The sequence below is a fragment of the Hemiscyllium ocellatum genome, chromosome 4 (genome assembly GCF_020745735.1).
Source record: "Hemiscyllium ocellatum isolate sHemOce1 chromosome 4, sHemOce1.pat.X.cur, whole genome shotgun sequence".
NCBI lineage: Eukaryota > Metazoa > Chordata > Chondrichthyes > Orectolobiformes > Hemiscylliidae > Hemiscyllium > Hemiscyllium ocellatum.
The window spans coordinates 16,138,608-16,260,503 of NC_083404.1; the positions used below are offsets into that span (position 1 = coordinate 16,138,608).

General features: G+C 40.3%; 1 protein-coding gene across 1 annotated transcript; it reads right to left on the reverse strand.

Annotated features, from left to right (window-relative positions):
* Positions 1-43,308: 43,308 nt before the first annotated feature.
* Positions 43,309-121,662, reverse strand: LOC132815167 (serine incorporator 1-like). Its single transcript, XM_060823980.1, has 11 exons — positions 121,460-121,662; positions 120,841-120,900; positions 117,135-117,297; positions 114,472-114,662; positions 113,828-113,907; positions 102,683-102,820; positions 76,247-76,416; positions 62,122-62,209; positions 56,237-56,402; positions 54,103-54,318; positions 43,309-43,456 (listed from the first exon to the last, which is right to left on the reverse strand). Exons 1-11 carry the CDS (start codon positions 121,660-121,662, stop codon positions 43,309-43,311), a joined length of 1,623 nt encoding a protein of 540 aa, XP_060679963.1.
* Positions 121,663-121,896: the final 234 nt, after the last annotated feature.

The window sequence follows — 121,896 nt, forward strand, 5'->3', positions numbered from 1 at the left end:
TTTCCAACACCCTATCCAACACGCCAGCTCCCTGGCCATAGAAGGAGAGAGAGTGAGATTTCCTTTTCATTTGTAGGCCTCACTGGCTGGGCAGCACTTATTGTCTATCCCTGCTTGCTCTTGAGAAGATGGTGATGGTGAACTGCCTTCTTGAACTGCTACAGGCCTTGTGCTGTAGGGGGACCCGCAATGCTCTTAGGGAGGGAATTCCAGAATTTTGACTCATCGATAGTGAACAAATGGCGAAATATATCAAAGTGAGTGGCTTGGAGGGGACTTTGCAGATGGTGATGTTCCTATGTATCTGCTGCCCTTATCCTTCTGGAAGTGGTCATGTGTTTGGAGGATTTTAGTTTGTATTTACGTTTTGCCGTCTAAGAATCTTTGGTGAATTCCTGCAGTGCATCTTGTAGATGATATACTACTCAGCAACAGTGGTGGAGGGGGCGGATTCTTGTGGATGTATTGCCAATCAATTGGGCTGCCTTCTCCTGGATAGTGCCAATCTTCTTGAGTGTTGTTGGGGCTGCACTAATCCAGGCAAATACAGAATATTTCATCACACTCCTGACTTGTGCCTTTTAGATGGCAGACAGGTTTTGGGGAGCTGGGAGGTGAGTTACTCACCATTGCATTCCTAGTCTTTGACCTGCAGCCACTGGATTTATATAGAGTCATAGAGTCATATAGCATGGAAACAGACCCTTCAGTCCAACCAGTTCATGCTGAACATAATTTCAAACTAAACTAGTCCTATCTGTCTTCTTCTGGCCCACATCTTTCCAAACCTTTCCAATTCATGTACTTATCCAAATATCTTTTGAACATTGTAATTGTACTCTCATGCACCACTTACTCAGGAAGTTCATTCCACACGCAAACCACACTTTGTGGAAAAAAAAAATTGCCCCTCATGTCTCTTTTAAATCTCTCTTTCCTCAACTTAAAAATGTGCCCCCTGGTTTTGAAATCCCTCATCATAGGGAAAAGCTAACTGTCACTAACGCTATCTATACCTCTCATGATTTTTTACAAACCTCTATGCGGTCACCTCTCAACCTCTTACATTCCGGTTTCTGCTCAATGGAAACACTTAGGAATTTGATAGTGGGGACTTCAGTGCTGGTAACACTATTAAATGTCAAGGTGATCGTCTCTTATTAGAGATAGTCATTGCCTGGCATTTGTGTGGCCTGAATCTTACTTGCCACTTGCCAGCCCAATGGCACCAGCAGCATGAAAATTGGCAACTTCTGAATGTGATGAGTACCTCTATCTCTCTGGCCATCTGCTTCTGCAAGAAAAGTGCTTAAGAGCTTGGTTGTACACATAAAGAGGTGAAGAGCTGAAGATTGCATGGGAAAAGTCACTTTGAGCCATGGCAGACCAGGTGCCCTGAAACTCACTCAACAAAACACTTGAAACAAAAATGCGAAACTTCCTCCCACTAACTTATAGCTTACAGCTACTGATTCCCTTTGGTTCTTTGTTCTTGAGCTTTATATGGGATTTATGGGCTGTCAATGCATTTTGAATGACTCCAAATTGAAATGAAAGAAAAGTGCAGCACAAGAAATGTAATAACAAAGTAAAAATTGACAGAATTCAGTACTGCAATGGAAAGATTTCATGTTCTGATTCAGAAGTCTTCAGTACTGGTTTTAAATTTTCCACAGATTTGGTGAGGCCAGCAAATCAGTGATGTGGGAAATAAGAGTAAGATTCAAATGATACCAGAACTATAATATTAAAGAAAGTTACATCATGCACTGAAACAAGTCTGAACTGTTAAAAGAGAAATCAATGTAAGGCTAAGGTATCATGTTCACATTTACTGCCATTGATGTATTTTCACAACCAGGTATTTTTTGGACATTCACCTCACCTGAAAAGTGAACAGTGCTTTATTTATAAACCATGATGATGAACTGGTGTATTTGTGGAGAAGTAATATCAACAATTGAATACGTGGTTCACTTTCAGTATTGTACACAATGATTTTACAGAAGATAAACAATGATCATTTTGCACGTTGCAAATTAAAGATTGTGCAGTCCATCTTAGATATTATTGAGTACTGTTTATGAATTAATCTGGTATCCTCTTTAGATGTTTCAAAACAAATTTAACTTGCGATAATGTTCAACTGCACAATATTCCATTAAAATGTTAAACTCTACTTCATGGCATATGTACTACAATGGAAATACAACATATTGTGTAATGCAGGTGAAGTCTAAAGGCCAGTGGAGAAATTGAAACTAATCTGCCCCAGTGACTTTTTCCCCCTGTATTAAATGAATTTTCATTGGTCTTGATTCCCTCTGCATCACAGCTGCTAGAAAGGTTAAAGAGTGCATTACTTCTTTAATTGCTTAGGTGTCTGTATTGTCAGTTGAATTAGCTTTGGTTCTTGTACCCTTGCTGGCTGCAAGGAATTCAAATAACACACATCCTTGAATCAAGCACATTTTAAGTAAAGGAGTCAAATTGTACAATCATGTTCTGTTTATGTTAACTCTTTAACATTTACATTGAATTAAAATATTTTCTAACATTAGTTGCGGAATGAAAGCATAATTTTGTGTTTCTTTGTTGAAGAAAAATGCTGAGCACTTCTTAAAAATATATACTTGCATGCTTTATGTGTGACTTAAAACATAACACAAGATTTGGTCAGTTTTTAAGGAAAAGTGAACTCAGTACTGTGCATCAAGTGTTTGAATGTTGGTTTTAATTCTGCGGTTAGTAATGTCTGTCATATCCAAACAAGGGACTGAAAGAATAACGCTTCAAGAAGGAGGGGGAGATGAAGAAGGCAAACTAAAAACATTGTGTCAAAGATTTGTACTTAATATGATTAAATAAAAGGCATATTTGTGAGTGAGTATCAGAAATACTTATTGAATAACATGATCTTTGATATTCCTATTATTAATCATATAATTCAGTCCTGTTGAGTGAGAGATCATCATTGTGAGTGTGTATCTGCACATGCTGTTTGTTGAAGGGAACAGAGACAGTGATATGATGTAAGTTAGTATTTAATCCAAGAATGAGAAATGAGAATGGAGAGCATCATACCAATCTAGTTTTAACATGGTATTTTGTACTTTTCAGTTGTCCATCTTTTGATTACAAGTTTAGACTTCAGATCGATTGACTTAATACTGAAGGAAGCATCAAAGATGCCCCTTGAAGATGGAATTCATTGCAAAATTAATGGATAAACAGAAAGGAAAATCAAAATGAAATTACATTAGCAATTCTATATTGCATTATTGAGGGTAATGCATCAAGGTCAATATGTTGCAATTGTGAACATTCCAGTACTGGTTATTGGTCCTGTATATAAAGACATAAACCAAACAGTAAACACTCCACTACAATTGCAGTCATTATTCTTCCCTTCCTAATTTTGGGATCTGCCCAGCAGACAGCATATAATGTGCAGACATTAAGATATGTTGGAGGAAGCAAACTGTACCACTATATATTTTTTTCTACATAGCCCAAAGCATTCCTTGTCTAAAAAGACAAAGCAACTCCTTTTCACAGTGCAATAGCCCAACCAAGTGGTGACAAAATATATTGTAAGCCAAATGAAAAAAGCAAAACCGTGCAGGGAAAAATTGGTTTGCATGTACTCCACTGCAACATAATTATGTTCTTGGCACTTCCTCTTTGAATGTGCAAAATATAACATTACACAGTTGATTGATGTGTTACAAGGCAGGAACACCATGGGTTTGACATCATCAGATGTGGAAGTGAAGTCTGAGCGGTTATTGATATCACCCTACCCTGAGACTATTGGCTCCACCAGCTTTTGAGTTTAGGGATTTCCAACTATTTTCCACTATTGGTGGTAAGTGTCATGATAAGCAGTGATAGAAATGGATATTGCAGCAATCAAGTTATGAGATGTCAACAAGTGATGGTATTTTGCAATTGATTTAACAGGTAACTATTGTTGACACCAAAATTTCATCTGATGCCTTGCACAGGAAAATATCATACCTTGCGCACATTATAAATCTCCAACATATTCCTAGTCTTCCAAGAAAATATTAATTCCCAAAAGTGAAGCTTGGATGGATTTATATGTTTGACAGACCCAGGAGGCAACATTTTATCTTTCAACACACGTATAGCTGTCTTTTATTTATTCTCGTATGTTTTTACTGTTGCAGTTTGTATATTTCATTCTACCTGGGATTTTACTGTTGCTATAGTGGCTGTCAATGTTGTCTTGTAGCTTTCAACAGAAAAAGACAATTAAGAAATTAACACGATTAAAAACTAAACCAGGATTTCATTCATTTCAATTTAAGCAAGGGAATCACTTAAAAATTATCTCCTGAATCATTGAATATTATTTTTTGTTATTGACAAAAGATTTTCTTTTGGAGTGCCAGAGCATAAAAACAGAATGTTGTTTCCCCTTTTGACATTTGGCATCTATTGCAAGCATGACAATTGACTGCAAAGCACTTCAGCACATTCTCAGAATGTGAAAGGTACTGTAGGCATGCAAGATTTTTCTTTATATGTGTGACAACAAAGGGTAATCTTCTTTGACTTTATTCACAATGCACTTTCACCTCAAAACATCTTGTTTAGTTCATGAGGGCACATTTTACATTATCCAGTTTCTGATTTTATCATCCTTATGATCACCTTTCTGTAAACCAATACTTCCAGTGGAATGTAGATTAGATTAAACTCCCTACAGTATGGAAACAAGTCTTTTGGCTCAACAAGTCCTTGCCAACCCTCCGAAGAGTAAACCACCCAGACTCATCTCGCTCTTCTAATGCACCTAACACAGTGAACAATTTAGCATGGCCAATTCACCTGACCTGCATATCTTTGGATTGCCAAGTATTACAATGTAATACTTGTAAGAAAGAAAACTCAGGAAATTGTGGGTGAGTGGCCCATGAATTCCTGTCTATTAATTATATGTACTAAATTTTGAATAATTTAAACCTAGAAGCATTATTAAGTACAAATGAGTGAGTACCACAAAACAAAAAAAGCTATCTGAATCTGTCAGAGCCACTTACTATATTGTACAAATTTAATAACCAGGCATCACTTATATACATATCGATGATTATTTATAATACTTTGGAGGAGCTAAATTAATACAGAATGAATCAATATTATATATTGTAATTCAAACATGACTTCCCCACCTTCATAATTTTTTCTTCAATGAATTATGATTTTTGGATAATACTGATCTGGTTTAGGTTCTGCTCTGGAGACTTATTCAATATTAACTGCTATTTTTCAGCCACATTGTTGAAAAGGCAGGTGATGTTAATCATACAGTGTTGACTTTAACAGATCTTGCAATCAGTAGGATCTGGGAAAGGACAGAAATAAAGTTGTCAAAGTAAGATTACAGCAATAGTACAAATTAATAGGAATGTTGCAAAGTTGTTTTGTATATTCACAAATTCAAAATATTAAGCCCTCCCATAAATGAACAGTTATTTCATTCTTTATCAGTTATATCTCTGTGCTCACACATTTACATGTTGTAATTTACAAATCTTCAATTATTGACATTTGATTGCATTGTAACACAGCCAAACTTGTTATGTACAGGTAGACCAAATGGGCATGTATGTAACTGCTTGCAGTTTTATTTTCAGTTTTCAGGACCTCGGGTTCTCTGTATATATGACAAGTGGCTAAAAGCAAATGAAGAGATCTGAACTGGAGGAAACCTCAGAAATTGCCTGTTCTTCACTATCTCTATTGGACAGCTTTTTCACAAGAGTACAAAGGGACCAGGCAAGGGACAAGTCACAAAGCTCCAACATGTTCAGATTGCATATTAATATAGCCCTATGATTCTCTCTCCAATACTAATGACCATACAGCCACGCAAATGCAGTATCACACTCACTAGAGCATATATTTTATTTCAATACATGTATTTCAGACAACATTCTAAAATTTGTTCCTTTTTTGAATATTGTAGGTTTGGAATAGTAGCCTGCTGCTATTGTCCATGATTAAGAATCCTGCATATCACTTCAGGCCTGGATTCTTCCCATTCAGCTTCAAATATTTGTGCAAACTAATGTTTTACTTCAGTATGTACAATCATAGTTGGATAAACAGTGGAAATGTGTCACATTTCCATGTTGGCAAAGTGCACCACATCGATAGCTAACTATTGAAGGTACTCTCTGTGTCCCTCTGAGGATCTACAAGCCTTCAGTGTTCAGACCAGCTTCTAAGCTCCCCGAATTAGTAGAGTGTATTTCTTTTTGAGTTTCAAATAATGCTAAAGAAACACAATTGCATTAGATATTTATGTTTCTGGCATAAAGCTTCATGAGCAGTCAATGTCCAATAGGAATCTTTTCGTCAATTCATCCGCAGGACATGACCAGCAATTATTGCCGACCACTAGTTGTCCTTGAGAAAGTAGTGGTGAGCTCCTTTCTTGAATTGCTGTGATCCTTGCAAAATAGGTACATCCACGCTACTGCTAGGCAGAGAGTTACAAGATTTTAGCTCATTGACAAAGAGAAAAAATAAGTTCCAAGTCAGAATGATGTTTGACATAGAGGGGAACTTGCTGGTAGTAATATTTCCTTGCATTTTTTGTCTTTGTGCTTCTTGATGGCAGGGGTCATGGGTGTGGAAGGTGCTGTCAAAGTAGCCTTGGTCACTTTTTGCAGTGTATATTGTAGAGGGTACACTCTGTGCAGTTGAAGTAAAAGGAATGTATGGAATTTGCAATTGTGTAAATTTAAAAATTTGTTATAAGGAATGTAATAGCAGAGTGCTTATAAAAAAATTAAAGGTCGTTCTGCTATAATGTGCATTTCGTTAACATAAATTCGCTATAACACGATTGATGAATGAGGGACACTGTTTCAAAAGTATGGAGTCTTAAAGTGTGTATTGGTTAAAACGTGATTCTGACCCCATTAGTTTAGACAGTGCTGTTAAGATACGATTTTCTTATAACATGGGACTGCATGAGAATGGAACTACTGCGTTACAGCAGAGCCAACTGTAATAAGGTTGAACTCGTCGGGCTTCATGAAAGGGAATTCATGCCTGAGAATTTAATTAGAATTCTTTGAGGGGATGTATTATCACTAATTAATCCAGCAACTCAGCCCACATTCTGGGGACCCAGATTCGAATCCTTTCATGGCTGAAGGTGGAACATTTATTTAATATTTTAGAAAAAGTCTGGAATTAAGAATTGATGATGATCTGGAAGAGTTTAGACCAAAGGGAATAACCTCAGAGGTAAAGATACCCATTTCAGACAGAGACAAGGGTGAATTTCTTCTCTCAGATGGTAGTCAGTCTGTGTAATTCGTTATGGTGTAGAGGCTTAATCATTAAGTATATTCAATTCTGAGATAAATAGATATTTATTAATCAGTAAGGGAACCAAGGGATATGGGGAAGGCAGAAAAGTAGATTTGAGGATTATCAGGTCAGCCACGATCTAACTGAATGGCTGAGCATTCATGATAGCTGAGTGGACAACTTCCAATTGTACATTTAACAGCCTTATGGAATATTAAAGGTGATGGATATGTGCCACTTTATCTTGGGAGATGTCAAGCTTCTTGAGTGTTACCGGAATTGCACTTAGGCAAGCAAGTGGAGAGTATTTCATCGCAGTCTTGACTTATGCCTTGTAGATGGTTAACAAATTTAGGAAGTCAGAGATTAATTACTTGGCATAGAATTCATAGCCTCTTATCTGCTGTTGCAACCACTGTTTTTTATGTTAGTCCTTTTTATGTTAGTCGTTTTCAGTTTCTGTATAATGTTAATTTCTAATGCCTGTTCGTGAAAGACTCAACAATGGTGATGCCACTGATTATCTCTTTTTGAAGATGGTTAGACTGGAACAGATGCATCTTGTATGTTGGTTGCCACTTATTGCACCATGCCTTACTGTTGCTCAGATCCTGCTGCACATGGAGATGGTCTGCTTCAGTATCTGAGGAGTAACAAATGGTGCTGAACATTGTGCAGCCATCAGCGAACATCCCCACTCCCAACCTTATGATGGTAAGACAGTCATTGATGAAGCAGCCATAGATGGTCGGACCAAAGACAATACAACATGTGGAACTCCTGCAGTGATGTCCTGGGGCTGGCATTCAACAGCTACACTGTCTTCATTTTGGCCAGGTACGACTCCAATCAGTGGAAGGTTTTCTCTGATCCACAGTGACTCCATGTTTTGCTCGACCTCGTTGGTACCACACTCAGTCAAATGTGGCCTTGATTCCAAGAGCAATCACATTCACTTTACCTCTGACTTTTGCCTCCTTTGACCGTGTTAGGACCACGATGGTGCAGTGGTTAGCACTGCAGCCTTACAGCTTCAGGGACACAGTTTCAATTCCAGCCTTGGGTGACTGTCTGTATGGAGTTTGCACATTCTCCTTGTGTATGCGTGGGTTTGCTCTGGTTTCCTCCCACAGTCCAAAGATGTGCAGGTTAGGTGAATTGGCCATGTTAAATTGCCCATAGTGTTATATATATTAGTCAGAGGGAAATGGGTCCAGGTGGGTTACTGTTTGGAGGGTCGGTTTGGGCTGAAGGGCCTGTTTGCACACTGTAGGGAATCTAATCTAAAGTCAAGAGCTGAGTGTTTCTTGTCAGAACTCCTACAGAATGTCATTTAACAGGATACTCAATCAACTATTATTTGCTATTACTATTAACAGTCCCCTTCAATCACTTCACTGATGACTGAGGTAGACTGATTGTATCCAAAGTAGCAATTTTCCACATCATCTAGTAGGTTCCAATGTGTTAGCTGTACTGGAACAGTTTGGCTTGGAGATGTGCCTAGTTCTAGAGAACAAACATATAATATTATGGCTGAATGTTGTTGGGGCCTATAGCCTTTACAATATCCAACACCTTCAGCCGGTTATTGAGATCATATGGAAGGAATAGAATTGATTGAAGGAGAGTGGCATCTCTGGGGACTTAGTAAGACCCTGAGATGTGACTGTAATGGGATGGAGATACTTCAGCCTTGTTTTTTTCACTCTGCTGTGCTGAGCTGCCCTATTCTGGAGGATGGGAGAAGCCGCTTTTTCCTGTTAATTGTTTAATTGGTCGCCACAATTCATGACTGCGTGTGACAATTATGCAGGGCTTAGATCTGATTCATTGGTTGAGTGATTGCTTAGCCATATCTGTTGAACAGTGCTCCTGCTGTTTGGCATGTAGGTTTTCCTGTATTGTAACATCACCAGGCTGATACCTCATTTACCTGATTTGGTAATGCTCAAGCTATTTCTGGAAACTGCACACGGATTTTCAATATTGAAGAATCCAACAGACATTGCGGAACTTGAAAGGGTTCAGAAAATATTTAAAAGGATGATTCTAGGGTTGGAGGATTTGAGCTGTTAGGGAGAGGCTGAATAGGCTGCAACTGTTTTCTCTGGTGCATCAGAGGCTGAGTGGTAACCTTATGGAGGTTTATAAAATCATGAGAAGCATGGATAGGATAAATAGAGAAGGATTTTTTTTTCCTGGGATGATGGAGTCCAGGACTAGAGACCATAGGTTTAGCATGAGAGGGGAAAAATTTAAAAGGGGCCTAATGGGTAATGTTTTCACTCAGAAGGTGGTGTGTATATGGAATGAGCTGCCAAAGGAAGTGGTGGAGGCTGGTACAATTACAACATTTAAAAGGCATCTGGATGGGGATATGAATAGGAAGGTTTTAGGAGGATACAGGCTGGGTGCTGACAAATGGGACTAGATTAGGTTAGGTCTGCATGGATGCATTGGACCGAAGGGTCTGTTTCTGTACTGTACATCTCTATGACATTTATTATAATTAACTAATATTAAAACAATACATTTATGGACACATAGGTATTGGGCTAGTATTAAGCTTTTAGATTACAAGAGAGGAACATGCGTCTAGGAGCAAATCATGTTTCAATATTAAATCTTAGTATCCTCAAGTCACTTGCTATAATATCGTGATGACATCAAAAGCATGTCTCTTAAAGGTATGCAGATTCACTGACCAAGAAATGTAGCGACACTCTCCTGTATGCTTCATTGAACTATGGTTGATCAGCTAGCTTGATGATAATTATAATGGGGGCGGGGTTGGGGGGGGTGGTAGGTGGTTATGCTGGACTGTGGTATTACAAATTATGTTTCAATATAATCCTGCTGCTATGAACAGACCACTGCACCTCGTGGATGCTATGTTTTGTATCGCCTGACCTATTCGAAGTATGCCCCAGCAGATTTCTTTAAATTCACATTAGTGAACAAGATGGGTTTTGCAACAATGATTGCCAACATGGTTACCATTAATTCCTGCATTTCATTGATTTCAATTTCACCAACTATCATGATGGGATTCAAACCCTCATCCCAAGGCATTAGCTTGGGTTTCTGGATTACTGGACCAGCGACATTGCCACTATACCATTGCCTCTCTATGTGCTTCCTATGGTCTGACATTCATTCCACAGATGAAAAATTATCGGGTGTGCACCTATAATGTTTCAACATGAACTCCTGTGCTTTTATCTCATATTTGAGCACTTCAGTTCAAGTGTAAAAAATGCTTGAAGTTTATAACCAGCTCATGCAGTGGCACAGTAGCTCCTTGACCTGAAAATCCAGAGAATGCACTTCTGGTTCTGTTCATAACGGAATGCAGATTTTTAAAAACAGCTATACTATGGTCTTCTATCTACTTTTTTGTGAACCTCTTACCAAATGTATTCTGTCAGAGTCAGAAAACTGACCATACTTAGGCACCCAGGTAAACATTAAATCTCCCGTGTACTGTACTATAGATCTATGTTTTGAAAAATGTGATGCTGGATAAACACAGCAGGCCAGGCAGCATCCGAGGAGCAGGAAAATCGACTTTTCGGGCATAAGCCCTTCTTCAGGAATACCTGAAAGGTTGATTCTCCTGCTCCTCGGATGCTGCCTGGCTTGCTGTGTATTTCCAGCATCACATTTTTCAACTCTGGTCTCCAGCATCTGCAGTCCTCACTTTCTCCTATAGATCTATGTTTAAATGGAAGGAGCTAACACCCTTTCCAGATGGTCAAACCATTATGAATTCTCAATGTAAATAGATATATTTCAATGCTCCTTTCCAAGGTAAAGGCACCCATAGGCCCAGATTGACTTTCACACTGATCCTAAAAATATGACTCAGAGTACTATAAACCTTCCCTTAATTCATTGAATGTGTTTTTTGTGTTTGGCTATTGGGAGTTGTGAGGATCCCCGTACTCTCCACCAAAGGCTGCTCAGAGTCACGGCAGAAAGAAGGCATGCCTCAGAAACAACTGCAAAGACTAGTCATGAGGGAAAAGTCTGTTTCAAGGGCTAGTTTACCTGTATTTTACGAAACTATGTAACTTAGGAAGCAAAGGTAAGTTGTCTCAAGTATTTAAATTAGATATTGCAGGGCACATTTTATTACCATCCAGAAATCTTTGTGTCATATTATTATCAAAAATCCAAGTCAAATTTGGTTCCTATTTCAATCCTGGATGCCTATAATGAGTGAACTAATCCAAAATAGGTACAGGATGGTGTGATAAAGTGTTGTTTTTTTGGAGGAATGAACATTTCTTTCTAGCTCTCAGTCAAACAATTTTAGTCATTTAAGTTCTGCAGTGTTTTCTTTTTATCAGTAACGTGAAGCATCTTTGCTGGCTTTTTAGTTTAATATGCTTATAATGATGGTGATGAAGTGAATCTAATTGAATCTTCAGAAATATATTGTATAGCTTTAATTGGACGAGGTTACATTAATGAAGAGTTGTTGGACATGTTGTGAAGTAAAGCAACACTAATGATCACTTGAAGTATTGCTGCAGACTGCTTTTGAAATTAAAAGGATATAAAAGTAAGATAAGTGAAGAGAAATTTTATGGAAAATGGATGAAGAACAAAAGTAGATAAGCATGAACTGACAAGAAGCAAAGAATTAATAAGTTAATGGCAATACAGACAATTTGCTTCAGATGCAATTCTAAGGCTGAGATCAATGGACAAATGAACTCATCACTACAGAGAGATCTTACTGATCTATGCATTTATTTATCCTCTGATCAAATAAGTCTTCAGTATTTCTATTTAAGTCATCCAATTTCTGGAATTAGTGCTGAAAGCAGACATTTCTTTCCATGGTCTATAGACTACAATCTAACTCCAGACTGTTGTTGCAGAGAAAGTATTGATTGCAAATACCATTTGAGCTTTCATTGTCAAAATGGAAATACAGTTTATACAGTAATGCTACAATAATTTGATTACAGCTAATATTGTGCTACTGGAGAGTGGAGTTTTATCATTTGTGATTATTATGTTGACAGCTATATTACATGCATGCATAGTTATAGTTAAATAAAGTGAATGGTTAGTGTATTGAAAGAACCATGTGCATGCTCTGACGTTGCTGATGAACTCAGAATGAATTGGAATTCCCCTGAAGTCTCAAGACATGGTTTCAAGGTTGGATTTTTTGGTATATTTAAGTTATCTCCATTTCAGAAATTAGGGAAAGGTTTTCATCATAAAATTAGGGCAAGAACAAAGAGATACAACTTTGCATTATTGAGTGACCTGGCAGCTTCTTGATACAGTGCGGATGTGCAGAGTTTTAAAACCAAGTTCAGAAAGTGGAACCGAACAACTGCTTTGAACATGGCTAATAAGTAACTAAGAAAATCAATGGGTTAGTTGCCAACTCATTCAAATATCAATCTTTCAATTTTACCTGAAGGGATAGAAGCTGAACCAGATCTCAAATAGGTCTATGAGGTCAGCTCAATGGAGAGATAGTCATGACTGCACAGCAGAGAATGCAAGGGTCAGAGGAGCACTGAGCCACTAACACACGCTTACCAATGAATCAGCAGAGTTATTGTAGTTAGTTGTCTGTGGCCACTGGGTCAGCCAGGCAGACAGGGATCACAGGTCATAAGAAGGGGCTTCAGGGAGTATGACTAGTGCAGTTGACCACAATGAAAGCAGCTTGGGAGAGACACTGATGAGTATCACTGATGAGACAATGATGAGTAACCGTGAGTAGCAGAGGAAACGAATGAGGGAATGAAGTTAATAAAGACTATATTCTCAGCTTAGAGATTGCTGCTAAGAATAATATATCGCAAAATTTGATAAAAGCAGAACCACACCCTGTGGCTATTAGGCAGATTATTATTGTTTGACATCTGTGGCCTTGTTGAAAATGACTTCAGAAATCATTGTTCTTATCTCCCTAGCTAAAGTGGCTAAAGACTCTGTGAAGTCTCTTTTCTTTACTTCTTGATCATTCCAATGATCAGGGAGGTGACGAGGCTATTAATCTAGAAACTCAGCTAATGTTTTGGATATTTGGATCCAAATCCAGCCAATGGCAGATGGTGGGTTTGAATTCAATAAAAATATCTGGAATTAAGAATCTGCTGATGACTATGAAACCATTGCTGATTGTTGGAAAATCCTATGTGGTTCACCAATGTTCTTCAGTGAAGGGAACCTGCCATCCTCACCTCGTCCAGCCTAAGTGTGACTCCGGAGCCACATCAATGTCCTACTTAATTGTATAAATCTCTATAAAATCTCTGCAAAGAAATGAAACTGGATAGACTATTGGGTATAGATCTAGGGTCTGGAAATTACCAAAGCAAAAGCAGCCTTGTTGACCTAGCAAAGTCCTCCTTACTAACTTCTGGGAGAGCTGGCTCACAAACTAATCAAGCATCTGCCTGACAAAGACACACTTATTGAATTGTACCTTCCAGACAATGCTCTAGACACCACCATGAACATACCTGGATATCCCCTGACCCACCAGCAAAACTGACCAAGCACAGGTGGCAGGATAGTGATATACAGTCAGGAGGGAGTTGCTCTGGGAGTTCTCAACATTGTGTCTAGACCCCATGAAGTCACATGGCTTCAGGTTACATTGGCAAGGAAACGTCTTGCTGATTACCAAGTACCATCGTCCCTCAGCTGATGAATCGGTACTCCTCCGCATTGAATAGCACTTGGAGGCAACACTGAGGGTGGCAAGATCACAAAATGTATTCTTTGTGGGGGATTTCAATGTCCAACACCAAGAGTGGTTCTGCAAGCACTAATGATCAAGTTGGCTGGGTGCTAAAAGATTCTGGATTAGTGGTGCTGGAAGAGCACAGCAGTTCAGGCAGCATCCGAGGAGCAGGAAAATCGAAGTTTTAGGCAAAAGCCCTTCATCAGGAATACAGGCAGAGAGCTTGAAGGGTGGAGAGATAAGTGAGAGGAGGGTGCGGGTGGGGAGAAAGTAGCATAGAGTACAATAGGTGAGTGGGGGAAGGGATGAAGGTGATAGGTCGGGGGGCGGAGGGTGGAGTGGATAGGTGGAAAAGAAGATAGGCAGATAGGACAAGTCATGGGGACAGTGCTGAGCTGGAAGTTTGGAACTGGTGAGGTGGGGGAACATGTAAACTTCACACAGGCAGTTACCCAAGGCTGAAATTGAACCCGAATCCCGGGTGTGAACCAGTGAGCCACCTTGCCACATGTGACTGAGAGACATCTGAGCCTCCTTCAGTGATTCTCAGTGTTACAGATACTAGCCTTCAGCCAATTCCATTCACTCCACATGAAATCAAGAAATGGTTGAAGACACTGAATACCGCAAAGGCCATGGGCCCTGACAACATTCCAGCAATAGAACCGGAAGATTTGTGCTCCAGAATTTGCCACTGCCCTAGCCAAGTTATTTCAATACACTGGCATCTATCTGACTAAATAAAAACTTGTCAAACTATGTCCTGTACACAAGAAGTAGGATAAATATAACATGGCCAACTACTGCCCCACCAGTCTACTCTCGATCATCAGTAAAGTGATGGAAGATGTCATCAACAGTGTTATCAAGCAGCACCTGCTCAGCAATAACCTGCTCAGTGATGCCCCATTTAGGTTCCACCAGGGCCAATCATTATAACCTTGCTTCAAACATGGACAAAATAACTGAATTCCAAAGGGAAGGGGACAGTGACAGCACTTAATATCAATGTCACATTCTACTGTATGTGGCACCAAGGAGCCCCGACAAAACTAGAATCAAATGGGAATCAGGAGCCAAATTCTTTGTCCCTCAGTGCCAAAGTCTTTCACCATCAGGAGATAAAGTGTGCCAACAATATATAGTCAACCCTAAAGCCCACCTTAATTTGAAGCTGGAAAAAGGCCCTTGACCTCTTCACCAGGAAACCTCTTGACTGATTTGACAAATGTTGCCAGAAGATACAAGGCCTAATCAAAGCACAAAGCTTTTGTAGAGAAGAAGCCTCATCACAGCCCAAGAGGAAAGCGGCTGTCCTAAAATCATTGGAGATAGAACAGGATTGTCAAAAAATGTCACTCAATTTGCAGATGACGTTTACACAAAGCTTTTGGTTTCTGCCATGGCTTTTGATTGGACTGGTCAGGCTAATTCCAATCTCATATATCTTTGGGCATGTGAGGTAAGAGTTTGCATGCAGTTGTGGGACTTCTTTATCTTTCCTCTGGCACCACACTGTGTCATCATGAAAATGTGCAACTCAAAGTGCGATGCGGCATTGTCAAATCCTTTTCTGAAGCTAATGATAAAATGGGCCTGATTAGGATCATAGAGTAATATGGTATGGAAACAGACCCTTTGGTCTAACTCATCCGGACCAAAAAGACATGCCAATCTGGCCTAGCTACATTTGCCAGCATTTGGCCCCTATCTGTCGAAACCTTTCCCACTCATATACCCATCCAGATGTCTTTTACATGTTGTAATTGTACCAAACTCCACCACTTTCTCTAGCAGCTCATTCCATAAATGCACCACCATTGGTGTGAAAATGTTGCCCCTTCAGTCCCTTTTAAATCATTCCCCTCTCATCTTAAACGTATGCCCTCTAGTTTTGGACTCCCCTACCTTTGGTTATTCGCTGTATTCATGCCCATCATGATTTTATAAACCTCTATAAGATCAGTCCCCTCTGCTCCAGGTAAAAAGTCCTAGCCAATCCAGCCTCTCCCTGTAACTTAATTCCTGCAGGTGCTGACAACACCCTTGTAAATCTTTTCTTCATGCTCTCAAGTTTAACAATGTCCTTCTTATAGAAGAGTGTTGTGCACCAAACCAGACCCCCTCAAAATATTTTAAGAAGGTAACCTAGACCCTAGCTTTTCCTTATTTTAAACACAAGTGTAACATGTTGTGTTCCAGGTGCAATTCGATTGGTCAAACTATTCAGTATTAAGCAAAGCACCATTTATTCAAACACTATAATTAAAATACTACAAAAGAAAAAGGAACTTAGATTAACTTAACTTTATTGAAAAACTTAATGGAATAATAGACAAAGTAACTGTTACTAAGTAACTGTTCCATATGTAGTGACATCCTGTAAACAAAAAGGCAAAAGGCAAAAGACAAAAAGGCAAATTCAGAAGAAAATAAATGTGTCTCCAGGTAACCCAGCAGCTGAGAGAAACCCCAACTTCTAGCTGTAACCAAGAGAGGGAAACAATAACTTTGACTTCTTCAAAACTCCAACAGTTTCTGCCCTGTTGCAGTAACTGCCTAAAGATTAACCTAAAAGCTGAAAACAAAACCTAGAAATCCTATTCTATGAGAGCTGGTCACACCCATCCTGGCTGCTTCTATTGTTCCAACATTTTTTAAAAAACTTAAGTCCTCACAAGCTGTTTACTGGCTTGCCAAACACACAGCTCGGTATCTCTGAATTAAAACCTCTCTTTCAAAAAAGGGACAAAATAATCTCTTAAAACCACTGCATCATCACAAGGGTGACCAGAATTGTACGCAGTATTCCAAAAGTGATCTCACCAGTGTCCTGTACAGCAACAATGTGACATTCCAACGCCAGTATTCTATGTTTCGACCAATGAAGGCAAGTATACCAAACAGCTTCTTTGCCATCCTGTCTACCAGTGATTTCACTTTCAGGGAAGTATACACCTGCACTCTAGGTCTCTTTTTTCAGTAACATTCCTCAGCACCCTCCCATTGACTGTATGTGTTGTGCCCTGGTTTGCCTGACTAAAATGCAATACCTCACGTTTGTCACAATTAAACTCTATCTGCCACTCCCTTGTTCCGGCCAGCTACTATGTTGGAAGTATGAACATTGTGGGAAGCTCCACTCTTGAAGGCAGATGTGGATGTCAAAATTGTTGTAAAGAAAGGCTGGATAGGTTTCATTCACTAGAACATAGGAGATGGAGAGGTGGCCTGAATAAAGTTAATAAAATAATGAGAGGTATAGATAGAGTTGATTGTAGTTGTCTTTTCCCTAAGATGGGGAATTTCAAGACGAGAGGGTGCATTTTTAACATGAGAGGAGAGAGATTTTAAAAAGACATAAGAGGACGTTTTTTTTTACACAGAGGGTACCTTGAGTGCAGAATTAACCTCCTGAGGAAGTGGTGGATGTGGGTACAATTACAATATTTAAAAAACATTAGGATGGATACATGAAGTGGAAAGTTTGGAGGGATGTAACCCAAGAACAGATAGGTGGGGCTAGTTTAGTCTGAGATTATGTTTGCCTAACACAATCCCAATGAACTGGCTAGACCAAAGGGTCTGTTTCTTTGCTGTATGACTGGATGGCTCTGTGACCTCCAGTGTGCCAGCGTGAGGTAAAGAGACTGTTTGAGAACCTGTGACCTCTGACTGAAGTCTTGGTTTACCAAGCAGTAGTGATCCCCATCCTCCTGAATGCTTTTAATAATTGGATAATCTTCAGCAGGCACTGAAACTATAGGGGAAGTATTCATTACTTCTTTGCTTTCCCAAACTTCTTCTCTCCCTGAGGAATTTTGTTTTAACTCTACTACAAGGGAAAAAGCTAACATTTGGTGTATATGTGGTAATTGGTTAAGGACTAAACTGTTCCTAAGGTTTAAAATAATACCGGAACTAATGGTAAGATTAATAAAAAGAAATGTAAACAAGGAAATGACATAATTGAATGAAATCATTGGGTCATGAATTAAAACGCATTAAGATGGCATGATAGGTGATATGTCAGAACTGCAGCCTGTGAGAACTCCTGAATGTTAATGTGATCCAAAACAAACATATCTGCAGTAAAGTTTAACAACTTGAGCAGCTTTGGCTCAGACACTGTGATACTTTGGGATGTTTGTGCCAGAAGGTGGTCACACCTCTTAATTAAGGGTCTTTTTTGATTTGATCGGTGGTCAGAGGGGATAAAACAGAGATACAGTTGAGACAGGTCAGAGGCCCTGGAGGGCAGGAGTGTCGAAGCCTCAGCCTTTACAATTGTTCAACAGATCTGAAGGTCTTTTGAAGTGTGGGGATGGCAGTGATGGGCTGTCGTGACCAGGGCACCATGTTACAGGAAGTCATTCAAATGTAGGGAGCAAGGAGGGATGTATTGGTTATAGGCTACAGAGTAAAAACAATGACTGCAGATGCTGGAAACCAGATTTTGGATTAGTGGTGCTGGAAGAGCACAGCAGTTCAGGCAGCATCCGAGGAGCAGTAAAATCAGCACAGCGAGGGTGCTTGCCACTGTTAGAGTCATAGAGAGACCTTTCGGTCCAACTCATCCATGCCACCCAGATATTCTAACCTAATCTAGTCCCATTTGGCACATATCCCTCTAAACCCTTCCTATTCATATACCCATCCAGATGCCTTTTAAATGTTGCAATTGTACTAACCTCCACCACTTCCTCTGGCAGCTCATGCAATACACACACCACCCTCTGACCCTTAGGTCCCTTTTATATCTTTCCCTTCTCACCCTATACCTATGCCCTCTAGTTCTGGACTCCCCCACCCCAGGGAAAAGACACTGTCTCTTTACCCTATCCATGCCCCTCATAATTCTCCAGAAATCAGTGTGGTCAGGATTCAGAACATCCAGACAGAGAACAGCCAGAGAATTCCTAGAAGCCAGACAGAGAACAGCCAGAGAATTCCTAGAAGCATGGCATTCATCCCCAAACTCCATCAACAGACACATTGACCTGGACACCATATACAAACCACTACAGCTGAAACTGACACCCGGAAACGGCAAGAACATCCATCAACAAACACATCGACCTGGACCCCACATACAAATCACTGCAGCTGAAACTGACACCCGGAAGCGGCAAGAACAAACCAATATAAATACCAGAAGAAACATCAAAGCAGCGCTTCACATGAGGCTCCAACAGCACTGATGATGTTCCCTAGCCAGGGAACGAAACGTTTGCAGCAAAAACTTCCAGCTCGGCGAGCAGAACCACAACATTCAGAACATCTGCTGAGGGCTGGAGATTAAATTACAGTGGGAGTGAGAGAAGCCAGTTGTTATGGTCCAGGCAGGTACCAATAATAGAGGCAGGACGGGGAAGGGGCTGCTGCATACACAGTGTGAAAAGCTACGCATGAAATTGAGAAGCAAAGCCACAAGGGGAATAATCTCTGGATTCCTGCCTGAACCATATACAAATTGGAGACTAAGATTAGAGAAATAAATGCATGGTTCATACACTGTTATCCCCGGATGCTGCCCGATCTGCTGTGCTTTTCCAGCGCCACACTTTTTGATTTTGACTCTCCAGCATCTGCAGTCCTCACGTTCTCCTATGGCAGAGGTAAGTTCTAATTCATGAGACATTGGCACCAGCACAGCCTGGAGGGGTGGGGGGGCGGGGGCGATGGTCTCTGTATCGATGTGTTGGTGTACATCTGAATCATGCTGGACACCATATTTTAGTCAATCTCAAAACAAGTGAAGTAGGGAGGATTATAAACCCCTAATGGGAAAGGGAATCAATTTGGGGAACGTGTGGCAAATCAGAGAGACAAGACAAAAGAGAAAAATATTAATATTGGAAATAGTAAATACACCATAACAGGAAGCAATTGGGAGTACAAATCTAAGAGTAAATTAACAGATGAGGCTAGGTGCAACAAAAATAATAAAAGGACAAAACAAAAATCTCTATCTGATGCACTTAACATTCAAAGCAAAATAAAAAGAACTGACAGTGCAAACAGAAATAAGTAGGCACAATCTGATAAGCATTAGAAACGTATAATGATGTATATTGGGAAGCTCAGCAGATCTGGCAGCATTTGTGAAGAGAAATCAAAGTGAACATTCCATGTCTGGTGAACCTTCCTCAGAAGTGATGGTAGCTGGGAAAATGCTGATTTATCTTCTGCATATAGGGTAGGAGGAGGGGGCTAGGAATAAACGATAGGTGGGGATAGAGTCCAAAGAGAGAGAAGAACAGTTGGACAGACAAAAGAGTCGATCACAATCTGGCTGGGAGGGTGAATGGCTGTTAATGGAGACTGTTAGTGGCTAACCATAGATAGACATGTGATGACAGACTATGTGCGGCCAAGGTCTGGTGTAAGTGGTAGGGGGTGAGGACATGTGGGAGTTATTATTGAAATTATTGAACACAGTATTGAGTGCAGAAGGCTGTAGGATTCCCAGCAGAAAATGAGATGCTGTTCTTCCAGCTTGTGCTGAGCTTCACTGGAGCACTGCAACAAACCTGAGACAGAGATGTTGGTCAGGGAACATGGTGGTGGAAGGCATTGCATGTCAACACCAGATCTCACTTGGGATCATTGCATGTCAACACCTTAGGAGATGACAGCTCTTTCTTCACTTCCCTGAAAGCTATAGCTTGGCTACATGACCGTTTCCAAGGTTGACCCTTCTTTAAGAGTTGATGCAATGGTGCCAGGATGGAGGGCAGATGAGGTATAAACTTTCCATAATTATTCACCAGCCCAAAGAAACTCCAGTACAAGAATGGGAACTGGGGCACTTTTGATCACTCTCACTTTATCTTCTAATGGGTGTAATCCAGTATTTTTAGTTTGTCATCCAAGTAGATCACTTGGGGTGCTTGGAACAGCCATTTTTTTCCCTTCTAAGGCCCACCTGGGAGAAAGCTCTGAAGGACATTGTCCAAATTCTCTAAGTGCTCTTATTGGTCTTCCGTGTTATTAGCATGTCATCCAAATAAATGGCGACCTGGGATAGACTTTATAAAATGTTCTCTATCAGCTGCTGAAAAATTGCAATACCACAAATGGCAGTCCCCGAAACTGGTGCAAACTCTTATGGGTATTAATTTTGGCACACTTCAGGGAATCCGCATCTTGCCGCAATTGCAAGTATGCATGGATCGTGTGCAGCTTTGTGAAGGATAGCTGCCCCACCAGCTTTGTATGTAAATCCTCTATGCGAGGGATTGGGTAGTTATCTGACTGCAAAAAGCGGTTTACTGTTTGTTTAAAATCCACACAAAAGTGAACCGATCTGTCGGGCTTCACAAACGGTGCTGCCTTTTCGACATATTGGACTGGTTTCGTCATTCCTTTGCTTTCCAGCCTTCTGATTTCTGCTACTACTTTTGCCCGTAAGGCAAATGGAAGGGTCTTTCAGAATCATGTCCTGTTCAACATGCAAGGTAGCCTTGGCTTCTTTGATGGTCCCTCGAACTCCCTGAAAAACTTCCTGGTATCTAATTAGGACTTCACACGGTAACTGAAAAATGTTGAGCCAATCGAGGTGAACCTTTCTCAACCAATTTGCCCCATCAGGCTTGGGCCTGAGACTTTTACTACAATCAGTGGAAACTGAATCAGTTGCTTCTCATAAGAGACCGGAACTGAAGTCATACCCTTAATCTGTAAGAGGTTCCCAGGGGTAGGTTCTCAGTCTAGATGTGGCCTTGTGCAAACTTAAGGGCTGGAATCTAGAGTGAATTTTGTTAAAATCAACTCGGAGAAAGTGAGCACTGCAGATACTGGAGATCATAGTCGGGAGTGTGTTGCTGGGAAAGCACAGCAGGTCAGGCAGCATCCAAGGAGCAGGAGAATCGACATTTCAGGCGTAAACCCTTCATCAGGAATGAGGCTTGTGGATCTGGGCTGTGAGATAAATGGGAGAGGGGTGGAGCTGGGTGGAAGGTAGCTGAGAAAGCGATAGATGGATGAAAGTGAGGGAGAAGGTGATAGGTCGGGATGGGGCTGGGCGGGATGGTGGGGGAGTGATAGACAGGTCCGGAAGGTGGTGCCGAGTTGAAGGCTTGGGACTTGGATAATGTGGGGGAGGGAAAATGAGGAAGCTGTTAAAATCCACATTTGTCCTGTGTGGTTGCAGATTCCCATGCCAAATTTGAGACCTCCCTCCTCCCATCAGGTGGTAACAGTTTGGCTTGACACCTGGAGAAACCATTACCCTGCAACCACATTTCCCCCGCCCCCCCCACATTATCCCAATCCCAAGCCTCCAACTCGGCACCAGCTTCCGGACTTGTCCATCACTCCCCCCGACCCTTCACCTTCTCCCTCACCTTTCTCAGCTACCTTCCTCTCAGCTCCTTCCTTCATCCCCCCTCCCATTTATCTCTCATCCCCTGGCCCACAAGCCTCATTCTTATGCCTGAAACATCAATTCTCTTGCTCTTCGGATGCTATCTGACCCGCTGTGCTTTCCCAGCAACACACTCTCAACTCTGAATTTTGTTAAAAACTGATTCTGGGATCACTGAAACAGTCACATCAGTATTAACCTTCTTTAGAACTGGGTGACCAATTTACCAGACGTTTATTTTGCTTGGTTCTGATTTGGATGTTGCTGAGCAATTTAACTGTTCCAGTAGGTAGACTTTCCAGTGTGTGTATTCTCCTGGATACCAGCCTATGAGTTTCTTTACTCAACTTAAGTCTTTGCAATTCTTTTGCTGTCTCAAGTCTGTATATTGGCAGCAACTGCAATGGCTTGCCGGCCCAGATCCTGAAGAAAATGTAAACCATTTTTCCAAAGCTTGGCTTTGATTACAGTGGGCTGACCTCAAGTCCCTCTGTTCCAGATATGTCCTGAGTGAGGCTACGCAATTGCCTTCAATCAACTGGTCTCCCCTAAGCTCAGTTGGCCTGTTGAAGGTGTCCACTTCACCCTGCAACAAATATGCCCCACATGCCGCATTTTCTAATGACAAAGCCAGATGCAGTACCTGTCTGACATCCAGTTGGATTTCAGGCAGAATGCGCTTTTGCATGGTTACATCATTAGTCCCAATACAGAACTGCCAAGTAAAATCAGTAGCATCTCAGAATTAGAGAAGGCTTGGGGTTATAATATTCCTCAACTAAATCCATCAACTCTTGAAAGATTTTAGAATCTGGTGCCTCAGGGAATATCAGGCTCCTAATTACCAAAAGAGCTGCAGGGCCACAAGCTGTCAGGAGAGTTACTGAGTGGACAGGGATACCACTTCGCAGAACACCTACATTCTGTCTGCAAAAAGGATCCTGAGCTTCGAGTTGCCTGCCACTTCAACACCCCACCCTGTTCCCTTACCAACATCTCTGTCTCAGGATTGTGCAGTGCTCCGGTAAAGATCAGCACAAGCTGAAAGAACAGTACCTCATTTACCACTTGGGAATCCTGCAGCCTGCTGGACTCAATATTGAGTTGAATATATTTAGTGTTTGAGCTCTCCCATATCCTTACTTCAATCCCAACGTACCAGGCCTTGTTATCACACAGTCTGCTATTGCACACAACCTATCGTTAGCCAATAACAGTCTCTATGAACAGCTATTCACCCTATTCACTCGCCAGACCATTATCCACTTCTTTGTCTGTTCAACTGTTCTACTCTCTCTTTGGGCTCTATCTGCACTTATCGTTTACTTCTTCACCCCCCTCCCCATCTGCATGAAATCCAATATTTTCCTAGCTACCATCAGTTCTGAGGAAGGGCCACTCAATCTGAAACATTAACTCTGATTTCTCTCCACAGATGCTGCCAGACCTGTTGAGCTTCTTCAGCAATTTCCATTTTTGTTACAGGAAAATTACTCAAAAGTTTTCATTTGCCTCCCTGTCATTTGCCCAGGTAAAATTATCTATTTTTTTTCAAATGCCAGGCCCAGTCTTCAATGGGAGGATCAAACGAGTCAAACTTTCCAAGTAACAGGAAAATCCCAGAAATGTTAACCCCAACTCAAAGACAACTGTTGCAAGTGAATTTCTTCAGGAGTGTGCTTTTCTCTCATTGCCACTGAAGTAACTCCGTATAGCCAGTGTCACATCATCTAGTCACCCTTTATGTACATGTGGAGAGTCCTTGACACTTATCCAGCTCCCTCAGAGCCAGCGCTCAGAGTGACCAGGACGTCTGACTCTCCTGTTCCTATCTGTCAGCCAGGGCTTTCTAATTGAGGTTGTTAATCTGGTAGAATATGGGGGAGCTCATATTCTAAGAGGTCCACCCGGCTGACCTCATTACAATCACTACAGGAATCATATTAGCTGTCCTCCAGCCCTGTGGCAGACAGGATTTAAATATTTGGTTCCGAACCCCTGCAATTTTCTCTATCCTCTCCTACAACAGCCTGTGATACAATAGGTTAGGGATTTGTTTACTTTTAAGTCTCCCAAAATCTTCAAAATCTCCTCACTCCCTCTGTCAACAGCTCAAGAACTTCACAAACTCTCTTTCTCCTTCTCCAAAGTGAATGCAGACGTTAAATATTCAGTTAACACCCTACCAATGTCCGCTGGTTCCATGAACAGATTGGGTCACTAATGGTTGGCTCTTTGCCTGGTCACCTTCTTCCCTGTGACTAGTCGTGGAATACCATGGGATTCTCCCTAATCTTACCTGCCAGTGTTTTCCCAAGTCCCCTCTTTGCTCCGCTAAACGCTTCCTTTTTGTAAGAAAGTTTATTATGATTATAACTTGTGCTGTGAATAAAGGAGAACTGGTGAATATAATGTATTTAAATTTTGAAAAGGCATTTAATAGAGTGCCACTTTAATGGTTCCTGTGAAAAATAATTGCCTATGTTTTAGAGGATATTTACATGGACTAACTAAGAAGATTGACTAACTAAGAGGGTGTTTAGAGTTGGCATCAATGGGTCATTTTCTGATTGAGTCAAAAAGTGAGGCACGAGAAAAGCACAGCAGGTCAGGCACCATCCGAGGAGCAGTTGAATCGATATTTCAGGCATAAGACCTTCATCAGGAATTCATGATGACACTCCTGATGAAGGGCATATGCCTGAAATGTCGATTTAATTGCTTCCCAGATGCTGTCTGGCCTCCTGTGCTTTTCCAGTGCCTCACTTTTCGACTCTGATCTCCAGCATCTGCAGTCCTCACTTTGTCCTCATTTTCTGTTGCCAAATTTTAATGAGTACTGCCCCGTAAGAACTGGTGCTGGAATTTTGAACTTTTTCAGAATTTATACAAATGACTTGGATGAAGAAATCAAAGCTATGGTTGTTCAATTTGCTGCTCGCACAAGACTAGAAAGAGGACTTAAGAAGAATACAAAGAGATATAAATAGGTTAAGTGAGTGGGCAGATATCTGTCAAATGGAGCACAATGTGGGAAAATGTGAAATCATCCATTTTGTCAGGTAGGAAAAATTTTTAAAAATGCAGATGAGAAAATGCAGAGCTTCAAGGTGCAAAGAAATGCAATGGAATGGACACTTGTTTAATGAGGAAGGGATGGGTCAGCTAGGATAATATCAGTTGTAATTTTGAAGAGCAAGGGGAAAGTAAACTGAAAGATATAAGTTTCTGGATTAGAGTGGTGCTGGAAGAGCACAGCAGTTCAGGTAGTATCTGAGGAGCAGGAAAATCGATATTTCAGGCAAAAGCCCTTCATCAGGAATACAGGCAGAGAGCCTGAAGCATAGAAAGATAAGTGAGAGGAGGGTGGGGGTGGGGAGAGAGTAGCATAGAGTACAATAGGTGAGTGGGAGAGGGGATGAAGGTGATAGGTCAGGAAGGAAGGTGGAGTGGATAGGTGGAAAAGAAGATAGGCAGGTAGGACAAGTCATGGGAACAGTGCTGAGCTGGAAGTTTGGAACTGGGGTGAGGAGGGGGAAGGGGAAATGAGGAAACTGTCGAAGTCCACATTGATGCCCTGAGGTTGAAGTGTTCCGAGGCAGAAGGTGAGGCGTTCTTCCTCCAGGTGTCTGGTGGCGAGGGAGCGGCGGTGAAGGAGGCCCAGGACCTCCATGTCCTCGGCTGAGTGGGAGGGAGAGTTGAAATATTGGGCCACAGGGCGGTGTAGTTGTTTGGTGTGGGTTTCTCGGAGATGTTCCCTAAAGCACTCTGCTAGGAGGCGTAAGTTCCCTAGTGGTTTTCACAGGATGGATGTGGAATGCTTTCACTGTTTAAGAATAAGGGGTCACCCATCAAAAACTGACAGAGATGAGTAGAACTTCTTCCTTTTTCTCAAAAAGGCGGTGGAAGCAGACTCAATGAGTACTTTAAGGCAGCATTAAATGGATTTTTGATAAGTAGATGATGAAGGATTATTGAGGGTAAGTAGGACCTTCGTGTAATCCAATCAGCCATGACCTTATTGAGTGGTGAAAGGCTCAAAGAGCTGAGTGGTCTTCTCCTGCTCCTAATTTACATACTTATACATTCATGCAAAAGGTCCTGATAGAACTTCGGTGTGAATCATTAGCTAATTTTTTTAAATCAAATTTTGCATTACAACCATAAAACTGTAAAGACCTAGCACTGCCAGCAGACATAACAAGTAGTGCAGTGAGACATTGAGACTTTTCAAAATCATTTTCCATATATGTCTATTAAAATTAATACTATCACCCCCAGGAATTTATTTATGAACATTTTTTAAATGGGTTTGCTAAATATTAATTTCCAGCCTGTTTTTGGTAAATATGTTTTGATTTTTCAACAAGTCTTTGCTTCTTTGTTTACCTTTGGTGCAGTTCTGAAAAATATGTTCCCATAGGCATCAAGGCTGAAATGTTATACTGAATCAACTGTAAAATGATCTGCGTAAAGGCTAGGCTCGATATTTAACATGTGTTACCAATGAAAATTTATGCTCAATTATAGACAATATTCCATGCTGTATAGAGGAATAAATATTCAAGCTTTGTTCTAAAAGTACAAAAATGGTGATAAACTGAATAAGTTTCTACAATTTAGCCCATAATTCTGCAAGCGCATAGATGCTGATTACATCATTATTTATTTCCGAAGAATATAATCAATAATAATCAAATTGTAATTTTATTCTGTAGTGCAAATTCCTTCTTCTCCAAATTGGAGCAGTTCGTAACAACAAAATGTCATATGATCTTGTACAATCTACGATATATTTGGTTTCAAATAGTACTACTCGGTTTTTTTCAAACTGGCCACTGTCAATAAATCAAAAAAATATGAACAGGAAGCATTCCAATAAGATCTATCAAAGTATAACTGAAACTAGGCATAATCATTATGGCAAGGGGAAGACAGGAATCCATGCACAATCTGCTTTTCATTACAACATCGTGAAACAATGTGATGATCTCGTTTCAGAATATAATTGCTGCTTTGTCCCTTTGGGGTAAATATTCACCAACAGAAAAGGTGCTCTGCCTATAAAGAGATATTTTGTCTTTTATTATCCACAGACATACCCATCACAGTGTTTAATGCAATTTTGATATTATGGCTATCTGGTTCACGTCAATATAATTAAAATCAAAATTTAATTTCTCAGATTGCTTTTTGTACAGATATAGTTTCAATGCTCAGTTTCTATTGCTACCTGGTATTTGGTGCTTGTAGCAATAACAAATTTATGTGCCAATACAAGTACATCTTTAATTATTCACAGCTTCATTTTAAATTTACTGCTGGCCTCCATAAACATCCTCTTATCAGTATGTAGTTCAAGAATCTGTCTGTTTATTAAAATGATTGAACAAATAATTGCAATGTTTTACATTAATTTTATGGCATGTGTGTTGTGACAGAGGTGTAATGAGTGTTTTAAGCATATTAAAAATAAATGGATCTATTAAAGGTTTACTTTCCAATTTTGAGATTAAGGAATATTTTTAAGTTTCATCCACTTTTAGATCTTATTCTGCCATCATGTAGCTTGGCTGAGTTTAAGACAATGGAAGAGTTACATTTTAGAAGGTACTTATTAAGCGAATTTTAAAATCAAAATCTTAGATTCTGACTTTAATGTGAAATAAAGAATGTACTAATAATCAAGACTCACATTCTAAATTCAATGCTTTGAACTGAGGACAGGGTAAAGTAAGAAAAATGCAAATTAGCTGTAAAAATTGGAAGTGAGAGATATTTAGGAAAGTAGTGTGCTCTGATATCATTATGCAGAAGAAAATTGTACCCACAGTAATAGACTGCCATAAAATTGTATTTTTCTGCAAATAGCAAAGACTCTGCAATAATTATATTTGTTAGTGCTGCATCCTTCTATTTGTGATTTATGCTTCACTGTGCAGATGACAAGTAAGCATGAAAAATTGACATACTGAGTGCTAATAAATGTGTGTAATATTTGTATATGCCTGAAAATACTTTACACTCCAAACTTAAATCAAAGCATTCATCACGTTGGTTGCATATTGCAACATATTTCAGTATTGAAGCAAAAGTGATTTGTTTTTCCAAAGTAATAACTGGCACAGAGAAAGCGTTTGTTTCTTTTAACTTGAGCTCCGTAATGACAAGTTGTCACTCTTGAATGGAATCACAGCAATAACAAACCTGAGAACGTGCTTGTAAAGCAAAATGATTATTCCTATAATAGAGCAAAAAATATATTTTTCCATTTGTCTTTAGCTTCATTCATTTAAGGTTTTCATTAAATATTACTAAATATGCAAATTATTAATTGGTTTAACTTTTCCTCCTCCTATTGATTCAAGCAAGCAACAATCCCTCCATTTATTGGGGATGGAATGTATGTTAAAGTGAATCAGTGAGGACAATTTGAGCTGTTACAGAGATTCTGCATTAAGTGACAGAAGCTTCAGTAAGACTGGATGTGATGGAGTTACACAAGCTTTCTTTTCAGGTACATAGAATCATAGAATCCCGACAGTCCACACCAACCCACCGAACAGTAACCCACCCAGACCCATTCCCCTAACTTATTATCCAATATTTATCCCTGATCAATGCAACTAACATGCACATCCCTGAATACTGTGGACAATTTAACATCATCAATCCACTTAACCTGCACATCTTTCGATTGTGGGAGGAAACTGGAGCACCCGGAGGAAACCCACGCAGACATGAGGAGAATGTGCAAACTTCACACAGACAGTCACCAAGGCTGGAATTGAACGCTGGTCACTGGCACTGAGGCAGCACTGAGTCACCGTGTTCGGAAAAACATTAAGATCGATAAGTCCCCAGGGCCTAGTGGGATGTATCGCAGGATACTGAAAGAGACAAGGGAGGAGATTCCTAAGGCCTTGACAGAGATATTTGTATCCTCTTTAGCTACAGGTGAGGTCTTAGAGGATTGAGAATGGCCAATAAGACCATAAAACCATAAAACATATAAGTAAGACCATTCAGCCCATCGTGTCTACTCTGCTATTTAATCATGGCTGATGGGCATTTCAACTCCACTCTTCCCATAGACTTAATTCCTTGCGAGATCAAGAATTTATCAATCTCTGCCTTGAAGACATTTAACGTCCCAGCCTCCACTGTGCTCCGTGGCAATGCATTCCACAAGACTGCCACCCTCTGGCTGAAGAAATGTCTCCTCATGTCTGTTCTAAATTGACCCTCTCTAATTCTAAGGCTGTGCCCAGGGGTCCTAGTCTCCCTACCTAATGGAAGCAACTTCCCAACGTCCACCTTTTCTAAGCTATGCATTATCTTGTAAGTTTCTATTAGATCTCCCCTTCTAAACTCTCATGAATACAATCCAAGGATCTTCAGCCGTTCATTGTATGTTAAGTCTATCATTCCAGGCATCATTCATATGAATCTCCGCTAGACAGGCTCCAGTGCCAGTATGTCCTTCCTGAGGTGTGGGGCCCAAAATTGGACACAGTATTCTAAATGAGGCCTAACTAGAGCTTCATAAAGTCTCAGAAGCACATCGCTACCTTTAGATTCCAACCCTCTTGAGATAAATGACAACATTGCATTTGCTTTCTTAATCACGGACTCAATCTGCAAGTTAACCTGTAGACAATCCTGGACTAGCACTCCCAGATACCTTCATACTTCAGCTGTACTTTGGCTTTATGAATTTTCTCAAGTCTCACAACAAAACAAAACTCTTGCAACCTGAATAAGAACTAGGTATTTGCCAGTGGCCAGTTCTTGATGTTGATATTACAATGTTTTATTGTCAATCCCAGAGGTACAAATGTACCTGTAGCAATGTGTCATACTCTCAACATGTTAACTATCAATAGTTGTTTTTTTTAGAATTAGATTCCCTACAGTGTGGAAACAGGCTCTTTGGCCCAACAAGTCCACACCAACCCTCCGAAGAGTAACCCACCCAGACCCATCCCCCTACCGAACAGTTACCCCTAACCTACACATCCCTGTGGGCAATTTAGCATGACCAATCATGTAACTTGCAAGTCTTTGGGCTGTGGGAGGAAACCAGAGCACCTGGAGAAAACCCAGACAGACACAGGGAGAATGTGCAACTCCGCACAGACAGTCACCCAAGCCTGGAATCAAACTGTGGTCCCTGGCGTCTGTGAGGCAGCAGTGCTAACCACTGAGCCACCATGTCTTAATACTACAGGAAATAACTTTACTGGTTATAATAATCATATCGATGAAAAGATGTTTTTCATTGAATATTACAGACAACTCCGATGAGGACTATCATTGGTTCAAACTGATTTAAGGAATCTGGTGGGGTTGCTCAGGTTAGCGTTTTTGTATATTCATACACTTGATTTCATGACATTTGTTCATAAATATTCCATATCATTTCCCATAAAAAAGTCTGCTGGCGATATCTGCAGCTAGTAGAATCACTGAAAGGTTTCCACCCCACTAGTATCAAAACGGTCCTTATCAACTTCAACAATGCCCTCCTATATGTCTGTAATTATGGCGAAGTGATCAACCTTGGTTTTCTCAACCAAGTTGACAGTTTCTGAAATGGTTGGCTTGGCCACTCTCTTTTAATTACTCCTTTCTTTGTTCAGCTTGTTGGGACTCTCCTCATTGGGTTCCTTTCCTTTCTTCTATTTTTAATATTTTTTTATTTTAGCAGCAATACTTACTTTTGCCGAGCACTCATGTTTGTGTGCGTGCAGGTGTTGGATACAGTGAAGAAGCATCGAGTGCAGAAAACTTTATTCATATTACATCACCAGGAAGAAAAAAAATACCTGAGTTGCCAGGGATAAGCAGTGCCCTGTCCTCTCTTTTCTATTAGTTTTCCAGTGTCATGTCAGTAATGACATGTAATAAAGATATGGTGCTACAGGAAGAGATTAGGGAGGTAGGAAATGAATTAGGACAAACAATGCTTTGATGCGTGGTTCAGGTATAGGAAGTAATGTGGGGCTGTCCAGTCTCCCAAAGATATGTTCCTTGAGACTTTAGTCACTTATTCAATAACCCCTAGTTTCCAGCTAAAGATTTACAATGCATTGGACTTTCACATGGATTTAGTGCTTCTTCCTCCTTTCAGATCTCTCCAACTTGACATGTAACTCTAGCATCATTGTCATATTACAATTATATATGTTCTGGTATTAACCCATCTCTCCCAAGCCCTTGCTCTACCATATGCACCAGCATATTAACCGGCACCGATGTCACCTGCAAAATGTCATACTTCTGACATTTATGTCTAGTTCATTTCCTTCGTATTAAGAAGGATGAGCATTGATTATTTTCAGTTTTAAAACTGAACCCCATAATGCCTGAAAATTTTTCACATATCCACATTGCTGCCAAATTTCCTTTGCATATTATGACATAATGCAATTCTTCTCCATTAGTGATGTAGAAGTTTGGTAGACTGATGTACACTTGTTAACTTCCTGCATTTGAATTACCATTGTTCCCAGTCCTGCAACCATTGCATCCACAGTCATGACAATAAGGACTGTGGATGAGGTTTGATAAGATTTCTGAATATATAAGTTGTTTAATTTTTTTTCAAAAGTGTCTTGCTGGTCTAAGTTCCAGCAGCCATTCTTGTCTAAGTCTCTGATGTTATGGCAAGGACTCATTGACTTCTGCCAAACTTAGATCGAGATTTGTCTTCTTGATTCACCAGACCAAGGTGATTTTGGTGAGTTGCGAAATTTCTAGGTGATTAAAAGTTCCCTATAAATTTTGATTTTTGTGAATGAACTGTGTTTCAAATTGCTTGAATGATACATCCAAGATAGTTCATCGTGGACTTGACAAACTCATGTTGTCCATTAAGTGTTAGGCCTGGATCCTGCAGGACTCTCAGGATTGACATTACCCTTCAGACATTGTCCCTTTTCCTGGATCCAAGTAGCATGCCACCAATGCAGAATCTAATGTCCTTGATCCTGTTTGATGTGTTGGGATCGGCTTCTGAAAAATATCTGAAGCAGGCGTAATTCCAAAAAGCAATCTGTTGAAACAGTAAGATCTGTTATGAGAATGGTCACCAATCTGAGTTGTTCAACCTGAGTTTGGGTTCTGTCTCTTTCCTGAGTTTCCAATTGATTGCATAATACTGATGTAATTGATTATCATGATCATATATGTTTCTGATATTAACTGAAGAAATCTCTTGATTATTTATAATGCTATATGTTCAATATGTGCTGGTGAGTACAGGGTGAGCTGGATATTGCAGATGACTGTGTAGTTTGAAAGATGGTATATGTTAGGGCGAAGACTTTAATTTCCTGGAGTGTTGGGAATAGTTCTGGATGAAATGGGACATGTGGAAAGCAGATGGGTTGCATCATAAAAAGGACAAGAGTACAGAATAAGAAACACTTGAAAGTGTAATTTCACAGCCATTTTAAACATGATTTGAAGCAACCTTAAAGCAGCACTTTACCTGCACTTCATACAATCTGGTCTAATTTGTTTACTGCTCACAATGTGGTCTCCTCTACATTGGAGAAACAAGGCGCAGACTGAGTGATTGCTTTGCAGAACACTTGCATTCTGTTCACAATAAAGACCCTGAGTTTCCAGTTGCCTGCCACTTTACCAACCCACCCTGTTCCCTGGCCAACATCTCTGTCTCAGGCTTGCTGCAGTGTTCCAGTGAAGCTCAGGGCAAGTTGGAAGAACAGCACCTCATTTTCTGCCTAGTGACCTTGCAGCTTTCCGGACTCAATTTCGTGTTCAATAGCTTTAGGGCTATAGCTCTTCCATGTCGTTACCCTAACACCCACATCTACACTTTGTTATCACACTGCCTGCTCTTACACATCACCCATTTTTAGCAGCTAACAGTCCCCATTAACAGTTATTCACCCTTCAAGCCAGATCATCATCTACCCTTTGTCTAATTGCTCTTCTTTCACTTTGGGCTCTATCTCCACTTATTGTTTACTCTTTTTCCCACCTCCCTCCCTACCTTCTGCAAATAAACTGATATTTTCTCAGCTACCATGAGTTCTGAGGAAGGATCACTTGACCCGAAATGTTAGCTCTGATTTCCCTCCACAGATGCTGTCAGACTTGCTGAAGTTTTTCCAGCAATTTACATTTTTGCTGATGACATAAAGAAGGGCAGTGATGGAACGTCAACATTGTGATTACAGGATATTCACACAGGACAGACAGAGAGAGGAATATAAAAAGGGTGAGTGTCACATGTTGGTTAAAGAAAAATTAAAGGGGGAGGGAGCATCTCCTGTTGTTAGTGTCAAATGCAGCGAGAGTTCAGCTGAGGAACAAAAAAGGGGCATCACATTGTTACCAATATACATTGACCATGAAACAGATCAAGATAGAAGAACAAAAACATACCTAAATTTCGGAGGTTGGCAGAAACAGTAGGACAGTTAAAAAGGGATTTCAAGTATTCTCATATTCATTAGGAGTAGTTGACTGTTAAAGGTATGAATATGTAGAATTCCTGCTGAGGAGATTTATTATTGCTTTTATATCACAAGTCCAACAAGTGAACAAAAATGTTGGATTTCATTGTAGGTAATTAATCTCAGCAGGTGGAAGGAGTGTTCAGTGGGAGAGCTTTGCAGTAGTGATCAACATTCAGTTAGATTTAGCATGTTTATTGGGAAGAACTAGGATACAGTTATGGAAGATTTTTGAGGAGGATATATAAGTGAGGTGAAATTATTTTTCCAAAAAAGACAATTTCTGGACATCCCAAATCTAGACAATCCCCAATCTCTCCTCCCCTCCCCCAAACCCTCAGGGTGATAAAGGGCCTGCAGAGCAGGATAAAGCAAAGCCATGGAAGCTTATGTCAGATTTAACAGAGACTACAAGATAAGACAGGAAGCCTAAAGGAAGTTTCAGGGTGAAATCTATAATAGGATTAAGAAAGCATGACAAAATATTGACAAGAAAAATCAAGGACAATCCACAGCTGGTTTATGTACAATGACCAAGTGACCTAATGCGGAAGTATAATTCAATGAGGAATGATCACATACATGCAGAAAGAAACAGGCATGGTTGCTGGATCAGATTCCTGGAATCCTTTCCCTAGGGCCATACAATACATCGAATGAAGTAGTTCAAGAAGGCAGCTCACTACCTCCTTCCAAAAGGGAACTTGGGACAGGCAGTAAATACTGGCCAGCCATGAATGATTTTGTTTTAAAAGGCAGAAAAACAATTTGAGAAATAATAATTTATCAAGAAGAGAAAGATATTTACCAATTTCACCACTGTTAAGTGTACCAGTCAACAACTGAACAACTATAGTCTCAGGTTAAAATAAAGACAATCCATCAAATACTCTAAGGACATTTATATCATGTAACCTTTATTCTCCCTGTCTGTACTACTCATCCTCTCCATTTTAGAATTATTACCGTGTTTTATTTTTCTCAGGACTACTTCGTAATAAGTTCATCTTCTTTCACTTAAGAAACTCTTCTAATTTGTCCCTTCCTTATGAGCTAGTTAACAATATTTTTAATTCATATGTAATATAGCTGCATGCTAAAAGGAAATAAAAATATTCATTGTGACGTATCAAGATGTGAATAAAACCAGGGGAGCCCTTCCTCAATGACTCACAAGAATCCGTCTTCATAAAACCAGAGAAGATGCAAAAGTTGTAGTTTAGCAGGAGCAATGTGAAATATTGGAATGGTACAAATAGTAAGTCGGGAAACATAAAGGGATTTATCATCTTCAAAAGTGATTAATTTACCAGTCCACATAAATTTTAACTAAGTCTCAGTTAGTAAGGGAGGAAATAGCAGAGGCACTGGCCATTATTGTCCAATCTTCTCTGATCAAATCCAAAGGACTGAAGGAATTCTAATGTGGTGTTATTGCTTGAAAAGGAATGGAGGCATAAATTGAGGAATTACAGAGCAGTCATCTTAATGTAAGTGGTGGGAAAATTGCTGTAAAAAATTCTGAAGGACTGCATAAATCACCATTTTAAAAAAACACATTAATCAAAATAATCAGTATGGATCTGTTAAGGGAAAATTGTGTCTAGTATGATTGAATATTTTCAAGAGATAGGAAGAAGGGTTTACAAGGTGAATGTGTTGAACATAGTTGACATGAATTCCAGCAAAGCTTTTCACAAAGTCCCACACAGTAGACTAGCCAGAAAAATAAAAGCCCTTGGAATCAAGGGAATATGGCAAGTTGGCTGAACATAGGCAACAATGAACAATGGTTCACGCCTACTTCTGTGAGAGAAACGTTGTTTCCAATGAGGTTCTGCAGGGCGCAGTGCTGGGTCATTTGTTGCTCATGGATTATATAAGCAATTTAAATGTAAAAGTAAGACATGCGGTTAAGAAGCTTTTAGATGATATAAGAATTAACAGCGTGCTTGATAGAGATATCAATGGATTGATCAGGAATGCAAATTGGATGAATGAGAGATAGAGCATCAAGGGTGGGCAGACATGGCAAACACTATAAATGCTATTTTTTAAAACTTAGTCTTTTATTGGAGATTGTCATTGCCTGGTATTTGTGTAGCATGTATGGCATTTGTCAGTTGTCAGACCAAAATGTGTTGCTGGTTAAAGCACAGCAAGTTAGGCAGCATCCAAGGAACAGGAAATTCGACGTTTCGGGCCAGAGCCCTTCATCAGGAATGAGGAGAGTGTGCATCTGCAGACCTTGGATGCTGCCTAACCTGCTGTGCTTTAACCAGCAACACATTTTCAGCTCTGATCTCCAGCATCTGCAGACCTCACTTTTTACTCGAAGTTGTCAGACCAAGCCTGGATATTAAACAAGTCTTTTCCTACATTTGAACATGAACAGTACTTGAGCATTGTGAAAGGCGCTGAACATTGTGCAATCATGTGAACACCCCCACTTCTGACCTGATGATTAAGAGCAGATCGTTGATGAAGCAGCTGAAGTTGGTTCGGCCAAGGATACAATCCTGAGGAACTCCTACAGAGAGGTCCTGTAGATGAGATGACTGGTCTTTCACAGACACAACCATTTTCCTTTGTGTCAGGTTTGACTGCAATGGACGGAGAGATTTCCCTGTTTGTCATTAACTCTGGTTTTGTTTGGGCAGGCTCCTTGATGAGACATTTGCCCAAATATAGCCTTTATATTGTAGTGGTTGCAATGAGGTGAGCCAGTCATGGAAGATGAGGTCCCTGACTGGAGCTGTTAACTTGGTCCAATCAGGGATCCCAGGCTGATGGATAAGAACAAAGTGTCAGAGGTTCTGTTCACTCTGAGAGTTGGTTCTGGGGAAGCCGGACCAATGTCAAGCACTATGTATGTGTAAATAAAAGGTGACTTGGTGACAGGATACTGGCCTCCATGGAGTTATTTCAGTGGTGACGAGAGAAAAAAACTATGTGATCCAGAAGAAAATCACTCACAACAGTCATTTTGAATTGGGGTAAGCATTTCTGGTATCATGCCATTATTTGGGAAACTTGAGTCACTTGACCCTGCCATTGAAGACTGGCCCAGTATGTGGAAAGTATGCATTATTATTTCAAGACAAATGACATTAGGCTAGATGAATTCTCCTGACAGCTTGTGGACTCGCTGCTTTTTCAGTGAATGGGAGCTTAACTTTCCCTGTATCACCAGCTGCTAAAATCTTTCAAGAGTTGATGGATTTGGTTAAAGAATATTGCGACCCCAGGCCTCCTCTAGTTCTGAAATGCAATTGGCTTTACTCAGAGTTTGAGAACCAGGGGGATCCATGTCAGGATTTTTGATGAGGTTAAGAAGGCTGGCTGAGGCATCTGACTTTGGTTTAAGTCTTAATGAGATGCTGAGAGACCGGTTGGTTTGTGGGTTTAATGATGTAACCGTGAAAATGCACCTACTAGCTGAAGCCCAATTGGACTTCAAAGAGGCACTACACTTGGTGTTGTCATTAGAAAATGCTGCATGTGGAGCCTATGGGTTGCAGGGTATTCCAAAGGAAGTGAACACACTTGCCAGCACGACTGAGCTTGGGGAACACCACTTGAGTCAAAGCAATGGCAATAGCCTCACTCAGGACATATCCTGAACAGAGGTCATCCCATAGCAAAACTCCAAAATAAAGCAAAGCCTTGACCAAATGGTTAACATTTTCTTCAGGAACCAAGCTAGCAAGCTATTGTGATTGCTGCCAGTATGCAGACATGAGACAGTAAGAGAGACCCACTAGGCATGAATTGAGTAAGAGAATTCATAGCTACCAGTATCTAGGAGATGCACATCCTGGAAAGCCCACCTTTATTGTGCTTGAACAACTAAGTTGCTTAGCAATATCCAAATCAGAACCAATCAAAATAAACAACTGTTTAAATGATCACCCAGTTCCAACAGAGGTTGATACCAGTGCACTTTATCAGTGGTTAAAGAAAATTTACTCTGGACTCCAACCCTGAAGTTTATGTAATGTCCTGCCAAGACTGAGAACCAAAACTGGGGAACCTTTGCAGATTAAGTGTACAGCTTCGGCTGTGGCCTCACATGAGATGCAGCTGATTTAGTTAGCACTGATTGTAGGAAAACACTCAGGCCTAAGCTTGATGGGGTGAAATTGGTTGAGAAAGATTCACCTTGATTGGCTGGACACTTTTCAATTAGAAAATTGCTGCCTGAGTGAAGTTCTAATTAAACAACTGGAGGTTTTCAGGAAGGTCTTGGGACTATTGAAGTAGCCAAGGCCACCTTGCATGTTGACCAGGAAGCAAGTCCACAATTCTGCAAGGCCTGCCCAGTGCCGTTTGCCTTACCGGTGAAAGTAGAGGCAGAAATCAAGAGGCTGAAAAGCAAAGGAATCTTCAAACTGGTCCGGTTTGTGGAATGGGCAGCACAGTTTTCTCGATTGTGAAGCCTGATGGTTTGGTTGCCCTTGTGAGAATTTTAAACAAATGGTAAATCACTTATCACAGCTGGAGAAATACTAAATCACTCGCACAGTGGACCTATACCCAAAGCTGGTGGAGAGGGCGGGGGGTGGGGAGTGCTGTCCTTCATGAGGTTGGACATGAGGCATGTATACCTTCCATTGCGGTTAGATACGGATTCCTCAGAAGTCTGCTACAATTAATACCAATAAGGCTTTGTACAAATATATAAGACTGCCATTTAGTATCATCAGCCTCTGCCAATTTTCAGTGGATGATGAAGAAAATTCACACTTGACACTTTCTTTCACTGATTTTAATATTTTCCATACATTATCATTTGATCATATTTAACATGGTTTGTATATTATGAAAATATCGAATTCTCTTCACTATTATCTGTTCAAGGAAGGTGAATGATATAAGTTAGGACCGAATATTGGCATTTTGTAGGGAAGAGTGTTTTAATTTTTTTTGTATAAACCAAATATTATTTATAGTTGACATAAAATTGCATTTAACTGAAATTGACAGCTTAAATTGTGAAGTTCCCTGTCTTCAGCAGGGTTTTAATAAAATATCTGATGAAACAGCAATTAAAACTGATTCCTTTGTAACTGACCCAGAAGGTCTTCTGTGTTAGGAGCATATAAAACTAGCCAACTTCGTGCAATTTGTCACTTGAGTGCTGTTGGAGAAATTTGCCAATAAGTTAGAGATCACAACGCACAGTTCGAAGTGAAATTGACTAACAGTTTATTACAAGCGATATCGCTAGAAGAGAAACTGACTAGGCTGACACAGAATTGACAGTCTGTACAGGTAGCTCAGAATTTCACTTCCCAGAGCTGAGGATGAGACCAGTTTTTATAATAATGCTGTACAATAAGGCTAATTAGAACTGTGGAAAATACAACGTATCTGGAAATAGAGTAAACTAGTTACAAGGATGCTAATTGGAAAACACTTTTTGGATGAATGTCCTGTTCCTTCACACTATGCAACATCCTGACAGTATTGATGGTTCTATTCTTCTTCACAGGGAAGTGTTAATGCCTCCTCTGAAGTGGTGAGTGCTTCCATTGTCTTGTCCTGGGAGTAATGCTCTTTCTGGTGTCTCTCTGTCTGACCTGCTCTTTGTGTGGCTTTGGTATTGCTGGGTTGTGAAACTGCCCTCAGGGCTTTGGGATATCTGGGGTACTCTGTAATTGTTAGTGAGGTTGAAGTGTATTCTTTTGTCTGTGTGTGCAGTCTAGTTTGGCTTGTCAGCCTGCTTGGGAATTCTGGGTGTTTTTTGGTACCGTTGGCCAATTTTGCTTTTGTGGGCCTATCGTGGGTTTTCAGGGTGGCAGATCTTTTCCCACAAGTATGATTTACAAGGATTGGATGTTCGGGGAGGAAAGAAGGAAGTGCTATCTTGCTTTTTAAAACTTTTCCAGCGTCCGAGAATTAGTTAGATTCTGCTACAGGTGAAGATTAATTATTTGGTGAGTACCTTGTAAGTCCCAGTGGTTTATTCTATTCCTAATATTCAAAGTAGTCTAGAAACTGATAGTAAGTTTAATAAAATATACAAAAACAAAAATAAACATAGAAGTGAATAAAACAAGTAGCCAACTGAACATATTTGGGGTGGCAGAACAGGATATGTGTTACATCCGCAGTATGTCAGCACTCATGGACGTCAATTTGATCACAGGCAAACACACTTGCAGTAAGCATTTGGAATTTGAGCTGCAACATATCAGAGTTTATGAGCTCAAATCTGAACTACAGCCATTGCAATGCATTAGGAAAGGAGATAATAAACTGGATCCTTGAAGTGTATTTTTTTATCACGGATAAGTCTTTGGAACACGCTTCTTGAAAGTGTAGTGGATGCAGAGTATTTGAACAGTATTAAGACAGCAGAAGTGGATAGATTTGTGGTTAGCAAAAAGTTGAAAGGGTTTCAGGGATGTGGGCTGAAGGCTACAAACCGATCAGTCATGATTACAGTAAGTGGTGGAGCAGGTTTAAGGAGCTGAATGGCTTACCTGTTGCCTTGATTATAAGTTTGCATGTTTGTTTTGATGAACATAGTTGCATGATACGAACATTACTGCCTATAGATTGCCCCTGCTATTCTGGTGCATTTTGCTAACATCTTCTCTCTCCTAGTAGATAAAAGTGTAATTGGAAGATTAATTATTGGCAACGCTCCTGATCAGTCTACTTGACATGGGGGTAGAGGAGGTGCCAGATTGTGGAATGGAAGAAGAACACCCCCACCATTTGCAAACATTCTGAGGCCCAGTATTAGTAGAATTTTATCATATTTAATTTCTAATTTTATCACATTGATTCACCTACTCATTTACTCAATCATTGCCATCAAAAAAAAATCATCCGCACGGTGACTCAGTGGTTAGCACTTCAGCCTCACAGCACCAGGTTCCCAGGTTCATTCCAGCCTCCGCTGACTGTCCGTGTGGAATTTGCACATTCTCCCTGTGTTGGAGTGGGTTTCCTCTAGATGCTCCAGTTTCCTCCCACAGTCTAAAGATGTGCAGGTCAAGTGAACTGGTCATGCTAAATTGACATAGCGTTAGGTGCATTAGTCATGGGGAAATGGGTCTGGGTGGGTTACTCTTCGGAGGGTCAGCGTGGACTGGTTGGGCCGAAGGGCCTGTTTCCACACTGTAAGGAATCTAATTTCATGATTAAAGCAGGTGTAAAAAATCGCACATGGCTTAGTGGGGATGAGCAAACAGTCCGCTTCCTTATAAAACCCAATCCAATCAAATACACACATGAAAAAAAAGTCACATTTTCTCAGATTTGAAATTCACTTGACATTTATTTCAAAGCATTGTTATACATATTTCTCCAAAGACAATTAAATAAGATTGCAATGGAAATATTAAATCGTCATTGGTACATCCACTAGCCAGATATATATTCCTCAAGATCTTTCTTGAAGGAAATGACACATACAAAACACAGAAAGGTGGGGCGCAATATTTATAAGACCAGTAGGATTCTCGCAGAAGAGTCTCAAATCACGTCAGTACCCGTACCAAGAAATTCTGATTTTTCCCCTCAATTTCAAGGGGGGGGGGGCATAACAATGGCATAACAAGGGACAGATGAGGGGATTCTCAGATGAGAAGATTATTTTGATTAGCAGTTGGACATTGGTGGGTTAGTGCATTGAGAAAAAGCTGGTGGCCTGCCTTTCTCCACCAAGGGAGTAGCCATCATGGTGATGTGCAGTGCACCTACCCAAACCATGTAAATAAAGTGATCTTGCATTGTCTTTGCAAATCTTGGCAGGTGAGACTAGGATTGAATGATAAACTGATTTCCATTGTTACACCAGCGTTAGTTATTTATATTAACCTCTTCCTACTCAGTTTCTCACCATGGTGTCAATAGGCATTGTGAAACGTTAAGAAAAGTGAAGATCACACTGAGGGAAAAAAACTAATTGGAATTTTACCACTTTCATAAAACCTAAGGTAGTTTCACTCTCTTCATTCCTCCTCCTCTATACGTCCAGGTTTCTGAATCTTTTGTTTCATTCCTCAAAGCTTTACTTAGCTTTGATCATAGTTCCTAAATCTGCCAGAACATATATTCCCTCTTGTGTGTGTGAGTTAAATCAAAAACTCAAGTGTCCTGGTGCATCATTCACATTAGTTTGTTTCTCCTATGTCCCCTGCATTCTCTCACAGTCACTCCTTGCATCTGAATTAACATCACTGAACACAAACAATGATCTCGTATTCACGTGTTCCCTTCAGAAAAGGTATACTAAATTATTAGAAATTTGATACGCAGAGAGATCTTTATGTGTATCTGTTCTATGACAAATCTGCTCTGAATTACCATTAATAATGTTATTTTCTTTCAACTTTTACAATGAACCATTTGCTGTATTTTTGCTCCAAGATATTTGAAAATATACTGCATAGAATTTTGCTATAATATGAACTCTGGTGCTCTACTTCCTTGGACAATAAACATCAAGGTTCAGTAAATAATGCATATACTATTCTAGTTTTTAAACACTCCAACAGATACATTGAGAGCTGGACATTATTAAACACTAAAATCAAAAGCTTTCCTAATTTATACTTTCACTGCTGATTGTACTCAATGCACAAATCAGAAAAATAATTCTGATTCTTTCTGTTAGCAATATAATACCAGTTCAAAATGCATTATCGAACCTATCAACTTTAAATTTATAGGACATTATGTGCAGAGTTTATTGACAAAATATTTCTTAGTTAAATAAAGCATTTTATGTCATCGAGATGATGATTTTGAATAAGCCACAACAATATTGCTGTTCAGTGATTTAAAAGCATTACAATGAATAAGTCTTTATATTTTATTGCATTGTGTACTGGTGAACAAAAACACCATTTTAGGAGGTTTATAGATATTACACATCCTGAGGGATTATTACCATCCTGAGAAACCTACGACTGTTAATAAGAATCTCAGAACAAGTAATGACTATAGTGACTAAATATGATTATCAATCTACATGACCTTCTACTGAATTTCTGTACGTGGCTAACCATTTTCTGTTTTATTTTTATCTGAGTATGTGTCAGTGTTGATGTATTTGTTTCTACCTCACGCAGCCTCACAAATAATTGAATAATTAGCTCTCACAATTGAGGATAGCTGGATTTCCATTGACTGCTCGGTCAGTTTGTTTTCCACGGTTATTTCATTAGGTCCTGCGATTATTCTTCTTTAACAAACACTTTGACCACAAAGACTGCTAACACATATTGAAACATACTTCTCATTTAGATTAATATAAAAGTATAATTCGCTAAGATATGCTTCAGAAGTCTCTGATGGTTTGGGAACATAAACTCCTTTTCCATTCTGTTGTTTCTTATTTAATTTCACGCTTAGTTTATGTGTTCTTCAAAATCATCTTGTTTTGCAAGTACAAGAGGAGCCACCAGTGTCCAGATGTAAAGGGAGCTGCAGACCCAACTGGAAGCAATTTTCATCCATACTGCAATCCAACTGCTTGATATGCTCTTAAAATCAGGACTATGGCTGTGTGTGGAATGCAAGATAACTACTTTCAATCACTATAACTCTTCTTGAATTTGGTCAGAAATATTAATTGCACCATTTTAGATTATAATAAAGTGAAATTATCCTTTGGGATAAATGGGTACATTTTTGCCTAAAATCTTAACAGGAACATTAACTATTCTAAATAAAGTAGTTACTATCCCTGCTAAAGTAATGTCAATTTTTAACTAAATATATTAGGTTTGACAATATGCCACAGTTTAGCCCTCTGCCATTTTATTTGGAAATGAAATATGGAGGAAATGCTCTATTTTGAATCTGTCCTGACATGATCATTGCATTTTGTCACTGTATTCCGTGTTTGTGAAAATAGATTATTACGATTGTACATTTCCTTAACATTAATGAACAGCTTGTTAAAAAGTCATTACACTTTATCCAGAGCAAAGGAAAGTTCAACAGAAACCTGATGGAGTGGTGCTGGTGTGGTGGTCATGTCACTGGAGTAGTAATCTACTGAATCAGGCAAATATTCTGAGCACATAGATTCTAATCTTGGATCCAACATAAATGAAAAGCTAGCCCATTGTTAATTTTTGCCAAAACAAAATCTGGTTTACTAATTGCCCTTAAATAAGAAAATCTGCTATCCTTGCTGACATGCAACCCATAGCAAAGACTCAGCTGCCCTCTAGAGAACAAGCCAACAAACCCAACTCATCTGAACAAATAAAAATGTGATGAAGACATAGTGTTTGGCAAGTTTGCTTTCTGTCTCATTTTGAATGCATTTAAAGAAAAATAATTTAATCACCATATTAAATGACCATGTAAGTAACAGAAATTGACAAGCACAGTTGAAATAATTCACCAAAGCTATTCAGAGTTCTGAAGTGTCTACCGTTTACTACAAGCATCATTGACAATATTAACATTCATCCTGAATACTTCTATGACATTCTGCAATCTGTTGCAATAAAGCTATTTACCAAGTGAAAGTTTGATAAAATTAGTTACTCTGTAAATAAGTAAATGATCTTTCATGAGATTCCTGCAAAGTAATCCGCAACGTTGCTGCTCAAAAGTGGATTGTCTACCATTGCTGGATTTTCATTCTTTAAATCAGTGACAGTTTGTAAAATTTTCACAATTTAAAATTAACCGTTTGGCTCGAAATGTTGCTAAATATGCCCCCAGAATATTTGCCTGATTCAGTAAATTACTAGTCCAGTGACATTACCACCACACCCACACCACCCCATTGGACTTGTCACTGGCAGATTTTCAGCACCTCTGCCCAGTGGTGAGCCAAAAGTACTAGTGCAGGCCTGATTCCTCCATTCACATTCCAGATGCGTGTTGCAATTTTCCTATCAAAGTGCAAAATCAAAATATTAGCAAAATTCTCTTTGAGGAATTTTTTAATACCAAGGTTTTGATAGTTTTACTTTCAAAGTATTGCCCATGGGTGGTTTTGACCAAGTGCTTGCAATATTAAGTTAACCCTTACATTATTTGTAATGGGTCCAAAGTATTTGTTACCAGCCAGATTTAATTACCTGGTCGACAACAAGTGGTTGACAGGCAAATGATGTTGAGGTAAAAAAAGTAATAAAAATGCTGTTTGATTTACCTAATTTCATGGGTTCCAACAATACAAAATATATATAATCCAGGTGCAATGGCTCCAGTTTGAGTCAGCAAAGGTAATTTGTTTTAGTATGGGATGAAATCCATTTTCTGTTCCATCAAATTCCACTGGGGGAGTCAGTAATCTTTAAATTATGACATGAAGAGCATAATCGGTTCCAAGAATTGCTAAATGGCTACATTCAATTCTTCTCAGCAATAGGTAGCAAGGTTTTTCAATAGATCACTCAGGACAGTTTGAGTGTCACTGAAGAGGAATTCAAAGGCTATAAGCAGAGAGTGAGAATGTGAAAGAGTTAAGAGGCAGTTGGCTGTCTGTTCTGCCAAGAAGACAGTTTGATGACACAGAACCTGTGCAGAGGACTGAGTGCAGAGGCAAAGATAATTGGGTGGCTCTATGTTGTTATGTCCTCGGCAGAAGCTCTGGGAATTAATGGGGAGTGTCAGAAACAGGACCTAAAATAAGCCGTGAAGAACTGAGAAATTGAGAAGTTATTGACTCTGCACTGGGGGAGCTTCAGCAGAAGCCGGAGATGAGGGAAAAACTCAGGGGTGGAATGGGCTCAGTCAGGCTAGCTGTCCGTGGAAGAGCAGGAGTTACAGATCAACCAGAATATTAGCAGACACCACAGCGATACATAATGGAGAAGCTCTTGAGAAAGTGTTTCAAGGCTCGATTGGCATAACTGAATGGTCCTATGTGAGGTTTAATGAGATTTCGTAATGCACTAGGTCATTAACATCTGTTGGGAGTTGCTGAGAAATCTGTGGGATCTGCTGTTGTTCATTTTTATGCATTGTTTGGTGTTCAATCACATTCTATATTTACCATATGTCAGGTCTGGGTTTTACAGGTATTTTGCATACTAAATGTAAGTTTTGTCCTTGTTGAAGCACTGTAAAGTTTATTTTTGTTTGTTAAAACCATGGAATCTAATGGCTTCATTCTCTTAGTATGTCCCCTGGACCTTACACTTTGTCATATATTGCAAAACGAGGTCATTCGACCCATTGGGTCTGAAGAGCATCCACCTAATTAATTGGTTACAAAGCAGGTTGGGATATCCTGAGCTTGTGAAAAATATCAAAGTGAGAATGATTTTTTGCATTTAAAATTAAGCACATCACAAATAACTACAAGACCATAAGATATAAGAACAGAATTAGGCCATTTAGTCATTTGGTCATGGCTGATATGTTTCTCAATTCCACTCTCCCATAACAACAGAACCTTGACTTTCATAGCGCTTTTAATGTAACGGAACAATTCTAAGATATTTGATATGAGCAAACTGGCTCCAAACCACAGAGAGGGATAATGGGGAAGATGCTTAAAAAGCTTCAACAAAAAGGTAGGCTTATGAAACATTTTAAGGGAAGGAAGCAACATTGAGAGGCAGAGAGGTTTAGAGAAATAATTACAAAGTACAGGGCTTTGTCAGCTGAAGGCACGGGCACCAGTGGTAGAACTCGTAAAGTTGGGAATGCTCACAGGGAGAGGATGCGATTATCATTGGTTTCCCATCCCTAACTGTACTTGCGAGAATGCAGGTGAACTGATGTCTTGAACTGTTACGAGTGTGGATACCCTTGTACTTCTGTGTGGGAGGGTGTTCCAGGATTTTGAATTAGCAACAATGAAGGAACAGTGATTTGGTTACAAGTTGAGATGGTGTTGTAAAAGCATTGGGAAGTTGCTGTAGTGTGATATTGAATATGGCACACACTGATGCCACTATGTCCATGTGGAGGGAGTGAATGTTTAAGCTGATGGATGGGGTTGCAAAACGAATGGATGTTTTGACTTTGTCAAGCTTCTTGATTGTTATTGGAGCCCCACTTATTCAGGTATGGTGGGGGAGGGGAATTCCATTACACTCTTGACTTGGGTCTTGAAGATAGTGATTGGCTTTTGGGGAGTTGAGAGTTGAGATGCTCAATGCAGAATTCCCCAAGTTCTGACTTATTATTTTAGTCACAATTTTATAATGTGACCCAGTTCAATTTCAGATAAATAGTCACCCCTGAGATTTGACGATGGGGAATTCATCAATGGTAATATTCTCTTTTGTTGGAAAAGGTAATTGTCTGACATAAATGCGAGCTGCTATTCATCAGCTCATGCCCTGAATTTGTTCAAAGTCGCTGTGTATAGACTCAAACTGATTTAGTACCTGAGGTAAAAACAAAATACTGCAAATTCTGAAATAAAAACAGAAAGTGCTGGAGAAACACAGGTCAGGCAGTATCTGTGGAGAAAGAGACAGATAATATTTTGAAACCCAAATTACTGTGTCAATGAGTGTCCAAAATAGAAATGCAGTGTTAGATTGATTAGGAAAAAGGTGTCCTGTTCAGCTCCAGGGACCCAGGTTCGATTCCAGCCTCAGGCGGCTGTGTGGAATTTGCACATTTTCCCTGCGTCTGTGCAGGTTTCCTCTGGGTGCCCCAGTTTCTTCCCACAATCCAAAGATGTGCAGGTTAGGTTAATTGCCCATAGTATTCAAGGATGTGTAGGTTAAGTGCAGTGGTCAGGGGTAAAGGCAGTGTAATGGGAAACAGGTTGAGGTGGGATATTCTTTGGAAGGTTTGTTGGGCCAAAAGCCTTTTCCACACAACATTACCCGATGCATTTTTGCACTAAGTGCTTCACTGAATAACCTTAGACTTGGAGTAAAAAATGAAAATTGAATTGATAACTTATGGTATCCACATTTTAACTTTATTAGCAGCAAATTGACATGCCTCTCAGGTGAGAGTCTCGGTGTAATAAATGAATCATGTTTCCAATTTTTTTTCTGAAAAACAAATTTATATTTGTAGGATTGTAATGAGGTTACCCAGGTGGGATATCACAGAATATGTGTTCCCTGATTGGGGCTGGTAATCTGATCCAATCAGGGAGCCCCAGCTGACAGATAAGAACAGGAGTGTCAGAGATCCTGTTCACTCTGAGAGCTGGTTCTGAAGGATCTGGACCAGTGTCAAAGACTATCCACGTGTAAATAAAGGGTGATTTGGTGATAAGATACTGGCTTCTATGGAGTTATTTGACAATTATCACTTAAGAGGCAGATGTACTCATCCCTGCCAGAACCTTGTCATATTTATTCTGTAAGTTTCATATTTAAAGGCCAGCCGCACACTTCAGATACTGCAAGCCAGGAACTGTGGCTGATCCTGGGGCGTTCGAATCCTTACATTGAGAACATAGCCAAGAGGGAAGGAAAATTTGGGGACATGAATCTTGACAGATGGGGGAATGGAGGGGAATATTGTACTTTACTCTGCAGACAGCCACAGTCTTCTCCTTTACCAGCTTTAACGAAATGCAAATTGGTAAGAAGGTAGTCACTACTCAAAAGTGAGCTTCTGAAGTTGCTTTTCAAGGTGTCCAGGGAAAGTTGTAAAGCCTTTCTCAATATTGAGAATCTGTTTTTTTTCTATTCTTAACCATATTTTTCCACCTGTTTCACCATGGCTCACAACACATCATGGAGCAGAAAATACGTCCCCATTAAATCTTTTTCTCACTGTGCAGCCAAGCCAGCTGCAGGGTTTCTGCATACCAACATCTGCAGCATTTTGTTTTTGTGCTTCTTTTTAAAGGGGAGATACTGCTGTGGAAGAATCACTCCATGTTCTATAAAAACATTTCCAGGAGACACAGGAAATCCTTCATGAAATTAAACTTTAATCTTGCAAAATCAAAGTTGTGCGAGCCAGCAAAATGCCTTCCTCTGGCTTCCCACAGGCTCTTTGTTCTCCTACAGCTTACACAGTTATTCTTCCCGCGCATGTTGGATAATTTTAGCATAACCAATCACGCTGGCTTACTTTACCTTTCTAATCATCGTCTGCCACACTGGTTTCCTCCATCACACTTAACCTATCACATTACAACACCATCATCTTCAGCATTAGCTCATCTACCAGTGATTCAGCTAACCTATCACAACGCACAACCATTATCTGTTACTGGAGCCCTGTAATATGATCCGAGCATGCATTACAACACTAAGTTAACTAGGTAACTGCCAGAGTAACTTTCATTATACCTTATAGCTGCAACAAATAATGGAAGCTTTTCAAAATGAATTGGTGCTGGGATACTTTGAACAATGGCAAGTATTGAACATAGGTTTGCAGACAATGCACTGTCACCCTTAGTGGAAGCACTGGAAAGGGGAAGAACATCCTGAATCTGCTGATGAGGCAGTTAGAACAAATAGCAGAGTGTGTTAATGCATCAGGAATGCAGATGCAGTACATGAGGAAGTGTAATAGATTCTCGAAGTGAGCAAGATCATCTTCAAGTGTCACAGCTTTCCATCACACCAGCACCATCATGCAATGCTCAGTTCCATCAATCATCTACCAATAGTTTCTGCTTACCTTTATACACTTAGCATTGTTGTAAGCATCATACCTACAACTGACAGCATGCATGAACTTACAGTTCTAACCAGATTCTGGGCAAGGTTCCTTAATTTGTTAGTTTCCAGATAACTCCAACTCTTAACAGGCTCCCCTTCTTTTATCAGTCTGTCCCTTGGCTGGTTTCAAAAAAAGCTAATTTAAAAAGGTCCTCTTACCTTTCTCCAATTCTGAAATGAACTTATGTCTTAATAGGAATCAAAATTTTCTTGAAATAATAAAAGCAACAGGTGACATTTTATAGGGTTGTGAGCAAATGCTAGAGAAACTCAACAAGTCAGGCAGCATTTGTGATGAGAGAAACAAGATTGCTTTTTAATTTTAGTGCAGAAGGAGTTGAGAATCATACTGAAAAAAAACCCACTTCTGATCTTAGTTTGCAGCAGCAGATGGTTGGATCTTTAACCCTGAAGAACTCATGCAGTGATGTCCAGGGACATCATCTCCAAAATCCACACCATTTTCTTTGTGCTGGGTTTGACTTTAAACAGAAGAATGCTTTCCCCAATTCCATTGCTTTCAATTTTGCTGGGGGTCCTTTATCATTCAGTCAAATGTTATCTTGATGTCAAGGCAAGTCATTCTTACCTCACCTTTAGAGCTTAGCTCCTTTGTCCACATTTGGAGCAAGGTTGTCATAAGCTCTGGAGCTGAGTGGCTTAAACAAAATCCAAACTGAATATCAGTGAGCAGGTTGTTGCTCAATAATTCCAATTTGATGGTACGGTTGATGATACCTTTCATGACTTTTCTAATGATTTAGAGTTGATTGTTATGATAGTAATTGATCAGATTGAATTTGCCCCTTTTTTTGTGGACAGGACATAGGGGGCTATTTTGCACATTGTCAGGTAAGTGCCTATGTTGTCACTGCACTTGGGCAGATTGGGCAAATGTTCAGTAGTTTGACAGCACAATACCATAGCTGACTTGTCAGCACCCAGAGTAGACTTTGTCACGTCCAGTGGCTTCAGCCATTTCTTAAAATCAGATGGCGTGGATGCATTATCTGAAGACTAGCGTTTGATGAGGGATTTCGAGTGGATGATCCATGTGACACATCTGACTGAAGATAGTTGCAAAGGCTTCAATCTTGCATATTCGGCATTAATGTGCTGGACTCTCCACCATTGAAAAGGGAGATATTTTTGGAGCATGCTCCTCCTGTCCGTTGTGTAATTATCCACCATCAGTGCAGCTATCTCTGAGGATTGTGAATTTGGACGGGACTAATGATAGGGAAAGGTGAGACTATGGGGAATTTTGAATGTGAGGATTAGAATTTTGAAATAGAAGCATTATTTGTCTGAAGGTCAACGTAGGACAATGAGAACCGGGGTAATGCGTGAACAGGACTTTATGCAAGTAAAGACATGGTTTGGGTAACCACAATTTTATAGGGGCCAGGATGCGAGAGGCCATTCAGAAGCATAATGGAATAATCAAGTGTGAATATCCTATGGTTTTAAGAGGAGTATTTTGTCCTGCTTATTTTTAAATTAAGAGAAATTGAGACAGAGGTACAAAGTGGTCTGTTCCAAGTCAATAAAGTAAACAGCTTGATTTTTTTGTTTAAGTTGAACAACAGAAGCAGCCTAAATGGGTGGGGTCAAGCTCCCACAGTACCAGGGTTTTGGTTCACTTTCAATAGTTGATGGAGTTTTGAAGTTGCCATGCATCTCTCCCTGCTACAACAAAATGCTTGAGTTTTCTCTCTCTCTCTCTGCCAGAATTTTCTCTTGACATCCCATACTGGAAAAACATTGCACGTGAAACAATCTGTTACTGACTTTACCTTTGCCAAGAATGTGCTTATGGGATAGTACTACATTGGAAGTTGCTGTTTCATAGTTTGCTGTTTCATCTATTGTACTGTTAAGTTTTCCAACAGAGTTAAAGATATACAAATTCTTTTTTCTTTTGTTTGTATTTTAACTGTAGTGGTAAGAATAAAGTGTGTTTTGTGTAAAGCTGAGTAGTGTGACCAACTGAATTACATCTGGAACACTGCACCTTACACTTGCCTCTAAATAAGGAGAGTTAAAATCCTGACTATCTCTCTGATACATTAGAAGGGGTTTGGTCCAGTCCATTGCTCAAGTCCAGAGACAGTAAAGGCATAAATGAGGATTGCAGGGCAAATCAGCTACAGCAGGGACGAGAAAGTGAGGACTGCAGATGCTGGAGATCAGAGCTGAAAATGTGTTGCTGGAAAAGCGCAGCAGGTCAAATCAGCTACAGCAGGTGTGCAGTCATCAGTGTTACAAAGGTGGAAATGTAAAATGTTAATAACCTTAGTGATAGGTGTGGTGATGTGGTTGGAAGCCAAATATGACACTACAGTTGCAAACAGCTTGGTTTAACCTCAGCAAATTGACAGCAAGAGTGGTAGAGTTAGTAGTGAGTGAAGACAGATTGTATTGAGGACTATCGGCAATGGCTTTAGCCTCGCCAGTATTTAACGCAGGAAATTTCTGCTCATACAGTTTTGACCTCATATAAGGTGCAGAGTTATCTCAAGCTTGTGATGGCAGGGACCCCTGAAATTTAGGAAAAGAGTGTGTTTGGGCCGGTTGTGTATTCCTCAAAGATGGGAGTGCAGAGATCATGGAAAATTGTCATGGCAATTATTGTAATCGTTCAGCATTTCTGGTACAGACTACAATTTTGCTGGCCTTGCAAATGAGAACCTGTGTTGTCTACGACTTGTCTTTTCACAATCTGGATAACAAAGACATCCACACATTCCGCCTATTTATTGCTGCAAGAATGGAGGAGAACAGGAGAGATGGGTTTAGAAAATGTTGCCACACTGAAAAGAATTGCATTGTAGGATGATTCTTGAACAATAATCAGCTTCAGTAGATGAGAATAAGACCTGGTACTTTTTGACATTGTTTCACTAAATCTCGAGGTGAGTGATCAAACCATTCCAAATCCTGTGTTTCTGGACCCAAGAGAGCAGAGACGAGATTTAAAACCAAGCAACTGCCGAAAACACACAACAATTGTGGCTTTAATGGGGGCCTGGCATCAAAGTTGAAGGTGAGGGGGTAGTTGAGCAAATCAAACGCTACAGAAATGTTGTGGTGAGAAGGGTGAGCAAAGACGAGCAAGTTGGATTTTCAAAACCTAGTGTAAACTAATTGTGAGATAACTTTTCTTTTCCCTGTATGGGCACAGAAGCAAATCTGTGGGAAAGATGATAATGGTGAAAATACACGGAAGTATTTCAGAACTGGCCTTCTTTTGAGTCCCATGAAAATAGAAAGATCAAACAAATGTTTTTGTAATCTATTTGTCTGTATGACAAATAGTGATATCTGGTCCTAAATATGGTATTTGGCATTTTGAGTTGTAATTCTGATGTCAGGGTAGGAATCTTGATTGAAATTCCCAATATGATTGATAAGAAGTTGATGCACTAATTTAATTCAGAGGAAAGTTGATAATCAGAAATATTTTGCTCTGTTGTAAATTGCTTGATAAGACAATTGCTTTGTTTGATAAGACACAAGTGAGTATATACCAAATACAAGATATTTGAGCCACATGCAACTGAACAAGAAACACATTGGACCAGAAAAACATATGTTACAATTCCATATAACTATCAGTGAGAAATGAAAATCCATCATTAGTGACCTTTAGGTTTCTAAAGATGAGATCGTTTTCAAGACAGATTAATCTAGTCAAAGAATATAAATAAATATAAAATATGGATTAATAAACTCCCAAAGAAAACTGGAAAGAACTTTGGATTCCTTGCACTTCAACTGGAAATGTAGAAAACCAGGACTTCCATCCATTTGATAGTAAGGCAGTGGAATCTATCTCAAAGCAGATATTGGATCATAATGATGGGAGACCCAGGTCTGTATGGATGCAACAGAAATGTTCTCCCTGACTTCATGTGAAACTCTGGAGCAGGATTCTATACATCCAAGTGAGTGGACTATGTAGAGGCAAGTTGAAAGTGCTTACTTTATTTCCTTTTCCAAAATGCTTCTCAACTTTTTTAAGATAATTAAATGCAATTTCATATCAATGTCAGAGTAAAGCTTTATGCAATCTCAAGGCTGATTATTAGACTGTCAGCTACTAGCTAGTGTGGTTTTCAGTAAACTTACGAGTAAAATGTGAGGTCTGCAGATGCTGGAGATCAGAGCTGAAAATGTGTTGCTGGTTAAAGCGCAGCAGGTCAGGCAGCATCCAAGGAACAGGAAATTCTACGTTTCGGGCAAAAGCCCTTCATCAGGAAATGCTTGATGAAGGGCTTTTGCCCGAAACGTCGAATTTCCTGTTCCTTGGATGCTGCCTGACCTGCTGCACTTTAACCAGCAACACATTTTCAGCTCAGTTTCATTAAAATTACTTAAGGTCTATTTTTAGGATAGTGTGAGGATCCCCTTAGACCGATAAAGCAGACAGAGCATGGGGTAGGCAGACAAAAGACTCACTTAGTTTCTGTCGCCAATTGTGCCTCTTCCTGTAGAACATTCATCTGGAATATACCTTCCCAGCCTACATCTAAAAGAGGTTCATCAATGGTATAGTTATTTTTTGCTTACCTGTGCCAGTTAGTTAGTGTCATCATAACGTACATGGAAGCCAGAAAAAGTATAAAGTGGAAAAAAGAATAGCTGTAATGAACACCTTCTTTTTCATTATCCTGAAAGCGATGCACCTCTTCACAACCTTCCTGTATTGATACGCTTTCCAAAGATCCAGTGTCTGGATTACTGATGGAGTGACTATGCCTCTGTGTGCAACTGGATTTCCTTATGCTAAAAAAAAATAACATCAATATAATTAGTGTAAAAATCAAATGCACTCAATTTTAATAAATGAGTCTAAAATACAGTAATAGGAGCTTAGACGTGTAGGAAAGTATAAGTTGGAAAAGGATGCAAGTTGTCTGACAGCTCCCATATATGAAGGGCTTCTGCCCGAAACATCAATTGTCCTGTGCCTTGGATGCTGCCTGACCTGCTGTGCTTTTCCAGCATCACTCTAAACTAGACTCTGATCTCCAGCATCTGCAGTCCCCACTTTTGCCTAGGACCCATATATATTGTATCCTTAATTCCCATTAATATCTCTCCAATGGTTGTTTGACATTCAGGAGCAAATTACTGAAGGTGCTGGAAATCACAGCGGGTCAGGTAGCATCCATGGAGTGAGAGTAAGCTAACTTTTCACATCGAGATGACTCTTCACCAAAGCTCTCTGATTTCCAGCATTTTTTTGTTTTCATTTAACATGTCTCCCTAGTTGGGAAATCTGGCACCCCATTCACTATTTATTTTTTCAAAACACTTAAACCACAACAGCCTACTCATCTTCTCTATTCCAAATGTGAGCCCTTTTATGGTATTCTAGTTCTATTATTAATGGCAATCTTAAACATTGAGTTGGAGTTCAATGTATCTACTCCTTTAGGAAACCTGAATACTTGAATAACATTTTGCTGAGTTCCTTCTTCTCCAATATAACCAAATGCCAGACTCTTCAAAATTTCTTTCCGAGTGGGCTCCGGTGTCAGGATATCCTGGCCATAACATGGGAATCAGAATTGGACACAACTGCAGAGACATAGTCTATATTTCAGATGTATTCAAAGGGTCTTGTTACCTCCTGAATTATTTTCTGGATGTTACTCTGAGACTGCTACTATTGATTACCTCCGAAGTAAGCTAAGTCCAGAATTTTTTAAAAAACTCATCTGTTGCTGACACAATTAGCAATTTTATGTCTGAAATCAATGGAATTTCATTAGCCAAGGATCTGAAGGAAATTTAAATCAAAGTCGGTGGAAAAGGTTAGCATGCAGGTGCGCTAGGATTTTATAGTGGGAACCGCTTGAGGGCTGAATGGTGAATTGGTCACACTTTTTTGCTTATGTTCACCAACAAGGAGAAACTAGGAACAATGCAGGTACAGAGTGATTTACAAGCTAGTGGCAAGTACTACAAATAACTTGACAGGGGCCTTAAATACAAAAAAAAACACGTTGTCTTATTGCTGAATAAAACTACGGACAGAATGCATTAGAGTGCTGTGTTCAGTTGGGTCCATGCACTTCAAAACAGATGCATTAGCTATGAAGGGGTGCAATACAGATTCATCAGAATGATGCAAGTATTAAAAGCATTAAATTATAAGTTGCATAGACTTGGCTTGTATTTCTTTAAATGTAAAAGACGAATGATCAAGGTGTTTTAAGATAATTAAAGTATTGTTTGGCGAGATGGGAAGAGGCCATTTTTTCATTGGGGAGTTTAAGAAAATATTTTCTTCACAAACGTGGAAGTAGAGTTCGGTCATTCTGATGTGATTACAGGAAATACTTCTTCACACAAAGGTTAGCAACAAACCCTCTCTTCCTTAGAATGCCATTAAAGCCAAGTTTCAGATCTGACATTTTTATTTGGTTAAGATATCATAGGATATGGATCCAAGGTGTCCAAATGGAATTGAGACACAGATCAGCCAGGATCTAATTGAATAGTGGAATGAACTTGAATGACTTTTCCTGCTCCGTTGTTCTTCCAAAGGTCAGTTTGACAGCTTGACAATGCTAGTTAACTGCTGCCTTAAAACGGACACGACTGTGGTGACACAAAAGCATTGTATAATCCAGCTGTTTGCATGGAAGAAGTCAAGTGGTAACAAAATACTTATTGAATTGATATCTGGAATTACCTCAAATATAAGATGCAAATAAGGAACAATGCCAAGCCAACAATGCATTGGCCATCCCAGTTCAATCCTGTATCTGAAACATTGATTGTGTTCAGTGTATTGTTCAAATCAGGGCTGGGAAATGTCCGCTCGAAAAAGCTCATCATACTCGGATTACACTTGTCATCTGAAAGCACAATACAAATTAAGAAGGCTTACATTGGCCATGTAGTAAATTACAAATTTAATCTCCATCAAAAATAAATTATTTCCTGTTTGTTAATGATTCCATAATGAATGCATTCTCTCCGGAAGCATTTTTTTTTGGTGTAGAGTTTATGATGATTCTAATTGTGCAGCAATAAATCACTCTTCCAGTTTTAATATCAAGATCACAGCCAAACAGGCTAGAATGCGTTTGTAAAGTGCTTAATTACAAATAATAACTTCTTACAGAGATTTTTTTTAACTGTAATTATATCCCTCAGAAAATAATTTGATTATTATTCATTAGGACATTACTTCTGACTAATCTAGAGTATCAATCAAAAAAGGTAATTTTTTCCTGACATGTTAACAGAATTACCAGTGTTGTTTGTAACTAGTTTTTAAAAAGGTCAGTACAGTCATATAATTGTGATAAAAATGAAGCAACAATTTCAACTTTCTTAATCCGAAAGATACTCCTTCAATTTTAGTCACATATATAAAGGGTAATGATGGGAGATAGCCTTGTGTTGCCCCTTGTCACATCTTATGCCAACCAGATACTTAACAGTCCAGCAATGTCAATGGCATCAGACAACAGGGTTGCAAGTGCCTCCTGCCAAGAGGTGCCAGTTAATTAGGGACCAGCAGTTCTACCGAACAGCAAACGGCTGCTGCCGATACAGCACTTCCTCGAGGCTGAGGGTCATGGAAAGAGCCAGACCATAGGTGAGTGATGATGGGAAGGGTGTCAAGAGGTGGTGATTGTGGAGGAATAAGAGGAGGGGTGGGGGTAGCAAGGACTGAGATGGTTTCTATAGGCATCCCCTTAACCAATGCCTTGTCAATGGCATTTGATCAAACCATTCAATCAGGCATCAAAGCCTTCAAATGAAGGAGCTCACACACCCAGGAGCCCACAACACATCCTGACATGGATGGCTTGCTGTTTACCCCACATGGGGAGCTTCTTTGCCCATTGGGGTGTTCATGCCCCGGCTATAAGATGAGGCCTTTAAGCGGCAGGACAGAGCCACCCAGGAGCTTACCAGCAACAGACTAAATCAGAGAGATGGCTTGAAGAAGATGGTGCCCCCACATGCCATCAACCTGGCAAATTTAATGCTCCTGAAACGTCCCACAGGAGAGGGCAAAGCATCCCACCCAATATAGAACTTCAATGGTTGTTGTAAAATTATAGGGAGAGAATTCGAACCATTTACAGCAAGCATTTACATAATGTGTGAGAGCTATGGTTATGTGTACGAAAGTACTTTTTAACCTGAATTTGCATTATTTAAATCCAGATGGTCTTGGCAATTATTCAAAAGGTATCTAAGAGATTTGTACAGTTCATTAAGCTGAATTAAAAGACAAATTGCATTGATTCTAGTTCATTTCAGCCCAGTTGGAACTTCCCTAGAAAGATAAAGTAGACTTGCTCACTCCCATGATTAGAAATGATTACTGAGTGCAAAAGAACTGCACATAAAAAGATAGCAGTAAAATAATAGTTTTGTTTAGAGCTTTTAGCCATTTATTGTTTACAATTTCAGATGCTTGATCACATAATTATGATTTGTTAATTTGTTTACAATTTGTTAGCAAATTTAATTAGTTGCATAAACCCAAAAATGGAGTTGATGTATTGCTCTAATTCTATCAAAAGCTAAACACAGCTGGGAGACAGATGACATAGTAGTATCTTCATGGCGCCTATTAACTCAAGCTCCTAGCCTAATGCTCTGGGCCTGTAGTTTCAAATCCCACCAGTCAATGGTGAAGTTTTAAATTCAACTTTTAAAAATCTGGAATTCAAACGATAACAATTATGCCAAATAACCTTTCACCTTATCAAGTTTCCTCATTACATACCATGTAGTCCTCACGTCCTTTAGTTCACAGCCAGCTTGGGCTGTGGTAAACATTTTGCCATTATTGATTATCATTTGACCGTTTCACTAATGCTCTTTAAGGGAGGAAATGTGGCTAAAGGTTTTATTTATTATAATATTATCAAAATGTCATCTGGTGAACCATGAGGAGTTAATGCCCTCTCAGGAAGGAAATGTGGTTGGCTCATGAAGTGACCTCTGAAGTAGCCAAATATCAGTACCAAAACCATTATCATGTCTAAAGCAAGGGATGAAACTAAACAGATCTTCTGGTATTGGTCTCAGCACCAGAACTAAAAATGGTGAACCCAGCCCTGTTAACATGCATAATTCTCCTTACTAACATGTGGGGGCTTTTGTTGGAGCTCAAAAAGCTGTACTGCAGACTAGCCAACCAATAGCCTGGGGTGCTGAAAATGTGTTGCTGGAAAAGCGCAGCAGGTCAGGCAGCATCCAAAGAACAGGAGATTCAATGTTTTGGGCATAAGCCCTTCTTCAGGAATGACCTGAAGAAGGGCTTATGCCCGAAACGTCAAATCTCCTGTTCCTTGGATGCTGCCTGACCTGCTGCGCTTTTCCAGCAACACATTTTCAGCTCTGATCTCCAGCATCTGCAGACCTCACTTTGTCAACCAATAGCCTGGCACAGTTATACTTACGGAATCATACCTCATCAACAATGTCACACCACCATCACCACACTGGCCCTAAGGCAGGACAATCCTACCAGAGGTAGTAGCACAGTGGTATACGGTCAGGAGAGATTTTCCTTGGGAATCCTCAACAATGACTCTGGAGTTTTTAAAGTCTCAGGACATCAGGCCAAACGCGGAAGAGAGAACTTCTTGTTGAATACCACCTTCAATTGTCCACTGTTCACCAGATGACATTTCAATAATATTAATAAATAAAACTTTGAAAAATTGCTGATGTTGAAAATCTGAAATGCAAACAGAAATTGCTGGAGGAACTCAGCAGGTCTGGCAGCAGCTATGGAGAGAAAGCAAAGCTGAGTTCAGTGACCCTTCTTCAGAACTGATAATAGCGAGGCAAAGGTGGGGTACATGCTGAAGAAAACAGAGAAGTGGTAAGAAGTGAGTGGATTGGCAAAGATGGAACCCAAAGACAGAGAATGGCAGGTAAAGGAATGGAAAACATCATATCAGGGCAAAAGTAAAGCTGATAATGGGCACCATAATGAGGTGAAAATATGCTGAAAGCAGCCAATGTTATAACAGGCCTTGAGCTGTAGGAGTGGGTAAAGGACATAGAGTGATCAGGTTTTGAAATTATTGAACTCAACATTGAGTTCTGAAGGCTGCAGCTCCGTCTCTTTTTATCTCGCTAAGTTTATTCAAAAGGCTTTCTCCTATACGTTGCTACATTATATCCTCTTGGGGTTCCTGTCCATTGTGTTATTTTTCCAGGTTAGTCGTCCTCTGTTTCCTGTCACTGGGTTTAAGAGTTTGATTCCATTCTTTAGGTTCAAGTCCACAATTTACAATTTGCATAATGTTACAACTCTTTGTAAACAAAATTGTTTATACAAGTATAGTCCCTACTATAATCTAAAGTTCCTCCAGCAATTTCTGTTTTGATTTAGATAAAAATGTTGCTTTGGATACAAGGACTGCATGTTGGGAGTAGGCAGAGTGGCCAGACCATGACTTAACGTCAGTGGTACCTTTTGAAATATAAACATTCCAACTAATGACCTCTGTGAACAGTTTGCACCTGAACACATATTCAGTCAGAGGAAGAATGGCATAAAGGGTTGTGGATCATTTTCAGGCTTGTTTTTGATTCATTTCCATTGGCTGATGCTCAAAACCTGAAGAAGTATTTGGTGATTTCTGCAATTGATAGTTGGTCAAGTTTAGAAGGAATGATGTGTTGTGTGGTGGTCTGAACTTCAAATTCAGAATTTCAGAGATTCCTCTTCCACAGCTGAAAATTTGCCAAGGAAACATGCCCCTGCTCCACTAAGCTTACCCACAGCTGTTTAACGCACAGAGGAATCAAGTCATTTGGGCCAGTCCTTCCAACCCCATCTACTGAGAAAGTCTGTTCTCAGAGCTGCTGGCCACTGCTGGCACTGTATCCGATCTGATTAGATTACTTACAGTGTGGAAATAGGCCCTTTGGCCCAACAAGTCCACATTGACCCGGCGAAGCACAACCCGCCCAGACCCATTCCCTTACATTTACCCCTTCACCCAACACTACGGGCAATTTAGCATGGCCAATTCACCTAACCTCCACATTTTTGGACTGTGGGAGGAAACCGGAGCATGGGGAGGAAACTCACGCAGACACGGGGAGAACGCGCAAACTTCACACAGACAGACGCCTGAGGCTGGAAGAAGAAGAGGACGAGCCAGGAGTTGCATGACCAAGTAGCTTGGGGGTGTTCTCATTGAGCTCAGGATAGGAGCGCACAGGGATTTGAAGGCTGGCAGTAGCATGGGAGTTGGAGTGCACATAGCAGAGCAGAGGGTAAACACTGGGTTGGGAGATTAAACCTTCAGGCCCATCAAGGTGGCACCTCCCACATTTGTGCTTACTGGCTGAGCTTGCTTCCCACTAGCTAACCAACTCAGGCTGGTTGGCATGGCCCTTAAGTGGTCATTAATTAGTCATGTAAGGGTCTCAGTTATGTGACAGTTGTGGGCTGCCCAGGACATATTTGCCACAGTGAAACTGTAGCAAATTTGGGAGCAGACAGGAAGATGGTGGAAAAGCATCAATGGAATTGTATGGGCCATTCCCAAGAGTTCTGTTTGGACACTTGCTTGCACATATGGTGTCATAATTTCTTTCCAGTTTGGTTTGTGGAATGTCTGAAAGAATAAGGGGGAAGTGACAGCCTGGCGGCATTATTGCTGAACTGTTATTCCAAAGATCTGGGGAAGATTAGATTAGATTAGGTTCCCTACAGTGTGGAAACAGGCCCTTAGGAACCTGAATCCGAATCCCACTATGGTATTTAGTGGAATTTGGGTTCAATAAAAATCTGGAATTAAGAGTCTACTGATGACCATGAATTGATTGTCAAAAAAAAAATCATCTAGTTCACTAACATCCTTTCGGAAAAGAAATTGCCATCCTTACCCCGTCTGGCCTAGACATGACGCCAGACTCACAGCACTGTGGCTGACTCTCAACATCCCTCTGGGCAATTAGGGATTGGCAATAAATTGTTGGCCTAACCAGTGACACCTTCATTTGATGAATGAATCAACTCAAAAGAATGATTTGAGGAATAGTGTTCTCTGCCATTTCCAATCAAGGACTTTAAGAATTATTTCTTCTACCTAATCTTCGATGAGGAACAATGCTGCAAACATTTGCACTTATTCACAAAGGTGCTCATTAAAATCTTGCATCTATTAAAGTACAAATGACATCCTCAAAGCAGGATATCTATATTGATGATGTAATGTCTATTCTGGGGCTTAACTGCATATAAAAACAAATTTGCTTATTTTCTGATTGGATTACAGCTTTTCTCTTTCTATAGACTGTTGCAAATATTTAGATCATAGCTCATGTTAATGTTGTGCGTTATTCAGACATGAGGTTACCCTGAAAATTGCTGTCAGTTTTAGTGGTGCGATGATGTGCAAATGCTGATAATTTCTACTGCAAAATCTAGACTAAAATAAATTATTAACCGGTAAGCCTAATGAATGGTCATCAACTCCATTGTTCTGGCTGTCGAGATTTTTTATTCAATTGGTAATATATTTGCAGTTCAAAATGAGGAAGGAATACGTATCAGTAAGAAGAGAATCATCCACTTACCTGGCTCATTTGTCATTGCTGACCAAGTGAGGTACATAATATACAGAGTAATTATGGAGGATTGGAGGCCAGTACAAAGCTGAAATTCCTAGAATTGATTGAAATTCAGTAGAGATTCTTAGCTGTTAGTGAACAAGTCAAGTGCTTTTTTTTAAAAAAATGCATATACTAACTAAATCACAAGTCACATTACACCAAGTTATAGTCCAACAGGTTAATTTGAAAGTACACGCATTTGGAGCACTGTCCCTTTGTCAGGTGAAGTCACCTGATGTCATGTGACTTCTGACTGTGTCCACCACAGTCCAACACCAGCACCTCCACATCTAATAACATAAGGAGCATTCTTTATCATCAGGGTTTTTTTTTATTAAACTTACAAGATTGGATAAAGGATACAAATGAAGTTGTTTCAATTGGACACAATTGTTGTGACTCCAAAAGTAATAAAAAGTGTAATAATAAAAAGAACTAATACAAATAAGTGTTCCCAAATATCACCAAAACATCTTAAAACAGCATTCATGGCAACATTTAAAACTTCCCATGAAGTTAAAATTTACTGAAAAATACCTAGTTGTGCTAATAATCACAAAATAAATTTATAGGGGTTTAATCAAGGTTCATGTTATCCCATCATAAGTCAAAGAATCATCTACACTAATAGGAACTCAGTGTTGGCCAGGCTTTACGACATTGCAGTGATTTATAATGTCCCTCAAGCCAAGGGTGGTATGGTGGCTCAGTGGTTAGTGCTGTTGCCTCACAGTGCTAGGTACCTGGGTTCAATTCCAGTCTTGGGCAACTGTCTGTGTGGAGCTGCCCCTGTGTGGGTTTGTTCTGGCTCCATAATCCAAAGATGTATAGGTTAAGTGTATTAGTTGGCAGCAAGTAGATGGTAGGGGAAAATGGGTTGTTGTGGGCTTGTTCGGCCAAAAGGCCTGTTTCCAAGGTATAGGAATTTTAAATGTTGCCTGTTCCCTAGTAATTTTTATTGCCACCTCCTTTCTGTTGATGGATCAGTCTTTCTGTAGGACTGCCACAGTTTTGTTAATGTGCTATTGCTATCATAACATCCAACTCTCTCTTTTTTCGCATTGAATCTGCCATACTGTTTCTGGGATCAAGCCAAACCTCTGTTCTCTTTGGCATTTTGTAAGTTGTTTTGTGCAGTAATTCTGGGTGTTCCATTCATGATGCATTTAAAATGTTTTAGGACAACTGAAAAATGGGAGTCGAGGGGCCAGATTTCATCATGAAAGTAAAAGGTTTAAGTTGGGGAATCTACCAGCTCAGCAAACTTGGTACCTCCATGTTACCTGCAGAGTCTCTCATTAAGTATCACTATGGGCAAACGTCTACAGATTGAAAGAAGTTTCCAATGAGCTCAGGGAGCCCTTACTTGTTGACACGTGATGGTGAAAACCCTTTCATTCATGAAGCCATTCCAATGGAATTAAATACCCTCCAGTGATCAATTTGTTACAAGGACAAACAAGGTTCAATAACCACGTTAAAGACAGCTACTCCTTTAATAGACTTAAAACTTTCAATCAAAATGTGAACTTAACCAGCCTTCACCAAACGAGACATGATTTTAGAACTTTGTAATTTAGGCAAGCATTCATAATGAGCTCAACTCTATTAATATCTCTTGGTGATTGTCAACAGTAAAGTTGGTTGAAGCTGCAGAAATAGGTGGTAAAAAAATTTCCACGAAATGCTAGATTTTTTTTTGTTTTAAGGACCACTGAAAAATGGGAGTCAAAGATTTTCATCATGCAGGTAGAAGGTTTAAGTTGGGAAATCTAACAGCACATCTGGGTGGCATGGTGGCTCAGTGATTTGCACTTCTACCGCATAGCGCCAGGTTCCAGGGATCGTCTCCAGCCTTGGGTGACTGTCTGTGAGGAGTTTACACATTCTCTCTGTGTCTGTGTGGGTTTCCTCCAGATGCTCTGGTTTCCTCCCACAGTCCAAAGATCTGCAGATTAGGTGAATTGGCCATATTGTTCAGGAATGTGTAGGCTAGGTGCATTAGTTAGGGGAAATGTAGAATAATAGAGGAGGGGAATGGGTGGGGTAGGATACTCTTCAAAGGGTCAATGTGGACTTGTTGAGCCAAATATCCTGTTTCCACACTGTAGGGATTCTGTGATGAAATAATACTTGAACAGACTTTATCCATTCTCCATGAATAGTTGCAGCTCTTCCAGCAATTTATGATTCTATATTGTATGTTCAATCATTGGAATACTAAAAAAGAGGTCTTTTAAAATTTAGCACTTATCCCTGATGAAATTGGATACACTACCTCTGATTCATGCATCACTCCTTACATCCTGCCAGCAAACACAGAACACGAGAATTGGAGTAAGAACCCACATCCGGTCCTGGACAACATTTCTAAAGTCTTCCAAAGTCTACCTGACTCCACAAACCTCTGACCAATAAAGGTGGAGAGTACAGCTTGGTAAATTGGAAGTTTGTCAGGGTTTCTATCCCATGAATGTTTGAAACTGGGTCAAAACAAGAACTAACAGTCAACAGGAAGCAAGAGTTTGGAATGTGGGACAGAATTGACAAACAATGAAATAACTTTGTTGGGGGAAGTGGGGTGGGAAGTATCTCGGACAACCGGATAAAGGCTGAATGTAAGGACAATCAAAAGTGATGGGTCTAAGAGCAGCAACTAGGCACATGGTCTGGATTGACTAAATTCTTGTACCACTTCAAATGTTTTTCATGGCATATCTACCTTTCTGTTTTCTCATGTTTAACTGGTGCTTTGCATACATATTCAAATGGAATTTCACCGTGTCAATGATCAAAGTTTGAGAAAATTTGTAGGAATAGGCTTACTGTTGAACAGTGCTCACCTAAATGCACAGACAAGAGTGTTAACCGACATAGCTGGTGCTAAGAGAATAGTGAACCGTTAAAACAGGTTGGGAGTACTGACTGTCCTTCCTCATTCATAGCCCCAACTTTTAATGCACAGGGAAGAGCACTCAGCATCACTAAATCACTTTGCATCACGAAATACAGACATTTTTCATATTGGAAGCCAGCCTAGTGACAAAGACATGCTGTGGGCACTTTTTAATAAATCATCTTCACCAGCACATGCATAAGAACATACTGCACATGCTCCTGGTCTCAGCAAACCCAGCCCAGAGGTACATCTCTAAAAACCTGCAGTGCATGATTATATCAAGTAGATCTCTTTCTTATGGATGCCAATAATCAGTGATTGAGTTCTGTGATTTGTAGTCCTGGTCAGGAGGGAGGAAGTTTTTTTTTAACTTTTCCAAAGGGGCATCCATTCAGGTATTCACTAAGGAGATAGTTAGATGACAGTGTTGTAAGTGGATCTTACGTTGGATGTGGAGCAAGTACTGCTCCCAAACCGTACTGGAATAAGTCCTTTCCCACACTGAGTGCCCCATGTACTGATATCACTTCCTATAATATTATAAGCTATCTTCATATTAGTAGCCTCTGCCTCATTCAACGCCTCCCCTCAAGTATTCATTCTGTCCCTGAATTTTTATTCTTCCTCATCAGAAACATGTTTATATTTTCATATCATTAACACTTCTTTTCTTATAAGTCTAAAACTGTTTAGCACTAACCTGTTTTATTCGCGTCATCATTAACCTGCATCCCACTTCCATGCTCACTAAGATTCTTATTGTAAGGCATTATCATTAACCTTGCTCTTGTTTTGCCACAGGATGGGTAGAATTGGTATTGAATGTGTGTTTTTTTTTAATGAAGTTGAACATTGACTCTTCATTTTCCTTTGGGAAAGGGCCCCTTTCTGAAATGTTATATGCTGCTCTCACTGTTGGGATGAACTGTTTATCATGTTCCCCTCATTGGCATTCATTGAAATTTGACTGGGTTTCTGTTAGCACAGGTTGAGTATGGAGTGGTCATGATGTCGATTTTGAAAATTGTGGCACTGGAAAAGCACAGCAGTTCAGGCAGCATCCAAAGAGCAGGAGAGTTGGGATTTCAGGCATAAAACCTTCATTATGGTGTCAGTTGTCTGGTATTTAGATTAGACTACTTACAGTATGGAAACAGGCCCTTCGGCCCAACAAGTCCACACTGACCCGCCGAAGCGCAGTCCACCCAGACCCATTCTTCTACATTTACCGCTTCACCTAACACTACGGGCAATTTAGCGTGGCCAATTCACCTAACCTGCACATCTTTGGACTGTAGGAGGAAGCCGGAGCACCCGGAGGAAACCCACGCAGACACGGGGAGAATGTGCAAACTCCACACAGTCAGTCGCCTGAGGCGGGAATTGAACGCGGGTCTCTGGCGCTGTGAGGCAGCAGTGCTAACCACTGTGCCATCACGCCGCCCACACTGTGCCACCATGCCACCCACTATGGGACATAGTTAGAAAAATAAGGCCAGACCACTCAGGAGAGATGATAGGAAGCACTGCTACACACAAACGGTGGTAGAGATTAGGAACTCTCTTCCATAAATGGTAATTGATTCTACATCAATTATAAGTTTTAGTTTTGAGGCAGGCAAGCTTTGTTATGCAGACATATTAAGGAAAACGGGTCAAGGGCATATGAGTTGGGCCATAGATCAGCCAGGATGTCATTGAATGTGCTTCAATCCAGTGCTTTGTGCATGTCTGAGGATCAGTCTCTTGGATTACCTCATCAATGTCCTCTCTCAAAATGGGATGCAGAGTTTCTCCTTCCCTTTACCTTGTTTCCGGTTGCAAAGTTGCAGAATTATTCTCATCTCTTTTGTCTGGCTTGTCTCTGTTATCCTCTTGGATCATGCTAGAGGAGTCGTCCATTGTGCAATGTCTTTAAGGCACCCTTTCAGGCTTCCTGTTGGCACATGGCTAGGTTTTATACTTGGAAAGTCTTCAGTTTGTCTGAAAGTGGCTTTCTGCTTTGGGGTCAGATACTGCCATCATCAAGATTTGTTCCTTCCTTTCCATGGGGCTCTGGAACTGCAAAGGGTCATTGCCTGGAGTAGATTTGGCTGCTGCTCCTGACATTTCCTCATTGGTTACTGCTGCATGGGCAGGCTCATTATGCCAGGAGCGAACCTTGATAATCTTAGACTCTTTGGAAGGCCCTGTTGCTACACTGGGTTGGAGTAGCTCTATAGCACCTTGGCAGTGCCATCCCCCAACCCCTCTGACCCCCACCACTACCTCCATGCTTTCTTTGAAGAATTATATGAATTCTTAAGCTCCTTAGAAATTTAGAATGTTTTGTCAAGATGGTGGCAGCAGCAGGGTTGGAAGTGTTCAGGCTCAGTGCCCATATGCTCCCACTCACCTGGCTGACCACATTATTCTTTCTTCTTTATTTTGTTTTGTTTCTTCTTTTCTCTTTCATGGCAGTACTCACCTTTTCTTCTTTCCTGCAGCTGCAAGGGATGGTTTCAGTGTTGGTGACATGGTAGCTCCTCCCTTGCATTGGCAGCGTTTCATCAGGGGCAGTGTGGTGGGTCCAGTCCAGAAATCCCTACTTTGGTAGCCTCACGGGCAGCTTTGGTGGCCACTCCATAAACCCAGATTGCCATGGATCGAACAATAGATGAAAACTTTCATCATTTCTTCTTATAATTTCGGTAATTAAAATGGTGCCAAGTTGTGGTGACTCATACATATCTCACTGATTTTCACAAATACAGGGCACAATACATTGCTGTTCTATTCATTGAATCCCTACAATGTGGAAGCAAGCCATTTGGCCCATCAAGTCCACATTGACCCTCAGAAGAGCATCCCACTCAATCCCTATAACCTTGAATTGCCCATGGCCGATCCACCCAAATTGCACATCTTTAGACTGTGGGAGGAAACTGGAGCATCCAGAAGGAAACTCACATAGACACGGGAAGAAAATGCAAACTCCATGGAGACAGTGACCTGAGGGTGGAATCGATCCTGGCACTGTGAGGCAGCAGCGCTAACCACTGAGGCACTGTGTTGCCCTTTTTCCAAGTAGTCACCATGATTTGTGGTGGCTTGGTGTTACTCTCCACTGTCTCCACTTGGAACAGCATAAGGTCCATGTTCTCCTGCTCTAGCTGGTTCTTAAGGTTAGAGGCTCCCCTTGTATGTGTTTTGAACTTCCAGTTCCCTGAGGCAGACTCATGGTCTGAGATACCTTCCTGTGCAGAGGCTGTCTCACAAATGGTTTGGGTCTGGGTTCTCTCTGCTACTGGCTGTGGAGAAGCTGTAAGGCCTCAGATGCTTCAGCGAACACCAAAGAGTAACATTGATTCAGAAAGATTATGCAGGACATGTGATATGTCTCATTTGCACATCAGAATCATGCAGTCTTCCAGTATAAACTCTTTACTGAAAGTGGACCATGGTAGCATCCTATCTAGGGCAGTAGGAGCTCAATTCTCTGCCACTGCACAGCGTCTGAGAGAATAGAGACAACATTTCCTGTATCAAGCTTAAATCTTGTCTTGCTTCCATTGACAAAAAGCTCAGCACTTTTAGTTACTTCTCCCAGGAAACAGCTGGGTGTCTTCTATTTCCTGTATATGAACAACCTATTTGAAGATCAGGAGATGAAATCTTCTTGCTGCAGCACATTGCCCTCTGGGTCAGGCAGCCTGTACTGGAGGTGAGAAACATTTTGAGTTGGTGGCCTCTTTCGGTGTGACATATGGTGCAGGTTGTCTTGATGCTGTGATGTCCTCATTTCTGTATAATGGCAGGCTCTTTAATACCCCTTCAGTTCATGAACTGTACAAACATTATAATCTGGTCAGATGGATCTTGTCCCCTTCCCCACCCCACCCCCCCCCCCAACCCCCAGCTCCCATAGCCACACTGATTGTGACAAAGAAAGGTCCTCTCTGGATTGTAGAAAGCTGGATTGAGCACGTCATTCACGACATTCTGATGAGTATCTAAGTACTCATCAGAAGCCTCCAATACTTTGCCATACAACTGAACATTCAGCTGTCAGGCTGATCTACCCTGTATCCTGCTGGTTTTGCTCACCACTGGAAGTTTCCAATCTCAAGATTTCACTTGTTGCTAAGGTGTGCTTGTCCTATGCGGTCAATCTCACTTTGCATTGATTGCAGCTGCCCTGGTGTGTTTGCTGACTGCTGGAGTTGGGTTTTTTTTGTTCCATGTTTGTTGGTATCTTCCCCTGGTTCATCAGATTTCACCTGAGATCCTCTGCTATGGCCTCTTCTGTTTACTTCATTTTGCCTCTTTTGCTTGTTCCTCCTGTTCCACTTTGCTACTGCTCTGTTTCACAATTTTGCTTTAAATGTTGAATTTGGCTGCCGATACATCTAGACCTTGTTTTAAAGTTTTTGGGCCAGTTCTAGATGTCACTGGCTGATAATGATGGCAGTGGGAACATTTTAATCTGTGCTTAAGGTCAGGAGAGATGGACATCCTTGCTGATTCGGACTCTTCCTTTGGTGTACATAACCAACCCACCAACTGTGCCAGCTCACTCGATCACAACACTTCTCATTTCCACTGAGGTTTCAAACATGTAGCGAAGGTGTAAAACTTGACCTACTCTTGGGAAATAAGGCAGGGCATGTGACTGAGGTGTCAGTAGGGGACAGTGACCATAATTCTATTAGTTTTAAAATAGTGATGGAAAAGGATAGACCAGATCTAAAAGTTGAAGTTCTAAATTGGAGAAAGGCCAATTTTGATGGTATGACACAAGAACTTTCAAAAGTTGACTGGGGGCAGAAGTTCGCAGGTAAAGGGACGGCTGAAAAATGAGAAGCCTTCAGAAATGAGATAATGAGAGTTCAGAGACAGCATATTCCTGTTATGATGAAAGGAAAGGCTGGTAACTATAGGGAATGCTGGATGACTTAATAAATTGAAGGTTTGGTTAAGTAAAAGAAGGAAGCATATGTCAGGTATAGACAGGATAGATCGAATGAATCCTTAGAAGAGTGTAAAGGCTGTAGGAGTGTACTTAAGAGGGAAATCAGGAGGACAAAAAGGGCACATGAGATAGCTTTGGCAAATAAGGTTAAGGGGAATGCAAAGGGTTTTTGTAAATAGATTAAGGACAAAAGGGTAACTAGGGAGAGAATAGGGCCCCTCAAAGATCAGAAAGGTCACCTTTGTGTGGAACTGCAGGAGATGGGGGAGTATTTTGCATAAAATGAGTATTTTTCATCAGTGTTGACTGTGAAAAAGGAAAAGGAAGATACAGAATGGAGGGAAATAAATGGTGACATCTTGAAAAATGCCCATATTACAGAGGTGGTGGCGCTGGATGTCTTGAAATGCATAAAAATGGATAAATTTCCAGGACCTGATCAGGTGAATTCTGTGGGAAGCTAGGGATGTGATTGCTGGGCCTCTTGCTGAGATATTTGTATCATCGATAGTCACAGGTGAGATGCTGGAAGACTGGAGGTTGGCTAACGTGGTACCACTATTTAAGAAAGGTGGTAAGGACAAGCCAGGGAACTACAGACCAGTGAGCCTGACCTCAGTGGGGGGCAAATTGTTGGAGGGAATCCTGAGGGACACGTATTTAGGCAGGCAAGGACTGATTAAGGATAGTCAACATGGATTTGTGCATGGGAAATTATGTCTCAAAAATTTGATTGAGTTTTTTGAAGTAACAAAGAGGATTGATGAGTGCAGAGCAGTGGACATGATCTACATGGACTTCAGTAGGGCTTTCGACAAGGTTGCCCATGGAAGACTGAGTGACAAGGTTAGATCTCATGGAATACAGGGAGAACTAGCCAGTTGGATACAGAACTGGCTCAAAGGTAGAAGACAGGGTGTGGTAGTGGAAGGTTGTTTTTCAGACTGAAGGCCTGTGACCAGTGGAGTGCCACAAGGATTGATGCTGGGTCCACTACTTTTCATCATTTATATAACTGATTTGGATGTGAACTTAGGAAGTATAGTTAGCAAGTGGAGGTGTAGTAGTCTGCAAAACTATAATCTGAGTTATCTCAGATTATAACGGATCTTGATCAGATGGGCTGAGGAGTGGCAGATGGAGTTTAATTTAGATAAATGTGAGGTATTATATTTTGGGAAAGCAAATCTTAGCACGACTTATACCGTTATGGTAAGATCCTAGGGAGTGTTGCTGAACAAAGAGATCTTGGAGTGCAGGTTCGTAGCTCCTTGAAACTAGAGTCAGAGCAAAATAGGATCGTGAAGAAGGCATTTGGTATGCTTTCCTTTATTGGTCAGGATATTGAGTATAGGTGTTGGCAGATCATGTTGCAGCCGTACAGGATGTTGGTTAGGTTACGTTTTGGAATATTGCGTGTAATTCTAGTCTACTTCCTATCAGAAGGGATGTTGTGAAACTTGAAAGGGTTCAGAAAAGGCTTACAGGGTTGGAGGATTTGAGCTATAGGGAGAGGTTGAATAGGCTGAGGCTGTTTTCCCTGGAGTGTTGGAGGCTAGAGGATTATAAAATCATGAAGGACATGGATAGGGTAAATAGACTTGGTCTTTTCCCTGGGGTGGGGGAGTCCAGAACGAGAGGGCATAGGTTTAGGGTGAGAAGGGAAAGATATAAAAGAGACCTAAGGGTCAACATTTCCACACAGAGGGTGATACGTGTATGGAAGAGCTGCCAGAGGAAATGGTTGAGGCTGATACAATTACAACATTTAAAAGGCATCTGGATGGATATATGAATAGGAAGGATTTGGAGAGATATGGGCCATGTCCTGGCAGGTGGGACTAGATTTGGTTGGGATATCTGGTTGGCATGGACGAGTTGGACCAGGGCGTCTGTTTCCATGCTGTACGTCTCTATGCCTCTATGTCTCTATCATTCACATTCAATGCACCTCCTCAACTTTTAATCACCCCCTGTTCAGTATGGTGGCTGACAGCAGTCACCTTTCCCACATGCACTGCTTCCATAGGATGGGCACATGCCTTATATCCACCCCTCGGTCAGTTTTTTCATACCTTACAGAAGAGAAAACAACACACAAGGGAGAGGACTGGAGGTGGGCTGTCCCAGATTGCAACCGTCGGTTGCAACTGAAAAGGAGGCTGTGGAAACCTGCACCTCTGACTATCAGTGATGGAGAGACTGGGAATTTTCAGATGCCTGGTGACAGAACTAAAAAAAAACTTATACATACTTCATATAAGATAAGCTTGTTTCTCTTCATTTCACAAAGTAGTGAAATGGTGCCTTAAGTGGTGACTTGTAAACTTTTTGCTGTACTCAGGTGAATACAAGTGACAATAAAGTCAATTAAATTCAATTCAAATATGATCACCTGATGATGGCGATTAATACCATTCTTTTCTCATCTCTTTCAGGGCCTTCATGCTTGTGAGGTTTATTTTGATTAGTTTCTCTACAGCATGTATACAGGCCCTTCAGCCCAACAAGTCCACACCGACCCTCCAAAGAGTAACCCAACCAGAATCATTTCCCAATGTTTACCCCTGACTAATGCACCTAGCACTATGGACAATTTAGAATGGCCAATTCCCCAGACCTTGGGAAGAAACTGGAACACCCAGAGGAAAATGTGCAAACTCCACACAGACAGTCACCCGAGGCCAGAATCGAATCCTGGTGCTGTGAGGCAGCAATGCTGACAACTGAGATACCATGCAACCCCAAGATGATTTTCTTGAAGATGATTTCTCAGAGGATCACCTTTCACATGAGGCTGCACCATCAGAGGATGCACTGTCATGCACCAGTATAAATCCTTACTGTAGGCTATGGAGCAGTTTAACAGCTAACTGGATATTCATTCATTCAGAGACAAACATTTTACAATCCAGCATGAGTGGTCACTGTTAGAAGGTTCAGTGTATTCTCTCCAAGCTCTGTTCAGCTCTACATGGATGTTCATTCAAAATGAAAATGAAAAGACAAAATAAAGGGACAGTAGCCAATTTGCACAATACTGACAGATGTCTCTCTAGAACAGTAGAGAGTGTGAAGGAGTCTGATTGCATCATTAATTGACTGGTGTCATGTATCATCCTAACAATGTCTGTCATTGAGTGAGATGCTCCCTCCTTCAAACTTCTTGGCTATCAAATGAGCAAGGCATGGCCAGAACAGTGCACACTTTGGAAACTAGCTCACCTCCACCTTTAATTGAATGATGTGCATCTTAGCTGACAATGACCTGCACAAAGCTGGTCTAAAGCAAAGTCATAGGAATGATGTCCAGGGAAAGATGTTGGTAACAGTAGATATGGAAGTCGATATGGAAGCACTCATCGGTTGCGTCTCCTGGAAGAAGAACCCAATGTTCTGCCTCACCTCCAGCTGGTTAAAGCTGCCCCTGCACAGATATGGGTGAAATGATCCATGGCAGGCCTCCGTGGCAAGACTCTCATGGGCTCCAAGATGTAGAGTGTCTCAGGAGGATATCCGAACAATCCATCCCAATCTAGTCTGAAGCCGTAGGAGATGCTCCATGAAGTACCGGTAAGCAGACGAACAGGACAATAATAATTCACCAAGGCCAAGCACATGAATGTTTGAGAAAATGCATGATGCTCAGTTCCCTTTTCTTGTTGCAACGTGTAAAATTAATTTATTCCCACTATTTCCATGTTCCTTACTCTTACATGCTGAATGGCAACTTACTTTTTCATTTGCTTGAATATGAAGAACTGAATTGAGAGGATTACATATATGGTTTGAAATTAACTTGGTTACAGGAGTCCTCAGTGTGGTGGAGGAAGTTGTTCAAGATTTAGGGAATGGAACAGCTTTTTTAATCCAGTGCGACTGACTAATTCAAAACAAAGCTTGCATTTGTGTAGCACATTTTCACAACTACAGGACTATTGAGATCCTTCATTTCTTTGGATTTTCCTGGTTTTCTGAACAGCAATTTGAGCTGACTATTTGGCATTGGGTGTTTCATCATTATCTCCTTGAACTCATCTTTTTCATTGAAACTGTGGTTGAATAATGGGTGTTTTCACTAGCCTTCAACTCTAAACATTACACAACAGTGTTTAGTGTGGAAACAGGCCCTTCAGCCCAACAAGTCCACACCGACCCGCTGAAGCACAAACAACCCAGACCCATTCCCCCAAATTTACCCCTTCACCTAACACTATGGGCAATTTAACATGGCCAATTCACCTGACCCGCACATCTTTGGACTGTGGGAGGAAACCAGAGCACCCGGAGGAAACCCACGCAGACACGGTGAGAATGTGCAAACTCCACGCAGTCAGTTGCCAGACGTGGGAATTGAACCTGGGTCTCTGGCGCTGTGTGGCAGCAGTGCTAACCACTGTGCCACCGTGCCGCCCACCGTGCCATGTTGTTTGTTGTACAACCTACAGAGCAATATAGTCATTCCAGAGATCCTTGTTGATGAGGACTGAATAGCCCTGAAGAGGTCCGGGATGTTGGAACTCCGCAATGTGTTAGCTCTATTAAAACCCACAAAATTTGCCACACATTTTACGTAAGCCTTTCCTTCTGCAAGCTAAGAGTAATTGATCTGTGTGTGCATGTGTGTGTGTCTGTCTGTTTATGAGGGGGCGTGTGGGGGTGGGCACTGGGCAAAGATGTCAGTATTCACTCACTTTTAAAAGTCGTAGAATCCCTACAGTGTGGAAGCAGGCCATTTAGCCCAACAAGTCCACATCAACCCTCTGAAGAGCATCCCACCACATATCTTACATTCTTGTATATTCATGGCTAATCCACCTGGCCTGCACATCCCTGGACACTATGGGCAATTTAGCATGGCCAATCCACCTTAGCCTGCATATTTTTAGACTGTGGGAGGAAACCAGAACGCACAGAGGTAACTCAAATAGGCACAGGGAGAACATGCAAATTTTATAAAGACCTGAGGGTGGAATTGAACCCAGATCCCTGGCATTATGAAGCAGCAGTGCTAATTACTGAGCCACCATGCTGCCCAGTGTCATTGATGAACCTTTCATTACTGCAGTGGCTTGTAGCAAAATGATATTTGCATTTGGCTTTGTTCTTTCCATTGACACAATACACTAAGAATTTGTAAGTATTGCATTTGTGATTTCAAGTGGATTACTCTCACTGTATACAAACTGAAGTAAACATAAAGCTAGTGCAATAATGATGCTAAAATTTGAAAAGTGAACAGGGTGTGGAGAGTAGGAGGAGAGAAGCAAATAAGACAAGGCTGCTTAGTAAAGGCATTTCTGTAATATGGTTGTAAAATTGTATTTAAATTAGTCTAGGTTGAACATTATGCTAAAAAAAACCTGCTAGACTAGCTTTTTATTTTCATATTAATATTAATTCAGCAGTAGGCGATTTGAAAGGACAAAGCCAGTCAGCTCTCGATAGTCGTTTAATTTAACCCATCTGTTTAAAGTGAGTTGATTCAGATTTTAGCATAAAAATGTAATGGCATGAAATTCTTTATCCACTGTATTTAAAGCTGAACCTGTTGGAGTGCAAAAAAGGCAAGTTTTCGAAAGGAAATTTTGAACATAATGTTTTGTTAATGGAAAATTAAATCAAGCGTAAAGTCAATATTTCCAAATAGCAATAATATTCTATAAAACTATGGTGAGTGATTTTATTGGGACCATATCATTTTATTATTGTTCAATATTTTATTATTTATTTTTGGATGATATTGAAAAGACTGAATTTATTGCCCCTTCCTTAATTGCCCTGAACTTATGAAGAGACAATCACATGGTTTAAACTGGTAAATATATATACTAGCCTTTATTAATATTTTTTAATGACATAAGTCAGCTGCCTAGAAGATTAGATGTTCAAAATTTCCATTTTGCCATTGTTAGATATGAACTCATGTTCTCTAGGTCACCAGCAGAGTACTACAACCACTAGGACATACAACGCCTTCTACACATACCTAAGTCATTCCTGCTCAAGAGCAACTTTATTCAGCTATTAAGAGGGTTTCTTTTGTAATTTAGACCTCTTAAGTTTCAGTATTAATGCTTAATCCAACTAACAAATTGTCAACTTGATTTAGATATCTTAATTGTAGTCGTAATTCAATGACCTGTCAAATGTAAAATATTAAAGGAACATTGGCATCATTATTAAAAAAAATTGTTAAAAAATATCTAGCATGAAATTAAGATTTGTAATATGCTTACCTGGACCTTTGGATGAACTGATATTAAAGAAGCTACAACACAAATAAGTATGTTGAAGCTGATAACAAATTTATTTTCAATACAGCCTTCAACTGTAGTGTAAAACACATAGCAGAGGATTGCAGTTGTTAATGATAACACATAATTCAGACATGTAACTGCTAGAAGTGCTGCAATGATACAAAAACAGAACATTATCACTAAAAATCTTATAATCTTTCCAATAAAGTTGTGATAAAACTAAGTTGTAGTACAAATAATTGAAAGTGGCCTCTCTGTTTAAGCCATTGGAAAATATGATAAAAGCACCAATTAAAAATACATAGGAATGGTTATCGGGAGAAAAATGTTTTGATTTGTAAGTTCTTGCACAAAAGCTTTTGAAATAATTTGGATATTTCTTTTCGACAGGTATTGTTTTCTTCATTTTTACTTCCCAATTCCCCGAATGAGTGAGTCAATTCGTTCAATTATCTTGTCAATTATAGATTTATTTGAGTTCTGGAAATATACCACTTAAAAAGTGAGGCTTGTCTGATCCAGTTCATTTCAACTCATTTAAATTCATACAGATAGGCCTTCAATACATCAAGGTGGGTAAAAACAATGACTGCAGATGTTGGAAACCAGATTCTGGATTAGTGGTGCTGGAAGAGCACAGCAGTTCAGGCAGTATCCGAGGAGCAGCGAAATCGACGTTTCGGCAAAAGCCCTTCATCAGGAATAAAAGCAGAGAGCCTGAAGCATGAAGAGATAAGCTAGAGGAGGGTGGGGTTGGGGAGAAAGTAGCATGGAGTACAATAGGTGAGTGGGGGAGGGGATGAAGGTGATAGGTCAGGGAGGAGGGTGGAGTGGATAGGTGGAAAAGAAGATAGGCAGCTAGGACAAGTCATGGGGACAGTGCTGAGCTGGAAGTTTGGAACTAGGGTGAGGTGAGGGAAGGGGAAATGAGGAAACTGTTGAAGTCCACATTGATGCCCTGGGGTTGAAGTGTTCCGAGGCGGAAGATGAGGCATTCTTCCTCCTGGCATCTGGTAGTGAGGGAGCGGTGGTGAAGGAAGCCCAGGACCTCCAATGTCCTCGGCAGAGTGGGAGGGGGAGTTGAAATGTTGGGCCACAGGGCAGTATGGTTGATTGGTGCGGGTGTCCCGGAGATGTTCCCTAAAGCGCTTTGCTAGGAGGCGTCCAGTCTCCCCAATGTAGAGGAGACCGCATCGGGAGCAACGGATACAGTAAATGATATTACTGGATGTGCTGGTAAAACTTTGATGGATGTGGAAGGGTCCTTTAGGGCCTTGGATAGAGGTGAGGGAGGAGGTGTGGGCGCAGGTTCAAGGCAAACGTCAGCAACAAACTGAATCAAACTGAACCATGACACTCTATAGAATGTCTGCATGGAATTTGAAGACATCTCAGTATCAATTTCTCCTGATAATGAGATCAATCTTACAATTTTCACTTTAAGAGAGAAGACTAAGAAATTCAATAAATTATGAGCTTGATCAAGTGAATAGAGGAAGATGATTTCTCCCTTTGGGTGTGAACAATAAGGAATTATCAAATTAAAACTGTCAGGGAAAGGTGTGAGATTATAATGAATTTCTACAACCAGGAATTAACACTTTACATCCCAAATTTCTCAGTCCCTTGTGGTGAAGCACTGTGCATCCACTTTATCCCTTTGGTAGAATGACAGGAATCTAGTTCAGCATAGTATGCAAAGAATACAAAGCTGCATACTTGTACTCTGCTACTCTAGAGTCTGATGTTTTGCACAAGCCTGGCCTAGTTTTTATGATGTTCCAACAAGTTCTGTAATGTATAAGGTTTTGGGAGTTACTCATTATAAACCTCAATAGCTCAACAGGATTGAAGGTTTTATCTCTGAAAGTTGCCACCCAGGTAAATAGTGCTGTGAGGAAGGCATATGGTGTACTGGGCTTTATTGTCAGAGGAATTGAGTTCCGGAGTCCTGAGGTCATGTTGCAGTTGTATAAGACTCTGGTGCGGCCTCATCTGGAGTATTGTGTGCAGTTTTGGTCGCCATACTATAGGAAGGATGTGGAGGCATTGGAACGAGTGCAGAGGAGGTTTACCAGGATGTTGCCTGGTATGGTAGGAAAATCGTATGAGGAAAGACTGAGGCACTTGGGGCTGTTCTCATTGGAGAAAAGAAGGTTTAGGGGAGATTTGATAGAGGTGTACAAGATGATTAGGGGTTTAGATAGGGTAGACACTGAGAACCTTTTACTGCTAATGGAGTCAGCTGTTACAAGGGGACACAGCTTTAAATTAAGGGGTGGAAAGTATAGGACAGATGTTAGGGGTAGATTCTTTACACAGCGGGTTGTGAGTTCATGGAATGCCCTGCCAGTAGCAGTGGTGAACTCTCCCTCTTTATGGTCATTTAAGCGGGCATTGGATAGGCATTTGGAAGTTATTGGGCTAGTGTAGGTTAGGTAGGATTCGGTCGGCGCAACATTGAGGGCCGAAGGGCCTGTACTGCGCTGTATCCTTCTATGTTCTATGTTCTATGTTAGTTGTTGTAAATAAATTTGAAAGAGGATATTAGTTGACAAAACTGAGAACAAATTTAAAGATGGGTATTAGTTGACAAAAAAATGAGTGATTTTAGTTGAAATAGTGGCAAAATAAGAGCTAAAGAGGAAAATATTGTCACCATATTATAGGATAAAACATAAATTGCTGAAATTGAGAAATTTTCATATGTAATCACATATGTGCAGGAGAACTTTTGGCCCACTGGGCTTATACCAGTTCATTAAATGATCATGATTACCTCGTGTCAATTATCTGCTTTTTCTTCATATCCTTGCATTTTATTTTTATTCCAATCCAATGCCTTCTTGAATGCCTCAGTTGAATCTGACTCCACCACATTCCAGGCAGTGCATTCCAAACACTACCTACTCATTAAGATATTCCTCACTTCATCCTTACTTTCTTTGTATTTAAATCTACACCCTCTTGTTCTTGTTCCCTTTATGAGCAGGAATAGGTTCTTCCTATCTACTCTATCCAGCCCACTCATGATTTTGAATAACTCTGGCTAGTCTCCTCTTTAACCTTCTTCACTGTAATGAGAACAATCACAAATTCTTTAATGTATCCTCATAACTGATTTTCCTTATCCCTGGATCCATTCTTGTAAACCGCTTCTGCAGTTTTTCCAATGTGTTCACATCCTTCCTGTGATGTGGTGGCTCAGAACTGTACTCAGTAACTGTGATTGTATAGTAAGGGTTGTACAGAGACCATGCTCTACCTTTACATCTTAACGTATAAGACCAATACTCATTTTATTCATCTCATTAACATGAAAGGCAGACTGAATTTGTCTCGGATTCAAACACTGGATTCTCTGGCCTCCAGTTTGGTAACAGAAATGCTTGTAGATGTTATACATTCATAAAGTGTATACAGAAGAGATAGTTCTGTGAAAGGTAAGTAACCCATATCAATATAAATGCAGACAGAAACAATTGGAGCCTATGATGTTCAAAGATTACTGAAACATAATGTCCTGGCAGCTAAAATAATAAATGAAATAGTACTGACTTTTATTGTAAAGTATTCTTGACTCCCTCCTTTCTCATGTGTCCTGGCTGTATCCAGGCAGTATGTATCTTTGTTGCAAATAGGGAGAAGATCCATTTATGTCACAGTACTTGCCATTTGTTGGACTTTCTTTTGCCAGTGTTTAAACCAGCAGCCAGGCTGTCTCCACACCCAAGGACATTATCTACGGCCTGTACCTACAAGACCGCTGCATTTCTTGCTCTCTTCAGATGTTTTATTATGACTTACAGATAGGAATGTTACTCCATGCGAATAATGCAAAGACAAAGTGGAGGCAGGGATTGGCACTATGCTATTGTGGCCTATGTGACTCCTATCTGGGCAATTTCTCCCATAAAAATCCATGGAATAAGATATGGTTAGGAACTTAGGAAAATGAAGTGTTTCATACTTAGCAACCAAAATATGGACGGTACATATATACTACACTGAACAACAGAATTGCCTGCTTTAAACATGAGAGAACACAATGAGACTCAGAAGCATCAGGCTGGATGTTGGGAGTAAATGTTAAGTTGTGTTATGCCGTCTGCCAACTTCATGCAGGCACTGATTTAGTAAATGTAATCTAATACATTGTCTAGCTTAATATTGAGACTCAAAGTAAAGACATATACAGTCCCAGACTGAAATCCAGATGCACTTGTTGTGTGGGGACATCTAGTGCCAATAAGTATTAAAGCAACCCTGGATGCAGTGTTGAAAATATGGGGTTAGAATTGATTATACACAACAACATACAAATGTCAATCCATTTGTATGAAATGGCAACATTAAATCTTCTGCTTAAGCTCCAATATACAAAATAACTTTAGGTCTTATTATATAAATAAACAATAACAGAAACTGCTGGAGAATCTTTGAAAGTCAGGCAGCATCTGTGAAGAAACAGGGTCCATGTTTTGAGTCCAATGACCCTTCTTCAGAACCCTTCTTTACTGGACTCAAACTGTTAACTCTGTTTTGTCTCCACAGATGCTGCAAAACTTGCTGAATTTCTCCAGCAATTTCTGTTTTTGTTTGCTTCATATCTCAAGCATCCACAGTTCTTTGTTTTATCTTATTTGTAAAAACTGTGTTGCAAGTCTAGAATAGGGATGTGGTGTTCAGGTGGAGTTAGTGCCAGTGTGGGGGAAAATCAGTTTGGTGGGTAAGTAGTATAGCTACCCAGGAATGGAATTAGACTTTAATTCCTCTAATTTTCCTGGGTAACTAATCCAGGCAAATTAAGTCAGGACCCTCCCAAAGGCTCTGATTCTAACTCAAACTTGAATACTTTCTTGTAAAGTGCCAGATTCTGAAAATTTCCCATCAGCAGCTTAAAGCTCCCAGGAAAGTACTGCCTAGTCAGTGCATCACAATATCCCAGGGTTCTGACATGCAGCTTTCAAGGTATGTCAGTCTCTGACTACCTGGAGATCAAGAAGATCTGGGCCTATTTTGTTTTTCAAACAAATGAACCAAAACAGTATATGGTACTCCAGATATGGTCTCACCTTTACCTTGTAGAGATGCATAAACATCTCTACTTTGATAATTCATTTCCCTCACAATAAATGTCAACATTGATTTTCCTCCTGAAACACTTGGTCTACCTGCAAATTAACTTCACATCATTCATGTAGCAGGCAACCAGATACCTCTGAACCTCAGACTCCTGCAGTCTTTGTCCATTTTAACAGTATCTTTCTATTCTACCTGCCAAAATGGAAATATTCATGTCTTCCCACATCATATCCTATCTATAAAATTTTGCCCACTCACTTCACATAGCTTTCACTCCCTCCCCTCCAGCCCCCCCCCCCCCAAAACCCCTCCCGCCCCCCCCCCCCCATCTATATCACTTTCCCAATTCTACATGTTCTCTTAACGAACTGTTTCCCGTACTATCTTGGTGGCATTGGCCACAATCCCACCAGCCTCTGATAACTCTTGATTCTCCTGCAGAATAAAAATCTATTCACCACTGTCTTAGAAATGTTCAGCAGCCCAGCCTGAACTCTAAAGCTGCATAATCTTTGAGAGAAAACAATCTCCTAATCTCCATCTGGAAAGGGTGAACCCCAATCTTCAAACAGTGCCCTGTAGTTCTGGACTGACACATCCTTTCCATGTCCATCTTATCAAGACCATCAGGATCTTATACACTACAAATTAAGTCACTCCTTAGCCTCCTAAACTCCAGTGGAAACAAGCAGGCCTACCCTCAGAAGACAACCTGTTCATTCCAGCTATCCAGTAAACTCCTTTGAATGATCTTAAAAATGCAGACCAAAATTGCACAGTGTTCAAGCTGTGGTTTCACCAATGCCCTGTTCAACTAAAGCATAATGCCCTTGCTTTTATGTTCAATCTCTCTCATAATAAAGGATAGCACTCCATTGGCTTTATATAGCGACATACTAATGTTTTGTGCACAAGAACACCTGAATCCATCTGCACCTCAGAGTGTGTAGTCATTCTCTGTTTGAGTAGTAGTCTGCTTTTTTATTCTTTCTTTCAAAAATAACTATCTTCCCATTTTCCCATTGTACTCCTTCCATCATATTGATATCCAGGTGTAACTTTGGCATGTGTTCTTCACAATATACTTTCCAACTTGCTGTTCCATTGTGCTAATTTAATTACCATGCCTTCGCTCCCCTCGTCTAGTTCATTGGCATAAATTGCAAGAAGTTGAGGCCCTAGCATAGAACCATGTAGGACTTGCACTCTGTAGATCCTATTAATTAGATAAAGACCCATTGTTGCACATCCCCTGTTCTCTGCCAGCTAGCCTTTCGAAAGGGGCTGCTGTCATAGACTGGAGGCCACTAAATAGTAGTGATGCTGCAGGGCATGGTATAATTAGGTGATAAGAGAAGCACGTACTGTGAGTAACGCGATTGTCAAGGATTACTTCAATCTACATGAAGATTGGGTGAACCAGTTGAGCACTAAGCTGTGGAGAATTAATTTCTGCACTGTTTGGGATGGTTTTCTAGAGCAGCATATGGAGGAGCCAACTAGAGGACATGCAATTTTAGATCCAGTATTTTGAAATGTAAAAGAGCTAAATAACAATCCGATTACAAAAAAGAAGCTTTTAGAGATGAGTGACCACAATATGATAGAATTTTACAGTATATTTGAAAGTGAGGTGGGTTCAATCTGAAACAAGTGCATTAAATTTGAATAAGGGAAATTATGAAGGCATGAGGCACGAAGTGGTTGAGTTGGATTGGGCAAATACATTCAAAGGCAATGGATTTGTCTTAAATCACCTACATATTCAATCAAGGTGTAGAAATGGTCAGTCAACTGTGACTAACAAAATTCAGGATTTTATAAGATTAAAAGAAAAGCCTATATTTTTGCCAGAAATAGCAATAATTCTAAGCATTGGGAGATTTATAGAATATAACACAGAAGATCAAGAAACTGATTAGGAAAGAGAATATGAATACAATCTAGCAAAAAAAACTATAAAAGCTTTTCAGCTTCTTAAAAATTAAGACAAACATAGATCTGTTACAGGCAAAGTGAGGAGAATTTATATTGGGGAACAGAAAAATGGGGAAGAAGCTACTACTAACAATTCAAGGAAAAATTGAAGGAAATTCAATTCAAGTATTCGTAAAAAGTGTGCACAGAAGTTGTTAATGGGGTTGAAAATTAATCCCTGGGACCTGAGTGTTAAGGGAGTTGGCTATAGAGATTGTTGATGGATTGGTCATTATTTTTCCAAAGTTCTCTAGATTCTGCAGTGATTACTGCAGCTTGAAAGTTAGCAAATATCACCCCAATATTTAAGAAGGAAACAAGAGAGAAAACAGGGAATTACAGATCTGTTAGCCTTACATCAGTAGGAGGGAAAATTTAGAATCTATTATAAAGTAAGGAATAAATAGTTGCCTGAGTGATAATGTAAAATCAAGAACCACGGATGCTGGAAACCTGAAATAAAAACAGAAAAATGCTGATGAAACTCAGCAGGTATGACCTTCTGGTGAAGAGTCACCAGATTCAAAACATTATCTCTATTTTCTTCTTACACATGCTGTAATACCTCTTAGCTTCACCAGCAATTTCTGTTTTTGTCCCTAACTGATAATGATCTGTTTGGGCATTGGCAGCATGGGTTTGCAAATGAGAAATCAATTTTGATGAACTTTGAGTTTTTTGAAGATGTTACTAATAAAATTGTTAATGGGGAGGTGATGGATATTGTAGACTTAGACTTGCAGAAGTCTTTTGATAGAGACTCCACAGGAGGCTGGTTAGAAAAGTTAAAGCACAGGCGATGGGAGGTAACATATTGACATGGATTAATGATTCACTGACAGTCAGAAACAGACCGCAGGGATAAATGGGTCATTCTCGCATTGGCAGGTTGACCACTAGGTTACTGCAAGGATTAAATATTTGATTCCCAACTGTTCACAATCTATATCAATGATTTGTTTTGGGGGGATAAATATAATGCTTCCAAATTTGTGAATGAAACAAAGCTAAGTGAGAATGTGTGTTGTGAGGAAGATGCAATTCAGTTTCAGGATTTAGTCTGGCTGAGTGAATAAGCAAGAACATGGTAGATGGAATATAATGTGAAAAAATGTGAGGTTATCCACTTTGGGAAGAGAAACAAATGTGCTGATTATTTCTGAAATGGTAAGCAGTTGGAAAGTGTAAATGTACAAAAAGATCTAGGTGCCCTTGTCGATAAGTTACCGAAGACTAACATGAAGGCGCAACAAGCTATTAGAACATTAGTGGACGTTAGCCTTTATCATGAGAAGATTGAGTACAAGAAAAGTGAAGTTTTGCTTCAGTTGTAAAGGAGCTTGATGAGCAGTACCCGGAGTACTACATGCAGTTTTGGTCTCCTCACAATATTATTTGATTTGATTTATTATTGTTATATGTACAAAGTACAGTAAAAAGTGCTATTTTGTGTGATAGTCAGGCAAATCATACCTTATAGAAGTACATCAGGGTAATAGAACAGAATGCTGAACATTGTGTTACACTTCAGAGAAGGTGTAAAGATCAACTCTGTTATATGAAAGGTCCATTCATAAGTCTGATAACAGCCCGGAAGAAGCTGTTCATGAATCTGTTGGTCCATGTTATCAAACTCTTGTATCTTCTGCCCGGTGAAAGAGGGTGGATGAGAGTATAATCAGGGTGGGACGGGTCTTTTGTTATGTTGGCTGCTTTTCCGAAGCAGCCGAAAGTATAGACAGAAGGAAGGCTGGTTTGTATGATGAACTGGGCTGTGTTCACACTTTCTGTAATTTCTTACAGCGTTGGGCAGAGCAGTTACTGTACCAAGCTGTGATGAAATCTGGATAGGATGCTTTCTATGGTGCATCTAAAAAAACTGGACAGAGTCATTGTGGACATGCTGAATTTCCTTAGCCTTCTCAGAAAGTAGAGACATCAGTGTTGTCAGGAGAGATTGTCGGTGATATTTAATTTTAGGAACTTGGAGTTCTCAGCCATCTCCACCTCAGCACCATTGTTACAGGCAGGGGCATGTCCTGAAGCTGAGGCATAGCTCCTTCATTCTGCTGACATTGAGGGTGAGATTGTTGACACTGTTGTCATGCCCCTAAGCTGGTGATTTATTGGGAAGCTCAGATGAACAAAGGGATGTGGGTGTCCATGTACACTGGTGACTGATAGTTATGAGCTTTGTGTAGCAAGTATAAGAAAGGCAAGTAGGTATGTTGTTCTTCATTGGAAGATGGTTTGAGTTTAGAAGAAGGACTATCTTACTAGTGTTATACAGGGCCTTGTTACGACCGCAGTTGGAATACTGTATTTTGTTCTCCCTATACTAGAGAGGATATACTAGCCATAGAGAAAATGCAGCAAAGATCCACTAGGCTGCTACTGGGGATGGCAGGACTGTCGGAAAAGACGAGTTTGGTATGACTGGGGCTGTATGAGAGCTTAGAAGAAGGAATCTTCCAAAATTCTAACATGTCTGGACAGATTAGGAGTAACAAGGATTCTTCCTCTAGTTGGGGAGACAAGAACCAGAGTCAAAGTCTCAGTAGATCATTTAAGTCGAGAATGGTCAACCTCTGGAATGTGCTACTTCACAGAGGCTGTGGAGATTGGATCACTGAATATATTCATGAAAGTGGTAGACTTTTAGATATTAAAGATATCAAGGGGTATGAAAAGAAATCAGAGTTATGGCATTGAAAGAGAGGATCAGCATGATCATACTGAATGATAGAGCAGGGTCAAAGGGCCAAATGGCCTACATCTGCTCCTAATTTCCATGTTTCTTTGCTTATCTCAGGAAAAGTGCGAGGTGGTTCACTTTGGATAGTGTAACAGGAGTGCAGAGTACTGGGCTAATGGTAAGATTCTTGGTAGTGTAGATGAGCAGAGAAATCTCGGTGTCCATGTACATAGATCCCTGAAAGTTGCCGCCCCGGGTTTATAGGGTTGTTAAGAAGGCATACAGTGTGTTGGCTTTCATTAGTAGAGGGACTGAGTTTCAAAACCATAAGATCATGTTGCAGATGTACAAAACTCTGGTGCAGCCGCACTTGGAGTATTGCATGCAATTCTGGTCACCACATTATAGGAAGGATGGGGAAACTTTGGGAAGGGTTCAGAGGAGATTTACTAGGGTGTTGCCTGGTATGGAGGGAAGGTCTTACAAGGAAAGGCTGAGGGACTTGAGGCTTTTTCATTAGAAAGAAGAAGGTTGAGAAGTGACTTAATTGAGACATATAAGATAATCAGAGGGTTAGATAGGGTGGACAGTGAGAGCCTTCTTCCTCAGTTGGTGATGGCTCGCATGAGGGGACACAGCTTTAAATTGGAGGCTGATGGATATAGGACAGATGTCAGAGGTAATTTCTTTACTCAGAGAGTAGTAGAGGCATGGAACACACTGTCTGCAACAGTAGTAGACTCGCCAACTTTAAGGGCATTTAAATGGTCATTGGACAGACATTTAGACAAAAATGAAATAGTGTAGGTTAGATGGGCTTCAGATTGGTTTCACAGGGTAGCGCAACATCGAGGGCTGAAGGGTCTGTACTGCGCTGTAATGTTCTATGTTCTCTGAAAGACATTATTGCCATAGAATGAGTGTGATGAAGATTCACCAGGGTTGTTCCCAGAATGTCGGGATTGTCCTGTGAAGAGTGATTAGGCAAACTGGACCTGTATTCTCTAGAGTTTCAAAGAATGATCTTATTGAACTTTACAAAATAATTAAAGGGTCAGACAGGTTAGATGTAGGTAAGATGTTTCCCCATTGGTTGAGTCTAGAACCAGGAAGGATACTTTAAAAATGAGGGAGAGGGATGCAATTTCAGTCCAAGGTGAGGAGATTTTATTTTATTCAGAGAGTTGTGAACCTTTGGCATCCTCTATCACAGAGAGTAAGCTCAGACTTTAAGAAAGTTTAAGATACAGTTTGATAGATTTCTGATCACCGGTGGCACACAGAGTGAGTTAAAGGCATTGAACCATTGATCAGCCATGATTGTACTGAATGGTCAGGCAAGCTTGAGGCCTTGCTACTCCTGCTTCTATGTTCTTACTTATGTTCCCTCTCAGCTAATATGTTACCCCTACACCATAAGCTTTTATTTTCCACAATAACCTAAATGTAGCACTTTATCAAATGCTTCCTGGATATCCAAGTACAGCATGTCTACAGACTCCTCATTATGCACAGTGTATGTTACTCCTTCAAGTAATTCCAATAAACTGATTAAATATCATATCGATGCTGACTCTTGCAGTTTTTTTCTACCTGTACAACTATAATTTCTTTAATCGTTGAATCTAACTTCCCCATGACAGACATCAAGCTAACAAGCCTTTAGTTTCCTATTTTCTGCTTCTCTCTCTCCCTTCTTGAAAACAGAGTTTATATTTATTACATTCCAGTCAAATGGAACCTTTTTCTGAATCTAGAGGATGTTGGAAAATTAACACCAATGCACTCCGACCTCATTTGTAATCTCTTTTAATACCCAAGGATGAGATCCATTGGCTATTGAAGATCTGTCAGCCCGGTTTGCTTTGTACTACTACCCTTGTCATTGTAATTTCACCAAGTACCTCTTGGCCATCCACCACCTGATTTACAACTATTACAGATATGTTTTGTTGTATCCTGTATGGTAAAGATTGAAGCAAAATATACATTCATTAAATTTGCCATTTACTATTCACTCTGCATTCTCACTCACAAGAGGAACAACACTAATTTTGGTTTGTATGTATATTAAAGTTATTCATTAGTATTATCACCTCCTTATCACACTATCCAATATTTCTTCTTGCATACTTTATCCCACATTGTGGTAACTGTTAGGGAGCCAATAGGTCATTTATACAAATAATTCTTTCCCCTATTGTTCCTCATTTTTACGCAAACCAATTCTACATCCTGATCTTCTGAACTAAGGGCATCTCTAACTATTGCACTAATGCCATCCTTGATTAGCTGTGAAGCCACTCTAGCTTTTTATTTCACACAAATGCCATATACCCCTCAATATTCAGGACCCAATCCTTGCAATCCTGAAGCCGGGTGTCTGTAATGGCCTTCAAATTATTTACTTCAATGTGCAGCATCAGTTCATTTACTTTGTTATGAATGCTACGCACAATCAAACACAAGACCTTTACTCGTGCTTTTTTCAGTTTTAGTTGTGATTGTTGGTCTATTCCTAGTTTTATTTTCACTCTGCCCATTCCTGCTAATCTCTGATCCGCGTTATCCATACTGTTATTTTTCTTCTGTTTGCTTATCGCTGTTCTTTTGATATACTACATTTTTCCACATTTGCTTGCTTCCGCTATTTTATTTAAAATTCTGTGTTTGATGATCTTATACCACCTGATGAAGGAACAGTGCTCTGAAAGCTCCTGCTTCCAATTAAACCTGTTGGACTATAACCTGGTGTTGTGTGATTTTTAACTTTGTACACCCCAGTCCAACACCGCCATGTCTAAATCATTTAAAACCCTGTCTACTTCCCGAGTTACGCAGTTCACAAAATCAGTGGTCCCACTGTGAATCAAGCACAGACCATCCCAAGGATCCAGTCCCCACTATCCTCTGTACTTGTGTCAGTAGTCCATGAACTGAAACTCATTTCTCCAATACTAACCCTTGAGCCACATAATCATCTCTCTAATTTCACACAGACAAAGTTTACTTGTAGGTGCCTTAGGTAATAATATAGAGATTACAACCTATGAAGATCTATCTTTTATTTTCATGCCTACCTTCTCATACTCAATATAGGATATATAGGATGAACACGAGGCTGATAAGATGGTGTGGGGGAAGGTTTCAGATTCGTCGGGCAGTCGGTCCAGTTCTGGAGGAGTAGGGACCTATACAAACAGGATGGATTACATCTGAGCAGGACCAGGACTGATGTCCTTGGGGGAGGGTACTTGGTAGAGTGGTTGGAAAGAGTTTAAACTAGTGAGGCAGGGGGATGGAAACCAGAGGAGTAGGGCAGCAGATGCAGAAATGCGGGAGAGGTAGAAATCAAGGCAAACATGACACAGAACAATAACAGACAGGGAAACGCTGCTGAAAAGAGCTGGGGAAGTGGTCTGAAATGCACATGTTTCAATGCAAGATTTATAATAGGCAAGGTAGATGAACTTAGAGCTTTGGTTAGTACTTGGAATATGACATTATTGTGATCACAGAGGCTGAAAGAAGGACTGGACTGGCAGCTGAATGTCCCAGGATTTAGATATTTCAGGTGTGATAGTTGGGGATGTAAATAATGTCGGGGGGAGCTGCATTACTGAGAAAGGAGTATTTCACAGCTGTCCTGAGGGAGGATACATCAGAGGACTCATGCAGCGAGGTAATATGGGTAGAACTCAGGAATAGGAAAGGTAAAATCACAATGCTCCGGCTATACTACAGGCCACCCAATAGCCAGGGGGAGATAGGGGAGAAAATATGTAGACAGATTTTGGAAAGATGTAAAAACAACAGGGTTGTTGTGGTAGGTGATTTTAACTTCCCCTACGTTGACTGGGACTCACTTCATGCTAAAGGCTTTGATGGGGCAAAATTTGTAAGGACTATTCAGGAGGGTTTCTTGACACAGTACGTAAACAACACAACCAGGGGAGGGGTCATACTGGTCCTGGTTTTGGGAAATGAGCCAGGCTAAGTGAGTGAAGTTTTGCTGGGGGAGCATTTCGGGAGTAGTGGCCATAATACGGTGAGTTTTTAGATAACAGCAGGCCTCGGGTGAAGGTGTTAAATTGAGGGAAGCAGAAAATAGGAAACTATAGGTTTGTTCGCTTGATGTCTATCAAGGAGAAATTAGATTTGACTACTAAAGCATTTAGAATTAATATTTTTTCCCAGCTTTTTACGTGACGGTAGGAATTGTTTTTAATTTCTCCCTTACATTCAGCTTTTGATTTTCTAAGTCTTCTACAGTGAAGACAAACAGAAAGTATCTAATCAACCATTTGCCATTACCTTGTTTTCAATTATTAATTTGTCAATCTTATTCTTTAGAGGACTAGCATGAGCTGTTTTCCTCTGTAATATACTTTGTGCTCCTTATTTCAGTTATCCTTTGTGTTTTCTTATAATCTGCTGACCTACGACTAATTTTTGGTGATGAATCCATTGATTCTTAATTTGATCCTATCTTTAACTTCTTTCTTCAGCCAAGGATGATGTATGGTTCTCAAAGAGAATTCCTTTGTCACTGGGGTGAAGCTCTGCTGAGGGTTTGTCATTACATCTCTCCCGTCCCAGGTTTTGAACTAATTTTCTGGTTCACTAAATAAATATTTTTCGACAGTGTTCACTATAGAAAATGAAAATGTTGGTGAGGAAGATACAGAGATACTTGCATCTAGACTAGAAGAGATTGAGGTTCACAAGGAAGAGGTATTAGAAATACTGCAGAGTGTGAAAATAGACAAGTTCCCTGGGCCAGATGGGATCTATCCTAGGATCCTCTGGGAAGCAAGGGAAGAGATTGCCGAGCCTTTGGTATTGATCTTCAAATCATCATTGTCTACAGGAATAGTACCTGAGGACTGGAGGATAGCAAATGTGGTTCCCTTCTACGACTGTGGTAATACAGACCAGTAAGTCTCACTTCAGTTGTTGGTAAAGTATTTAAAAAGGTTATAAGAGATAGGATTTATAACCATCTAGAAAAGAATAATCTGATCAGGGACAGTCAGCACAGTTTTGTGAAGGGTAGGTCGTGCCTAACGAATCTGAGTTTTTTGACAAAGTGACCAAACAGGTTGATGTGGTGTATATGGATTTCAGCAAGGCATTCGATAAGGTTCCCCACAGTAGGCTATTATACAAAATGCGGAGGAATGGGATTGTGGGAGACATAGCAGTTTGGATCAGTAATTGGCTTGCTGAAAGAAAACAGAGGGTTGTAGTTGATAGAACATGTTCATCTTGGTGTCCAATTTCTGGCGGCGTACCTCAAGGGTCGGTACTGCTGTTCATCATTTTTATAAATGACCTGGATGAGGGCTTAGAAGGGTGGGTTAGTAAATTTGCAGATGATACTAAGGTTGGTGGAGTTGTGGATAGTGACGAAGGATATAATAGGTTGCAGGGAGACATAGATAGGATGCAGAGCTGGGCTGACAGATGGCAAATAGAGTTTAATATGGACAAGTGTGAGGTGATACACTTTGGATGGAGTAATTGGAATGCAATGTACTGGGCTAATGGTAAGATTCTTTGGAGTGCAGATGAGCAGAGAGATCTCAGTGTCCATGTACACAGATCCCTGAAAGTTGCCATCCAGATTGACATGGTTGTTAAGAAGGCATACAGTGTTTTGGCCTTTATTAATAGAGGGATCGAGTTCTGGAACCAGGAGGTTATGCTGCTGCTGTACAAAGCTCTGGTACGGCCATACTTGGAGTATTGTGTACAGTTCCGGTCACCGCATTATAAGAAGGATGTGGAAGCTTTGGAAAGGGTGCAGGGGAGATTTACTAGGATGTTGCCTGGTATGGAAGGAATGTCTTACAAGGAAAGGCTGAGGGCCTTGAGGCTGTTCTCGTTAGAGAGAAGAAGGTTGAGAGGTGACTTAATAGAGACATACAAGATAATCAGAGGGTTAGATAGGATGGATGGCAAGTATGGGGACGGCAAACACGAGGGGACACAACTTTAAAGTGAGGGGAGATAGGAATAAGACAGATGTAAGAGGCTGTTTCTTTACTCAGAATAGTAAGGGTATGGAATGCTTTGCCTGCAATGGTAGTAGATTCGCCAAGTTTAAGTGCATTTAAGTCGTCATTAGACAGGCATATGGACGTACATGGAATAGTGTAGGTAGGATGGGCTTCAGATTAGTATGACAGGGCGGTGCAACATCGAGGGCCGAAGGGCCTGTACTGCGCTGTAATGTTCTATGTACCTCTATGTACTTCACTTTAGCTGGCTCTCTCTGCAAATCCTTCTAAATCCCCTTATTCATGTTTAAAGCATTTGTCTCAGACTCACGCTTCTCCCTTCAAACTGAACATGAAAGTCTAGCTTGCTACAAACAATGTCACCTAAAGGCTCTTTCCCCATGAGGTTATTGATGAAGGGCTTATGCTCAAAACATCCATTCGCCTGCTCCTCGGATGCTGCCTGACCTGTTGTGCTTTTCCAACACCACACTCTTGACTCTGATCTCCACATTTGCAGTCCTCACTATGTCTTATTGATGAATCTGTCTCATTGATCACTAACAGATCTAGATTAGTTGGCTTATTAGATGGCTCAAAAATGTACTGCTATAAAAAACTGTACTGAATACACTCTTTGATCTCATTTTCCAGGCTAACATTGCTATCTGAATCATTGAATTTGTGTAAATTAAAGTCATATTTGATTGTTGTGATACTTTCCTATGTACTTCATTCACTACTTTTTATATACTCTGTCCAAATGCAAAACATTTCCTATCAGACTTTTCTTCTGAGCCACTATTTCACTTCCAAATTCACTCTTTAGATTGTTTTTAGATTATAACTTGAAATTTCATGCAGGCAGGGGTTCCCTGGTTAGACTAAAATGATGCCAGATTCCTAAACCTGGAAGTCCTATTCCTGAACTCAGCTCTGCCATTTCCCCAGGGTGAGATGTTGAAGTTTGGGGAGCTGTTCTTTGTACTGAATTGCCTTCAGTAAGATCTAACTGCAATTAGTGGATGCCATTAGTGGCATTTGACCTATGAAAAGAAGTTCTCAACTTCCTGGAGTTCTTTGGAGAGATAGGGTAACCTTTTGGAGCATAAAGTATAGTTTTCAATGTGTTCCTGGGATACCTTCAGAAAAGGTCAGCTGCTTTTTAGGAAAGATAATAGAATCCCTACAATGTGGAAGCAGGCCATTCAGTCCATCAAGTCCAAGTGACCCTCTGAAGAGCATCCAATCTGGACCCATCCCCCTACCCTATTCCTGCATCTCCCATGGCTAACCCACCTAGCCTGCACATCCTGAGACACTATGGACAATTTAACATTACCAATCCACCTAACCTGCAGATCTTTGGACTCTGGGAGGAAACCGGAGCACCCGAAGGAAACCCACGCAAACACAGGGGGAATGTGCAAACTCCACACAGATAGTCGCCTGAGGGTGGAATTAAACCCAGGTCCCTCATACTGTAATGCAGCAATGCTTCCCACGGAGCCCCTGTGCTGCCCCACAAGACTCTCTTTGCAAGGATCATATACCCTTTAGCATTGCCAAAAGTAGAGATGAATGTGCACAAAAGGTGGATAAACTCAATGGAGCAATCAAGGGAACTATCAGCAGAGCTGTCATGGTATTTAAATCTTTCACTTTAAATATTTGAAAAATCTGCAGTGTTATCTTATTCTTTGTTGACATAAATCTGATATTTATCATTGTATAATTAGTGCAGCATGACTGATTTCCAACCTATCATTAGCACAGTAAGATACCTGTCTCTGTGCAATTCAATAGACAGTCTAATTGATTAAACAATTGACTTGAAATGGGATTATGAATACAAATGCTTATTTTTGTAAGGAATTAAAGGGCTAAAATTAAAGTTAAACTTAAAAGGTTCAACTACATAATTCTTTGAAATTTGCATCACAGGTAGACAGGGTGGTTAAGAAGGCATGCGTGCATTCATGCTCAGGACTTGGAGTATAGGAGTCAGGACATTATGCTGAAGTTGTACAGAGTATTGGTGGGGCCTCTTCTGCAGTACTGTGTGTAATTCTGGTTACCCTGCTATAGGCCGTTATTAAGCTGGTGAGAGTTCAGCAGAGGTTAATCTGTATGTTCCTGGGAATGGAGTTGTAAGGATAGGCTCCCCGGTCATCTGGAACAAGAAGCAGGATTTCCAGGGCAGTTTACAGGCTTATGGGGCCCTGATATCTCCTGACTCTGCGCTCCCAATGAGGAGGGAAAATTCAGGCTTAAGGCTCAACAAAGTGCCTTCATGTTAAAGTAGTACAGAAATGTAAGTTCCTTGTCACCCCAAAATCTAATTTCTCCAATAAATCCATGCTGATTTCCAGTATAATTTGCAGCCCTTCCACAATTCTGAAACATTCATCTGAAACCCCTGTCATCCATGTTGTCGTGCCATCTTTCAGTGGCTTCCCTACAAAGCGTGCTCTTCACTTTCTAAGCATTCCCCAGTCCTGTAGTTTTTACCCTTACTTTCTTTAAATGCCATAATGTGTGTTTTCCTCTTGTTTCTTGAAAAACAGAGATTTACCTTGGGTCCTTTGATCTTTGTCATTGAGTCATAGAGGTCTTCAGCGCAGGAAAAAGTCCTTTGTCCCATTAAGTCTGCACTGGTCAAAAACAATCGCCATACTATTCCAGTCCCATTTTCTAGCACTTGGCCCTTTGCCAGATATGCCTTGGCATTGCAAGTGATCATCTAAAAACTTCTTTAATGTTATGAGGGTTTATAGCTGCCTTACTGGCAGTGAGTTCCTTTGATCTTTGTCATTGAGTCATAGAGGTCTTCAGCGCAGGAAAAAGTCCTTTGTCCCATTAAGTCTGCACTGGTCAAAAACAATCGCCATACTATTCCAGTCCCATTTTCTAGCACTTGGCCCTTTGCCAGATATGCCTTGGCATTGCAAGTGATCATCTAAAAACTTCTTTAATGTTATGAGGGTTTACAGCTGCCTTACTGGCAGTGAGTTCCAAATACCCGCCATTCTCTGGGTGAAAAAGCTTTTCTTCGCATCTTCTCTAAACCCTCTGCCCCTTACCTTAACTCTACACCACTGCTCTGTCCATAAAGGGAAAAGGTTTTGTCTTGTCTACCCTCTCTGTATTCCTCATAATTTTAAATATCTCAGTCATGTCCCCCCTCAATCTCCTCTGCTGTTAGGATACCTACCCCAGTCTATCCAATTTCTGCACAGGTGAAACTCTCCAGCCTAGGCAACATCCTGGTATGTCTCCTCTGTACCCTCTCCAGTGCTATCACATCCCTCCTACTGTGTGGATTCTAGAACCACTTTTTTGAATCTCCAGTAATAAAAAATAATGGGAGAAAGAATGGTGCCTCACACCCTGTCTATGAAAGCCATTAACCTCTACCCTTACCAGTAGAGGTATTCTGCTTCCCTTGGGAAATCCCTGAAATTCCTATCTAATCTGAAGGGGCAAGTGACCTAATATCATGGGATAATGTCTCTTTTTCTTCAGATTTCCATTCACAGTATCTTCTGGGAAGAAAAAAGTAAGAAAATTGGTTCACATATAAATTTTAAATTTATCTTTAGATATTTTCCAAACCATATCTTTGAAATTAGATTTAAACTATTTATTTCTGTTTGTGATGCTAATTAATCTATTTTATTAAGAATGATTTGCACATGCAGATAAAAAGGCCATTTTTTATTGCTGTACTTTACATTCCTATGGATCTAACTTGCTGACGCAATATTACCTTTAAAAGCATAGATAAGCTGCAGAGTTGGGGTGAGAGGTGGCAAATGGAGTTTAATACAGAAAAGTGTGAGGTGATTCACTTTGGAAGGAATAACAGGAATACAGAGTACTGGGCTAATGCAAGATTCTTGGTAGTGTGGATGAGCAGAAAGATCTCTGCGTCAATGTTCATAGATCCCTGAAAGTTGCCACTCAGTTTGATAGGGCTGTTAAGAAGGCATAGGATGTGTTAACTTTTATTGGCAGAGGGACTGAGTTTTGGAGCCACAAGGTCATGTCACAGCTATACACAACTCTGGTGCGGCTGCACTTGGAGCATTTCATACAGTTCTGGTCGCTGCGTTAAAGAAAGGATGTGGAAGCATTGGAAATTGTGCAGAGGAGATTTACCAGGATATTGCCTATACGGATGGGAAGGTCTTATGAGGAAAGGCTGAAAGACTTAACACTGTTTTCATTAGAGATAAGAAGGTTAAGAGGTGACTTTATACAGACATTCAAGATGACCAGAGGATTAGATAGGGTGGACAGTGAGAATCATTTTCTTCGGATGGTGATAGCTCCCATGAGGGAACATAGCTTTAAGTTGAGGGGTGATAGATATAGGTCAGATGGCAGATGTAGGTTCTTTAGTTAGAAAATAGTAAAGGTGTGGAACGCCCTGCCTGCAACAACAGTAGAGTCGCCAACTTTAAGGGCATTTAAATGGTCATTGGATAAACATATGGATGATGATGGAATAGTGTATGGTTTGGAAAATATATAAAGATAAATTTGAAATTATATGGCTTCAGATTGATTTTGCAGGTCGGTGGAACATCAAGGGCTGAAGGGCCCATACTGCGCTGTAATGTTCTATGTTCTGTGTTTTATGCTCTATGATCCCCCCCTCTCCCAATCTGTCTGCCTTTATCCCAACTGGTGTATTGTCTGAGACTTTCACCTTGATTTCTATATGACCTTCACCTTATCCATCCCCAGCTTTTGTTCTGAAGCTTATCCATAGCTATAGCTACAAAAATCCCCAAGATACCAATCCCAGCTCAGTCTAACTGGTTTAAGCATAGACTTAACTTAGCTGTGATGCCCCAGAGCTAATTAACCTACAAATGCCAATTTTCTAGAGTGAACTTGTACTGAAGAATTATCATTTGGTGTGACACTGCCAAATGCAACCCCTGAAAAACAACTGGCTTCTCGTTGAAGAGAATTAGTTTGAAAAATAAAATGTCAGCAATGGAACAAAAAATAGTTATGGATGAATTTCATTAATGGATAAATGTAAAAGATACACTAAAACTTAAGAAAAAAATCAATGGCAGATACAATTATCAAACTGGAAATGTGCTTGGAAAATAATTTTGTTATGGAGGCAAAGAAGAAATCTCCTCAAGTTTAACGAAGTAGTCAAAGTGTCAGAAGTTGATCAGGTGATCAGAACGTTATTTGGTTTGGGATGGAAATATGAAAATTTCAGCAACCCAGATTATGTAATTCAGTTTCCCCAAATCTCTTTTTTTTTAACCATTCTGTATTTATTTGAAAGGTTTCCTCTGGTATTTTACTACATTATATTCTCTTGAAGTTCCTTTCCATTGCGTCATTTTTCCAGGTTAGTCATTCTCTGTTTCCTCTCTCTGGCTTTAACAGTTTGACTCTATTCTCTGATTAGGTTCTACTCCTCAATATGCCCTTCATAGGACTTTACAATGCTTAGTAAACAATATTGTTGGCACAAGCAGTTGCAAGAGAACACTCTCTCTACATTTTGCCCAGTATGCAAACTTGCACACAACACAACTTAATGATTAAATTACAGAATCTCTGTTGAAACACAGACAAAAAAAAACCCTGCTTAATAGGTATCTCTACATTACATGTTTGGTACCATGTCATCAAACCTCAAGTTTGCCTGGGCTTTTCATTAATCCATGAGGAGGATCACTGGCAGAAATTTCCAAATAAACAACTCTCAGTCGAAGAGTTTGTTTCAATCATCCAAACCAAGATGTCCAATATGTAGCCCCAAGCCCTGGGCATCCAGCTTTCAAAGCACAAGGAACTAAATCCTATCTCTGCTAGTTGTTATTACGTGCTATTCTGCTTGTGTGAATTTTATAGACTCACAACATTCAAAAGGCTCCAGGTCCTTTGTCACAGGATCGCACAAATTCTGAACGAGAAAACCAAGAGATTTTACAGCAGCTGGAGGTGGTTGAAAATGAATAAAAGCATGCATTTAAAATCTCTGTAGCCCTTGAGGCTCCATCCAGATCATAAAACAAACGTTTAGATTCCCAGCTCCACACCATTATGTACATTCACTTGAAAGATTATTCCTGGATGAATTTGGAAAAACAATAAACAATTTCAAAGTAACAGTACCAAGGAATAAAGGGAGTTATATAGGAACAAAATCATGAATTGTAGTCACTTTGGGAGTGTTACAATAGCTAATGGAAGCAAGCTTCAACATTAATCAATGGTTTCTGTAGAAATGGAGGAAGATAGGGTGCAGTTAAGAACTCATCATTCTTGATGAGTAAGTCTACTTCATTAACACACCCTGCGATACTTTTATTGAGTTAGTTATTCAAAGGGAACATGCATTCATTCTACATTTATAATTTTATCTATCGTCTCACGATTTTGTTTTCTATTGATACCAGACTATTACTCATCTAGATTCTGCAGTCTGTCTGCTCCATTTCAAGTAAACATGAAGCAACATATGTTCATGTGAATCAGAGATGGACATTACTCTGAATTGTTCGCTCAGCTTCTTGCTCCAGACAGTAAATACCCATCATTTCCCTTTCAGTTTCCACCTAATAGGAACAGAGTTTAAACATCTCGGAGCATTTTAGTTACTTCAGGAACCAATTATTACCTACATTGCTAAGGAGAAATATTAAATGAGAATGCAAAGTCTACTCTACCACCTCTTTTGAATATTTAAGATTCTTTCACGATAAAATATATGTGGGGTCATTTTCAGCAGAACAAAATCTCAAAAGAATTTCAGCACATTGAACAGTAAGACTTCATTTTATCACATTTAGCAGTCTTATATCTTATGCCTTCCCTACAGAATATGAATCAAAAATTGCTGAGGGCCACCTCCTTAATTTGGAACAGTTCATTCAAGACCCCCACCAGGAGGCATCTGCTAGAGATAGTTGTAGCCTTCTGCTAAATGTGCATCCAATGCATCCAGATGTTACAAAGTAATAAGTGCTCAGATAGAGAGACCCCTGTGGCTAGTGCGTATCCTTCCTTGAGCAAGTTGAATGCATGTAATTATCATTGGTAATGCTTATCCTTCATTACTTATATCTGACAGTAACAGTTGCTTTGTATGATCCAGATATCCCACAAGGGGTTTGCCCTTCAGCTCTTCTGAAATAAGCATCAAGCGTAAAAATCTTTCAAGCTTTACCTACCGTTTTGTCCAAATTGCCATTGGCAATAATTCTGTATTTTGAACACCAACAATGGCGCATTTGTATTAAAGAATGCAAAGGTGGGTACTTTTGCTCTCTTCCTACATAAAGCATCCTCAATGTTTGTGTCCAAATTCTCCATTTACTATTCCCTTTTATCTTTCTCCCATAGCTTTATAGCTAGATTTTCCTAATGGGCAATTTCACTACCAGGAATTAATGTGGATGGTGCGCCCACCAGCTGATCTGACCATGCCTACAGTTTAAGCTATTTTCTTATCATGAGAATTATTAAATATACTGTTAAGGATCCCTGGAGTCAAGTGAAACCCACCACTGCTAACTTCAGGTCTGGGCAGTAAGGAAGAGTCGTATTTACAGATGTTCCCCAAACTTAGCTAACATTTAAATTGAGGCTCTCTGTGCGCCACGAGAAACTTAGATGAAGTTTAAGAGCCTGGAGTGAGGCTTTTGCATTATACTTTTCCCAAGCAATGTCTAACACAGATAAAACTCAGGGGGCAAAGGATAAGGGACATCGGGATTTTTCTTGACATTGTTTGTCCTAAAGCTATGAAGCTTCATGGGGGTGCAGTCAAGTTGTGAACTCCAGGGTCCCTCGCATCTGACCGTATAACACTGTTCTCTAAGGCCAGTTGATCCATCCCTGTAGCAAGTGCAGGAATTTAGGATGTTATTTGATTATCTATTATAATTTTAAACATTCTCTGAGAAAACCTGTTGTAGACTCTTCAATAGCCCATAGGACAGCTTTTCCACCAGCTGCCAGGTGTCAATGAGTTTTTGCAAGGTCATCTGAGATGATTCCATAGTCATGATATGGTATAGGAAAGGCAGAAATATATTTATAGGACTGATTAATGATTCTGATTTCTTTCTTTGGGTGTTTGTCATTTCTTAAAACTCTTGAGAGTGAGTTGCTTAAACTTGAAAGAAGTTGAGTTCAAAGTTTGACAATCAGTAACACATAAGAATATTTTCAGAGATGATGAATACACGGCCAATTTTAATGAGGAGTAATTGTAAGACAGATGAGACCTGCAGAATCACAATGACCTGCTGGGAATGGGCTTCAATGAGTTTGTAGATTTCTGAACAGTTAATGAGATGTATGAATGTGCCCCATCTCCAGCAAGGGTAGTAATAAATTCTGCACATCCACTGAATCAATGACTTGCCTCCCAATCCCTAATTTTATCAGTCATATTTTGGGATTGACCAATATTCAGATACTGGGATTAATTTTCAAGCCCACTTTGTCCCATGTAAATTGTTCACTCCACATAATAAACTGAACTATAGCAGATCTCAAACACATTTGCCGCTGATATTTACCGTGAAATGGAATGCATGTAAGAAGATCTCACTCAGGAAGAACAAAATCAGAGCTTAATTTAACCTTTAAAATCTGATGAACCATTTTCCAATGTTTTTTAAAAACTGGATGTTTCCTTGACAGCTTGGCACCTATAGTTGGGAAAGATTGGGGTGGCACAGTAGTTATCACTGTTGCCTCACAACACCAGGGACCTGGGTTCAAATCCAGCCTCGGGAAACTGTCTGTGTGCGATTTGCACATTCTCCCTGTGTCTGTGTGGGTTTCCTCCAGGTGCCCTGGTTTACTCCCACAGTCCAAAGATGTGCAGGTTAGGTGAATTGGCTATGGCAAATACAGGGATGGGATGGGTCTGGATGGGATGCTCTTCAGATTTGCACATTCTCCCTGTGTCTGTGTGGGTTTCCTCCAGGTGCCCTGGTTTCCTCCCACAGTCCAAAGATGTGCAGGTTAGGTGAATTGGCTATGGCAAATACAGGGATGGGATGGGTCTGGATGGGATGCTCTTCAGAGGGCTGGTGTGGACACGATGGGCCAAATAGCCTGCTTCCACACTGTAGGATTATACAATTGAATAATAAATTTGAGTTGGTCTGAAAAGCACAATAAGATGAAGTCAGATACATCATTGCCTATTTTTGCTTTATTTTTGTTTTCTTCCTGTGTAACACTTCTGTGGAAACTATTCCAAGGAATTTGTGCTGGTTTGTTGAATGGTTTTTATTCTGAGTATAAGATGGATGAATGAAGGGTTACGAGGTAGGTGAGACTACATAGGAGGTGATCAATTAAATGCTTGGAAGAAGCTCCTATTACCAAAGTAGGTTGCAATGGCAGGGATATGTGAATGTCTGATTAACCGTGTTATTGATTGCCTATTCAAAAGCGCACACATTTCCTTATAAAAGTAGTTGTCACCCATGAGGTCATCTACCATAAAAAGAAAGGTGACGAGTTATGATCTCAACCCTGTCTCGAATTCCATCCAGACATGATGCAGATCTGTGGAGGACATACTTTGGAACAGCAAAAGGGCGTGGTTTTTATAACCATTTGATGCAACACCATCTCCATTTCAGGATCCATTAAACAAAAGAAACTGTGTAATAGTTTGCTGGCATAATCCTGGGTGTTGTATTTTGATTTATTAATTTAGACGTTTCACTCTAATTGTCCATATTCCTTTAAATGTTACCTGCATTCCATTTCCCAACGACATTATCAGTATTCTTTGCATACCTATGCAAACCTTCACTTGGATGTGTGGGAAATAATAAGGAAATGACTTGCATTTATATAGTACCTTTCATATTCATAGCACATTCAAAGTGCTTCACAACCAATTAATTACTTATAGTGTAATCACTGTTCATTTTTAGGCAAATCAACAGCGTGCTTGTACACTTTGGAATTCTGTAAGCAGCAATAAGATAAATGGCCTATTAATTTGTTTTTGATGTTGGCTGATTGATGAATGAATGTATACCAGAATGTCAGGGGAACTCACTTGGTCTTTAACAGTGCACAGGATCTTTCACATCACCTGAACAGGCAAAGAGATCTCAGTTTAACATCTCATTCAATGTCAATCAACTTTCCTTGGAAAGATGAATGCTATTACCATATGAATATTCTGCTAACATTCAGAACCATCATCGAGAATGCGCACCAATGGAAGTGATTAAGATGATTCTCAGTTTAGCTTTGTTTTCTGAAAGCATGAGTTGTTTTTTTTTTGCATGGCATTCTTTTTATGGAAATTAGATGGAACTCATCCAAAGATGTGTAGGTTAGGTGGATTGACCATGCTAAATTGCCCATAGTGTCCACGGATGTGTAGGCTAGGTGGATTAGCCATGGGAAATGCAGGATTACAAGGGTAGGGTAGAGGGGTGGGTCTGGGTTGGGTGCTTTTCAGAGGGACGGTGTGAACACAATGGGCCAAAGGACCTGTTTCCACGCAGTAAGGATTCTATGATTTTATTTCAATTTATACTCTAACTGATTATGATTCAGAATAAGTTAATTTGTCTTAATTAAACTTTACCTATTCACCGCAATTAAATGATGAATAATGACACATACCAAAGTACCAACACCGTGATCCACCTTCTTCTGATTTTTTTAGCCAGGATTCATTCCAGGAATTACCAAAGTCAACCAGCAGCACCAATTCAGTCAGAATAAAACAAAAAGCACCAGCTGAACCAATTCCAAATGACACTAAAAAAGAAAACTATATTTAACTATAATTTCTCTGAAACAAATTAAATACAGATGAAAAGCAATATTTACATGTAATGAAGTTTTAACAATATTTTTATTCCCTGAATTTCAGAACAATTTTATAATGAACTAAGCACTTAAGTTGGAATATTTGATTCTACTCTTCGAGTTTTTTCTGACTGTCACTTGGCTGAATGGCCAGGAAAATAGTGGAGAGGGACATAAAAGATAACTTTCATGAAGGGGAAGCAACATGAGAACTGAGCAGGAATGTCCTCTTGCATGTCCTCCTGGCTCTTTAAATAGTGATCCCAACATTGACATGGATCAAAGCTATAAAGAGAGTGGGTATCTAAATACTTATTTTGGGCATATATTCATAAAATTGTTGGTCATTAATAGAACAAAGTATTTTTCTGTTCATGAAGGTGATGAGATTGATGTCATCAGAAATACCCTGCACTTCAGTGAAACGTGTACCTTCAAACCACAATGTTACACCGGCCAGCACCACTTACAGTGCAAGGAATCGTAATAAAACAAATACTCTGATTGATCTTCCTTAAGTCCAAATGGATGGCTTTAGACTATTCTGCATTTAACTCCATTCATAATATTTATTGCTACTCATTTCATTTGTCATTGTGACTTTGCAATTTATGTTCCTCTCCACATCTTCTAAAATTCCACTTAACTTGGTGGCACAGAAGTTGGACTTCATTGTACAATTTTGTACAAAATATTGAAAAGAATATCCGCAGAAGCATTAACTTTGGGGCATAATATACTGTTATCGCCAAGTATGAGGTTGAATTGGTTCAAGGCACCTGTTCAATTGCAAAAACCTGCCCTGAGAGCTTGGTCTGTTGCCCACTTGGCTAAGCTGTGTAAAATCCAGTGATGAAGCAACTCTTTAATGAATACAATTTTAAAAGTGGGCAATTAGATAGTTGCATTCTCTTGAAGACTGAGAAGTTTGAGGAGATAAACTAAACAATGGTGATTATACTGAGTGCAGATCACCCTTTAATCAGAGTACAAAATGCATGTCAGGAGGTTGTTGACACAGCTAATACAGTCAACAAAATCTGTTAACTGAGAATTGAACTGAGAATGACTTCATTTTGTTGTGATTTGGAGATGCCGGTGTTGGACTGGGGTGTACAAAGTTAAAAATCACACAACACCAGGTTATAGTCCAACAGGTTTAATTGGAAGCACACTAGCTTTCATCAGGTGAAGGAGCGTCGCTCCGAAAGCTAGTGTGCTTCTAATTAAACCTGTTGGACTATAACCTGGTGTTGTGTGACTTTTAACTCCATTTTGTTGAGTTGCTGTTTGAAGCTTTATCCACAATGATAACAGATATATGTGTCCAAGCTGGACAGTGATTATTTTTCTATGTTGAAAGAAATGTCAAACGTGTTGTTCAGGTTAGAGCTTGAGGATTCAGGTTTTGTGAACCATGAAGCAGTGAAGTCAGAAATCATGAATGCAGATGTTAGCCCTGGTCTTCTCAAAACATCCACTTCTCCTTCTGAAAAGCAAGCATTGTGAAGTTTTGCAGAAAGGACATCAGAGGTACTTCCTGAGTGGTGGCATGCATTGAAGTGCTTCCATCTTTGGGTGCAATGTTGGCCTTAATTTGGTTTAAAGTCTCACTATTTGTGATGGCCATGGGGGTGACTGGATGAAATCTAATATCGCTTAAGAGCCAACTTTATGCATGGAGGGGAACAATCTTCCTTTCCTAAGAAATGGTAAGGGAGAGGATACTCTCAAACAAGTACAAGCAGTAAACTGTGTTCAATGGTGACCCATTTTTGTAGTCATTAATTGCTTTTCCAAATGTTGAAAATCAGGTCCTTGATTCTTACATTCACGCTTTCAATAGAACACTGTCTTGTTTCAATGATCCAAATGGCTCCTGGCAATATGCAGAGCTGGTTGGTTATGACATTAACATGGATGCAATGCTGACTTAATGCCAGTGCTACCCATTTTGAAATGCCTCAACGTCAAGTTACTGAACACAAAATAGAATACCATCTAGGATTCCCCAGTCAGCACTACTTAAAAGGATAATGAACCATTTGTAGGTTAATTCCTGAACTACTTCTTCTGGCTGCTGTTGGAAATGCACACGTTTTTAGAGTTTTCCCAAGGCTGCACAAAATTCATGAATTTAATGGTACTGACAGTACATTACTGTTGAATAAAAATTGTTTGCCAAACCAGATTGCTTCCATGGTCTAATAAATCTTCCTCTTGGAAGTGATAAGGACAAGGTGCTGGGAGAGGGGAAATGGTTCTTAGCAGGAGACTATCTGCATGAGGCTTTAAGAGAGCAATTCTCCAACCTGAAGTGCAGTGAGCACCTCCAATAGACGTGAATTCATTAAAATATTGTTGTCACTGAAATCTTCCAACAGCTGGAGCCACTGCACTGGGCAAGGCAAGAAATCCATTATTTATAAGTGTCAAGGTCACTGAGGCTCTTAGCTTTATGCATCTGCTTCCTTCCACTTGGTGTTCAAGATTTTGGATGTAAAACATCAACTCTATTTCTCTCTTTGCACAGATTCAACCAGACTTGTTGAATTTCTCCAGCTTTTTCTGTGTTTTTTTTATTTTTAGCATCTGAAAAATTTTGCTTTTACTTGTGCAGTCTTTAAAAGGCTCCTATGGACCCCATATGAACACTGACATTCTGTACCAGCCCTGTTTGGTCAAGAGCATTTGCAAGAAGTGTTGGACGACAGTAAAATAGTATTACAATTCTCTGACAGGGACCTGAAAATCCTCAATGAGATGATGGTGCAAAGGAGAGGATTCCTCTTCCCAGAGGACCAGCAGAGGAGGTTATGCTACCAGACATTAACAACCTGGTCTGAGGCCACCAAACAGTTCAGTGCTGTCTCTACAGTCTGGGGGAATGGTCAGCATAAGCAAGACAATGCTCTGCCGTGTCAGTATAAGTGACTCACCTTTCTGCATCCTCGTGCTCCCTCTATCTCTGCTACCGCACTCATATCCCACCAAGGCACATTCACTGCCACTTGCACTCTACCTGCAACATCTCCCTTCACACACTCTTACCAGCTCTCTTCAAACACCCATATCACTAACACTCTGCATACCCCCCTGCACTTCAAGAGGTGCCACTGAATTTCTTCTCCCTCAGTTCAATATTTTCCCTCATTCCAGGAGAAGACAGCCATGTCCCGTCACCAGAGAAGCTACCATACATCAGGACAATACACCTCTCACATTAGCTGTAAGACTATTCACTGCTCAACATGTCTAACCACTGGCCATGAGACCTTCTCCTTGTATCTTAAAGGTCACCCCAGCATGGCAGCCACCTCCAAGGTGAGATGGCCAGCTCCTGCACAAGCCAACTCCTTGGCCTATGAGAACGAGAGTACTCGGGCCACAGGGAAAGCATTTGCAAGTCTGCTTCCTACAGCCCACACCTGCTCAGATACTGACATCTCAGTAGGAATGTTACATTTCAAACATGTGGGACCACATTCTGGGGAACACGTCACTGCGACAGCTCTGCAGCTGGATGAGGAAGAAATACCCCAGGCCGTTGGTACTCAGAGAAGCAAGACCTGATTAGGGACAGTCAGCATGGCTTTGTGTGTAAGAAATCATGTCTCACAAACTTGACTGAGTTTTTTGAAGACGTAACCAAACAGATTGATGAGGGAAGAGCACTAGACGTTGCCTACATGGATTTCAAGCTTTTGACAAGATTCCACATGATAGGCTGATTAGTAACGTTAGATCACATGAGATTCAGGGAGATTCAGGGCCGAATGGCCTTACTTCCACTCCTATGTCTTATGGTCTTATGGACCTTGTTATTTGGATGCAAAACTAGCTTAAAGGTAGGAGACAGAGGGTGGTGGTGAAGGGTTGTTTTTCAAACTGGAGGGCTGTGACCAGCGGTGTTCCATAGGGATCAGTGCAGGGTCTGCTGTTATTTGTCAGTTATATAAATGATTTGGATGAGAAATTAGAAGGCATGGTTAATAAGTTTGTGGATTACACCAAAACTGATGGTATAGTCAACAGTGAACAAAGTTGTCGAAGATTACCCAGGGATTCTGATCAATTAGGCCAATGGGCTGAGGAGTGGCAGATGGAGTTTAATTTGGATAAATGCAAGGTGTTGCATTTTGGTAAAACGACCAAAGGCAGGACTTATGCAGTTAATGACAGGACCCACAGGAATGCTGATGAACAGAGAGACTGAGGGGTTCAAGTGCGTGGTTCTTTGAAAGTTGCATCACAGGTAGACAGGGTGGTTAATAAGGCATTTGGCACGCTTGCTTTCATTGCTCAGATTTTTGAGTATAGGAGTTGGGATGTCATGGTGAGGTTGAACAGAACATTAGTGAGGCCACTTTTGGAGTACTGTGTACAGTTCTGGTCACCCTGTTAGGATATTGCTAAATTGGAGAGGGATTTATAGTGCATAGAGTCATAGAGATGTACAGCATGGAAACAACTCGTTTATGCCAACCAGACATCCCAACCCAATCTAGTCCCACTTGCCAGCACCCGGTCCATATCCCTCCAAACCCTTCCCATTCATATACCCATCCAGATGCCTTTTAAATGCTGTAATTATACTAGCCTCCACCACTTCCTCTGGCAGCTCATTCCATACTGCCCACCCTCTGCATGAAAAGGTTGTCCCTTCTCACCCGAAACCTATGCCCTCTAGTTCTGGACTCCCCCACCCCAAGGAATAAACTTTGTCTATTTATCCTATTAATGTCCCTCATGATTTTATAAACCTCTTTAAGGTCATCCCTCAGCTTCTGACGCTCCAGGGAAAACAGCCCCAGCCTGTTCAACCTCTCTCTATAGCTCAAATCCTCCAACCCTGGCAACATCCTTGTAAATCTTTTCTGAACCCTTTCACGTTTCACAACATCCTTCCAATAGGAAGGAGACCAGATTTGTAGTGGCCTAACCAATGTCCTGTACAGCCGCAGCATGACCTCCCAACTCATGTACTCAATACTCTGACCAATAAAGGAAAGCATACCAAACACCTTCTTCACTAACCTACCTACCTGAGACTCCACTTTCAAGGAGCTATGAACCTGCACCTATGATCTCTTTGTTCAACAACCCTTCCTAGGACCTTACCATTAAGTGTAAGTCCTGCTAAGATTTACTTTCCCAAAATGCAGCACCTTGCATTTATGTAAATTAAACTCCATCTGCCACTCCTCAGCCCATTGGCCCATCTGATCAAGATCTCATTGTAACTGAGGTAACCTTCTTCGCTGTCCACTGCACCTCCAATTTTGATGTCATCTGCAAACTTACTAACTGTACCTTTTATACTCAATTCAAATCATTTACATAAATGATGAAAAGTAGTGGACTCAGCACCAATCCTTGTGGCACTCCACTGATCACAGGCCTCCAGTCTGAAAAACAACCCTCTACCACCGCGCGCTGTCTTCTACTTTTGAGCCAGTTCTGTATCCAAATGGCTAGTTGCCCATGTATTCTGTGAGATCTAACCTTGCTAACTTTGTCAAATGCTTTACTGAAGTCCATAGAGATCACATCCACTACTCTGCCCTCATCAATCCTGTTTGCTACTTCTTAACAAAACTCAGTCAAGTTTGTGAGACATGATTTCCCATGCACAAAGTCATGTTGACTATCCCTAATCAGTCCTTGCTTTCCAAATACATGTACATACTGGCCCTCAGGATTCCCTCCAACAACTTGTCCACCACCCGATGTCAGGATCACCGTCTATAGTTCCCTGGTTTGTCCTTACCTCCTTTCTTAAATAGTGGCACCACATTAGCCAACCTCCAGTCTTCTGGCACCTCACCTGTGACTATCGATGGTACAAATATCTCAACAAGGGGCCCAGTAATCACTTCCCTAACTTCCCCCAGAGTTCTAGAATGTTGCCAGAAGTGGAGAGTTTGGGTTAAAAGGAGAGGCTGAATAGGCTGGGATTAATGACCGAACATTAATCTTGCCTCGTCGCTATGTACGAGCCTAAAAGATGGAGCTAACTGTTTGTGACATCTAAGTAGGGCACACAGAACTCTTTGCATAATTCTTCAACTTGCCTGGCTCACATCACTCATACCCAAATAAGAATTAAAACTTTGTTTTTTCAGAAAAATTGAAATACAATCCATTCATTACAAAGAGACTCTTTCACCCTCACAGGCATGTCCATTTCCTGTTGCTAATGTTAAAATGTAGATACCATAAACCACTAATCGAATTTTCATCTCCTGCTGTTAGCATTAAGGTACTTAATTGAACATTTTATCCTGAAATGCTTCTGGTAATGTGAGGAGAACAGGATACATTTCTTTTCAAATCAATTTAACATCTGCAGTGTTATTCAGTACACTCAATGACTCAACCTTTGAAGAGCATTTTAATGGGAAGAAATCCAATGGATTACACATTTCTTGAAAGCAGATTTGAAGGTGTGGGGCTTGTAAAATCCGGTATGTGACCTTCCCACCATCACACACCTGTTCACAAACTGTATGATACTGGCAGAAGCCTTTAAGTGGTCAGCTCACCACCATTATTGGTCCCAAGGTTGGAGAAGTTCCACATCAAGCAGGTAGCCTGGCAGCTCTGGCCTCATCTGGGGCTGTGGGGTCTGGGCTGGGCATGGCTCCATGAGACTCAAGATGACCAGCAAGCATAGAGTCAGAGACTCATACAGCATGAAACAGACACCTTGGTCCAACTCGTATGCCGACCAGGTATCCTAACCTATCTAGTCCCATTAGCCAGCATTTGGCCCCTATCCCTCTGAACCCTTCCTACTCACATACCCATCCAGATGCCTTTTAAATGTTGTAACTGTCCCAGCCTCCACCACTTCCTCTGGCAGCTCATTCCATACATACACCACCCTCTGCATAAAAGCGTTACCCCTCAAGTCCTTTTTAAATCTTTCCCCTCTCACCTTAAGATTATTCCATCTAGTTATGGACTCCCCCACCCTTGGAAGAGGACGTTAGCTATTCACCCTGTCTATGCCCTTTATGATTTTATAAACCTCTATAAGGTCACCCTTCAGCCTCTGACGTTCCAGGGAAAATAGCCCCAGCTATTTAACTTCTCCCTGTAACTCAAACCCTCCAGTCCTGCCAATATCCTTGTAAATCTTTTCTGCACCCTTTTATGTTTAACAACATCCTTCCTATAGAAGGGCAACCAGAATTGTATGCAGTTCTCAAAAAATTACCTCCCAATGTCCTGTGCAACTGTAACATGACTTCCCAACTCCTATGCTCAATGTCATGACCAATGAAGGCAAACATACCAAACACCTTTACAGTCTGGCTACCTATGGCTCCAGTTTCATGGAACTCTGCATGTGCACCTCAACATCGCATTGTTCAACAACACTCCCCAGGACCCTGCATAAGTCCTGTCCTGATGTGCCTTTCCATAATGAAGCACCTCACAATTATTTAAATTGAACTCTATCTGTCACTTCTCACCCCTTTGGTTCATCTGATTAACAGTTGACTTTTAACAAGAAACAGACTGAGCAGAGGTGGTGGTAGAGTCGTATTGGGATGAAGTTGCCTCAAAAAAACCTCAACGTTGACTCTGGAGCCTGTGAAGTCTCAAGGCACCAGCCAGACATGGACTAGAAATCTCCTGCTGATTGTAATCTAATGCCTTCATCCAATGCTCCTGGGGAAGAAAGAATATATTGTTTGTGGTGAACCCAAACACTCATCACCAAGAGTGGCTCGATAGCTCTACTGTGGACTGAGCTGGTTAGATCCTAAAGGGCATAGCTACTAGATTGGGTCTGCAGCAGATGGTAAAGGAATGAACAATAAGGAGAAACATACTATATCTTGGCCTCACCAACTTGTCTATCTGTCCATGACACTAATGGGCACCACAGTGACACACTGGATAGCATTGCTGCCTCACACAGCGCCAGGGACCTGGGCTCGATTCCAGTCTTGGGTGACTGTCTGTGTGGAATTTACACAGATCTCCCTGTGGCTGTGTGGATTTCCTACAGGACCTCCAGTTTTCTCCCATAATCCAAAGATATGCAGGTTAGGTGCATTGGCCATGGTAAATGTGGCGTTGTAAGGACAGGTAGGGACTTGGGTCCGGGTGGGACGCTCTTTGCAGGGTCGATGTAAACCCAGTGGGCCAAATGACCTCTTCCTGCATTCTCAGGATTCTATGATTCTAGTATCAATAGGAATGATCGCAGCACAGCCATTATGGAGATGAAGTCTCACCCTCACATTGCGGACACCCTCCTCATTAATTGCGATAAGGTGCTGTGGACCATAGACAGCAACAGAAATGTGTTCAACTACAGTATATAATTTCAAGGTCAGTACATTCCCCACACCAGCATGACCTCAAACAAGGGAATTCAATGAATGGTATAAGAGAGTCTATCAGGACCGGTAGCAGGCATACCTAAAACTGAGGTGAGAACCTGGCAAAGTTATAACACAGCGTATACTTTTATAACTGAGAGCAGAAGTAGCACACAATTAACCAAATTAAACAATCCTGCAACCAATGGATCAGATCTAAGCTCTTTAGTGCTGCTACCTCCAGCCATGAATGTTGGTGAATCATTAAACAGCGAGAGGAGGGAGGCTCCACTAATATCTCCATCCTCAATGGGGGAGCACGGCACTTCAATGAAAACAGCAAACATTTGCATTCACCCTCAGCCTGAAGTGCTGAATGGAAGATCCAACCTCGGCGTTATCCTGATGTCCTCAGCATTGAAGATACCAGTCTTCAGCTGATACAGTCCAGCTACATAATTGTACTGACAATGTGAAAAAACACCTGATACGTAATATCCACACAAAAAAAATAGAATCGGTCCAGTCAATTATTGTCAAAAAGTGTGGTGCTGGAAAAGCACAACTGGTCAGGCAGTATTACTGGAAAATTCCTGATGAAGAGCTTATGCTAGAAATGTCGACTCTCCTGCCCCTCGAATGCTGCCTGACTGGCTGTGCTTTCCCAGCATCACACTTTCTGACTCTGATCGCCAGATCTGCCGTCCTCACTTTCTCCCAGTCAATTACTGCCTCAGTTTATCTTAATCATCAGTAAAGTGATGGAAAGTGTCATCAATAGTACTATCAAGCAGCATTTATTTACAATAATGTGCTGGCTGACGCTCAGTTCAGGTTCTGTCTGGCCTTGATCCAAATATGTACAAAAAAGCTGAACCCAAGGGGGAGATCAGAGTGACCATTCTTGACATCAACTCAGCATTTGATTGAGTGTAGCATCAAAATGCCCCAGCAAAGCTGAAGTCAATAGAAATCAAGAAAAAAGTTGTTGGACACATACCTAACACAAAAGAAGACGTTTGAGATTGCTGAATGTGGATCACAGTCCTAAGCTATTCTGCAGGATCTCTATTGCCCATCCTTCCTCAGTTGCTTCATCAATGACCTTCCATCTATCATAAGGTCAGAAGGGGAGTTGTTCACCAATGACTGCATAATGTTCAGCATTATTCATGACTCCTCAGGTACTGAAACTGTCCATGTCCATGTGTAGTAAGAAGTGGACAAAATTCACACCTAAGTGGTCAGACTAAATAACATTGGTGCCACCCAAGTGACAGGCTTTGGCCATACCAATCAGAAGTGAACCTAACCATCTCCGCTTGACATTCAATGGCATTACCATTGCTGAATCTCACAGCTTGGGAGTGGTCACCGTTGAATACAAACCCATCAAGGTCAACCATTTAAATTCTGTGACTACAAGAGCAGATCAGTGACTGGGAGTTCTGACATGCATAACTCATATCTGATTTTCCAACACTGTCCACCATCCACCAGACAGAAGTCAATAGAATACATTTGTATAAATCAGTGTGGTTCCAACAACAATAATGAAGTTCCATGCCATTCAGGACAAAGCTGGATCAGTGTGCCATCTATCAACATTAACATTCATTCTTTTCACTAGTGATGGACAGTGGCAAGAATCCTTCAATAGCACCATTCACAGCAGATGGCACCACTAACAAGTTCCACACAAAGCGAGACACCAACGCAGTTTGGAACTCCATTGCCAATCCTTCACTATTTCTGGATCAAAATCCTGGAAGGTCTTCACTAAAGAGCACTATGGGTGTACCTACACCACACCCTCTCATGTACTACAGCAAATTGAAGAAGGTGGATTGCTACCACTTTCTTGAGGGTAATTAGGAATGGGGGAACAAACAACATGCATATCTCACCATAGAACAATACACTAAGAAATATATTCTTCTGTAAAACTAAGAGTGTTTCGGTAAGGAAGTGCATGCTTTAATTAATTTATCTGTAAATATGGACTTATAAATGTGAAGATTGATTCCAGTCCTATCATCCACCAACTAACTTTCTGAAATAAAAAATCTACCACATGGAAGTAACTAAAATGAGAAATGTTAAGTCCAAAATATTAAAAATTTAAACTAAAATCACGACATGATGTAAAGTGTCAAGTTTTCCATTATTATATTGTTCACAACCCATAACCATTTTATGACAGTGCAATCCCTAAGGTTACTTATTGAATTATAATATTCCTATAGACAATTCTTAGTACATAATATCATTTCCTCCCTATTTCTCACATTGATCATAAGCAAAGCTAACAGCAGAAAGAAAGTGGTCATGCCAAAACAGACACGGTACACAGACTTGTAACCCACTAAGACTCTGCAGATCGCAGGGTTAACCTCAGACGACTGTGCATTGTACCCAGTCTCGCAGAACCCTGGAATCTGAAACATAGTTTTTGAGAATTGCTATTTAACAAGAAATATCATTTGCAAAAAAAACAAATTGCCCAGTGTTTAAATGGGAGCCTTAAATGTTTGAGTTTCAAATACACAATGTAAAGACATTTAGCAGTCCATTCAAATCCAATCAATGTGGACAACCCTGTCGAATTGCCACTTACCTCGGCTGAAATGTCCCTCGGGAATATAAAATGCACCAACCATTATTGCTACAAGTGCTCCAAACTTGAATAACCAGAAGCTTTGAAAAGAGAATGTTAATGACACTGTAAGTCTTACATTTCTGTACAGGATCCACCGCATCCAATCCTGTGTATTCTTGAATAATATTAACTAAGTTTCATAGTTTCATTTAATTCTAAAAAAGTCAACTAAATTATTGTGTTATTTCACTGTGCATATTTTAAATTTGGATAACATTAATCTACTTTTAATAGTAAATGTTCTTTTTATACATAAGAATAAATGATGAATAACTACTATTAAATAATAAAACTATACTTTAAAATTCATTAAAATCTGATATCCAATATACCATCTTGAAGGAAGTTAGCTTTAATAAAATGCAATACAGATTTTTTTTACTAAATCCCCCTCCTGCAAGAAAGTCTTGTCTTCCTTGATCTCCTCACAAGGATTGCAAGTTGAAGTATCTGCTACAAGCAGGCAAGGGTTTCTGTCAAGAGCATGATTTTGTATGTTTGCTCCTTAGAAGTAACAGTATTCTTTATGAAACCATTACAAAGATTATAAACTTGTTTCTGGAGCAGAATCTCTTTCAGAAACGATTTGCAAAATGACTTACCCGTTGTGTACTAGAGCCCTGGGATCCTTGCTATTTCTCACATTGATCATAAGCAAAGCTAACAGCAGAAAGAAAGTGGTCATGCCAAAACAGACACGGTACACAGACTTGTAACCCACTAAGACTCTGCAGATCGCAGGGTTAACCTCAGACGACTGTGCATTGTACCCAGTCTCGCAGAACCCTGGAATCTGAAACATAGTTTTTGAGAATTGCTATTTAACAAGAAATATCATTTGCAAAAAAAACAAATTGCCCAGTGTTTAGAAACCTCCAAAACATGTCTTCAACTTTGACAGTCACTTCAGAGGGTTCTGACTTACCTGGATAATGTCACCAATGAAACATTAGATAAATTGAAATGTAGCTAATCTTGAATAACAGTACTACTCACCCTCCAAATACTCACAAAGTGCACCATTTCCCTGACACCTTCTCAGTAAACAAACTACCCCCTCCAATCAATTCTCTTCAAATTAATCTTTTGTATTAAGTGGCAAGAGCACCTGTAGGCAACAGCTTTTAATTTTCTTTAAATTGACTCAACAAACTAACTATTGTGTAACTGTTTCTGAATATTGGTTAACAATCATTTTCAACTAGTTAAAATCAGATATTAGACAAGGCTAACTGAATAAAGCTTGTATGTTGTGATGTAATCATTTCAGCTGTCTTAATAAAACTGCAACAGGTCACTGCTCTTCAATATGTCAAATATTTTTAAATGCAATATTTTTCTTTTCAGATTACAATCTAAAACACTGTCTCCTTGGAGTCTACGTTTTGGGGCTCCCATTCTGGAACACACTGATCTCACTGGTTTATGGATGATGCTATATTCTGTGATATATAAATGTAATTAAGCAGAAACTTAAGTAAAAGGCTTTGTAAAGGGCAGTTTTGAACATGATTTGCACCCTGAGTGATTGACTGCTCTCAAAGTGGGAACTCTTGGCCTCGGCCCACTGACTTCTTTTGGAAGCACCTTTTGCCACTGCAAGTATTTATGACAGCCTCAAACCACATCATCTTCTGCACAACGGCTCCAGCCCTGACAAGTTTCTGTCATAATTGGAAGGGAAAGCTGTGATTAAGCTTACTGACGTATTAATGTTTTACTCAACTCCTGTTGGACTCACAGATTATGGTTAAAGAAGAGGCATATAGGAATGGTACAGGAAAAATGGGCCAATCAGTTTCCTTCTATGCCATACGATTCTACGATTCTGTAAGTATGTTAGACATTCTGTGAATTTTCAGACCCATCTATCCAACTCATTATTCAGGTTCTGAATCACCTTCTCTAATTATAGTTATTGTTACCTCCTTTTTTAATCAACAAATTTGAGAGTTTATATTTAGGAATCATATTCATATTTGAAATAATAATATTCCCAATGAACATTCTCAGTACTTCTCCATTCCTTATGAGTATGTACCCTTCAGAATTGCCATTTCATTATTTTTGATCTTTACTATGGATCACCCAAGCCTTGAATTTGATGAACATTCCTTTGTGTAAGTTTTATCCAGTACAAAGCATTGTGGTGTTTTACATGGCCCACTAAATAGCCAATTCCTCAAACAATTTGAGATATCTGTCAAACAGCAACTTTCCCTTTTGAAGCCGAGCAGATTGTGTGGGGTTGCAGGGAGCAGGATGTGGTTAATATCTCACCAAAAGCTTTCCAATGGTGATGCACACCCAGAGTACAGCATTGAGATGACAGACCCAAACGTGTGTTCAGGTTTCTGGAAAAGGAGCCCCAAAACCTAGACTCCAAGGTGACAATGGTGCCCAGAAATTGCTTTATATTGTTACTCTGCTAGTCACAAAAAGAACTGTACATTTGATGAGATGGATTTCTGAACACAACTGATGGAATTCTTCAAGAGAGCAGAGATGATTACCCTTTAATATTACTGTTCTCTAGTTGTTCATTGGGAGGTGGATAAAACTAATTTCACTGGTAGGTGAAATTATCAATTACAATTAACACAAATAGCTGAAGATTCACAATTTTCATGCTTCTACAACTTTAATCGCGAGCTCCAGTAAATACCTAAGTTGATAGAAAACATTTTTTTCTGACTGCACATGGGCATAAAATATTGTCTTGGCAGAATGTACAAAACAAAGTAATACAGTATTACACTAATTGCATGTACATAATGGAACCAACTTGGTATCCTACCTCTTTCGAGCTGTATATTGTATATACGTGGATGCTATACACCAATGACGATGTGTACTCTTATCATCATTTGTGTGATATCACCTAAAGCAATCTGTTACATTTTTTTGGGAAAATTGTTGAACAATTGTTTATTTTTTGGTAATTTTGTCTTGAGGAGGAACATTGCAAACTGCATAACATCCAAAAACATTATTACAGTGAGCTGATTTCATGCTGTTGTACTTTGAGTAGGGAACAGCACTGATTGGAAGTAGATTAACAAGAATTGATCAAAATCAAGCTCTGTGCACCTGTCGGCTCTCTGTATGTACTGCTCCCAGTTTGAGCACAGAATTTGACCCATGTGAACAATCTGCATTTTCTCAAAATTTGTGCTCCATTAAACACTAAAACAGGAAGATTTTCCTCCATACCAAACCAACTCAGACATTTAATTCATTATTAAAGCTTAATCTTGTATCATACCTTCCTCAGCTGATCTTCTACTCCAGGTATAAGCATAATACCAGCAACAGTTGTACCAATCAATAAAATAGTTGTGTACACCAATCGTGTTACTATGGAAGTTCTCCCAGTTGGACAACATGAGCACACCAGACATGGAGCACCACTGCACAAGCACGGGATCTGCAAAAAATGAGGGAGAGTAAATAAACAAAGCTCTGCACCCTCAAAATATAGGGTGCGCGTGTCAATGACTGAAGCAAAAGCAAGATATTCTAAACACATCCATAAAGTAAGCAACTGCAAAACATTACTGGCAATGGTTGAACTTTTTTCCAAAAAAATGCTTTCGTACTAGTGAAAAATAATATCACAAAGGCTCAGCAAAATTCTTATTATATTATGTATTTGTATCCTGTGTTGTTTGTAAGTACATTATTGAAGTTTGCAAAGACATTACAGTTAATTCAGCATTCCAAGCAGGGAACATCATTCTCTATAAGCATTTTGTGAGATATCCAATATGATTTAAGAATTAAGATTATTTTATTAGACAAAATTCAGACTAAATAATGGTATATTTCTAGCTTTTAAATAACAAGGGAATCAGTTGCAGTCCAGTTCGATTTGAAATGGATAGAGGTAATAGTGTCAGAGGTTATAGCAAGAAAATCTATCAGCAAAGAGGTACATTCGACCTGAGGGAGATAGATAAGGGATCATTTTCTATCTGTATAATGCTATTAGGAGGCACCATGTGCTGAGTGTACACAATCAGGGCACCGTATACAACATTCCAAAGAATGGTAGGGTGGTATTCGAGCTGAAACATGTTTGACGAAACACAAGCTTAGAGAAAATATGATTGTAAATGTTTAAAATAATGAAAAGATTTACAGACAGTCAGCTTAGAAGGCTTGCTTGAAGTAGACAGTGATTGCAGGGTGAGAGAATATTTCTGTCAAATCTCTCAACAGAGAATTAGGATAAATGCCTGGCATATTTTTATTCGGGGGTCACCGGTCTGAAGTTTACCGAGAAATTGGTGGAAAGTGAATTTTGATGAGTTCCATGGAGGGCTTCTCTTCATGGTGCCAAGTGAAACTTCTCACCCTATTCTCCAAAACCAAATTCATTGTCAATTCCACTTGCCCTAACTGTTCTCTTGCCAGATGTAGAAACACTATCATGGTCAGGACCTCTGAGTATTGGGATTCCCTCAAATGGCGCTATATTTAAAATGCATTTATGTAACAGCATAGCACGGGAACAGTCCCACCAGCAATGACACATGATACCTTTCTAACCTAAAAGCCTTTTGCCTCTTCACGGTCTGTATCCATCTATTCCCTGCCAAATTCATGTAGCTGTCAAGATGCTTCCTAAACATTACTACTGTATCTGACTCAACCACCCCCTCTGGCAATGCATTCAAGGCACTTAGCAATGTTATGGTTCTGTTCGCCGAGCTGGAAGTTTTTGCTGCAAACGTTTCATTCCCTGACTAGGGAACATCATCAGTGCTATTGGAGCCTCCTGTGAAGCGCTGCTTTGATGTTTCTTCCGGTATTTATAGTGGTTTGTTCTTGCCGCTTCCGGGTGTCAGTTTCAGCTGTAGTAGTTTGTATGTGGGGTCCAGGTCGATGTGTCTGTTGATGGATGTTCTTGCCGCTTCCGTGTGTCAGTTTCAGCTGTAGTGGACGGCATACTTAAACTACTGGACCTGTGCCTCACCACACACTTTACATTCAACAATCAGATATACGAACAAATCAACGGAACACCCATGGGATCACCAATCTCGGGACTCATAGCAGAGGCAGTTATGCAAAGGTTAGAACATACAGCCCTACCACAAATCCAACCCAAACTCTGGATCAGATACGTCGATGACACCTTTGTAATCATCAAAAACACAGAAATAGAAAAAACACACCGAATCATCAATGCCACACTCACAGGAATACAATTCACGAGAGAAGAGGAAAAGGATAGCCAACTCCCATTCCTAGACATGTTAGTAGAGAGAACACCCAACGGAGAATTCACCACAAGGGTACACAGGAAACCAACACACACGGACCAAGTCCTAAACTATGAAAGTAACCACCCCAACACACACAAACGAAGCTGCATCAGGACACTATTCAAAAGAGCCACAACACACTGCAGTACACCAGAACTGCGAAAAGAGGAAGAGGAACACCTATACAAGGTATTCGCCAAAAACGGATACCCACGCAACTTTATCACCAGATGCCTAAGAGATAGACCACAGAACGAGGACATGCCACAACCAAAAGGACTAGCCACACTACCATACGTCAGGAGCGTCTCAGAACTGACAGCCAGACTACTGCGACCCTTAGGACTCATAACAGCACACAAGCCAACTTCCACACTCAGACAACAACTCACTAGAACAAAGGACCCAATAGCCAGCACGAGCCAAACTAACGTAGTTTACAAAATACCATGCAAGGACTGCACAAAACACTATATCGGACAAACAGGAAGACAGCTAACAATCCGCATCCATGAACATCAGCTAGCCACAAAATGACACAACCAGCTATCCCTAGTAGCCATACACTCAGACAACCAAGAACATGAATTTGACTGGGAAAACACTACCATCATAGGACAAGCCAGACAGAGAACAGCCAGGGAATTCCTAGAGGCATGGCATTCATCCACAAACTCCATTAACAGACACATGGACCTGGACCCCATATACAAACCACTACAGCTGAAACTGACACACGGAAGCGGCAAGAACATCCATCAACAGACACAACGACCTGGACCCCACATACAAACTACTACAGCTGAAACTGACACCCGGAAGCGGCAAGAACAAACCACTATAAATACCGGAAGAAACATCAAAGCAGCGCTTCACAGGAGGCTCCAATAGCACTGATGATGTTCCCTAGCCAGGGAACGAAACGTTTGCAGCAAAAACTTCCAGCTCGGCGAACAGAACCACAACAACGGACACCCGAGCTACAAATCTTCAACCAGACTTTAAAGCACTTAGCAATCTCTGTGTAAAAACAATTGCCTCTTGCATCTCCTTTAACTTTCCTGTCCTTTTAACTTAAACACATATCTCCCTAGTAATCTACATTTCTACTCTGGGAAAAAGACACCAACTCTCCATTTTATCCATGTCTCTCAGAATTTCGTAAACTTCTATGAGGTAGCCCCCAGCATTTGATGTTCAAATGAAAACAAATCGAGTTTGCCCAATCTCTCACAGCCAATACCCTCCAAACCAGGCCACATCTTGGTAAACCACTTTTGTACTCTCTCCAAAGCCTGCAGTGGGTACTGTGGCAACCAGAACTGTACAGTATATTATAAATATAGCTGAACTAAAGTTCTATACAGCAGCAACATGACTTCCAATTTTTATATTCAGTGGACCAACTGAGGAAGGCTAGTATGCCTTCTTGTCCACCTTATTCACTCATGTTGCCATTTTCAGGGAACTGTTCACCAGAATTCCTCTGTATGTTAATGCTTCAAAGGGTTCTGCCATTCACTGTATAATTCCCTCCTGCATTAGACCTTCCAAAATGCATCATCTCACATTTGTTCAGGTTAAATTCTATCTGCTATTTTCTTACTCAAGTCTCCAGCCTATCCCTATCTTGTTGTAATCTTTGAGGTGTCTGCAAGCTCCCTAATCAGACCATTTGCATTCTCCTCCAAAGTGTTTATACATTTTGCAAGCAACAAGAGTCCCAGCACTGATCCATGCAGAACACCACTGGTCACAGATCTTCACTCAGAAAACACCCTTCCTTCACTAATCTCTGTTTTCTATGGACAAGGTCAGAAGTCACACAATACCAGGTTATGGTCTAACAGGTTTATTTGAAATCACAAGCTTTCAAAGCACTGCTCCTTTATTAGGTAGAGTGAAGAGAAGCACACTGCACTGAATTTATAAGCAGAGAGATCAAAAGATCATACAAATGGTGTGAGTGGAGTGTTGACAGGCTGAATAACAAGTCTCTGTAGGAGATCAAAAGTATCAGTGTTAGTAAAGTGTCAACAGCTGACCTATAATCCAGTTAATTGGGGTAGAGAAATAATTACAAAAGGTTATAAATAAGGTACTGCTGGAAACAGACCAGGCAGCTGGAAATAACATGATAGTTATAACAGTTGGATGCCTAGGGTTTAACCAAAGTAACAAGTAATCCAAAACGGTACAAACTAATTAGGATGGAGAGATCATAACGAATTATCAAGGTGATGGTGTCAAAACAGGACAGTGAGGAAGATTTTACAGATACAGAACAGTGTGGTAGGGTCACACGTAGCACGGCATGAACCCAAGATCATCCTTGAGGCTATCTTCATGCGTACGGAACTTGGCTATCAGCTTCTGCTCAATGATTCTGTGTTGCGTATCTTGAAGGCCAACTTTGAAGACGCTTATCTGAAGATTGGAGGATGAATGTTTTTGACTGCTGAAGTGTTCCCCAATTGGGAGGGAACATTCTGGTTTGGCAACTGTTGTACAATGTCCATTCATCTATTCTTGTAGCGCCTCATCGATATACCAGGCCTTGGAGCAGCCTTGCCTGCAATGCATGAGGCAGACAACATTGGCTGAGTCACATGAGCATCTGCCGTGCACGTGGTGGGTGGTGTTCTCACGTGATGGTAGCATACGTGTCGATGACATGTCTTGCAAAGGTTGCCGTGGCAGGGTTAGATGGTGTTGTGGTCAACAATATCCTGAAGGCTGGTTAGTTTGCTGGGAACA

What these genes read in the sequence shown, in the direction of transcription:
- LOC132815167 (XM_060823980.1), bottom strand. Translation starts at nt 121,662, where the DNA reads ATGAATGGACATTGTACAACAGTTGCCAAACCAGAATGTTCCCTCCCA. An exon ending in AGCCTCAAGGATGATCTTGG is followed by an intron (nt 120,901 to 121,459) that starts GTTCATGCCGTG and finishes TTCTGAGTGAAG; the next exon opens with ATCTGTGACCAGTGGTGTTC. An exon ending in TAGAAGATCAGCTGAGGAAG is followed by an intron (nt 114,663 to 117,134) that starts GTATGATACAAG and finishes ACTATGTTTCAG; the next exon opens with ATTCCAGGGTTCTGCGAGAC.